Source organism: Anomaloglossus baeobatrachus, chromosome 6 (genome assembly GCF_048569485.1).
Source record: "Anomaloglossus baeobatrachus isolate aAnoBae1 chromosome 6, aAnoBae1.hap1, whole genome shotgun sequence".
In the NCBI taxonomy this organism is placed as follows: domain Eukaryota; kingdom Metazoa; phylum Chordata; class Amphibia; order Anura; family Aromobatidae; genus Anomaloglossus; species Anomaloglossus baeobatrachus.
Genome location: NC_134358.1, coordinates 10,997,307 through 11,131,710, shown reverse-complemented (window position 1 = coordinate 11,131,710; position 134,404 = coordinate 10,997,307). Strand labels below are relative to the sequence as shown.

General features: G+C 47.7%; 1 protein-coding gene across 1 annotated transcript; it reads right to left on the bottom strand.

Moving 5' to 3' along the window:
• Positions 1 to 21,976: 21,976 nt before the first annotated feature.
• On the bottom strand, positions 21,977 to 125,490 carry LOC142243803 (cytochrome P450 2C8-like). Its single transcript, XM_075316007.1, has 10 exons — positions 125,418 to 125,490; positions 112,060 to 112,243; positions 104,949 to 105,111; positions 89,280 to 89,429; positions 80,410 to 80,570; positions 68,815 to 68,988; positions 57,531 to 57,672; positions 51,562 to 51,749; positions 22,874 to 23,015; positions 21,977 to 22,668 (listed from the first exon to the last, which is right to left on the bottom strand). Coding segments are annotated over exons 1-10 (1,506 nt in total). The 5' UTR covers positions 125,420 to 125,490; the 3' UTR covers positions 21,977 to 22,468.
• Between the last annotated feature and the right edge of the window lie 8,914 nt (positions 125,491 to 134,404).

Sequence of the window (134,404 nt, the reverse complement as noted above, 5' to 3'; positions counted from 1 at the left end):
GCCCCAGTTTCACATCCCAGCTGGTGAGAACCAACATGTTATGAATACAGTCAGTGTGTTATGAATACTTCTCTGTTCATTGTACATTTTAGCTTATCCATCTTAGTTAACACATTCCTGAGTGCACATCTTAAAATCACATTATGGCGTCTATGCGATTGTCCTACAGACATACAGATAATTATGCAACAACATGTATGCTTTAATTATATACACACACAGATTATCTTATTATATCTGGACTAACGGCCTACAGCCCAGGCCTTACCCCCACAGTAGTAGAGGTAATCTCAATAATTGCAGATATATACACCATATATGAGGAAGTATAATGCCGATGGACTAATCGGTGAAGCAATGTGTGACAAGGTCTCCAGGAGGGAGGAAGAAAAGGAAGCGATATCTAATCGTGTATGGAGGATAAATTACCACGAAGGTGACGCTACTCACTAAGGGCATTGCATACCAGCAGGACGCCATATACAGGGGCCGTTTCTCAACATGTTGCCTTCTACACTTACTCTGCTTATAGCTTCTCTGGCATATGTCCGTATATTTGCCATCATACTAGGTTTTACACACACTTGTGCACTTTATTGTTTCTTTACACAGCACCGCAGTTGCATCATAGCGACCTTTATTATTTAGCATCCGTACACTTGTCACTTTATACTCTATGCATGCACGCAGCACTCTACTCCATGTATGCTCCTTATGCTTTGTAAGGTCAAGATTAGTGATGGGCGAACCCATAGATATCCAGAATCTGTGGGTCCAACTGGATTTAAAAAAAAAAAAACATAAACAGATTTGGGCCCGAAATTAATTTTGGATATGTGGCCGGACGCTGATCCCCATATAAATCTATGGGGACCCTAATCATGCACGTGGCAGAGTGGGCTAGGGGGGATTAAAGCAAGCGTGTCATACTTACCAGTCTCTGCGCGACTGTAACACTACTTCCAGCGCTGCTCATTAACCTCATGCATATGCACGGTTTTCCCCGCCCACCAGCAGTTCCGGGGTCTGTGATTGGTTGCAGTCAGACTGCTCCCCCACACTGTTTGACAGTATCTGTGATTGGTTGGAATCACACACGCTGTCTGCGTACCCCTAGTGTAAAAATAAATAAATTAAAAAAATGTGTATTGTCCCCCATATTGTGATACCCAGCACAGATAAAGCCTACGGCTACAGCCTGCAGCCCCCAGCCGTGCCCTAATCTTGGCTGTGTGTCAAAATAAGAGGAACTGATCTGTATGGTCTCTACAGAAATCCTATATACTCACCTGCACTCTCTGTAGCTCCTTTTCCCTTGTCTTCTTGTCTAGTATTGTAATGTTTGTCTTGTTATAGTCCTTATCTTTCTTACAGTAATAGATAATAAGATGTGTATCCTGATGCATGGTCTTCTGCTAATTGCTCACATGCTAGTGGAGCACATCCATGTTATTTTTCTTCTGTATGCTTTGGAAAATGTAATAAAAATTTAGTTATTAAAAATAAAAGGAACTGCATGCAGCTTTTTTAAAAAAATAATTTAAATAAATAATTTTAAAAAGCGGCGTGCGGTCCCCCCAATTTTGATACCCAGCCAAGATAAAGGCCCCCACCTCAGCCTAAAAAGAGCAGCCTGTGTTTATTTCTTTTCACTTACAGATTAGTAATGAGAAGCTGAAGATAGAAGCCGCAAATAGGGTCTTACCAGATTTAAAATAGGGTGTGCGCAATATTACACTCACCTATCGGGGTTGTGAAAGTCACAACCCCTCTGAAGACTTGTAAAATAATGGTGGCTGCCGCAGCCCCATGTGGGTTAATATTCGTTGCTGGAGAGGAGAAGCAGGGTTAAAGCCGCGCTGCCGCCGAATGAAGAAATTGTTGATTATTAATAAACTTCTATTATTTCATAGATTAGTAATGGAGGGGGGGTCTTATAGATGCCTCCCATTAGTAATACAAGGCTTAGTGGCAGCTGTGAGGTGTTATTAACCCTTTATTACCCAAATTACCGAACCAGGGCAATCAGGATGAGCTGGGTAAAGCCCAGAATTGTCACATCTAACGGATGCTATTTTTAGGCTGTGGAGGCTCAATAACCATGGGCCTCCCCTGCTTGAGAATTCCAGGCCCCAGCTGTCGGCTTTATCATGGCTGGGTATCAGAATTGGGGGGGGACTGCACAACGGTTTTTTAAATTATTTATTTTTCAATTTTTACATCATGATAGGGACACACACGGCGTGTGTGATTCCCAGCAGTCAGACACGCTGTCACGTATGGTCAGGGTGCTGTCTGATTGTAACCAAACTAAGACGCCAGGACTGCCGGTGGGCAGGGAAAGCAGTGCATATGTATGAAGGATTATGAGCGGCCCCGGAAGTAGCGTTACAGCCATGCGGCGACTGGTAAGTATAACGTGCTTGCTTCATTCTTATTTTTTTGTTGTTCCTTTTTTTTTTTTTTTTTAATTACCTGGGTAGCCGGATTCGGATAGTTACCTGGAGTTCCCTGCCCAGGATCGGTGCACGGGTACTGGGCTACCTGCTTGGATCCGGACTTTTACAGTCTGAGTTCACCCATCACTAGTCAAGGCCATACTGCTGCGCCCAGTACTATACTTATTGCACACATCACGCAAACAATATGGTATATCCACAATGCACAAGTGTACTCTACATGTTAGGGAATTCCATGTTTTTCGTATACATACTTATATACCATTTGTTTCCTTTGCGCCTGCCTATCATTATCTGTCCTTGCACACTCTCACTGTTCAATTAATTTCATATTTATTGTTCATGCGATTTTGCTCTTTATTGAGTTGTAATATTTATCACACCGTTGCACTTGTATTTGATAAAAATAAAAGTTTTAATTTATCCTCTACACGACTAGATATCGGTTCTTTTTCTTCCTCTTTCCTGGAATACCCGGGCGAAGGTGTATACCGAAACGTGCATGTATGTAGGGAGTGTGCTGGGCGCTTCCATCTATATGAGGTATATATTGCTGTAATATCTGCATATACAGTTAGGTCCAGAAATATTTGGACAGTGACACAAGTTTTGTTATTTTAGCTGTTTACAAAAACATGTTCAGAAATACAATTATATATAATATGGGCTGAAAGTGCACACTCCCAGCTGCAATATGAGAGTTTTCACATCCAAATCGGAGAAAGGGTTTAGGAATCATAGCTCTGTAATGCATAGCCTCCTCTTTTTCAAGGGACCAAAAGTAATTGGACAAGGGACTCTAAGGACTGCAATTAACTCTGAAGGCGTCTCCCTTGTTAACCTGTAATCAATTAAGTAGTTAAAAGGTCTGGGGTTGATTACAGGTGTGTGGTTTTGCATTTGGAAGCTGTTGCTGTGACCAGACAACATGCGGTCTAAGGAACTCTCAACTGAGGTGAAGCAGAACATCCTGAGGCTGAAAAAAAAGAAAAAATCCATCAGAGAGATAGCAGACATGCTTGGAGTAGCAAAATCAACAGTCGGGTACATTCTGAGAAAACAGGAATTGACTGGTGAGCTTGGGAACTCAAAAAGGCCTGGGCGTCCACGGATGACAACAGTGGTGGATGATCGCCGCATACTTTCTTTGGTGAAGAAGAACCCGTTCACAACATCAACTGAAGTCCAGAACTCTCTCAGTGAAGTAGGTGTATCTGTCTCTAAGTCAACAGTAAAGAGAAGACTCCATGAAAGTAAATACAAAGGGTTCACATCTAGATGCAAACCATTCATCAATTCCAAAAATAGACAGGCCAGAGTTACATTTGCTGAAAAACACCTCATGAAGCCAGCTCAGTTCTGGAAAAGTATTCTATGGACAGATGAGACCAAGATCAACCTGTACCAGAATGATGGGAAGAAAAAAGTTTGGAGAAGAAAGGGAACGGCACATGATCCAAGGCACACCACATCCTCTGTAAAACATGGTGGAGGCAACGTGATGGCATGGGCATGCATGGCTTTCAATGGCACTGGGTCACTTGTGTTTATTGATGACATAACAGCAGACAAGAGTAGCTGGATGAATTCTGAAGTGTACCGGGATATACTTTCAGCCCAGATTCAGCCAAATGCCGCAAAGTTGATCGGACGGCGCTTCATAGTACAGATGGACAATGACCCCAAGCATACAGGCAAAGCTACCCAGGAGTTCATGAGTGGAAAAAAGTGGAACATTCTGCAATGGCCAAGTCAATCACCAGATCTTAACCCAATTGAGCATGCATTTCACTTGCTCAAATCCAGACTTAAGACGCAAAGACCCACAAACAAGCAAGACCTGAAGGCTGCGGCTGTAAAGGCCTGGCAAAGCATTAAGAAGGAGGAAACCCAGCGTTTGGTGAGGTCCATGGGTTCCAGACGTAAGGCAGTGATTGCCTCCAAAGGATTCGCAACAAAATATTGAAAATAAAAATATTTTGTTTGGGTTTGGTTTATTTGTCCAATTACTTTTGACCTCCTAAAATGTGGAGTGTTTGTAAAGAAATGTGTACAATTCCTACAATTTCTATCAGATATTTTTGTTCAAACCTTCAAATTAAACGTTACAATCTGCACTTGAATTCTGTAGTAGAGGTTTCATTTCAAATCCAATGTGGTGGCATGCAGAGCCCAACTCGCGAAAATTGTGTCACTGTCCAAATATTTCTGGACCTAACTGTATATTATGTTTGTAAGACTCTTGTGATGTTACGCTCCATTGGTGATGGTGTGGTCCACTTTTGGATTTATACTGTATATATGCACCGTGTGCAGAATTATTAGGCAAGTTGTATTTTAGAGGATTTTTTTTATTACTGATCAACAACTATGTTCTCAATCAACCCAAAAGACTCATAAATATCAAAGCTTAATATTTTTGGCAGTTGGAGTGGGGTTTTTAGATTTGGCTATCAAAGGAGGATATCTGTTTGTGCAGGTGACTATTACTGTGCAGAATTATTAGGCAACTTAATAAAAACCAAATCTATTCCCATCTCACTTGTTTATTTTCACCAGGTAAACCAATATACAGTTAGGTCCAGAAATGTTTGGACAGTGACACAATTTTGGCGAGTTGGGCTCTGCATGCCACCACATTGGATTTGAAATGAAACCTCTACAACAGAATTCAAGTGCAGATTGTAACGTTTAATTTGAAGGTTTGAACAAAAATATCTGATAGAAATTGTAGGAATTGTCACATTTCTTTACAAACACTCCACATTTTAGGAGGTCAAAAGTAATTGGACAAATAAACCAAACCCAAACAAAATATTTTTATTTTCAATATTTTGTTGCGAATCCTTTGGAGGCAATCACTGCCTTAAGTCTGGAACCCATGGACATCACCAAAGGCTGGGTTTCCTCCTTCTTAATGCTTTGCCAGGCCTTTACAGCCGCAGCCTTCAGGTCTTGCTTGTTTGTGGGTCTTTCCGTCTTAAGTCTGGATTTGAGCAAGTGAAATGCATGCTCAATTGGGTTAAGATCTGGTGATTGACTTGGCCATTGCAGAATGTTCCACTTTTTTGCACTCATGAACTCCTGGGTAGCTTTGGCTGTATGCTTGGGGTCATTGTCCATCTGTACTATGAAGCGCCGTCCGATCAACTTTGCGGCATTTGGCTGAATCTGGGATGAAAGTATATCCCGGTACACTTCAGAATTCATCCGGCTACTCTTGTCTGCTGTTATATCATCAATAAACACAAGTGACCCAGTGCCATTGAAAGCCATGCATGCCCATGCCATCACGTTGCCTCCACCATGTTTTACAGAGGATGTGGTGTGCCTTGGATCATGTGCCGTTCCCTTTCTTCTCCAAACGTTTTTCTTCCCATCATTCTGGTACAGGTTGATCTTTGTCTCATCTGTCCATAGAATACTTTTCCAGAACTGAGCTGGCTTCATGAGGTGTTTTTCAGCAAATGTAACTCTGGCCTGTCTATTTTTGGAATTGATGAATGGTTTGCATCTAGATGTGAACCCTTTGTATTTACTTTCATGGAGTCTTCTCTTTACTGTTGACTTAGAGACAGATACACCTACTTCACTAAGAGTGTTCTGGACTTCAGTTGATGTTGTGAACGGGTTCTTCTTCACCAAAGAAAGTATGCGGCGATCATCCACCACTGTTGTCATCCGTGGACGCCCAGGCCTTTTTGAGTTCCCAAGCTCACCAGTCAATTCCTTTTTTCTCAGAATGTACCCGACTGTTGATTTTGCTACTCCAAGCATGTCTGCTATCTCTCTGATGGATTTTTTCTTTTTTTTCAGCCTCAGGATGTTCTGCTTCACCTCAATTGAGAGTTCCTTAGACCGCATGTTGTCTGGTCACAGCCACAGCTTCCAAATGCAAAACCAAACACCTGTAATCAACCCCAGACCTTTTAACTACTTCATTGATTACAGGTTAACAAGGGAGACGCCTTCAGAGTTAATAGAAGCCCTTAGAGTCCCTTGTCCAATTACTTTTGGTCCCTTGAAAAATAGGAGGTTATGCATTACAGAGCTATGGTTCCTAAACCCTTTCTCCGATTTGGATGTGAAAACTCTCATATTGCAGCTGGGAGTGTGCACTTTTAGCCCATATTATATATATAATTGTATTTCTGAACATGTTTTTGTAAACAGCTAAAATAACAAAACTTGTGTCACTGTCCAAATATTTCTGGCCCTGACTGTAACTCCACAAAATTTAGAAATAAACATTTCTGACATGCAAAAACAAAACCCCCAAAAATTAGAGACCAATATAGCCATCTTTCTTTATGATGACACTCAGCAGCCGACCATCCATAGATTCTGTCATTGCTTGATCTGTTTACGATCCACATTGCGTGCTGCAGCCACCACAGCCTCCAGACACTGTTCCCAGAGGTGGACTGTTTTCCCTCCCTGTAGATCTCACATTTTATGAGGGACCACAGGTTCTCTATGGGGTTCAGATCAGGTGAACAAGGGGGCCATGTCCATTATTTTTTCATCTTTTAGACCTTTACTGGCCAGCCACGCTGTGGAGTAGTTGGATGCATGTGATGGAGCATTGTCCTGCATGAAAATCATGTTTTTCTTGAACGATACCGACTTCTTCCTGTACCACTGCTTGAAGAAGTTGTCTTCCAGAAACTGGCAGTAGGTCTGGGAGTTCAGCTTCACTCTATCCTCAACCCGAAAAGGTCCCACAAGTTGATCTTTGATGATCCCAGCCCATACCAGTGCCCACCTCCACCTTGCTGGCGTCTGAGTCGGAGTGTAGCTCTCTTTACTGATCCAGCCTCTGGCCCATCCATCTGGCCCATCAAGAGTCACTCTCATTTCATCAGTCCATAAAACCTTTGAAAAATCAGTCTTCAGATATTTCTTGGCCCAGTCTTGATGTTTTATCTGATGTTTCTTGGTCAGAGGTGGTGGTTTTTCAGCCTTCCTTACCTTGGCCATGTCCCTGAGTATGGCACACCTTGTGCTTTTTGATACTCCAGTAATGTTGCAGCTCTGAAATATGGCCAAACTGGTGGCAAATGGCATCTTGGCAGCTTCACGCTTGATTTTCCTCAATTCATGGGCAGTTTTTTTGCGCCTTTTTGCCCAACACACTTCTTGCGACCCTGTTGGCTGTTTGCCATGAAACGCTTGATTGTTCGGTGATCACGCTTCAAAAGTTTGGCAATTTCAAGACTGCTGCATCTCTCTGCAAGACATCGCACAATATGGACTTTTCAGAGCCCGTCAAATCTGTCTTCTGACCCATTTTGCCAAAGGAAAGGAAGTTGCCTAATAATTAAGCCCCCCTTATATAGGGTGTTGTCATTACACCGCACCCCTCCTCATTACAGAGATGCACATCACCGGATTTACTTAATTGGTAGTTAGCTCTCAGCCTATACAGCTTGGAGTAGGACGACGTGTATAAAAAGTATCGTGATTAAAATACTCATTTGCCTAATAATTCTGCACACAGTGTACACTGATGTGTTATAGCGGTTCCACGCGATCACCACTGGTGAGTTTAAGCAATGTGAGTTCTTCTAGTCAGGGGTGGGATTCAGCCGGTTCTGTCCAGTTCGGGCGAACCAGTTATTAAAATAGCAGCCGGTTCCTAGAATCGTCAAGAAAGAGCTCCGGCGATCCGGTCCCCTGTGTTCACTTGTGTTAGTTTCTTTAAGACACTAGCACAAATGAATCCCCGTACCTCCACGCCGCACTTCTGGGTACAGTGGAGCCTGTCTGCTCCCTGACCTGGCGTGCAGCGACGTGCTAACGCTGCAGAGGGGTCACGGCAGCGTGGGGAGGTAGCTCCTCCTACTGCCGTCTGTCAGCGTGCAGAGTGCCGTGGAGGACGGAAGACACAGGAGAGGCCGCCGGTGCTTGGAGCAGGTAAGCGCTAATAGAGCCGAAGATGCAGGGAGAGGGGCCACAAAAGATGGGAGCTATATGGGGAGAAGAGCCGCATAAAAATGGCAGCTATATGGGGAGAGGAGGCCGCAAAAGATGGCAGCTATATGGGGAGAGGGGCCACAAAAGATGGAGCACATGGGATAAGATCTGCTGGGAAAAGAAGCCATGATGGGATCTGCAGGGGAAAGAGGCCATAATGGGATGGGATCTGTAGGGGGAAAGGAGCCACATGGGATGGGATCTGTAGGGGGAAACGGGCCATTATGGGATGGGATCTGCAGGGGAAAGAGACCACATGGGATGGGATCTGCAGGGGAAAGAGACCACATGGGATGGGATCTGTATGGGGACGGTCGTCCGTTCCAATTTTAGCAGGGCTCCTTTAGTAATAATTTTTAAAAATTGTAGAAAAGCCGTTTAATACAATAGGACAGACAGTGACTGGAACAACTGGTGCTGGACAGGAGAGTGACGGTGGAGGAGGGGAAGAAGGGGAAAGAGATTTTTACTTTAAATTACTTGTATTTTTTGGTTGAGGAAAGTGCGTGTAAATGGGTGTGGCTAACAAAATGGGTGTGGTTACAGAATGGGTGGGGTTTTAAACTAGGCGGGGTTTATAGAGTTGTTAAAAATTTGAATCCCACCCCTGCTTCTAGTGTTCGTCACAGCATGCTGCAGCATTTCCCTCTGTAGAATTTCGGCACCACCGGCTGCTGACCGTGTGTTGTTAGTCTTTTTATAAAGAAATTTTAAATAAAAAAACTCTTTTAACCCTTGCTGTGATACAGAATTTTTTCTTGTTATTTTGTACAGTATCTGCTTTCTGTATATAGCAAAATTTTGCTCCATGACTTATTGTCCACATGTACAGTACAGACCAAAAGTTTGGACACACCTCATTCAAAGAGTTTTCTTTATTTTCAGGACTCTGAAAATTGTAGATTCACATTGAAGGCATCAAAACTATGAATTAAAACACATGGAATGAAATACTTAACAAAAAAGTGTGAAACAACTGAAAATATGTCTTATATTCTAGGTTCTTCAGAGTAGCCACCTTTTTCTTTGATTACTGCTTTGCACACTCTTGGCATTCTCTTGATGAGCTTCAGGAGGTAGTCACCGGAAGTGGTCTTCCAACAGTTTTGAAGGAGTTCCCAGTGCTTAGCACTTGTTGGCCCTTTTGCCTTCACTCTGCGGTCCAGCTCACCCCAAACCATCTGGATTGGGTTCAGGTCTGGTGACTGTGGAGGCCAGGTCATCTGGCGTAGCATCCCATCACTCTCCTTCTTAGTGAAATAGCCCTTACACAGCCTGGAGGAGTGTTTGGGGTCATTGTCCTGTTGAAAAATAAATGATGGTCCAACTAAACACAAACCAGATGGAATAGCACGCCACTGCAAGATGCTGTGGTAGGCATGCTGGTTCTGTATGCCTTCAATTTTGAATAAATCCCCAACAGTGTCACCAGCAAAGCCCCCCCCCCCCCACACCATCACACCTCCTCCTCCATGCTTCACGGTGGGAACCAGCCATGTAGAGTCCATCCGTTCACCTTTTCTACAAAGACGCGGTGGTTGGATCCAAAGATCTCAAATTTGGACTCATCAGAGTAAAGCACAGATTTCCACTGGTCTAATGTCCATTCCTTGTGTTCTTTAGCCCAAACAAGTCTCTTCTGCTTGTTGCCTGTCCTTAGCAGTGGTTTCCTAGCAGCTATTTTACCATGAAGGCCTGCTGCACAAAGTCTCCTCTTAATAGTTGTTCTAGAGATGAGAGGGTGTGTCCAAACTTTTGGTCTGTACTGTATATACTTTAGTAAGTTGAGATGTGGTTTCTGTTTGTATAAATTGCATTATCTGTTCTTGCACACTATCACTGTTCAATTAATTACATGTATATTGTTCATGCGATTTTGCTCTTTATCGAGTTGTAATATTTATCACACCGTTGTACTTGTATTTAATAAAAAATAATAGTTTTAATTTATCCTCTACACGACTAGATATCGGTTCTTTTTCTTCCTTCCTCCTGGAGAACCTTTATTATATGGCTGGAATCCCATAAGGTCACCCAAAAACCGTGAGAAGACTGGAGGAAAGCGGCCAAGACGCAGGAAAGCTGGGATTAATAATCATGGTTATTCCACAAAATATTGATTTCTGAATCTTCCTGAGGTAAAACATTATTATATTGTTGTGTGTAAATTAATATGACCGTGTTTTCTTTACATTATGTGAGGTGACAGCGCTGCGCATTCTGTGCATTCTGTGCATTGTTCTGTGATTTTCACCATTTCTCATTTTCAGAAAATAAATACAGAATTTATTGCTTGGAAATTTGGAGACGTTCTCAATAGTTTATAGAATAAAAGAACAATTTACATTTTACTCAGAAATATAAAGAGAAAAAACTGAAATTTGGAAGTGGTCTATTAATTTTTGCCAGAGGTGTATATGCTTGCTAGGTCCTTTCACCTATGCCAGTTATAGTTTATCCTAGCTGCTCTGGTGAGGTGTTGTGATCCAGACTATCTGGTGGTTGTTATACTTGTTGCTGTGTGCGGTTGTGAAGTTAACCCTTGTTGTCTTTTTGTTGTTACCTTCCTGACCTTGCTTTTCTCTTGAGTCTCTCATTTTCTATTCCTGTGTGTGTGCAGTGTGTCAGAGTTTTGGTTTTCCTTTGACTGTCTTTATCTGTTTTATAAAACAATCACTGATCTCGGAGAGAAAAGCCAGAGAAAAGACTGTCGGCAGCCAGCGAAGGAGCTCAACACAGTGAAATCCTAGGTGCATTGCCCCCTGGGAAGTATGCAAATCAAAGGGGTCCGTGGAGCCTCTGTTAGGAGTCTTGACACAGAAAATAGCCAGATATCCATCCGGGAAGGACCTAGCCAAGGAGTGGCTCTTTTTAGGAGACCACCATAACCACCATATTAAGTGGCCCTTTTAGTCAATATCCAGCTCTTGACGAGTTTAAAGATATGACAAGGGAAATACAAAGGCCAGGTATCCATCCACAGACAGCTGTTTCAGAGTATTGCCCCTCATCAATGTGGAGTAGGAATCTGGCTAGGTGGGAGCAATGCCTAGTAGACCAGCAAGACAAAACAATCACTGATCTCAGGGAGACCAGCCAGAGAAAACACTGCCGGCAGCCAGCGAGGGCACTCAACACAGTAAAATCCTAGGTGCATTGCCCCCTGGGAAGTATACAAATCAAAAGGGTCTGTAGAGCCTCTGTTGGGAGTCTAGACATGGAAAAATAGCCGGATATCCCTCCGGGAAGGACCTAGCCAGGCAGTGGCTCTTTTTAGGAGACCACCATAACCACCATATTAAGTGGCCCTTTTAGTCAATATCCAGCTCTTGACGATTTTTAAGATATGACAAGGGAAATACCAAGGCCAGGTATCCATCCACAAACAGCTGTTTCGGGATCAGTGATTGTTTTGTCTTGTTGGTCTACTATGCATTGCTCCCACCTGGCCAAAATCCTATTCCACACTGATGACGGGCAATACCCCGAAACAGCTGTCTGTGGATGGATACCTGGCCTTGGTATTTCCCTTGTCATATTTTAAAAATCGTCAAGAGCTGGATATTGACTAAAAGGACCACTTAATATGGTGGTCTCCTAAAAAGAGCCACTCCTTGGCTAGGTCCTTCCTGGAGGGATATCCGGCTATTTTTCTGTGTCGAGACTCCTAACAGAGGCTCCACAGACCCTTTTGATTTGCATTTTATCTGTTTTATATCACAATCCTACCATTCCTCATGGCAGGGGGATATCAGTAGTACTGGCCAGGAGCATAGCCAAGCACGGGAGTAACTTTGAGGTTAGGGATAGGCTATGTGTGAGGGACAGCATAGAAGCCCCTGTCCCCTGCTATCCTGCAGTCACCTTGTGACATTATAGCTGGCCCAACTTTTCACAATCCAGCATGGACCTGGTTGCTGCATTACAGAGACAATTGCAGACCTTGTCTCTTCAGTTGCCAGAATTAAAGGTCTGAACTAAAACTGCCTCTCCTGGAAAGATTTTCGTTGCAGAGCAGCCGGCTTGTTACTTTTATGGAGGCATGGATGTGTACCGCCCCGTGGTCGGCTGCAGCCGAGGCGCTTGGATCCGGGCTCGTGTGTCGGTGGCTCGAGCGCCTCCGGACCGGGGGGTCATTTCGCTCTGCAAGGGGTCTGGCGCTTTGAAAGGTTTTTTTTTTTGTTATTAAAGTTCGTGACGCCACCCACGGGTTGTGGTGAATGGATGGGACACCACCGCTGGTGTTGACTAGGCTCTCGGGGACGGTGTTGCGCAGCTTGGTGTTGACCCCTCTGTGGGTAGGGGGAGATGGTCCCGGGGGCCCGAGGGAGGTGCTGAGGCGGGGGAATGGATGCGTGCTGGCGTATTGGTGCAGTGCGCGGCCCGAGGGCACTGCTGTACTCACTATTACAGATACACTGGAGTCTCTGGTAAACCAAACAAGATGGTGGACGGTGCCCGCAGCCGGCTGCGCTTCTCCCCTTGTTCAGGTTGGTGGTCTCCGCCTTTCTCCTGCACCTCACTTTTAGTAGGACTTTGACTACTATGCCTGAGCAACGGTAGTCCGCTCCCCAGCTTTTTGTGTGCCGGTAGAGCCCATTTGCCTGCAGATGCTGGCCTGTAAGATCTCGATGCCTGAACGGTGGCTTTCTATCCCTCTGTTTGGGCTGTTGTCTTCAGTCGGGTCTTGGGTGGGGAAAGGACCTAAAGTCCAGACCCCAATCAGTGAATTCGACTTGGTCCAGTGGCTTCTGGGCCTCGTACGGGGTCTGAGTACTCCAACTGGTGCTCCGTTTCCAAGCGGTTCCCCGGTTCGGTACCGGCGGGCCACTACCCTGTCCCGGTCCCTTACGTTCCACCGCCTGTAATCCCAGCTATTGAAGGCGGCCACCACCATCTGCCTCCTAGCCAGAGGTGACTGGGCTCCAACCCAGACACCTGGTGTCAATCTCCGGCAGACCTGGACACAGGTCTGCACTAGAACTTCCTCTCTCCTTCACTCTCCAAACTGATCTACTTGTTTTTCCTGCCTCAGGGTCTGTGAACTCCTCGGTGGGCGTGGCCAACTGCCTGGCTCCGCCCCCTGGTGTGAACATCAGATCCTGAGGGAGGTGACTAGGTTTTTGTAGGTTGGCCGCTGTCACCTTATTAGGGGATGGGTGTTGTGCAGGGGGTCTACCTGTGACTACCTGGCTAGTCCAGGGCGTCACATATGTTATACTTCTGTTTTCATCCCCACTTCTCTAGTAGTGAGGGACAGCGGGTGGGAATTTTTTGTCACTGGACGAGTTTTTCTCAGCACTCAGTCTCAGTTATGATGATCCAGACAGAACACCTTTAGCCGAGTCCAAGCTCCGTCCACTGCACTAGGGGAGTCTACCTACAGAAGATTATAGTGCGGGATTCCGGCCCTGCCACTCATTCTTGACTTAATCAGATTGCCGGAGCTAAATGGTTCTCAAAACTGGACCTTAGGGGCCTATAAAGTGATCTGGGTCAGACAGGGGGATGAGTGGAAGATGGCCTTTAATACGTCAAAGTGGCACTTTGAAAACCTGGTGATGTCATTCGGTGTGACCAACGCGCCTGCAGAATTCCAGCAAGTTGTTAATGATCTGTTTTCTCGTGTTTTGGGGAAGGCTGTAATCATTTATGTTGATGACATTCTCATATATTCACTAGATTCTGGGTCTCATATGAACGATGTCAGAAAGGTATTGCAAATTCTCAGAGAGATTAAGTTGTACGCTGAACTGAAAAAGTGTGTGTTCGCCGTACAGGAACTTCCGTTTTTGGGTTACGTAATTTCTGCTTTTGGTTTTCAGATGGATCCCACTAAATTACAAGCTATATTGAAATGGGAATTTCTTGGAAACCTAAGGCTATATGAACACACTGTTTTCTGCCACGTTTTTGCAGCGTTTTTTTATGCAGTTTTGTTGTCAACACATTCTGACTTTTAACTTCTCAGCAAAGTCTAGGAGAAGTCAAATTTGCTGTGCACACGTTGTAGTTTTTTGTCTGCAGTTTCTTTGTCAAAACTTTGACAAAAAAGAAGCGGCATGTTCATTCTTCTTGCGTTTTTGTCACGTTTTGTCACCCAATGAAATCAATGAGGGGATGAAAAACGCAAGGAAAAATGCATGTTACCAAATTTGTGCGTTTTGCATGTATTTTACTTGCGTTTTTGTCACAAAAAACACAGGTCACCCACATTGTTCCAGGATAAATTCATTCTCTCTTTGTATCTCTCCAAGCTCTTCATACTCACCTAACACCGGCGTGTCGCGGCTATCACACTGCCCCAGCAGCCTCTCATTCTTCATTCAGGGCCGCTCATTAGGCTCATACATATTCACTGCGACCACTCATTAGGCTCATACATATTCACTGCTTCCCCCGCCCACTGACATCTGTGATTAGTTAGAGTCAGACGTGCCCCCACAGTGAGTGACAGCTGTCTGACTGCAACTGTGGCGCCCCTGACCTGGTTAGGCACCACTGAGTACTGCACCCATGCTGGGGCAGTACAACACAGGTAAACCAGAAGGCTGACCGAGGAGTGACTACACAGGCGCATAGTAATCAGGTCTGCCACATGGACCTTTGAGTGGACCCCTGGGGAATCCAGGAGGGGGTGTGGCTTCCATCTCCACACAAGGGGTGTGGTAGAGAGCCTGGTTGCTAGGTTGCGTAGGCAGGCACAGTTGGGAGGGAGTAGTGAGCCAGTTAGTGAGTGCAGCTCAGGGAGAGCAGACGCATGCAGCAGACCCTGGAGTCTGGCACAATCTGACAGCGCACATGCAGTGGCTACCGACGGGAGAGAACGGTCACCTGGTAGTGCCACCCGAAAACCACCCGAGGCTGGAGGCAAGCGGTGGCTGAGTAAGGGGACTGCGAGGGAGGTACCAGGCTCGTAAGGGTAACCGGTCCCAGTGCAGAGATTCATTCAATTTTCTCCTGCCAAACCTGCCGGAGGGGGCACTTCAGCCCCCACCACAACACCACAGAGTCCGCAGCCACGTAGCAAAAAGGGGGCCCATAGCTCACAAGAGGCAAGCAGCCGGAGTGACCTGGTCTAGTCTACAAGCAAATGGTCCGAAAAGAGGGGAGAACAGGCAGCAGCAACCTCCCTGGGTGACCCCCGTAGGGACTTCAAGTCGGGGTCACCCCAAAAACACCAGGGCTAGAGAAGGCGAGTCGGTAGTCACCCTCAAAAGTCAGCCTGACGGAGTGCCTGGTTTCCTCTGGTTAATCCCAGCTATGCCCGGGTACTCACCCTGCCATCATTGTGAGTAAAAACCCTGAAAGACTGTCTGGACTGTGCCTGAGTCATTCTGCGACCTGTGGTTCCACACACCTACACAGGGCCCTGGGGCTTGCCTCACTCTCAGGAGGCCACTACATCTATCTGCATCCAAAATCAGCCCCAGGCGTCCCCTAACCTGCAGCGGCGGTCCTCTGACCGCAATACCGAGAGTGGCGTCACGAAATTCCTAAAAGAAGATAACCTACCTGTGACCAGACCATCTCACGTGGAGTCCCTGAAGGTAATGCACTGCTATACCTGGGCTGGGGGCTCCACACAACCAATCACAGACACCGGTGGGCGGGTCTATATCGTACAGTAAAATAAATAATAGAGCCTCTGGCTCTAAGGTATTACCCCTTTGGAATACCTCTCCGAAGGGGCAATGGATGACTGTCCCAACGAAGCAAACTGTTCGTCGCCGTTGGTTTACTAAAAATAGTTGTATGAATGGAACCCTCTTCATCCAATGATATTAATAGGTCTAGGAATAGAATTTCCCACTGATTGATCTCATAGGTGAATCTAAGATTAAAATTGTTCACACCCAACTCATCAACCATTCTTCCAAACTCTTCTTTGGTACCTGTCCAAATAACCAAAACATCATCTATGATCGATGCCACGTACTTATCTTATCCTGCCACCACTTTCCTTCACCCGAAAATACGACGGTTTCCTCCCACCAGCCCAGGAAGAGATTTGCATAACTGGGCGCACAAGAGCAACCCATAGCAGTCCCCCTGAGCTGGTGGAAGTACTTACCACCATATAGGAAGTAATTGTGGTGCAGTATGAATGACAGCGGACCAAGGACAAACTCATTGTGTCAATCAAAATGTGTGGCCCTTCCAGAAAGATAATATTGCACGGCTTGAAGCTCTATTTCATGGATGATGATTCTATAAAGGCCCTCCATCGATCGACGCCAAGAAAGCTCCCTGGTCTACGGTCATTCCCTCCAATCTTATTAGGAGATCTGATGTATCTCTTAAGTACGTGGACATCGACACAACAAACGGTCTTAAGATCTTATCGACATAAATACTAATATTTTGGCTAATTGAGCCAGTACCAGCTACAATTGGTCTCCCCTTTAGTGGCACCACCCCCTTATGCAATTTAGGAAGAGTGTAGAAGGTAGGTCCCGTTGGATAACTGGGGATCAATAACAGGCTCTATCGGTTATTGAATTAATCTAATGGTTGCCAAGTTTCTTTGGTTAAGGGGCTGGTTAATAGTTAATTTAATAATGTGGGGTATATCCTTATGGAAATAGTTTTTAGATAACAATTGTTAAATATGTCCTTAGATTGTAGGTTGTCGTATAAAAAATGGAGGTTCTTCTCAATGTGTTCTAATCATACTCCCCTATTTTTTCCTGGGTATTTTATCACCATGCTAATCGTTAGCTCAAATATGTAATGTATGCAATGTAAATGGTAAATAAATGGTAAATAATGGGTGCCTAATATTGATCTCTATCCTCTTTAAGAACATACATAAGCTTTCCCACTTCTTAGTTTCATATGCGTATTGTGTTTAATATAGATGCAGTACCTGTCATGGCGGTCAAAGCAATTTGCTTTGCTTTCATGCGTACCTACGCCATTTGCGCATTCTAACGCATGGGCAGTAATTCCGGTGACTTTACGTCTTTTTCTTAGTAGCGCTATATAGTTACGTATGTTGCGTAACTTAGCGCATGCACAGTATTACCGGATGCTGGGCTGCGGGAGGCCGGAAATTGAGTGGCATGTGTATGCTTCAATACCGATCATAAGCTGAGACTTGTTGTGCCACTTATTTTTCACATCTTCTACTTGGTGGAAACATGGCGCACGGCCGGTCCACTATTTGGGAGGGATATTGAGCCCACGGAATATTAAGTTATCAGGCTCCACTATCTTCTGGAGTAGATCTGAGGTGTTTAGGGTGAGTACCGTATTTTTCGCTTGATAAGACGCACTTTTCCTCCCAATTTGAGAGGAAAATGGGTGGTTCGCCTTATAAAGCGAATATAGCGGTACCTGGGGGTCCTGTCTGTGCGGTGATCGGGTGGCCGGGTGCCTGTGGCTGCGTGCAAGCGGCCAGGTATCTGTGTCTGTGTGCAGTGGCAGCCCGGTACCCGTGTGTGGGCAGCGGCCGGGTGCTTTGTGCGGGCAGCGGCCGGCGGTCGGGTGCTGTGTGCGGGCGGCGGTCGGGTGCCTGTGCGGGCGGCAGATGGCTGCCGCCCGCACGCAAGCACAGGTACCCGGCCGCTTGCAGGCAGGATGGGCGGGCAGCCTGCTGGCTGCCACTCTGTGCGTGCGGGGCGAGCGGCTGTGCAGCAACTTACCCAGTTTGTCCGCGGTCCCAGTTTCAAATGATGGCGCCGGGAGCGGGCGCGTGCGCGTGCACAGATGGAGCTCTTGGATGAGAGCTCCATCTGCGCACGCACTCTCCCGGGAGTCAGCGCGTGCGCAGATGGAGCCCTTGGATGAGAGCTCCATCTGCGCATGCGCCTCTCCAGGCGCCATTATTTGAACCGGGACTGCGGACACTGGGACACTCACTGCACCGGCCTGCTGCATGACTCACCCGCCGACGTTGCTGCTGCCGCCACCACCACGGGCCCCGCGGCTCCTGCCACCATGGGCCCCCCGGCTACTACCAACCCGGATGCCACCGCACCTGCCACCACGGACCCCGCTGCCACTGACTCTCTGTGCCTGCCAGCACAACCTCTGCCTCCTGTGACCCCACTTCACCACCACTGCTGTCCCCCTCCGGTAAGAGAACACCAGACTATAAGACGGACCCCATTTTTCTTTTTTTTACCTTTTTTATGTCTAAGTTTGGGGTGCGTCTTATAATCCAGTGCATCTTTTATAAAGCAAAAAATATGGTAAATCCAGGATTTATATTTGTTTATGGGAGATGTCCCTGTGGAATAGGTTATTATCATGATCTATGGGGAGATAGGTTTACTGTTGGGGATCCCTTTGTATCAGTATATGGTTTGGTTAGGATAAGGCGTCTATTTAATGTATAAGTATCTGGGCTATGTTTAAATATAAGGGAGGAGGATTCCTTTAAATTGCCCCTATGTTTTAACGATATCGGCATGTGATTTATTCACTTGGGCTTTTGTATGTTTATAATCCTATATCTATGGCCGTTGAAGTGTGGGATTTCATTAGAAATGGGATTTCCTGTATTGGCAAATATGAATAATGTATACCGAGAGGTTCCATATTTCTTTTTTAGATTCTTAATGAATTATTGAAATGAATTTGGCATGCTCAGGAATCCTTTTAATAAATCCTCCTGATGAACCCCTTGGTTTGTATAGACAAGGGGGAAACTCGTCGAGGTGAAGGTCAATTTGATATTCAAAGCTATCAATCAAGCACAGTATGTCTGGTCTGAATTAAGTAAATGGAAGTTGGATATACTAATATCTTAATCCTGCTAATCCATGAAGATCGGTGAAGTGTCTCCTTTAATCATAGGAGTTTTCAGTGGATATGTAATGCATATATGATCCATCTATCAAGAGTCTGGACATTACTAACCCATATTAACGAATATCTATCTTACTGGACTTTTTTACTGTTGTTTTGCTTGTTAAAAAATCTAAAATAACAGGTCAGGTGATGGGCAGATGCTATAGTGTTAAATTAAACAACGATCTCATGAAAAGCCTGCATATATAGATAAAAATATAATTAAAGTCCCAAATAATAAAATATATCTAAATGGGGAAAATTTAAAATTAACAACATTCACAAATATTTTATTAAGGGGGGACTGTGGAGGTCGCCTGAGCTTGTTTGTTCAAACGAAATAAGAATATCTGTGTATATAAATAATCAAAATGTAGATGTAGTTGCATAATTATCTGTTTGTCTATGTAGCCATCGCATAGACCCATAATATATTTCTAAGCTGTATAGTCATGAAGGAGTTAACCAAAGATAATGAAGCCAGAATGTGAAGCTGCAAAGTCTTATCAGTAGCTTTCACACAGAAAGAATGTACAAGAAACAAACAATGTGCTGGGAGAAAATAGGGAGTGAAATACTTCTTACTCCCTTGTTCTAGCTTCAAGGTTAGAGATGCAAACTGTATAATTGGGTGTCTTGCAATACACGAGTTCAGTTGGTGATGCTGGCTCAAGGATAACATGTCTCATGTAGTCATTGTCTGATACATTAATATCGGCTCTGATATATACAGCTAATACGGCTCCGTCTCTGATATCCCAAACGAAGACTCCATTAGCAGTCTTCACCCAAGTTCCTCCCTTGACAATATCTCTGACCTGTTGGGAATGGCCTAAAAGGAATTCCATTATATATATATTTAACGGAAGGGCTATTTCCAGTATTTTGAGATTAGTCTCCACTATGATGTCAATGCCAGTGTGATTAATGATCTGTGGATACTGATAAGTATCAATACAGCTTGGTAAAGGTGGCCCTTTAGTTACCTATTTTTTATCTAAGGTATCACCAATTGGGTTGTTATTGGAGCCATTTATGGAGGCAGATAAAGGCTCCTCTGCCTTTATGGATGGCTTTGAATATATATCTGTATAATAAGGTCATGTATATCAGGTGTAATTGTTTAACTAATTACCTTTGACCTATACCATTCTTCCTGTCTTCTGTCCATCTAATTTCTTCTATTGTTGAATTGTATGCAATGTGATGGGTCAAATAAAAAATTGGATGTGAGTTGGGGGTTGGTGGAAGGAGGGATATCATCTGTTATTGGATTTGAATGTATGTTTGCATGTTTATATCACTGTTGATATCTATGTGACTGCCTAATTGTGATGCCATTTGGTGTTGTATGTCTATGGGTGAATTTTAGCAAAAATTAATAAAGGTTATTTTTAATAATATTTTGTGGTCTTTTTGGATACAAAATTGTACATGGATCCCTAAACAATATATAAGGAAAAGTTAAGTAGTATCTCAGTGGGCAGGACCTTGTGGGTGGTATCTCAGTAGGCAGGTCTTCAAGGGTGGTATATCAGTTGGGAGACATTTGTGTAGTGATGTTTCAGACCTAACCCCTGCAAGGTGGTATGTCTTTAGGCAGGTCTTTTTGAGGTGGTATTTCACTAAGTATGTCTTTGTGTAATGGTATGTAAATGGGCAGGACCTTATCGGTCGTATCTCAGTAGGCAGGTATCTAGGTAGGCAGCTCTTTGTGTGGTGGTTTCTCAGTAGGCAGGTCTTTGTATGGTGGTCTCTGTGGGCAGCTCTTTGTGTGGTGGTTTCTCAGTGGGCAGCTCTTTGTGTGGTGGTCTCTGTGGGCAGCTCTTTGTGTGGTGGTTTCTCAGTGGGCAGCTCTTTGTGTGGTGGTTTCTCAGTAGGCAGGTCTTTGTATGGTGGTCTCTGTGGGCAGCTCTTTGTGTGGTGGTTTCTCAGTAGGCAGGTCTTTGTATGGTGGTCTCTCAGTGGGCAGCTCTTTGTGTGGTGGTTTCTCAGTAGGCAGCTCTGTGTGTGGTGGTTTCTCAGTGGGCAGCTCTTTGTGTGGTGGTTTCTTAGTAGGCAGCTCTGTGTGTGGTGGTTTCTCAGTGGGCAGCTCTTTGTGTGGTGGTTTCTCAGTAGGCAGGTCTTTGTATAGTGGTCTCTCAGTGGGCAGCTCTTTGTGTGGTGGTCTCTCAGTGGGCAGCTCTTTGTGTGGTGGTTTCTCAGTAGGCAGCTCTTTGTGTGGTGGTTTCTCAGTAGGCCGCTCTTTGTGTGGTGGTTTCTCAGTAGGCAGGTCTTTGTATGGTGGTCTCTCAGTGGGCAGGTCTTTGTGTGGTGGTTTCTCAGTGGGCAGCTCTTTGTGTGGTGGTCTCTCAGTAGGCAGGTCTTTGTATTGTGGTCTCTCAGTAGGCAGGTCTTTGTATGGTGGTCTCTCAGTAGGCAGGTCTTTGTATGGTGGTCTCTCAGTGGGCAGGTTCTTGTTCGTAGTATCTCAGTGCGCAGGAGCTTTGTGATTATATTTCAGTGGGAAAGATGGGAATTCAAAGGACAAAGATAGCAGATGGTATATTAATGGATAAACCTAAATTGAAGCAATATTTGAGAGACCTTCAGTGGACATGACCTTCATAGTTGCAGATAAGCGGCTGGGGTGGGTATGGGTGAAATTGAGCATTAGCCATATGACAGTTTATTTTTATTGAAATACACCTTACAACATGTTCAGAAACCCCCCCTAAAGATGGGATTTTTTTTTTTTTAGCACAATAGAAATCATCATCGCGTCTTCAGTACGGATATCACAATTCTCTAAACCACTTCTGGTGTCAGTTCTTTGCAAACAAGGACCATGAAAGTGGCAATCCGTGAATGGAAACTTGCTCATCTCCAGACATTTCATTTTCTTCCTGGAGTAGTCCTCCTTTCACAGCTGACATTTTGTTGCATTGTATAAGTGTAGGTAGGAGCTAGTAGTCTGGAGTCCAGCACTGCGCTGCTTCGATGTTTTTAGCTCACAGAGGATTGTCTACTCTGATACATTGCCACAAGTCTTCAGCTGTGTGATTAGGACTGGATCCGGACAGGGTATCCGATGTGTGTAAGAATGGTTCCCATTCGCTGTGAGCAAGCAGAGATCTTGAAAATGATGAGTAATTGAAAGTTTTTCATCTTTCTATTATTATACAATAGTGAAGCTTTATCGGCACAGGCCATTTCCATGTGTAATCTGGAGGAGCCGCTCGCCCTCACGTCTTCTTTTAGGTGGTGGAGGACACGGCCCGAGGTTCAGCACAGACCTGGGAGAATAATATAGCTTTGTGCTTGTTCTGCTTCAGCATTCTACAATCCTGACGTCCTGTTCCTGGGGGGAGGGTGAAGGTGAACTTCTGAAGCAGAGCGGAGAAGAGGAGGAAGATTTCCATGCGGGCCAGGCCCTCCCCGGCACAGATCCGCTTCCCTGACAGAGAGATTACACGCAGCTGATTATTCTGTGGTGTAACATATTACTACATCCATGAACATTACCCGCCCCTCATCCTCATATCAATTAACGCTAGAAGTCCCAGAGAGGGGTCATTTAACATTTCTACCATTGGAATCCTATGGAGCTCGAAATTCCTGGGACTTCTAATGTTAACTCAAATTTATAGGAAACACCTCACCTGCAGAAAAAGCCATGAAAGCCGGTTTTAGCTGAAACTGTCCCTTCTCATCCAGGAAATGCCCAGGATTGAAATCTTCTGGGGTCTCCCACTGGGTAGGGTCAGACAGCACTGATGATAAGAACGGGATTACTGTTGTCCCCTGCAAAGATATAAGCATTATATAATGGAAGTATAATGGGGGCCTTCTAGCTACTGTATGTAATGGAGGGCATCTATCTGTGAATGTGTATAATGGGAGGTGTTTATTAGAGATGAGCGAGTACTGTAATATTGGTATTCTCTATACTCATAACGAGTACTTTGTAATATTCGTGAATTCGTTATGAATAGCGAGTACAATACAAGTCACTGGGAAATGCGAGTAATTTTCTGCTGGACCCAACAAAGAGGTCTGGAGGCCTGAGGAAAAGGCTGCAATGGAGGGGAAAGTGATGACACTGAATGGGGACAGCCTGGAGAATACGCCCTCTTGCATTTCTGACATACACCGTGTGCAGAATTATTAGGCACGTTGTAATTTAGAGGATTTTTTTATTATTGATCAACAACTATGATCTCAATCAGCACCAAAAGACTCATAAATATCAAAGCTTAATATTTTTGGAAGTTGGAGTGTTTTTTTTTTTAGATTTGGCTATCTTAGGAGGATCTGTTTGTGCAGGTAACTATTACTGTGCAGAATTATTAGGCAACTTAATAAAAACCAAATCTATTCCCATCTCACTTGTTTATTTTCACCAGGTAAACCAATACAACTGCACAAAATTTAGAAACAAATGTAACGCCCTGGCCTATCAGGTCGTCACAGGGTATTGTGCAATCTGCCCTTCTGCACAGTATCCACCCTCTTTGGTTACGGATGCCAGTCCTTTTAGTGTTGTTAACAGCTTGGCCAATCAAAATCCTAGGAACACTTCCCACTTGAACCTACCAGACACACCATTGGGAGGCCTGAAGGGAATAGGGCCGCCCACATGGGGGTTGGTGAGGGAAAAGTGAGGACAGTGAGAGTTGAGAGTGAAGGAGAGAGGAGGAAGTGGCTCTCGTGAGGAGAGGCCATGGAGGAGAGCTCCTGTGTACTAGGTGGCAGACGTTGGTCTGGGCCAGGTAGGAGCTGGAATCCGGTCGCAAGGGCCAGTGTCAAGGGGCACGGACTGCTGGGGAGGGCAGCCGGCGGCCTTGAGCCATCATCGGGCAGGGGCCAGGGCACGGCGGGGTACGTGGACCCCAGGCCGGAAAGTAGCTTCACGCGTTCCGGTAATTTATCCGACGGGGGTGAAGACTTCAAGTGTCAACCCCAACCCACTCCAAAATCGGGGTACTAGCGCACCGATGGGATAGGACTTTCCCACTACAGTACAAAGAAATCCTACGCGTGAACCCTGAGAGCAAGCTCACTCTTAGACTCGAGACTAAGGTGCCAGGGATAGGGTCACAGAACAACAACAACTCCGAAGGCATGGATCCAGGCGTGCTCCCCGCAGGCTGCAGAGGTGCTCAGAACTTTGGTTTACAAGCTGTCAGTGTGGTTATTCTGGGACTGAGTGAGTACATTGGAAACCCCTGTTCCTATTCCCCAATGGCACCCAAACACCATCCATCATCAATGGGCCTCGGGACACAAACCCCCTACCCACGGAGGGGTTAAACATCAGGCTGCCGCACCATTGTCACCGGGCTCCCCAACAGCAGCGGTGGTCCCTCACATTACCACGCACCGTGGGTGGCGTCACGAACTTTCCAAAAAACCCCTGTACATATTCCCCCCCCCTTTTTTTTTAATCGAGTGGCCGCGCGACCCCCAGGTCCCGAGACCCCTTGAGCCACCGCGCATTTGGATTCGAGCAGCGGCAGCAGCCCGGCTGCTCGCTCGGAGGTGGTACATAAACATTTCTGACATGCAAAAAGAAAACCCCAAAAAATGAGTGCCCAATATAGCCACCTTTCTTTGTGATGACACAACAGCCTACCATCCATAGATTCTGTCAGTTGCTTGAATGTTTACGATCAACATTGCATGCAGATGCCACCACAGCCTCCCAGAAACTGTTCCAAGAGGTGTACTCTTTTCCCTCCCTGTAGATCTCACATTTTATAAAGGACCACAGGTATCGTGTTCAGATCAAGTGAACAAGGGGGCCATGTCGTTATTTTTTCATCTTTTAGACCTTTACTGGCCAGCCACGCTGTGGAGTAGTTGGATGCATGTGATGGAGCATTGTCCTGCATGAAAATCATGTTTTTCTTGAACGATACCGACTTCTTCCTGTACCACTGCTTGATGAAGTTGTCTTCCAGAAACTGGTAGTAGGTCTGGGAGTTGAGCTTCACTCCATCCTCAATCCGAAAAGGTCCCACAAGTTCATGTTTGATGATACCAGCCCATACCAGTACCCCACCTCCACCTTGCTGGCGTCTGAGTCGGAGTGGAGCTCTCTGCCCTTTACCGATCCAGCCTCTGGCCCATCCATCTGGCCCATCAAGTCACTCTTATTTCATCAGTCCATATAACCTTTGAAAAATCAGTCTTCAGATATTTCTTGGCCCAGTTTTGACATTTTATCTTATGTTTCTTGTTCAGAGGTGGTGGTTTTTCAGCCTTCCTTACCTTGGCCATGTCCCTGAATAGGGCACACCTTGTGCTTTATGATACTCCAGTAACGTTGCAGCTCTAAAATATGGCCAAACTGGTGGCAAATGGCATCTTGGCAGCTTCACGCTTGATTTTCCTCAATTCATGGGCAGTTATTTTGCGCCTTTTTTTGCCCAATACGCTTCTTGCGACCCTGTTGGCTATTTGCCATGAAACTCTTGATTGTTCGGGGATCACGCTTCAAACGTTTGGCAATTTCAAGACTGCTGCATCCCTCTGCAAGACAGCTCACAATTTTGAACTTTTCAGAGCCCGTCAAATCTCTCTTCTGACCCATTTTACCAAAGGAAAGGAAGTTGCCTAATAATTAAGCACCCCTTATATAGGGTGTTGATGTCATTACACCGCACCCCTCCTCATTACAGAGATGCACATCACCTGATTTACTTAATTGGTAGTTGGTTCTCAGCCTATACAGCTTGGAGTAGGACAACATGTATAAAAAGTATCATGTGATCAAAATACTCATTTGCCTAATAATTCTGCACACAGTGTATGGTTTCTGGGTTGCCCTGAAGCCACACGGAAGCACTTAAGACCCTGCAGTCTGTCGCACTGCCCTGGCCAGCCCTGCAGTAACTCACACAGCAGTGTGCAATGTTGTGAATACATTTGCTTTAAGTTCTAGTTTGGGGTTCCCTCTTGTGGCCAGTGCTGGTAGTGGAGTTGGCTTGCTGAATGGGAACCAGACAACTGAGGATGACTGACAATCTGGTTTTTCTGACTGGGCCTATATAACTGAGTAGTGCTCTCTTGTTCCTTGCCGGTGCTCAATGTTGTCTCCTGTTTGCTAAGGATATTCTGAAGCCAGCCCTACCTTCTGTGTCTACCAGAACTCCTTACAGATAAGTTTGGTCTTTGTACCTCTGCTGGTTTCCACTTTCTTGTTGTTTTTTCTGTTTAGGTACTAAGGCTTATTTTCTGATTTTGCTTGTGTGGAGTTCCGGATGGAGTTGGATCATTCCCTGCTGGGAATGTCTGTGTACCTTGCTCCATATTCTGCTATGTATTTTGTTTTGTCATGCTTGGTACTAATTTCAGTCCCTCATCTATATTAGTGTTTTGCTTGGATCCCAGTAATACCAGAGTACTGATATAGTGGGGGCAGAGTCTGTGTGGACTCAGTATTTTTCCATATCAGGCATGTTGGTATTTTCTAGGGTTTTTATGGCTGCAGACAGTGCTCTTTTCTATCCTTTCCTATATAGATAGTTTGGGCCTCTTTGCTGAATCTGTTTTCTACCTGTGTATTGAGTTTTCCTACATCGCCGTAATCTTTACATGTGGGGGGCTATCTATATCTTTGGGGACTGCTCCGAGGCAGATTAGCTTTTCTTGTATTTCCCTCTGTAGGAATAGTTCGTTCTCTGGCAGTGTCTAGGCGACTAGGTCATCGTAGGCATGTCCCACGGCTACTTCTAGTTGTGTGTCATTATTAAGACTGCAGTCCGTTAGATTCCAACCACTCTGGTAAAGTCTGGGTTTCCTAGTTTACGGTCCTTTTTCTGATCCTCCTTGGTCACTGATTCATAACAGTGCGAGCAGTTGCGGGGATGACGAGTGCCGACATCAGGAAATTAGCTCAGATCCTTACCTGCTGTGATGATCTCTAATGAACTTGTGACGTCAGCGCCGCTCGTCACTGATTTCCATGACGCCGCGTTTTCACATCGTCTCGTGGGCAGCCCGAGAATGTGACTAGCAATGACGTCACAAGCTCACGGGATACTTCGGGTGAAAACGCGGCGGCCATGGAACTCGAGCGCTGACATTACGAGTTCAAGCGGAGTTCATCACCGCAGGTAATTAACTCAGTTAACCTCATGACGTCAGCGCTCGTCATGCCCTGCAGTGTCCTGGCCTGACCTAATGATGTTAGCTCAGGACAGTGCACTGCTCTCCCAGCCAATGAGGAGCATTCTGTTAATATGTGTAACTGGGTTAAAAACTGGCTCAGTGATAGGAAACAAAGGGTGGTTATTAATGGTACATACTCGGACTGGGTCTCAGTTCATAGTGGGGTACCACAGGGGTCAGTATTGGGCCCGCTTCTTTTCAACATATTTATAAATGACCTTGTTGGGGGCATGCGGAGTAGAATTTCAATATTTGCAGATGATACTAAACTCTGCAGGGTAATCAATACAGAGGAGGATAATTTTATATTACAGGGAGATTTATGTAAATTGGAGGATTGGGCTGAGAAGTGGCAATTGAAGTTTAATGTAGATAAATGTAAGGTCATGCACTTGGGTAGAGGAAATAACATTTATGATTATGTACTTAATTGTAGAACACTGGGTAAAACAGACACAGAAAAAGACTTGGGTGTATGGGTGGATGGTAAACTTCACTTTAGTGGACAGTGTCAGGCAGCTGCTGCCAGGGCTAATAAAATAATGGGATGTATTAAAAGAGGTATAAGTGTTCATGAAAAAAGTATAGTTCTACCTCTGTACAAGTCACTAGTGCGACCGCACTTATATACTGTGTACAATTCTGGTCACCGATATATAAGAAGGACATAGCTGAACTGGAGAGGGTGCAGAGAAGAGCGACTAAGATTATTAGAGGAATGGGTGGGCTGCAATACCAAGACAGGTTATTAAACTTGGGGTTATTTAGTTTGGAAAAACGAAGGCTTAGGGGGGATCTAATCACAATGTATAAATATATGAGGGGACAGTAGAGAGACCTTTCCAAAGATCTTTTTACACCTAGGCCTGCGACTGGAACACGGGGGCATCCGCTACGTCTTGAGGAAAGAAGGTTTAATCATAATCACAGAAGCGGATTCTTTACTGTACGAGCAGTGAGACTATGGAACTCTCTGCCGCATGATGTTGTAATGAGTGATTCACTACTAACATTTAAGCAGAGCCTGGACGCCTTTCTTGAAAAATTTAATATTACCAGTTATGTATATTAGATTTTATGTCAGGGTATTGATCCAGGGAACTAGTCTGATTGCCGGATGTGGACGAAGGAAGGAAATTTTTCCCCATTGGAACTTGTTTGCCACATTGGGGTTTTTTTTGCCTTCCTCTGGATCAACATGTTAGGCTACGGGTTGAACTAGATGGACTTAGAGTCTCCCTTCAACCTTAAAAACTATGATACTATGATACTATGACTAGGACACTATGAATCGTCGTGGGACCCCCTAATTTGATTATGCCAGACCCGGACTTGTTTTTTCTTTTCAATAAATTGGTGAAAGAAAGATTGTGTTGGGGAGTGTTTTTTCAAATAAAAATTCTTTTGTTAGCTATTTTTTTCATTATTGATTTGGTTAGTGATGTCAGGTATCTGATAGACGCTGTGACATCACAACCCCAGGGCTTTATTCCAGGTGACATTACACAGCTGGTATCAACCCTATATATTACTCCGGTTGCCACTGCACCAGGGCAATGGAATGAGCTGGTCTGAAGCTCCAGGATCGGCGCATCTAATGGATGCGCCACTTCTAGGACGGCTGCGGTTTGTTATTTTTAGGCTGGGGAGGGTACAATAACTGTGGACCTCCCTAGTCTGAGAATACTAGACTAGAGCTGTCTACTTAACCTTTGCTGGTGATCCAATTTGGGAGGGACCCCACGTTTTTTTTGGGGGAAAATAATGAATTTGTGGCTAAAAACAAGGCCTTTCGTGACAAAGGAAAGGCACTAAAGGGTGCAAGATTTCAAAATGACGGGGAGTTGGGACATCATAGATGTCTTTCTTATCTATCTATCTAGCCATCCATCCATCCAGCCAGCTATCTATCCATCTAGCTTTTGACTGTATGTAACCCTCCTTCCGGTTTTTTGCGGTCTGCAAAAAAAAACGGAAGGCACACGGATGTAAAACGGGCCATATACGGAACAGAACAGATGCGGTTGTCACACATATGTGCATTGTTTACAAAAATTAGCCCTATGGCTTGAGTCATGGTTGATGCAGGGAGTCACCATCACAGGGGCCTCCGTTGACAAATAGTAGTTAGACTGGAGTAGGAGTAGGACTGTCCTGGTTTGTCCACTGCACAATGTGCTTAGTATTTAAAAAAATTAGCCCTATGGCCTAAGTCATGGCTGACGCAGGAAAGAAACGGCTTTTTATGGGAGGGTGTGGACGTTACCAGCAGTAGCCAAAATGAACATTTTGGGGGAATTTAGTTTGGCTTGCTCTCATCTAGAGGGATTGCAAACTGTGGATAAATCCAGTCCTTGTTGAATGTAATCAGAGTAGGTCTGTCTGCATTTTCTGTGGAGAGGCGTGAGCGCTTATCAGTGATGATTGCCCCAGCAGAACTGAAAACACGCTCTGACATCACACTGGCAGCCGGGCAGGCCAGCACCTCCAAGGCGTATAAGGAGAGGTTAGGCCAAGTGTTCAGCTTAGACACTCAATAATTAAAGGGAACGGAAGCATCAGAAAGGACACAGGTATGGTCACTTAAGTACCCCTTGACCATGTTGTGCAACTTCTCCCTCCTTGGCATTGTTACAGGCACAGATAGCCCTTGCTGATGTCCTGGTTTATTGAAAATGGCCCGGTTTGCACACATTTCCCCCCACCTCTGCCGCCAGCGTTGTCTGAGGGTGATGTTTTCAGCAACTGATCTACAATGACCCTCTCGAAGGATTCCATTGTACAACCCTTTGGTGACTGCAAAAGGAGAGAAGGAAATTTGTCCTTGTACCTTGGGTCCAGAAAGGTGACCAACCAGTATAGGTTGTTGGATAAATTGTGTATCATGCGAGGGTCTTGCCACAGACACGTACATCTGAACTGTGCCATGTAGGCCTAGCTGCAAACAGGCAAAGGTTCTGTATCCCCACCAGGAGGATCAATACCCATCCTCTCCTCACGCTGACTCGATGCCTCCTCCTCCTCCACCTCCTCCTCTTCAGCACATCCATGCTGAACAGACATGAAGCTGTAGTTGAGAGTCCCTTGTGTAGCATTGGGAGTCCCCTCGGTAGCACAGAAAAACAAGTCTTCTTCCTCATCATCATGTTTGTTTTTAGGTGGACCTTCTGTTACGTCACCACCGGAGTCCGCTCCGGTGACTTCTGCTCGGATCGCCAGGCGATGCTGTGTTCCTGCTGTGGATAGTGCTGGTGATTGGAGAGTAGTCGATGCCAGCGGCGCCGGTGGGCGCAGGCTCCGATCATCCACTGGGCTGGGTTTCCTTGGGATCTGCAGTACCGCTGGCTCACTATAGGTGGCATGTGTCTTCCACACCCTTCTTTATTCCCCTCCTGTGTGCTGACCACTGCCAGAGATAGTTCTGATATTCTGCTACCTGTTCCGCCCTGTTCTGTTTTGTGATTCTGACTTCTGCTTGTTTCCTGACTACTTCTCTTGCCTGCTGTTTATGTACCTCGCTGCCCGATCCGGATTTGACCTCTGTTTCGTTTTCTGATTACATCTTTCCCTGACGATTCTGTCCCTGTTCTGCAATTCATGGTTTGACCCTGCCTGACGACTACTCTCTCAGACTGCAGCCTTCCACAGGTAGTGATCTCCAGGGCCCTGTGTAATTTCAAATCCCTGTATAAGGGGTTAAAGGGTTTCAGGGTTCTGGGGGTCCTGCTTGGTGAAGTGGTTTCCCTCTAGCCTGTCCATTACAGCCAGTCTGAGTCTGTGGATCCAGGCAGGCGTTACACCTTCCTGGTTACGGTGTTGGTCAGAGCATGATTGAGATTGTTTAACACGTGCTTGTGTAACGCGGGGACGGCAGAATGGGAAAATAGTGGCTGCTGGGAACACTGACACTGTATCATGGGGCAGCCACAGCCAAAAGATCACGAAAACACTGTGTTCCCACAAGCCTAAACAGCAACATCTCCTTGGCTAGCAATTTGGCAATGTGCGAGTGTAGGTTTTGTGTCTGTGGGTGTGTGGCTGGGTATTTACACTTCCTTTTGAAACTCTCAGGTATGGACAACTGGATGCTTTTCTGGGACAAGGAAGTGGATGTGGTTGATGTTTGCTGTGTCTGTGTAATCGCAGCTTGTGGGCAGGATGTATGAACGCCTGCTTCCTGGACAGTAGATTATGAAGGACGTAGCACAGGTGACATCGCAGTGGTTTGACCCGCAGACACAAATTTGGTACCCGGGTGTTCTGCCCACCCACTAGGGTGCTTGGCTGCCATGTGTTTCCGCATACTGCTGGTGGTCAGGTTGCCTTTGCCCTGGTCTCTGCTCATCTTGATATGGCAGATGCTACAGATTACAATATTAATATTTTTCTCTGAAGGACTTTCAGAAAAAAACTTCCAGACAGCGGCTGAACACCCCCTTGCCCTGACTTGGGCCACATTGGAGGTGCTCTTTGGAACAGCTGACCGAGGTCTCACTCTGGACAAACCACTACTCGTTGGTGCCTGTGTTGGTGCTACATATCCATCTTCCTCTGTGTTGCTGTGTCGGCTGTGCATGTCAACGGTCTAGGTCGGATCAATAGACTCATCATCGACCACCTCGTCTTCCATCTCATCCTACTTCCCACTTGAGATTGTAGGCTTACCTGATGGCAACTGTGTCTCATCATCATCAGTTTCCACCTCTGGAGACCGTAAATCAGGTTCATCAAATTGGCTTTCTTCTAGCCGTAGGTCCTCAAATACTTGCGCATCAACACATGCCACCATCTCTCCAGGAAGGAAGGAAACAAACTCTAGCAAGAGACAATTTGAATAATTCCCAGAGGGGCATTGCAGCTATAAGTTCCCTCACTGGCAGCCAGACTGGTTTGTCAGGTCTTCGCAAGGAGAATAGTCATCCTTGTGGTCCCCACTATAGCTTCTCATAAGCCAGATTGGATACCATACTTTGCACTGACGAGGCGCAATCACCCCGAAACACTGTCTGCAAATTGGGGTTTTGATCTGGTATAAGTCCTAAGTCATATGAAAGGGCTTGTTAAAAGGCCACTTTTTACATATAGGATTGCTACTTCCAATAGGTGGCGCTAGAGCTTGTCTCCTTCCTCCCTGGAGAGACAATTTGACTGTGTCTCCTGTCACCCGATACATCAATCCTCTGTCCCATATAATGCGGACCAAGACCCTTCTTCGGACACTGCACTCTACAACCCCTCTAGCGATGGGTCTCCCCGTAATTCCTCCCTGATGTCATTTACCTCTTTCAAGTCATGTTCTGTCAAGGTAACAGGCATTGTATTTTGTGCATTCTTCACCATTGGCGGGGAGGTAGCCGTCATATTGAGATCTCTCTTTTACATGTTTGCTGATGCAGTTGGAACCGATCTTTGTCCCTGGGTTATGACATTGGCCTAGTAGCACCAACCTTGCTCCTAGGTTGTTTCCCAGCAACACATCTACCGGTAGGGGCTGCACTGCTCCTACGTCCACCATTCCATGACTTTGACCCCAGTCTAAATGTAGTGACACCTCCAAAGGTTCAAAGTTTATCCTCCTGTTATGTTGTCTAACTTATGGCTGGCAGCAACAAAACATTGGTCCGGTAATAGATGGACTTTGATCAAAGTGACTGAAGCGCCAGAGTCACAGAGCCCCACAGCCCCCATGCCCTCTACCCAGTCCGGCTAATTCATGATTGCTGAGGTGTCCCACCTAGTCTCGGACACTTGTCCTTGTACCACATATGCCTTTTCCTCTTCCGGTTGGTGTAGTGGAATCTTCTCTCCCCCACCAGTCCAGCCCTAATTTAGCACAGTGGTCACCAGTAGAAAATCCTACTATCTGTGGCCGGATTAGGATCTGATTATTTACCGCAAAAGTTGGTGATCCTGCCATGGATATGTAAATGATCGGATGGCAAAAACCATTCTCTTCCTGCCCATCAAAGCCTAATTCAAGTATTGGCATGGCTGTGATTGGCCACTGTAAAAAAAATTAGAAGTAAAAGGGGTACAGCAGTAGATACTTACTGAGTCTCCCGCGGCTGCAGCGCTGCTTCCGGGTCTGACAATGATCTCTAATGCATATTCACTGCATTCCCCATTAACTGGGATCTCTGATTGACTGCTGTAACCAGGGCTGTGGAGTCAGTAAGCCAAACCTGCGACTCCGACTCCTCAATTTTCCTTGCACCGACTCAGACTCCGACTCCACGACTCCCACATATATTGCTTATATTTAGGTGAAAAATTTATTGTAGCACAATGTGAACATCAGACATTTAATCATTTTTATGATACAATAATCAAGATATTTGGATAGAACATAAAATATATTTATTGAATACAACTTTAGAACACAAAAAAACTAATAAATTGTAAATATGTAATACACTATGTAATATACAGTAGATTGCATATATATCTTGTATATATATTACATATTGACATTGTATTACATATTTACAATTTATTAGTTTTTTGTGTTCTAAAGTCGTATTCAATATATATTTATGTTCTATCTAAATATCTTGATTATTGTATCATAAAAATGATTAAATGTCTAATGTTCACATTGTACAATACATTTTTCACTTAAATATAAGCATTATACTAAATATCATTTAGTATGTTTTTGTTGAAAACTGTTTGCCACTTACATAGTTTATTACATAGTGATATATATATATACACACACACACACACACACACACACACACACACACATTATATATATATACACACACACACACACATTTTACATTTTATATATATATATATATATATATATAACACTATATAATACACTATGTAAGTGGCAAACAACAGTTTTCAACAAAAACATACTAAATAACATTTGTGCAGTCCATGTATTTGTTGTAAAAAATAGAATTGCTTCCATCAGATCCTCCTTCGTAGATGACCTCAAATCTGACGAAATAATTTTAAGGGGTACTTTGCACGCTGCGACATCGCTAGCCGATTGTAGCGATGCCGAGCACGATAGTCCCCGCCCCCGTCGCAGATGCGATATCTTATGATAGCTGCCGTAGCGAACATTATCGCTACGGAAGCTTCACATGCACTTACCTGCCCTGCAACGTCGCTCTGGACGGCGACCCGCCTCCTTCCTAAGGGGGCAGGTGGTGCGGCATCACTGCAACATCACACGGCAGGCGGCCAATAGAAGCGGAGGAGCGGAGATGAGCGGGACGTAAACATCCCACCCACCTGCTTCCTTCCTCATTGCAGGCGGGACGCAGGTAGGAGATGTTCCTGGCTTCACAAACCGCGATGTGTGCTGCCGCAGGAACGAGGAACAACATCGTATCTCCTATTGGTGCGACATTATGGAAATGACCGACACTACACAGATCAACGATTTTCGACGCTTTTGCGATCGTTTATCGGCGCATCTAGGCTTTACACGTTGTGACCTCGTTACCGGCGCCGGATGTGCGTCACTTTCCATTTGACCCCGACGAGATTGCAGTAGCGATGTCGCAACGTGCAAAGTACCCCTAAGGCTAGAGAACAACCTCTCTACAGTAACTTGGTTGGAGGCAAGGCCGTAAACACATGGGCAACATCTCTAACAATTTCCAGCTATAAAGGAATTGCCTCATGCACAGTCAGTTTTGATGAACGGTTGAATTTTTCTATTATTTGAGAGCAAGTGAAAAATTTTGCTGAAATCTGGGCAATCTGCTGCTATAGGAGATGGAGTGAAATCTGGCCAATCTGCTGCTATAGGAGACGGAGTGACATCTGGTCAATCTGCTGCTATAGGAGACGCAGTGACATCTGGTCAATCTGCTGCTATAGGAGACGGAGTGAAATCTTTTTCCTTGCGGCAACACTTTGCCTGCTCCATGTCATCCAAATACTTGTCAAAGTTAAACTCCTCATCTGGTGAGGATGGAGATATGGCAGCAGTAGCACTGTCAGGCCCCAAGTCATCTTCCACCTGGCAGTCCTGTAGCTGCTCATCCTAACTGCTACCTCAGTCAAAGCTGCTTTTCTTTTAGTAAGCTGTTGATCATCAAGCAGTATACGATGACTTGGGTGCACACACAGCTGCCAGAAGAATTTTAATTTTCCAATAGCCATGTCTCTCTCCGTTTCATTGAAGCAGAAATGCCATCTGCGATTAAACCTCCTCTTTGGGACAGGCAAAATAGCAAGCTCTTCCACTCCCTTATGAAAATGCCAGGAGTTAAATCCTCAGCTTATAATTTTTTAGTCACGGTAAATGGGTGATTAAGCAATTCCTTCAATTCAGCCACCTGTGTCCATTGACCTTCATTTAGGGTCACCTGAGGGTTCACCATATCTATAAGAAACGATTTTAGTTCAAGCAATCGCTTAATCATTAAATAAGTGCTGCCCCACCGAGTGGCTTGATAAACAATTGCACGTCTCTTCAAGATGGAATGAATTTTAGGGGTTCTGGCGGCAATAACCAATTTCCTCACTTTTCTAATCAGATTTCCAGCATGTCCCTCTTGCAGACTATCTCTTATTGCCAGCTGCAGCGTGTGCACAACACAGGGCATGTGATGAATTTGAAAGTGTTTTGAAGCCGCTTCAACAAGATCATCTAATCCTAAAGTAGCATTTTGCTGTTCTTCTGTTGTAATATCAGTTTGTTCCTCAGTTACATGAACAGCGCTGTGGCTCCATCTCACACATACTAAATCCTAAATTTAGTTCTAGCTGTTGTGCATTACTCTCATTCATCAGTTTAATTGTACTTATCATGTTTGAAGCATCGTCCGTTACAATAGCAAGAACCTGTTCTTTTTTTTTAGTTCGTAGTCTTGCAGAACTTTTTCCACTAAGGCCTGGAGAAACTGGCTGCTGTGATGAGCTTTACTATCTGTTACTGCCAGTGTCTTACTAACAATTTCTTTTTTGTCACAAACATATCGAACATTGATGGCAAAATAATGTAGTGAAATTCAGTGACTCTAGCACCCAGCAAAGGCAATGGGTTTCAAGAGAGGACATTCAGACACAGCGTGTTGTGAGGATCCTCACACAGAATGAGCAGTCAGTTTGTGGCGTTTTTCTAATCTGCTTTTGCGATTGAAAACATTATTTATGAGCTCAAAAACCTTTCAGGTGATGCATTTTTTTTTTTAAAAAGCTGATCTGCTTTTCCAGCTGAAAAACGTATCCTCAAAAAACGCAGCAAAAACGCTGTGTGTGAATGTAGCCTTAGATCAGGAATAGAACAGACATTTATAGGACATTTCATAACTTTCCCAAATTCCTATGAAAAAATATTCAGCACATTCTGCATTGCACGCTGGACCCAATTTTTTATTTATTTTAGTAGTCTGAGTTGGTCCATTTTATACCGACTCCACCAAAATGAGCTCGGACTCCATGACTCCGACTCCAACGCCACAGCCCTGGCTGTAACACCGCGCCCCCATCCACTGAGACAGCGTCTGTGGTTGGTTGGAATCACACAAGCTGTCTATATCCTTAAGGGGGCTTTACACGCTGCGACATCGCTACTGATATATCATCGAGGTCACGTCGTTAGTGTCACACATCCGGTGCCGGTAGCGACATCACAGCGTGTGACACCAAGGAGCGACGATCAACGATCGAAAAATCGTTCAAAAACGGTGATCGTTGACACGTCGCTCCTTTCTTTAATATCGTTGCTGCCACAGGTACGATGTTGTTCGTCGTTCCTGCGGCAGCACACATCGCTGTGTGTGACACCGCAGGAACGAGGAACATCTCCTTACCTGCCGTCCACCGGCAATGAGGAATGAAGGAGGTGGGCGGGATGTTACATCCCGCTCATCTCCGCCCCTCCGCTTCTATTGACCGGCCGCTTAGTGACGCCGCAGTGATGCCGAACGCACCTCACCTTGAGGGAGGGATTGTTCGGCGGTCACAGCGACGTCGCTGACAAGGTATGTTCGTGTGACGCTGCCGTACGGCAGCGAGCACCAAATGTCGCACGAACGACAGGGGCGGGTTCTATCGCGCTCGACATCGCTATAGCGATGTCGCAGCGTGTAAAGCACCCTTTAGACTCGTGATAAACAAAACAATTTGGCGTGCGGACCCCTTCTGTATTTCTACCAGCAGAGATAAAGCGACGGTTACAGACTGCAGCCCCAGCTGTGTGCTTATCTTGGATGTGTATCAAAATAGGAGGAACTGCATGTGGCTTTTTTTAAAAAAATATTTAAATAAATAATTTAAAAAACTGACGTGCTGTACCCCCCAATTTAGATACCCAGCCATGATAAACTCTGACACCTGGAGACTGGTTTTCTCAGACTGGGGAGGCGTATGGTTATTAGGCCATCCCCAGCCTAAAAATAGCAGCCTGCAGCCGCCCGGGATAGTCACATCATTTAGATGCATCAAGCTTGGCACTTTACAAGGCTCTTCTTGTTATTAACCTGTCATTACCCCGATTGCCACCGCACCAGGGCAATCAGGGTAATGACAGGTTAATAACAGCGCACAACTGTCATCAAGCCTAAATTAGTGATGGGTAGGGGTCTATAAGTAAAAAAACAAAACGTATGTGCTTCCTCTTACTTTGATACACAGTCAAGATAAGTTGAAGGCTGGAGACTGCAGTTTGCAGTCATGGGCTCTATCTGTGCTCGGTATCATAATTTGGGGGGACCTTACGTCAATTGTTTTATTTATTTTTATACCATGATACTGACCCGCAGACAGCATCTGTGATTGGTCGCAGTCAAACGCTGTCACACAGGCTGGGGGCGCGTCTGACTGCAACCAATGACAGATGCCAGGACGGCCGGTGGGTGGAGAAAGCAGTGCATATAGATGAGCAATGATGAGCGGTCCAGTAAGTGAAAGAGAGGCTGCTGGAGCAGTGTACAGCCACGCGGGAGGAGTTACAGCCGCGATGGAGCCCCGATAAGTATGAGGTGCCTGCTTCATTCTCATTTTCTTTATTTTTAATTTTTTTTTTTTAATTTCTTGAGTGCTGGGACCGGATCAAACACCCAGAATCCCAGGCCCGGCACCCGGGTATCTTTGAAACCACGCGGATCGGGACTTTTTACTACTCTCCAATTATTATTATTCTTTTTTTTCCAGTTACAATCAATATTCATCAGCGGTGAGGTTGTGTCGCCCTGGGCAAGCCAGGGGACACAGGTCACAACACCACCACACCCCACACTCCAGGTAGGCACATCACAGCTAACCACAAATCCTTGTTGCCTTCCTCCAGAGGTTGATGATGCACACCAGGGGGTGGGCCAGGCGGTTGGCTCCGCCCACCAAGGAGCTCACAACTCTGGAGGCAGGAAGAAACCAGGCAGATGAGTCTAGGAGGAGGAAGTGGAAGGAGTGGAGGAGTAGTCTAGAAAGGGCAAAAGTAAACAACTAAGTGAAAGTGAAGGAAGGAAAGTAGTAAAGGAGGAAAAGCAAGCAAAGTAACAGAAGAGAGAGACAGCCTGAAGGGCCCAGCTTTGTGAGGGCCAGAACAGCAAGGTCAGCAACGGCGGTGACTGTCCGGAGGGGGACCGTTTGGAAGTTCCTGGAAGGACCCCGTTGGCTGTGTGCCCGGTGGTCTGGAGCAGTGTTCCGAAGGACGGTCAGCACCAGGGCAGGGGCCTCTCGGACCCCGGCAAGGCTAGGAGTCGCCAAATTTGCCAAATCCGTCAGTGACGGGGACGCAGATCCCCCAACAACCAAGTCCCGATTGACGGCAACAGCCCGACCATTACCGGGGAGACACCGCCACCGCCAGGGCACAAGTTTCCCCAGGGCCAGCGCCTGCGGGCAAAGTGTAGAGCTCCTCCGGCCCAGATTGCAGTCGGGGAGCGGGTAACCGGAGGGAATCCACCGCTACCATCAGACAACACAGGTGCAAGGAAGAGAGACGTCACCGTCACCTACCGGGAGTGCAGGTGCAGCCGTCTGTGGGACCGTCCTACCAGCCGTTGGTTTACCGTACAAACTGTGTCCGTGTGTCAGGCTGAGTGAGTACCATAGTGCCGCAAGGCACAGTGCTGCCCCCGCGTCCCTGCGCCCTCCAGGCCCTACACTTCACATTTCATCACCGGGCCCCGGGATCACCAACCCCTACCCACGGAGGGGCAACACAACACCTGGCTGCTCCGCATCACCATCCCCGGGACCCCCACACTGAGCAGCGGTGGTGCAATCACCACAACCGTGGGTGGCGTCACGAACTATAACAATCCCCACACCCAACAAACTCCCCCTTTCACTCACGGGCGAGGAGTGTCGCTCGAGACACCCCGGGATCCGGCCCACCGCTCGAGCCACCACTGAGCAGCTGCCGGACCCGAGCAGAAGGGGTGAGCGCGGTGTGCTGACACCCTCCTCCCCGCCCGTGACAACTTGGCGTCACGAACAGGATCTTACCGCTCTGCCGTCAGGTAGAGGTGCGCCTTGTTACCGCCGGAGGCATCCGGCAGAAAAATTTCAGAAGCCGCCATCTTTGGCGCGAAAAGTTCCCGCTCGAGCGTCTTCTCGAGCAGTAGAGGCGCGAAGGCCAAAACCCCACCCCGAGAGAGGAGGGGCCGGAAAGAGCTAAGGGGGACGGAAACAAGATGTCTGCGCCCGACGGAGCCGCTGGAGGAGCGGTGGTCGCAGCCGCAGCGGCACCCGCGGATGGGAATGGGCCTGCCCAGGTCCCGGTCGTACCGGCGGGAGGTGCCGCGGCCCCCGCGCTTGCTCCGGTCATGCCGTTTTCCTTGCCCTATGCGCCCGGAGCTGCCTGGCTACCGCAGTATGACGGGAAACCGGATGCCCTACAGGCCTTCCGGAAAAAGCTTAACCCGTTGCTAGAGTTGTACCCCCTGACCGATAAGCAACGAGCAGCGATAGTGCTAGGCCAGCTAACCGGCGCGGCGGAGCAGGAAGCGGAGACCTGGACCGAGGGGGACCGGCTCTCTGTAGCCACCATCTTCGAGAAGCTACAGACTGCCTTCGAGACCCGGACTGAAGCTGAGCTGAGGATGCAGTTTTACCAGTGCCGGCAACGAGCTGGAGATAGCATTCGGGACTATGCTCTACGCCTGCAGACCGCCCTCCGCACGCTGAAGCGAGTGAACTCTATTAATGAGGCGGATAGCAACAAGATGTTAGTGGAGCAATTTGCGCAGGGGATGAGGTCCCCTGAGGATCGTAAACAACTCCGGCTGTGGGCCCTGGAACACCCTGATGTGGACTTTGCTGTGTTAAAGGAGCGGGCTATCAAGGCACTACAGCCCCCAGCTGCTGAAGTCCTGGAACCCGTCCCGTGGCCCGTCGAGACAGCTCCCGTTGCGGCGGCCTCTGCCAAACCAACCTCCTTAATACCTGCAGCCCCGAGCAGCACCGTGGAAGAACTGGCAGCCCAGGTCCGTCGCCTGGACGGAGACCTTGCCAAGATCCTTGCCGCGCTACAACCTCTGACCAGATCGCAGCCTCCAGCGCAGATACAGCTTGCTGACAGTCCCGAAGATGTTCCCTGGATGCAGCGGAGAAGCGCTAACAACCCGCGGAGCAGACCCCCAATCTGCTACAAGTGCCGTAAGCCGGGCCATATTTACCGACAGTGCCCGTTAAACAAGCAACCCCTGGGGCCCCGGGCCAATCCTCAGGAGTAGAACACCGTGGCCCCCCGGACTGGCGAGACCGATATGTCGGGGCCCGCCCTATCATCCCCGTGGCTGTGGACGGCATACCGGTGATGGCTCTCTTGGACACTGGATCACAGGTAACCACCATACCGTACACGTTGTATCGGCAGTATTGGGCCACAGACGAGCTGGCGCCTCCAGACAATAGTATAAATTTGATTGCCGCTAATGGACTTCCATTGACCCAGGTGGGGTATAAACAAGTGGCTATGACAGTGGGGCAAGCTGAACTGCAACAGCAGGGTATGATTGTGATCATGAATGAACCCAGTGATCATAACCCGAAAATAGTGCTGGGAACCAATGTGATGGAACACTGCATGGCTGATGTGTTGAACCTATTGCAACAGCTAGCCGCCACAGCGGCGGGGAGCCGGCAGAGGGCTGTGCAGCGTGAGATCCGCGCCCTGATGTACCGCCAGCATGTAAGCTCAACAGGAGGGGAGATTGGTGGAGTGAGAGTGATGGATGTTGCTCCGTTGACTGTGCCCCCTAGGAGTGAGATGATGATCTGGTGTAGGGCAGCAGTAGGGCAGCAGTAGGGCCTCAGGGGCGTGACTACCCTGCGATGATGGAGCCCATGCCCTCCGAACACTGGCCCACTGTAGTGGCCGCCCGAGGGGTGGTAGATGTGAAGAAAGGGAGAGTGCCCGTGAGAGTGTTGAATTGTGGGGAGGAAGAAGTCAGGCTCCCCCGGTATGCCACCATTGCCAAGCTGCTCACCCTGGACCCTCACACTATCCATGAAGCCAGTCCATCCACACTCCCACCTACCCCCAGCACTTCCCCATCCCAGGGGGACACAAAGGAGTGGCACCAACAGCTACATGTAGGCACTGATGATACCCCTACACATCACAGGGCCGGGGTACACAGGGTGGTGCAGGAGTACGAACAGGTTTTCAGTAAGCACCCCCTAGACTTTGGGCGGATCAAGGGGGTTCAACACCACATTCCCACAGGTGAACATCCCCCTATCAAAGAGAGGTATAGGCCTATTCCCCCTGCACATTACCAGTGTGCCAAAGATATGTTGAAGAATATGAAGGAGGCAGGGGTTATTCGGGACAGCTGTAGTCCCTGGGCCGCTCCGTTGGTACTGGTCAAGAAGAAGGATGGTACCATGCGGATGTGTGTGGACTACCGGAAGATCAACCAGATAACCCATAAAGATGCCTATCCCTTACCTCGAATTGAAGAGTCTTTGGCTGCACTGAGAACCGCAAACTACTTCTCGACCCTTGACCTCACCAGCGGATACTGGCAAGTGGCCGTGGCCCCAGAGGACCGGGAGAAGACCGCCTTCACCACCCCGATGGGACTCTGAGAATTCAATAGCATGCCGTTTGGGCTGTGCAATGCCCCTGGGACCTTCCAACGGTTGATGGAGTGCTGTCTGGGACATTTAAACTTCGAGACCGTCCTGCTGTACTTGGACGATGTGATTGTTTATTCCCAGACGTATGAAGCCCATCTGGAGCACCTGGCCGAGGTGTTCGCGTCCCTTGCCCAGTACGGGATGAAGTTGAAGCCCTCAAAATGCCACCTGCTGAAACCCAGAGTGCAGTATCTAGGGCATGTGGTGAGTGCGGATGGTGTCGCCCCCGACCCTGAGAAGATTACTGCCATCCAGAGCTGGCCGAGACCAACTACAGTGAGGGAAGTAAGGCAGTTCCTGGGTCTGGTGGGGTACTATCGGGGCTTTATAAAGGGATACACGAAGATGGCTGCCCCCATGCAAGATCTCCTCGTGGGACAGACCAAAGGTGGTAGACCCATTGGACCCCCACTGTCATGGGAGGACAAGCATGAGGAGTCCTTTTGCCAGTTGAAGGCGGCCTTGACCGGAGAAGAGGTCCTGGCGTACCCTGACTATGGGAGCCCGTTCATCCTCCACACGGACGCCAGTAATGTGGGGCTAGGAGCGGTCTTATCCCAGGTCCAGGATGGAAAGGAGAAGGTGATTGCCTACGCTAGCCGAAAACTCCGGCCGACCGAAAGGAACCCTGAGAACTATAGCTCCTTCAAGCTTGAGCTATTGGCGTTGGTGTGGGCTATCACGGAGCGGTTCCGCCACTACTTGGCGGCATCCAAATTCACAGCGTTTACGGACAACAACCCGCTGACTCACCTGAACACGGCCAAGTTGGGCGCGCTGGAGCAGCGGTGGGTAGCCCGGCTAGCCAACTATGATTTCACCATAAAGTACCGAGCTGGTCGTGTAAACATAAATGCTGATGCACTCTCCCGGATGCCCCATCTGTCAGAAGAGGGGTGCGAGGATGACGACCTCGAGGAGATCGAGTTGCCTGCGTTTCACCAGCTGCCTACTGAGAGGGTACAAGTCTGTCAGCAAAGGGTGGATCTGGACCCGCGGCCCAGTCAAGAGTGGCAGGACGCCCAGGACCGAGCGCCGGCTGTCCGCCTTGTCAAGACTCTGGTGGAACAAGGTGCTATGGGAATAGACCCTGCCGCTCCAGCCGAAGCTCAACGCTTGTGGAAAGAACGAAAACGGCTTTACCTAAACCAAGGGAGGCTGTACCGTGAGCTGATCAACCCGAAGACCCATGAGAAGATATGCCAGTTGATCGTTCCTCAAGCTGAGGTCGCTACTGTCCTGCGGGCATACCATGATGGTGCTGGCCACTTCGGGTGGAAGAAGCTGGAAATGCTGTTGAGGGAGCGGTTCTATTGGAGTGGGATGCGTGAATCGGTGGAAGCCTGGTGTCGAGAATGTGGTCCTTGTACACTGAGGAGAAAGGACGAGACTAGCCAGAGGGCACCGTTACATCCCATAGTCACCCATCAGCCGCTGGAGCTGGTCGCCCTGGACCATGTCAAGCTCACCCCTAGCCGAAGTGGGTACACCTACGCATTGACCATGGTAGACCACTACTCAAGATTTATGGTGGTAGTCCCCGTTAAGGACCTAACTGGTCGAACCGCTGCTCGAGCGTTCCAGGCTTATTTCTGCCGACCCCATGGGTACCCCGAGAAGGTGCTGACTGACCAAGGCCCGGCTTTTGAAGCAGAGGTGTTTCACGAATTCTGCCAGTTGTACGGCTGCAAGAAGATCCGGACCACTCCGTACCACGCCCAAACCAACGGCATGTGCGAGAAAATGAATCACTTGGTCCTGGGGCTCCTCAAGACGCTACCGCTGGAAGAACGGAACATGTGGCCGGAAAAGCTACCTGACTTGGTCGACATGTATAATAATATCCCGTCCAGCTCGACGAAGTACACCCCATGGTATCTGATGAGGGCTCGGCCTGGCCGCCTGCCGGTGGATCTGGAGATGGGGTTGGAAGCCCCAGAAGCACTCCCTTCAACGGCAGAGTGGGAAAGCCGGAGGAGGGCACAGTACCGGCAAATCCAGGAGTATGTGGAGAAGAACCTCAGTCGGAGCCGAGAGCAGCAGGAGCACCGGTTCAACCAGAAGGCGCCCGCAGGTCCTTTCCAGCCAGGGGATGTGGTGCTGAAACGGAAGAGGAAAACCCACAAGCTGGATGATCAGTGGGAGCAAGTCCCTTATGTCATACAACCCACGGAATGGGGAGATGGGAAGACTTACCAGATCAGTCGTGACCAAGGGGACACCCTAGCCACAGTTTCCCGGGACCATCTAAAGAAATGCCCCCCAGCGCTAAAGGCAGAGGCTGAAGTACCGGTTCCTCCACCAGTGGAGAAGGCAGCAGAGGTAATCCACACTGTAATGGGTGACTTCCCCGCAGACTGGCCTACACAGAACGGCGCGGTGATACTTCCAGTGATACTGTTCCCACAACCCGTGGATGAAGAAGTAGTGGAAGCGGTTAACCGTGAGCCAGAACCAGTGCCAGTGCCCAGGGATGAACCTGTACCCAGCCCCCCTGCACCTCCGCCTGCTCCACACTATAGCAGGGAGGAGGAACCGATTGTTCCCTCTACCCCACTGTCTAGCACCACTGACACCGGGCCCCGAAGGTCCACCCGTTCCAACCTAGGTAGACCCCCACTTAGGTACAGGGAGACCGTTCTATGAGTAAGAGGGGCCCGCAAATGTAAAAGAGTGTTGTGTGTTTGTTTGAAAAAGTTGAAAGTTCTGCAAATGATAAGTGAAAATGATCCGAAGTTCACCTGATTCACCGTGTGATTAGCAACCGGCAGGAGCCGGCACCGTTGTCCCCGTGGGGACCGTTTAAAATGCATGGGAACTATCCATGGACAAGCCCGTGAACTTGCAGGGCACCACAAACGTTAAGTGGCTTGTAAATATGTTGGGTACCGTTACCGTTTCCGCAATACCGCCTCCGGAGAGGCAGTTTGGAGGGAGGGCCCTGAGCAGAGCAGGCCAGGGCCCAGCCACCAAAGGAACCGGTGGCCACCCTCTGGAGGGGAAGGACAGATCCCGCTCGGGTGACTTGTGCTGGACTGTGGGTCAAGGGGTGCTGCCTGGGTTTTAGGGGCAGCATCAGGGCCAGGTTGCTTGGGTGGGAGAGAGCGGAAACCGTGACCGTATACCGTTGCAACGTTTAAGTAAATGTGCCTCCCGTCTTGGGAAGAGTTATTAAAAATGTTATCTATGTTTGCTTAACCCTGTTATCCCCTTTTTACAGAAAAAAATAAAACCGGTGTAGGACGGCAGCCCGCGGACGGTCTGCATTTTGCTAAGGGGGAATGTGTCGCCCTGGGCAAGCCAGGGGACACAGGTCACAACACCACCACACCCCACACTCCAGGTAGGCACATCACAGCTAACCACAAATCCTTGTTGCCTTCCTCCAGAGGTTGATGATGCACACCAGGGGGTGGGCCAGGCGGTTGGCTCCGCCCACCAAGGAGCTCACAACTCTGGAGGCAGGAAGAAACCAGGCAGATGAGTCTAGGAGGAGGAAGTGGAAGGAGTGGAGGAGTAGTCTAGAAAGGGCAAAAGTAAACAACTAAGTGAAAGTGAAGGAAGGAAAGTAGTAAAGGAGGAAAAGCAAGCAAAGTAACAGAAGAGAGAGACAGCCTGAAGGGCCCAGCTTTGTGAGGGCCAGAACAGCAAGGTCAGCAACGGCGGTGACTGTCCGGAGGGGGACCGTTTGGAAGTTCCTGGAAGGACCCCGTTGGCTGTGTGCCCGGTGGTCTGGAGCAGTGTTCCGAAGGACGTTCAGCACCAGGGCAGGGGCCTCTCGGACCCCGGCAAGGCTAGGAGTCGCCAAATTTGCCAAATCCGTCAGTGACGGGGACGCAGATCCCCCAACAACCAAGTCCCGATTGACGGCAACAGCCCGACCATTACCGGGGAGACACCGCCACCGCCAGGGCACAAGTTTCCCCAGGGCCAGCGCCTGCGGGCAAAGTGTAGAGCTCCTCCGGCCCAGATTGCAGTCGGGGAGCGGGTAACCGGAGGGAATCCACCGCTACCATCAGACAACACAGGTGCAAGGAAGAGAGACGTCACCGTCACCTACCGGGAGTGCAGGTGCAGCCGTCTGTGGGACCGTCCTACCAGCCGTTGGTTTACCGTACAAACTGTGTCCGTGTGTCAGGCTGAGTGAGTACCATAGTGCCGCAAGGCACAGTGCTGCCCCCGCGTCCCTGCGCCCTCCAGGCCCTACACTTCACATTTCATCACCGGGCCCCGGGATCACCAACCCCTACCCACGGAGGGGCAACACAACACCTGGCTGCTCCGCATCACCATCCCCGGGACCCCCACACTGAGCAGCGGTGGTGCAATCACCACAACCGTGGGTGGCGTCACGAACTATAACAATCCCCACACCCAACAAACTCCCCCTTTCACTCACGGGCGAGGAGTGTCGCTCGAGACACCCCGGGATCCGGCCCACCGCTCGAGCCACCACTGAGCAGCTGCCGGACCCGAGCAGAAGGGGTGAGCGCGGTGTGCTGACACCCTCCTCCCCGCCCGCGACGAGGTCACATGGCCAGAGGCAGAGACGCCACCATGAAAGCTGTCAGTACTACAGACTCCTTTAATATTTATGCTATTTCCAGTGAATTGGAAATGTAAGAGGCATAGAGTGGAGGGGGAGAAGGGAGAAAACATTTCGGACTACAATCTCCTTGTGCTGCAGAAGGCGTCCTCCCTTCCAGTGATTTTTATCTTAACCCCTTAACGACCGCTGATACGCCTTTTAACGGCGACAAATTAGGGTACTTCTTCCGATCCGCCGCTTTTTAACGGCGGTCGGAAAAAAGGGTCTAGCGCCCCCCAGAGTCAGAAAATCTCCGGGGTCTCAGCTGCCGGGGGTAGCTGAGACCCTGGAGATCATGATTCTGGCCGGTTTTTCCGGTCCCCGCTCACCTGATGACCGGTATACACCGTATACCGATGATCAGGTTACAGTAAATGACTGACCGCGCCGGTAAAAAATCATTTATCTCCCATCTGGCATGATCAAACATGCCAGGTGGGAGATAAATCTTTTTCCCGGTTCCCTCCAGTCCCCCCGGTATCCCCAAAGTGCCCCCCCCGACCCCCAACCCCCTCCCGAAAATCCAAGATGGCCGCGCGCACCGGCGAGCACAGCAGCGCGCCGGCCGCATTTCCCCCTTTCCTATGGTTTCTGTCGCATGTGCCATAACACATGCGACAGAAACCTGCTCCCTAGGCCCTGCTGGGTCCCCCCCTATCCCCCCCGGTGTTCCCCGGTGTCATACATACCTGTCGCAGCTCTGATCCCCCGCGGCCCCCTCCTCCGGCTCCTTCTCAGCAGACGCCGGTCACATGTGCCGAGCAGCTGACAGCTTCCTGTGTTGTGAGACGCTGGCTGCTGCTGCTCGGCACTGTGTGTGCAGCTGTGACCCGGGGAGGGTGGGTGCAGATTCATTGCACCCACTCTCCTCAAATGGAGGGTCCTCACACCTAGAAAATAGGGGATACGTTCCCTGAACGTGTCCCCCATATTCTAGAAGGTCCAGAGTCGACGTGGGACGTCCAAATGGATTACAGCGGATTTTTTTTTCTTTTCTTTTCAATAAATTGGTCAATCAGGGAATGTTTTGGGGAGTGTTTTTTCAAATAAATTTTTTTTTGTTGACAATTTTTTTTTTTATTACTGTCAATTAATTATGTCGGGTATCTGATAGACGCCGTGACATAACTAATTGCTGGGCTTGATGCCAGGTGACATTACACACCTGGTATCAACCCCATTTATTACCCCGTTAGCCAACGCACCAGGGCGCGGGATGAGCTGGGGCGAAGCGCCAGAATTGGCGCATCTAATGGATGCACCACTTCTGGGGCGGCTGCGGCCTGCTATTTTTAGGCTGGGAAGAGTCCAATAACCATGGCTCTTCCCATCCTGAGAATACCAGACCCCAGCTGTCAGCTTCACCTTGGCTGGTGATCTAATTTGGGGGGACCTCACGTTTGTTTTGTTTTTTTTAATTATTTATTTATAAATAATTAAAAAAAAAAACCAGCTTGGGGAGCCCTCCAAATTGATCACCAGCCAAGGTGAAGCTGTCAGCTGTGGTTTGCAGGCTACAGCTGTCTGCTTTACCCTAGCTGGCTATCAAATATAGGGGGGACCCCACGTCATTTATTTTAATTATTTTTTTTTTCTTTTTGGGCTAAATACAAGGCTAGGCACCCTTTAGTGCCACATGAAAGGCACTAAAGGGCGCCAGCTTAGAATATGCAGGGGGTGTGACGTTACATATGTTTGACATCTATCCATTCATCCATTGTAGCATTTTAGGCTATGTGCCCACAATCAGGGTTTGCAGCGTTTTAGACGCAGAGTGTTTTAACTGCGTCCATAACGCTGCGTTGTGCAGTAGAAGCACAGTGGAAGGATTTTTAGAAATCCCGTGCCCACTGTGCTTCTTTTCTCCGCAGCATAAACCGACCTGTGGCGCAGCTTCCCGAGCCTCAGCATGTCAATTTATGCTGCGGAGATGAGTGTGCTCTGCAGGTAGCATAGAGCTCCACAGCAGCCTGAACCCAAATCGTGGGCATGGGCAGCTGCGTTCTCCCGTGGACAACACTCACATCTCTGTAGGAAGGCTGACACTGTGTACTAGATGCTGTGTCGCTGGATCATGGCCACATAGCCTAAAAGAGAGAAATTTGTTGCTACAGCAACATTTTTGTGAAGTACCTGTGGATTCAAAATGCTTAGTATACTCCTGAATAAAATCCTTGAGGGGTCCAGTTTCCAAAATGGAGTCACTTGTGGGGGGTTTCTAATGTATAGGTACCCAAGAGGCCCTGCTAATGTGACATGGTGCGCGCAATTTATTTCAACTTTTCCAAAATTCAAATGGTGCTCCTTCCATTCCAAGCCCTCCCATATATCCAAACAGAGGTTTTTGGCCACATATGGGGTATCCCTGCGCTCACAAGAAATTGGATAACAACCTGTGGGGTCCACGTTTTGTTGTTGCCTCTTGAAAAAGTGAGAAATGTGATGCTAAAGAAACATTTTTGTGAAAAAAATGAAAATTTTCAATATGGCAACCTAAGCTTATCAAATTCTGTGAAGTATTCGTGGATTCAAAATGCTCAATATACACCTAGATAAAAGCCTTGAGGTTTCTTGATTCCAGAATGGGGTCACTTGTGGGGGGCCTCCACTGTTTAGGCACTTTAGGGGCTTTCCAAATGCGACATAGCGTCCACTAATTATTCCAGCCAAATGTTCAGTCAAATTGCACTCCTTCCCTTCCAAGACCTGCCGTGTGCCCAAACAGTTGATTTCCACCACATATAAGATATCACCAAACTCAGGAGAAATTGCAGAATACATTTCATGGTGATTTTTTTCCTGTTACCCTTGTGAAAAAAAAAGCTACCTGGTTGAAGTAACAATTTTGTGGTAAAATTTTATTTTTTTATTTTCATGGCTCAACGTTATAAACTTCTGGGAAGCACCTGGGGGTTCAGGGTACTCACCAAACATCTAGATAAATTCCTTGAGGGGCCTAGTTTCCAAAATGGGGTCACTTGTGCGGGGTTTCTGCTGTTTAGGTACCTTAGGGGTCCTCCAAATGTGACATGGTGCCCGCAATCTTTTTCAGCCAAATTTCCTTTCCAAAATTCAAATATTGCTCCTTTCGTTCCAAGCCCTCCCATTTGTCCAAACAAAGGTTTCAGACCACATGTGAGGTATCACCGCGCTCATAAAAAAGTGGGTAACAAACATTTGGGTCAAATTTTTGGAATTACCTCTTGAAAAAGTGAGAGAATTGATGCTAAAGCAACATTTTTGAGAAAAAAATTACAATTTTCAATATGACAAAGTAACGTTATCAAAATCTGTGAAGTGCCTGTGGGTCCAAAATGCTCAGTATACCCCTCGATAGAAGCCTTAAGGGGTCTAGTTTCCAAAATGGGGTCACTTGAGGGGGGTTCCTGCTGTTTAGGTACCTTAGGGGATCTGTAAAAGCAACATGGTGCCTGCAATCTGTTTCAGCCAACTTTGCTTTCCAAAATTCAAATATTGCTCCTTTCATTCCAAGCCCTCCCATTTACCCAAACAAAGGTTTCTGACCACATGTGGGGTATCGGCGCGCTCATAAGAAAGTGGGTAACAAAGTGTGAGGTCCAATTTTTGGTGTTACCTCTTGAAAAAGTAAGAAAATTAGTGCTAAAGTAACATTTTTAGGTAAAATGTTAATTTTTATTTTTTTTCATTCCATATTACTTTAGTTCCTGTGAAGCACCTGAAGGGTTAATAAACTTCTTGAATGTGGTTTTGAATACCTTGAGGGGTGCAGGTTTTAGAATGGTGTCACTTTTGGGTATTTTCTGTCACCCAGGCCTCTCAAAGTCACATCAAATGGGACGTGGTCCCTAAAAAAATGGTTTTGTAAATTTTGTTGAAAAATTGGGAAATTGCTGATGAACTTTGAACCCTTCTAACTTCCTAACCCCAAAAAATTTTGTTGAAAAAATTGCGCTGATCTAAAGTAGACAAGTGGGAAATGTTATTTATTAACTATTTTGTGTGACATAACTCTCCGGTTTATGGGCATAAAAATTAAAAGTTTGAAACTTGCAAAATTTTTAATTTTTTTGTCAAATTTCCGATTTTTTCACAAATAAAATAAAAAAATATCCTAAATTTACCTCTAACATGAAGCCCAATATGTCACGAAAAAACAATCTCAGAATCACCGGGATCCATTGAAGCGTTCCAGAGTTATAACCTTATAAAGTGACACTGGTCAAAATTGCAAAAAATGGCCTGGGCATTAAGTACAAATCTGGCTTCGTCCTTAAGGGGTTAAACTTGATAAGTATAATTTAAAGTGACCTACACCTATGGTTACATTACAGGATTATATGAGGAACAGCCAGAGGCCGATGTCTCAGATCTCGTCTCAGCCACCATTGTGTCACCCAAAACTATAACTTAGTGACCCACATCTGCATCCCCTTCATGTGAGTCCGTCGACTTCTGCTACAAAAACTGGGATGAGAAATGCCTTAAAGAGAAGCCTGAAAAACATTAACGACATGGGTCGTAGTCCAACGGGTTCTGTACCTTAGGGATGGTGAATCCTCGAAATTGGGTCTCTTCGGTCACCGCATGAGGGTGAGACCCTGGTGACAGGTCCATGACCCTCTGTATCTCATGGACGACAGCATTGCTGTATGGCATCTGTGCCCTGTCCATCATCTCAGGAGCATGCGCTGACCCAGTAACCTCATCGATCTCCTGCTGGACTTTAGCTGGAAAAAGATGGAAAGATCTTACAGAAACAATGCAAAGTGTAGAAATACTTCAGCAAGAAGACACTGTAGAGACTGAAGGTTCTCAAGGGGCTACTTCATAAAAAAGGAGCAATTTACAATGTTTACAAAGCTATAGCACCATAATATCACATGGGGGTTCAGTACCCAAAAATCTAAGGACAGGTTCCTTTTTTAATGAGTAAAGAGAGACAAGAAAGAGTGGTTATCTTGTGAGGGTTGTGTCCACGCTTGAATTTTAGAGAGATTAATAATATCACGGTTTGTAGTTCGTGTTCTTTCCTTATACCTAAATTTGATCTAAGGGGGTGTATACCCTCATGTATCTGGCAAGGTGAAGAGTGGAAAACCGTGTTCAGTACACCAGAGTGTCATTTTGTAAATTCGGTGATGCCGTTTGGGTTGAGTAATCCTCCGGTGGCTTTTCAGAACTTCATTAATGAAATGTTTTGTCCTATGATAGGTAGATTTGTGGTGATTTATTTGGAGGACATATTTCTTTACTCACGTTCTTGCAATAAGTATTATGAGAGGTCCTTAAAATTCTTCTTGACAATTATTTGCTAATCCGGTGAGATCTCAATTCAAGGTTCAATAGGTACATTCTTGGGGGCGTTTGGTTTCTTCATTGTGGTTTCAGATAGACTCCGTTAAGGTACAGGCCATCTTGGATTGGGTACAACATACTAGCCTTAAAGCTTTGCAGAGATTATGAGGTTTTGCTAATTACTATCAAATCCTCATATAGAATTTCTCAATTATTGTAAAGCCTCATACTGATATGACCAAGAAGGGGATTGACTTTCCTCCTGTCTAAAGAGACTGTTGAAGCCTTTGCTACTTTTAAGACAAACGTCTCTAAGGTTCTGGTCCTCAGTCAACCCGAGGTTGATTTGCCTTTTGTGGTTGAGTCTGACACCTCTTCTGTGGGGATGGTTGCGATTCTCTCACAAAAGATAATTACCTTCATTCTTCTGTTTTTTTTTTCTGAAAAGTTCTCAAAAGCCAAGTCTAACTATGATATTAGGGACCAAGAGCTTCTGGCAGTTAAGAGATCATTTGAAGAGTGGAGACATTGGTTAGAGGGGGCTAAACATAAGGTGACAGTCCTTGCCAGCCATAAAAATCTTCTGTATGTAGACGCCGCCAAATGTCTAAACACAGGGCAGACTCGGTGTATCCTTTTTTTTTTGCCCATTTTGACTTTTCTGTCACTTTTCTCCCTGGATCTAAGAATGCAATGGCCCATGCTTTGTCATGTAGCTTTGTTATAGGGTTGATGGATGAAAATCTGGTTAAGATTCTTAGTAAGGGTTGGTGGTGGGCGCTCGGGGAAGTGGTATCAGAAGCGCATTCAGGAAGCTCAGGATAGTGCACCAGAGGGATTGCCTGTGAACATTTTTTTTGTACCATCCTCTATATGCACAGATGTTCTTAAGAACATCTGAAGTGCAGGATTCCTTGTTGGCCGGTTACCCGGGTTCTTCTGCCACTTGGAGAGCTATTTCAAGAGCCTTTTGGTGGCAGAACGATTGTAGGGATGTTGATGAATATGTTCGTAAATGCAGAGTTTGTGTCAGTGTTATATCCTCTCGTGAGTCCGCGGCGGGTTTTCTCTTGCTGAAGGAGGTCCCAGCTCAGCCCTGCTGGATGCACATGTCCATGGACTTCATCACTGATCTACCTAATTCTGGTGGCTATACTGTAGAGTGGGTGGTAGAGGACAGTTTCAGCCAGATGGTTCATTTTGCTTCCTCTTCAAAGGTTGCCTATCCCTAAAGGCCCTGTCACACACAGAGATAAATCTTTGGCAGATCTGTGGTTGCAGTGAAATCATGGACATATTGTTCCATTTGTACACAGCCACAAACCTGGCACTGATTGTCCATAATTTCACTGCAACCACAGATCTACCACAGATCTGCCACAGATTTATCTCTGTGTGTGACAGGGCCTTTAGAAAAGTCTTATGGAAACTTGTAACCGAACCAAGAGAACTGCGAATTGCCGACATAGGAGGGCTCCTGTGTTTGGGGTGAGATAATTTGTTTGTTTATCCTCTAAAAATATATGCCTTTAAAGGACCATCTAAGAATTTTGGTCCCAAATTTGTTGGTCCTTATAAAGTAATCAAAATCCTTAACCCTGTTACCATCAAACTCCAGCCCCCAGTGATATGGAGGAGCACTATTTTCTTTCTATTCCTCTCTCCTTAAAATGTTTGAGGGGATGTCTGGTCCCCAACACATAATCAAGGGTTTTGGAGAATGTTTGGTAGTATGAGGAGCGAGTACTGGGTGCCAGATGCGTCACACCCGGGTGCGGTATCTTGTTAAATGAAAGGGTTATGGTTATGGAAGGGATATTTCCTGGGTTAATGTGGAATATGTGCATGCCGATTGTCTGGTAAAGGAGTTTTGTCTGCGACGTCCGAGGATAGATAGTTTGGAGGGCCCAGTGGCCTCTTGTGGAGGGGGATACTGTCATGCCTCGGATTTGATCCGGCAGCCTCCTGTGCTGTGGTCTGTTTTCCTCTCCGCTGAGCCACGTTCAGGTTCAGTTGCTGTCCGGCTTCTGAACACTTTGTCTCTGTGTGGACATTTTGTGTGTTTATTGCCTGTCTGCCAACAAGTGTTTCCTGTGCTGTAATTCAGTTTGCTCTAACACGGGGCAGATGTAAATATAGTGCCTTGCGAAAGTATTCAGCTCCCTTGAATTTTTCAACCTTTTCCCACATTTCAGGCTTCAAACATAAAGATAAAAATGTTAATGTTCTGGTGAAGAATCCACAACAAGTGGACACAATTGTGAAGATAAGATACCAGAAGAGACAGGAGTAGTTTTCAAAAAAGATAAAAACAGCTTTATTTATCATACTATTAAAATCGATATAAAAAAAATGTGCAAATTTCTAACATGCAATAAAAGCTGCAAACATGAAATGACATGTAAGGAGAGGTGGAAAAAGCCTGTGCCAGTGCTGGCAATACACCAAGTGAAATGCTCCCAAAATAACCTCCTGGCAATAGGGTCAGCCCAAAGGCGGACAAAAATCCCAGCAGGAGGACTTACTGTTCGCCACTGGGCTGATCTGATTGCTAGGAGGATATTTTGGGAGCTGGTAACCACAGACCTCCTGGTCTCTCTCCCTCCCTCCTGCTGGGATTTTTTGTCCGCCTTTGGGCTGACCCTATTGCCAGGAGGTTATTTTGGGAGCATTTCACTTGGTGTATTGCCAGCACTGGCACAGGCTTTTTCCACCTCTCCTTACATGTCATTTCATGTTTGCAGCTTTTATTGCATGTTAGAAATTTGCACATTTTTTTGATATCGATTTTAATAGTATGATAAATAAAGCTGTTTTTATCTTTTTTGAAAACTACTCCTGTCTCTTCTGGTCTCTTAATTCAATGGAGTAAACAGTGAGCCTTTGCTCTCATGGTATTGCAGGGCCACTGTCACTTTGCATTATGTGTCATAAGTTTTTTGTTTTAACAATTGTGAAGATGAAGGAAATTTATTGCTTATTTTAAAATTTAAAAAAAAATAAATAACTGAAAAGTGTGACGTGCAATATTATTCATCCCCTTTACTTTCAGTGCAGCAAACTCACTCCAGAAGTTGATTGAGGATCTGTGAATGATCCAATGTTGTCCTAAATGACTGATGATGATAAATATAAGCCCCTGTGTGTAATCAAGCCTCCGTATAATGCCCCTGCTCTGTGATAGGCTCAGGGTTCTGTGTAAAGCGCAGAGAGCATCATGAAAACCAAGGAACACAACAGGCAGGTCCGTGATACTGTTGTGGAGAAGTTTAAAGCCGGATTTGGTTACAAAAAGATTTCCAAAACTTTAAGGCTATGTGCGCACTGGGAAATGAAATTTCCTTGCGTAAATTCCGCAGGCTCTCAAAGATGTTATTACCTGCGGAAAAAATCCGCACCAAATTCCGCACCAAAATCCGCATGCGGATTGTCGCGTTTTGTTGCGGATTTGGTGCGGAATTGGTGCGGATTTGGTGCGGTTTTTCCGCAAGCTGTTCCCTGCGTGATTTTTACATTAGATTAGGGAAAACCCGCAGCTACCTGCGGAAAAGAAGTGACATGCACTTGTTTTTGCTGCGGGATTTCCGCAGCAAAACATGCAGCTGTCAAATTCTGCCTAGTGCGCACAGGATTTTTTTTCTCCATAGGATTTGCTGTTGATTCACTGCAGAGATGTTATGAACATTTTCTGCAGCGAAACAAGCAGCAAATCCGCGGCAAAATCCGGTAAGTGCGCACATAGCCTAAACATCCCAAGGAGCACTGTGCAAGCGATCATATTGAAATGGAAGGAGTATCATACCACTGCAAATCTACCAAGACCCGGCCGTCCATCCAAACTGTCATCTCACACAAGGAGAAGACTGATCAGAGATGCAGCCAAGAGGCCCATGATCCCTCTGGATGATCTGCAGAGATCTACAGCTGAGGTGGGAGAGTCTGTCCATAGGACAACAATCAGCCGTACACTGCACAAATCTGGCCTTTATGGACGAGTGGCAAGAAGAAAGCCATTTCTCAAAGATATCCATATAAAGTGTTGTTTAAAGTTTGCCACAAGCCACCTGGAGACACCAAACATGTGGAAGAAGGTGCTCTGCTCAGGTGAAACCAAAATCAAACTTTTTGGGCACAATGCAAACGATAAAAGCAACACAGCTCATCACCCTGAACACACCATCCCCACTGTCGAACATGGTGGTGGCAGCATCATGGTTTGGGCCTGCTTTTCTTCAGCAGGGGCAGGAAAGATGGTTAAAATTGATGGGAAGATGGATGGAGCCAAACACAGGACCATTGTTGAAGAAAACCTGTTGGAGTCTGCAAAAGACCTGAGACTGGGACGGAGATTTGTCTTCCAACAAGACAATGATCCCAAACATAAAGCAAAATCTACAATGGAATGGTTCACAAATAAAAGTATCCAGGTGATAGAATGGCCAAGTCACAGTCCAGACCTGAACCCAATCGAGAATCTGCGGAAAGAGCTGAAAACTGCTGTTCACAAACGCCTCCATCCAACCTCACTCAGCTCCAGCTGTTTACAAAGGAGGAATGGGCGAGAATTTCAGCCTCTCCATGTGCAAAACTGATAAGACACATACCCCAAGAGACCGCAGCTGTAATCGCAGCAAAAGGGGGCGCTACAAAGTATTAACTTAAAGGGGACGAATAATATTGCACGCCACAATTTACAGTTATTTATTTTTTATAAAAAAGTTTAAATAAGCAATAAATTTCCTTCATCTTCACAATTGTGTCACTTGTTGTAGATTCTTCACCAGAACATTCACATTTTATCTTTATGTTTGAAGCCTGAAATGTGGGAAAAGGGTGAAAAATTTGAGGGGCTGAATACTTTCACAAGGCATTGTCTATGTTTCACTTTTTGTATTGAATTACTGAAATAAAGTAACTTTTTGCCAATATTCTAATTTACGGAGATGCACTTGTATATACTGTGCGATGACGGACGGCTACATTGTAAATGATCAGTATGTACTACAGAAGTGGTGTAAACCTGGAGATCTGTTTTAGTACTTGTAGTGCCACTTGCTTTGTTAAAGTATTCACAGGGCCAGGTTTACAGACAGCTGGAAAGATAGATGGATCTGGCTTTCTACATACCTCCATCTACGGGGGGGGTGTGTCATATGTGTTTACATTATATATGCACAGTGCGTTCCTACATTATTATATAGTGATGTCCTTACCTTGGACTTCTGGATAATTACTGATTACAGTCAGGGAGAAGCTCAAGGTGCTTGTGATGGAGTCAGTGCCAGCTGGCAGGAGGGCTAGGAGGGTCATTAAGAGGCTGTTCTCGTTGAAATTACTCTCTGACCTGTTTTCCTCCTGTTAAGATATAAGATGTCAGCATTAAATCAGTCACTGGTTAGGTACAATGTCGTCATCCAGATAAACTTGAGGCACCATAGATGATCCTTGTAAAACCTCAACCTTTCTCAAGTCTAAAAATTGCAAGGACAACGTGATCTAACAAATGCTTTTCAGACTAACTCCTTATTCTTTGTGTAAGAAGTGTTGTAGCGTCTTACCTCAGCCCCACGTACTGCAAAGAACAAGGGATAGCGTAAACAATGTGTTAAATTTGTAGTATCAAATTTTATTATTTAAATCAATAAGAATTAAGATTGTGATAAAGCAACAGATGGAATGCATGCTGGAAAGTGTCCCAAAGGAAGCAGCCCCAACCTACCAACGTACGTTTCACCAAGTTGAAAGCTGTGTAGCCTAAAGGTTTCTTTAGGGAAGGAAGGCGACATCCACCCTCTCCCAGTGTGCATTTTTATAATTCCCGCCCAGCCAAGACTTCCGCGTGCGTCATCACTCATAAGTACGCATGTGCAGACCGCCGCAAACCCCGACGTAGACGCCGTCAGACAGCACAGCACACGCGTGGGAGAGGTGATGCATCACCCAGGTTCCGCACATGCGCCACCGTTACCAGAGATGTCGGCTACATCGGCGACCTCCCTAGTCTGAGAATACCAGACCACAGCTGTCCGCTTTACCTTGGCTGATGATCCAATTTGGGAGGGACCCCACGTTTTTTGTTTTAAATTATTTATTTAATTTAAAATAACAGCATGGGGTACCCTCTGTCTTGGATTACCAGCCAAGGTAGAGCTGCCAGCTGCAGTCTGTGTGCTGTGTACAAAAAATAGGGGGACCCCACGTGATTTTTTTGGGGAAAATAATGAATTTGTGGCTAAAAACAAGGCTAAACACCCTCTTGTGCCACATGAAAGGCACTAAAGGGTGCAAGATTACAAAATGCAGGGGAGTGGGATATCATATATGTCTTTCTTATCTATCGATCAATCCATCCAGGATATCTTTCTAACTTTTGACTGTATGTAACCCTCATTCCATTTTTTTTTTTTTTGCCGTCCGCAAAACCCCCCCCAAAAAAACGGAAGGCATATGGATGTAAAATTGCCCGTATACAAAATGGAATGGGTGCGATTGTCACATAGATGTGCATTGTTTAAAAAAAACTATCCCTATTGCCTTAGGCGGGCTTTGCACGTTGAGACATCGCAAGCCGATGCTGCGATGTCGCACGCGATAGTCCCCGCCCCCGTCGCAGGTACGATATCTTGTGATAGCTGGCGTAGTGAACATTATCGCTACGCCAGCTTCACATGCACTTACCTGCCCTGCGACCGTCGCTCTGGCCGGTAACCCGCCTCCTTTCTAAGGGGGCGGGTCGTGCGGCATCATAGCGACGTCACACGGCAGGCGGCCAATAGCGGCGGAGGGGCGGAGATGAGCAGGATGTAAACATCCCGCCCACCTCCTTCCTTCCTCATTGCAGCCAGGAGGCAGGTAGGAGATGTTCCTCGCTCCTGCGGCTTCATACACAGCAATGTGTGCTGCCCCAGGAACGAGGAACTACATCGTACCTGTCGCTGCACCGGCATTATAGAAATGTCGGAGAATACACCGATGATACGATAACGACGCTTTTGCGCTCGTTAATCGTATTATCTAGGATTTACACACTACGACATCGCAAGTGACGCCGGATGTGCGTCACTTTCTATTTGACCCCACTGACATCGCACCTGCGATGTCGTAGTGTGCAAAGCCGTCATTAGTCATGGTTGATGCAGGGAGTCCCCATCATTAGTTCCTCCAATGACAAATAGTAGTTAGGCTGGAGTAGGAGGAGGAGAACTGTCCTGGTTTGTCCACTACTACAATGTGCATAGTGCTTACAAACATTAGCCCTATGGCCTGAGTCATGGTCGATGCAGGAAAGAAACGGCATTATATGGGAAGGGGTGGACGTTACCAGCAGTAGCCACAATGAACATTTTGGGGAATGTTCTCATCTGGAGGGATTATAAACTGTGGAGAGATCCAGTCCTTGTAGAATGTAATCAGAGTAGGTGTCTGCATTTTCTGTGGAGAGGCGAGAGCGCCTATCAGTGATGATTGCCCCCGCAGAACCGAAAACACGCTCTGACATCACACAAGTAGTCGGGCAGCCAGCACCTCCAAGGCGTATAAGGAAAGGCCAGCACCTCCAAGGTGTATAAGGAGAGGCCAGCACCTCCAAGGCGTATAAGGAGAGGCCAGCACCTCCAAGGTGTATAAGGAGAGGCCAGCACCTCCAAGGTGTATAAGGAAAGGTCAGCACCTCCAAGGTGTATAAGGAGAGGCCAGCACCTCCAAGGTGTATAAGGAGAGGCCAGCACCTCCAAGGTGTATAAGGAGAGGCCAGCACCTCCAAGGCGTATAAGGAGAGGCCAGCACCTCCAAGGCGTATAAGGAGAGGCCAGCACCTCCAAGGCGTATAAGGAGAGGCCAGCACCTCCAAGGTGTATAAGGAGAGGCCAGCACCTCCAAGGCGTATAAGGAGAGGCCAGCACCTCCAAGGCGTATAAGGAGAGGCCAGCACCTCCAAGGCGTATAAGGAAAGGTCAGCACCTCCAAGGTGTATAAGGAGAGGCCAGCACCTCCAAGGCGTATAAGGAGAGGCCAGCACCTCCAAGGCGTATAAGTAAAGGTCACGCCAAGTGTTCAGCTTGGACACCCAATAATTAAAGGGAACTGAAGCCTCAAAGGGCGCAGGTATGGTCACTTAAGTACCCCTTGACCATGTTGTGCAACTTCTCCCTCCTTGGCATTGTTACAGGCACAGATAGCCCTTGCTGATGTCCTGGTTTATTGAAAGAGGCCCAGTTTGCGCACATTTTCCCCCCACCTCTGTTGGACCTGGTATTGGTGTCTCTCCCCATTAATCCTTGGTGTTGAAATGAGCCAATTACTCTGCCGCCAGCTTTATCTGAGGATCATGTTTTCAGTAACTGATCTACAACAACCCTCTTGAAGGATTCCATTTTGCAACCCTTTGGTGACTCCAAAAGGAGAGAAGGAAATTTCTCCTTGTATTGTGGGTCCAGAAAGGTGACCAACCAGTATAGGTTGTTGGATAAATTGTGTATCATGTGAGGGTCTTGCCACATACACTTACAAATGAACTGTGCCATGTGGGCCAAGCTGCAAACAGGCAAAGGTTCTGTGTCTGCACCAGGAGGAACAACACCCATCCTCTCCTCATGCTGACTCACCTCCTCCTCCTCCACCTCCTCCTCCCCAGCCCATCCATGCTGGACAGACATGAAGCTGGGGTTTAAAGTCCCCTGGGTAGCACAGAAAAACAAGTCTTCTTCCTCCTCATCATCACCCAATGTTGCTTCAGAATATTGGCTGGGCTGGGTAGTATCATCACCCAGCAGCAGGATGGTTAAGCTGATAATAGCCTGATCACCAATCACGAGCTTTGTGTAGTACTCAAAGTTCTCAGGAACCTCACAAATGTCAGCGATCCACACTCACTCAACAGTTGTTACGTGTGGTGGCTGACTCTCAGTCTGACGGGCATGTTGGAGCTGGTATTCAGCTACTGCCCTCTGTTGCTCAGTAATCCTCGCCAGCATATAGTATGTAGAGTTCCACTGCGTGGGCAGGTTTCACATGAGTCGGTGGCTTAGCAAATTCAAGCGCTTTTGCAGTTCTGTAACTATAGCAAAAGCAGTTGACGAATGGCGGAAATGGGTGCTAATACGGCGTACCTTCTCAAGTAGGAACAGAAAGTCAGGGTATGTTTTCAGAAATTTCTGAACAACCAGGTGCAGCACGAGAGCCATGCATGACACATGTACCAGCTGTCTGACCTTTAAAGCCGCCATCAGGTTACACCCATTGTTGCAAACGACCAGGCCGGGTTGGAGGTGCAGCGGGGAGAGCCACTGATTAGTCTCCTCTTTAATATCTTGCCACAGCTCTGCTGCAGTGTGTGGTTTGTGACCTAAGCAGATCAGCTTCAGCAGAGTGTGTTGCCGCTTTGCCGATGCGCTGCTGCACAGCTCCCAGCTTGGTAGTGATGTGGAGGGTAGGAGCAGGAGGAGGAGGGGAGACAGGAAGTGGCATATGATGAGGCGGAAACGCTGGTAGAAGTTGGGCCCGCTATTCTTGGTGTGGGTAGGATGTGTGATGTTACAGTTTGTCACTTTGTCCCAGCCTCCACCAGGTTCACACAGTGTGCCGTGACAGATATGTATTGTCCTTGTCCACAATAATTTGTCCTCGTGTCTGTGGTTAGGTGGACCTTCCTGGGTACGGTGTTGGTCAGACCCCAGTTGAGATTAACACATGCTTGTGTAACGTGGGGACGACACAACGGGCAAAATATTGCAGCTGGAAACATTGTATCGTGGGGCAGCCACAGCCAAGAGATGATGGAAACACTGTTCCCACAATCCTAAACGGCAACATCTCCATGGCTAGCAATTTGGCAATGTGCGCGTTTAGGTTTTGTGCCTGTGGGTGCGTGGCTGGGTATTTACGCTTCCTTTCGAAGCTCTCAGGCATGAACAACTGGACGCTTCCCTGAGACAAGGAAGTGGATGTGGTTGATGTTTGCTGTGTCTGAGCATTTGCAGCTTGTGGGCAGGATGCATGAGCGCCTGCTTCCAGCAGATTGTGAAGGACAGCACGGGTGAGTGGAGTTCACATGATTAGGCAGCGTACTATATGAAGACCAAGTCCCCCTACCCCAACACACGCCCCCTGAAGAAGAAAAGGCGAAACACGTGTTGGGGTCGCAGGACGTGGATATCAGGTCTTCTAATAGGTAATGCATACAAGTGGTCTCCTTGGGGGATCAGGGGTTACTATTCCTATTGATTAGCTATGTGGTGTATTATGGGGTAACCTTATTGGAATGGTGCTCCGGTTTCATGCCCACATAATAGGATACGCACTAATATTAACTGAGAATCCCTTAGTGACTTAGAGAATTGATATATGGTACTTTGCACCTATTTATTGGTTACCACATAATATGCTATTACGACTATGTTTTATGCAATAGTTTCTGCATTTGGAAAAAAGGAGGTTTGAATTTTCATTGTAGCCTTATATATGCTTAATCAACTATAGGGCACTATGAATCCTTGAATCCATATGTCAATGTGGGATTATTAATTAAACCTTTTGACCTGTTTAACCCAGTCCTTGGGTACTATATAGTGGAGTTTTTTCATATATGTATTTTTTAATAGCGAAGACATTAAAATAAAATAAAAAATAAAAAGTATTTTTATTATTTCTGACTTCTTTGAGCTTTCTTTAATATCTGTATACCCATAACAGATTTTTGTGTGATTGAATTGAAATAGAAGCTTTACCACTGTGGTGGTGGAAGTGTGTTACAGTAGGCAAAACTTGTGAAAGATTGTGAAGGACGTAGCACAGCCGACATGGTAATGGTTTGACCCGCAGACACAAATTTGGCACCCTGGTGTTCTGCCCTCCTATTTTTGTGCTTGGTTGCCATGTGGTTCCGCATACTTCTGGTGGTCAGGTTGCCTTTGCCCTGGCCTCTGCTCAACTTGGTATGGCAGATGCTACAGATTACAATGTTTTTCTCTGAAGGTCTTTCAGAAAACTTTTTCCAGACAGCAGCTGAACGTCCCCTTGCCCTGACTTGGGCCACAGTGGGGGTGCTGCTGGGAACAGTTGACCCAGTTCTATCTCTGGGGAAACCAGTACCCCTTGGTGCCTGTGTTGGTGCTACATATCAATCTTCCTCTATTTTACTGTGCTGGCTTTAAATGTCAACGGTCCAGGTCAGACCATTGGACTCATCATCGACCACTTCGTCTTCCATGTCATCCTCCTTCCCACTTGAAATTGCATTCTGACCTAATGGCAACTGTGTCTCATCATCATCAGTCTCTGCCTCTGGAGACAGTAAATCAGGTTCCTTAGAGTGGCTTTGTTCTGGCCGTAGGTCCTCAAATACTTGCGCATCAACTCATGCCACCCTCTTTACGTCCCTCTTCAATGCTGTACAGCGAGAGGCCAGTGCCTACCAAAGGATACATACAAAACAGATCCTCAGAGGGGCCAAGCTTGGGGCCATATGTCTCCTGTGACTGATGATGGGGGAGGAAGGAAGACCAGGTTGAGGATTGGATGGGCCAGCTTTCTGTGGATCCACAGTAGACTGTGTGGTCGTGGAAGATTTGTTGCTGCTTGACAAATATGAAGAGGCCTTGTCTGCCATCCAAGACAGAATCTGCTCTCACTCTTCTGGCTTCCACATATATTTATGTTCCATACTGTGAAATTTGGCAAAGAACATAGTGGATGCATCAAGCTTCTTCTGACCTGACACAGACTGAGTGCCTTGTTGCCCACCACTGTGAACACCACGCCCACATCCTTGTCTCATAACAACTGCTTTTTTTGTCATTTTGGGTTTTTCTGACATATTTGCAGATGTTGATAGCCCAAGCCAAGCAAACTTTGACCCCAAAAATATTATTGATAAAGTGCAATTGAGTATTTTGTACCAGGCAGCCCAAAATGGAAAAGATCTGCTTTGTATTTGAAAAGGCCAATAGCAATGTATTAATGTGGCTGATGTGGACACCACAAGCCAGGCTGTGATCCCCTAAATATTGTGGAAACAGGAGCGGTGCGTTTAGTGTATCAGGCAGCACTGAATGCTAAAGTACTGGTTTGTAGCTATTTGGAAATTCCACTAGCAATGTATTAATGTGGCTGATCTGGACGCCACAAGGCAAGCTGTGAAACCCTGACTATTGTGGAAACAGGTCCCCATTCCCTACCTCATCCACAATCTCTCCCTCCCTGCTATGACTTTGTTCAGTGGTTTAAGCTCTTAAAACACCTATTGTATTCTGGATTCTGGACGGTACTATGGAGGTAGTGACACACGCTGCTTCAAACACTGTCCCCACTCGAAAATCTGTCACTCCCTACACTACACTGACCTACACTGCAGGCAGCCCTGAAAAGGGCTTTTTGTATTAAGAGGCCTACATTCTCCCTAGCAGCTGCTCACTCTATCCCTATACTCCAACGCTGGCTCTGCATGCAATGTGTGCAAAATGGCAGCGTAAGGTCTTTTATAGACTAAGTGACGCTGCGCGGCCAGCCAGTCACAGTGATGCCACAACCAAGATGGATGCAGCATTACTGTGATTGATTAAGGAGCCCAACATGTTTAGTGGCTGCAAATCAGGTGCCAAAACGGCTGGGCGAGACATCCGAATATAGCGAGGCGAATACACCATTACTCGCTATATAATGAATACCCCGATTACCGTACTATTCTGCCAATAGTGAATAGTGAAGAATCCACTCGCTCATCACTACAGATAGCATGAAAGGGGAAGTGCTGATTCAAGGTGTTGCAATCACTCTGGTTTCAACCTCTAATATGGTTGATGACTTTGGTTTCCCGCCACTGCCTAACTAATGGCTTGTGTCCCAGTTGTAGTGGAAGTGTTTTCTCTACACTCTGTGTTAGGCCTGTTTCACACGTCAGTGATTCTGGTACGTATGTGCTAGTTTTTATATGTACCAGGATCACGGACATACGCAGACATATTATAATCAATGGGTCTGTGCACACATCAATGATTTTTCACTGACTGTGTCTCCGTGCGGCGTACACGCATGTCCGTGATTGCCGCACGGAGACTTGTCCGTTTTTTTCTGGAAACAAGTACCAGAAAAAAACCTATATTTAAAATAAAAAGTATTTTCAACTCACCCGGCTCCAGCGATGCTGTGTGCTGCCTCTGCTCTCTGCAGCTTCCTGGCCGGCTCATTACTGGCATGCATATTCATGTATGCAGCCAGAGCCGACCTGGAAGTAGTTGCAGAGGTGAGAGACAGCGGCAGCCGGATGATACAACGCGGGACTCTTCAGCACCACGGACAGCGGAAGCGGGACCATGTGAGTTTATGTCCATGTGAAATCACGGAGTATGTATCACATACACGGATTGCACATTGACAACTCACGTGTGCCATGAATCACGGCACACTCAGGGACATATGCTTGCTTAGCACGTCAGTAAAAAATGTCTGTGTTTGTCACTGTTGTATGAAACAGGCCTTATAGGGGAAAATATTATTATTGATTGTAGCGACTGCCTCACCTCCATATGAGGTGTCCACAGTGCAAACAGGCTGTGGAACCTGCTATCACTGTGCACGGTTGGCGCATTATGAATGTAACTGAAATACCATGGCAAAAATGTGATACTGGATACGTGTCACACTCTGCTATATTTCAAGAAGTAAAAGTGTTCAGGCTAAACATTCATGCCCATATAGCCTCACCCGACCCTGTGGGTTTGTGATTGAGTGAGTTTGAGCACACCTTAGACCAGGGGTCTCAAACACGTGGCCCGCGGGCCGCATGCGGCCCGTCAGGCTGCTTCGTGCGGCCCCCCGGCCCGTGCCCCTGGTCACTATCGCGGCCGGTGCAGGGGCCGCAGCCACTGTCTGCACTTTGTTAGATGAGTGTTTTGCCGGCTCTGCGTTCTCAGAGGGAAGGACTGTGCGCGCGCAGCGCCGGCAAAACACTCATCTGACATAAATCGCTGCCAGTGGCTGCGACCCCTGCACCGGCCGCGATAGTCACCGGGGCACGGCCTGCAGACAGCGAGAAGCAGAGGTGAGGAGCCGAGGGAACACTGGACAGGTGAGAAGAATGGTGTTTTTTTATTTTTTGTGTATGTGAAGGACGGCACATTAACCCCTTAGCGACCTATGACGTCCTGGGTACATCATGGCTCCCTGGTATTTAAGGATCCATGACATACCCAGTACGTCATGGCGAAATCGTGGCCCCGGTGGCTGCGATCGCTGTTTGCATTGCAAATAGCAAATATCTTAGATTCGGGGAGGAGGGAACCTCAGGAGGGGTGGTGTCTCCTCCCCGGACCTACGGAGGCTGTGATTGGCTGTGTGGCGTTCGTCAGCCAATCACAGCCACTGTAATGTTTCAGCCATTGAAAATGGCTGTAATATTGAAATCCAGCCCTGATCAGTGCAGCTGTAGCACCGATCATTGGCTGGAGCTGGGTGACCTCTGCTTCACCCGCCCCCAGCTCTGATTGGAGAGATCGGTCACAAGGCCGGTCTCTCCAATCACTGTGGATCTGGGGCTGGAGACCGCTCCCTCAGCTTCACTCAGGAATCTGTGGGTGGAAGCCGAGAACGATCGGTAAATTATCACCTTTCACCCTCCGCCGCCGCCACTGCCCCCACCATTACTACAGGATGGGGACATCACTATAGAATAGGGACAAGGTGGGCACATGACTATAGGATGGGGACAAGGTGGGCACATGTCTATAGCATGGGGACAAGGTGGGCACATGACTATAGGATGGGGACAAGGTGGGCACATGTCTATAGGATGGGGACAAGGTGGGCACATTACTATAGAATAGGAACAAGGTGGGCACATGTCTATAGGATGGGGACAAGGTGGGCACATGTCTATAGAATAGGGACAAGGTGGGCACATGACTATAGGATGGGGACAAGGTGGGCACATTACTGTAGAATAGGGACAAGGTGGGCACATGTCTATAGAATAGGGACAAGGTGGGCACATGACTATAGGATGAAGACAAGGTGGGCACATGTCTATAGAATAGGGACAAGGTGGGCACATTACTATAGAATAGGAACAAGGTAGGCACATGTCTATAGGATGGGGACAAGGTGGGCACATGACTATAGAATAGGGACAAGGTGGGCACATGTCTATAGGATGGGGACAAGGTGGGCACATGTCTATAGGATGGGGACAAGGTGGGCACATGTCTATAGGATGGGGACAAGGTGGGCACATGACTATAGAATGGGGACAAGGTGGGCGCATTACTATAGAATAGGAACAAGGTGGGCACATGTCTATAGGATGGGGACAAGGTGGGCACATGACTATAGGATGGGGACAAGGTGGGCACATTACTATGAATAGGAACAAGGTGGGCACATGACTATAGGATGGAGACAAGGTGGGCACATGTCTATAGGATGGGGACAAGGTGGGCACATTACTATAGAATAGGGACAAGGTGGGCACATGTCTATAGAATAGGGACAAGGTGGGCACATGACTATAGGATGGAGACAAGGTGGGCACATGTCTATAGGATGGGGACAAGGTGGGCACATTTCTATAGAATAGGGACAAGGTGGGCACATGTCTATAGGATGGGGACAAGGTGGGCACATTACTATAGAATAGGGACAAGGTGGGCACATGTCTATAGGATGGGGACAAGGTGGGCACATTACTATAGATTAGGGACAAGGTGGGCACATGAGTATAGGATGGGGACAAGGCTTAGGACATTACTAAAAGATGGGGACAAGGTGGGCACATGTCTATAGAATAGGGACAAGGTGGGCACATGAGTATAGGATGGGGACATTACTAAAAGATGGGGACATTACAAGGATGGGCATAATACTTTTGGATAGGGACATTACTATAGAATAGGGACAAGGCTGGGGTCATTACTATATGATGGGGACAAGGTGGGCACATTACTATAGGATGGGGAACATTACTAAAAGATGTTGGCCAAAATTTCTATATAGTGCTAATTCTAAGACTATTAGTTACAAGAAAGGGATAAAATGTAAAAAAAACAAAAAAAAAACAAAATAAAACATGACTTTTTTTTTACCATCAAAATTTTTTTTTTTATATATATATTTAACCAAAGAATGTGCACATTTGTTATAATAAACAAGTGAAAAATGTTGAAAATCAGTGATCCAAAGGTGTGTAAAAAAAATGTATATGGTACCAATAAAAATGTCACTTTGTCCCGCAAAGAATGCGGCCCCCCAAATTATTTTTCTCCTCTGTGCGGCCCAAACACCCAGCCGAGTTTGAGACCCCTGCCTTAGAGTGTACCCCCAAATCCCCAACTCTCCCCAGCTCCATGGAGCAAACTCACAAGCACACACTGACCCCAACTCCTTCCCTCATCTTTCCTGCCCTGTGATGACCGTGTATCAGTAAGCATGCTCCTTCTTCAGTGATGGATATTACTCTTATATTGAGTGATGTGACCCCCTAACTTAAATGTGGGATCTCGGCATCAGTACCTCTTTAATCTTCAGTAGGAAGTAGTCAATGAAGTCTCGGGGGGCGGCTGGGTTCAGACTTCGCTTGTGCTCTTCAATGTATTTTTTAGCAAATGATAACAGCTGTGATCTTCGCTTGAGGATTTTCTCCCGGAAAAACTGGATCTTGAGGAGAACTGGAAAAATATTTCCAATCTGCAGGAGGAAAAATAGGTAAAAATGTGTGAGCTGCATCATATGGAGACTGTTCTGCACATGCAACATTCACCATGAGGATGAGGAGGTCGGATCAGGAGCCCGGAGACTGCAGCGGACAGTGGAGTTTACTGTAACACCGACAGATACAATGACGATAATGAGGGGAGAGTAATGGTGAAAAGAAGACGAGTCCTGACAACATGACAGTATCCATCATAGGGATCACTCATCTGTATATTGCCGAGTAGAGATGGGCAAACCCAAACTGCAAAGTCGGGGGTTTGTCCCGGGCGCTCAAATCCAAACACAGACTTCTCACGGGAGTTTGTGGTCGAGTTCGATGCAGGTTAAAGTTTGTTGAAATGTTGCAGCGCAGCCAATCAACAAGCTTTTTGGCTGTGCTCAATTCCACAGCCATCACAGCCATGCCATCATTTTAGGCGTCTTTTTAGGGCACGAGTATGGACAATCACAGCCCTGTGTACACCTAAAAAGATGGACACTAGCAAAATACAACCCCGGGCAAAAGTTCTGGCCTCCCCCGGCTCTGAGGATGTTCATTCAGTTCTTTACTTTTGTTTATAAAAAGCCGATCACAGACGGCACAAAACTAAAGTCATTTCAAATGGCAGCTTTCTGGCTTTAAGAAACACTAAAAAAAAATCATGAAAACATAATGTGCAGCCAGTAGCGGTAACTTTTCAAGACCAAACAGAGAAAAATTATGGAATCATGAAAAAACAAACAAAAGAACCCTCCAATACATCACTAGTATTTTGTGGCGCCACCTCTGGCTTGTACAAGAGCTTGCAGACTCTGAGGCATGGACTTAATGAGTGACAAACAGTTCTCTTCATCAATCTGGCTCCAGCTTCCTCTGATGGCTGTTGCAGATCAGCTTTGCATGTTGGAGTCTTGTCATGGACCATTTTCTTCAACTTCCACCAAAGCTTTTCAATTGGATTGGGATCCGGACTATTTGCAGGCCATGTCATTGACCTTATGTGTCTTCTTTCAAGGAATATTTTTACAGTTTTTACTCTATGGCAGGATGCATTATCATCTTGATAAATTATATCATCCCCAAACATCCTTTCAATTGATGGGATAAGAAAAGTGTCCAAAATGTCAATGTAAACTTGGGCATTTATTGAAGATGTAATGACAGCCATCTCCCCAGTGCCTTTACTTGACATGCAGCCCCTTATCATCAATGACTGTGGAAATTTACATGTTCTCTTCAGACTGTCATCTTTTTATTGTTTAGCTTTTCTGTATGTAAATCCCATTTTCTTTAGGCGGTTTCTTACAGTTCGGTCACAAACTTTGACTCCAGTTTCCTCCCATTCGTTCCTCATTTGTTTTGTTGTGCATTTCCTGTTTTGGAGACCTATTGATTTCAGTTTCCTGTCTTGACACTTTGATGTCTTCCTTGGTCTACCAGTATGTTTGCCTTTAACAACCTTCCCCTGTTGTTTGTATTTGGTCCAGATTTTAGTCACAGATGACTGTGAACAACCAACATCTTTTGCAACATTGCGTGATGATTTACCCTCTTTTAAGCGTTTGATAATCCTCTCCTTTGTTTCAATTAACATCTCTCGTGTTGGAGCCATGATTCATGTCAGTCCACTTGGAGCAACAGCTCTCCAAAGTGTGATCACTCTTTTTTTATGCAGACTAATGAGAAGATCTTATTTGATGCAGGTGTTAGTTTTGGGAAGAAAATTTACAGGGTGAGTCCATAATTTCTTCCTCATAATTGAGTGATTCCATAATTTTTCCCCCGTTTGGTCTTGAATAGTAACCGTTACTGGCTACACATTATGTTTTCATGATTTTTTTTTTTTTTTAGTGTTTCTTAAAGCCAGAAAGATGATATTGGAAATGACTTTAGTTTTGTGCCGTCTGTGATCTGCTGTCTTACACAAAAGTAAACAACTGAATGAACATCCTCAGAGCCAGGTGAGAACATAATTTTTGCCTGGGGTTGTAGATGCCTAGTGGAGTCCAAAGTGTCTCCACCCGTTTCATTTGAGTGAATGGTTCTGCCAGGGGTTTCACCTGAATCACATTTTTTGGGCATTTTCATGGAGACCCCGATATACAGTGGCGGACATATAGTCAGTACTGCTGAAATGTGGCCCAGAGAGGAAAAAGGGCCTTTGCAGCCAGGGTCTGACTGGCCTGGTGAGACATAGGGAAATCCACCGATTTTCCCCTAGTCCTCAGTGGGCTCCCGTGCTGGATATAGAGGGGCCGCCACCGGCAACTGCCGTCGTTAGAACGGGCCTATGCGCCATCAAATGTCACTGCTATGTGCAGGGTGGTGACATCAGCATGCAGCGCATAGCAGAAACGTTTACTAGCCGCCGGCCTATCAAAGGTTGCGCGCATCAGAGAGTGGCCTCTGATAGGCAGGTGACAATTGAATGTCACTATGTTACTGGAGCTGCCGTCAGTGTGCAGTGCAGAGCAGTGATGCATAATGGCCGTCGTTGCTTACTGCATCACGTTGTGCCTCGGAGGTGGTAATCACAGACTGGAGGCAGAGACTGAGAGTGCACATTATGGAATAGTGTGACATAGTATGGAGAGGTAAGAATGTGAGGGGACAGTATCGATAAGTGGGAGCATAGTGGGGGATTGTATGGAGAAGTGGAGCATAGGGGGCAGTATGGATAAGTGTGAGCATAGTGGGGGATTGTATGGAGAAGTGGGAGCATAGGGGGATTGTATGGAGAAGTGGAGCATAGGGGGCAGTATGGATAAGTGTGAGCATAGCGGGGGATTGTATGGAGAAGTGGAGCATGGGGGGATTGTATGGAGAAGTGGATGAATAGGGGGATTATATGGAGAAGTGGAACATAGGGGGGATTGTATGGAGAAGTGGAGCATAGGGGGGATTGTATGGAGAAGTGGAGCATAGGGGGGATTGTATGGAAAAGTGGGAGCATAGGGGCAGTATGGATAAGTAAGGGAGCTATATGTTGAAGTGGGATCATGGTCCTTATCTGTGGACCTGTTGGTGGTGGTCTTGGGTCATGGCTGCGCAACATAACCTGGTCATAGACTGGCACCAGGGTGAGATTGTGCGCTGGAGCCTGAGTGTCAGGAGACGTGTATGTCCTTATCTGTTAACCTGACTAGAGCTGAACCTCTCTCCATACCTCTTGCATTCAGGGATTTTTCTGACATGTTCTCTGAGTCGGGATCTTAAAAACTAACTCCACACAGAGATTATGACTGTCCCATAGATTTGATACCAGACTCCCGTCTCCCCAAGGGTAGGATTTATAATCCATGAAATATTTATAAGACCATGAAAGATTATATAGCAGACAGTCTGCAGAGAGGGTTCATCAGACCGTCCAGGTCATCAGTCGGCGCTGGATTCTTTTTCGTTGATAAAAAAAGATGATGGCCTCAGACCTTGTATCGACTACCGTGAACTTAATGCTATTACTGTAAAGAATCAGTTCCCTCTGCCACTCATCCCCGATCTGTTTAACCAGCTCATAGGAGCCCGGTGGTTCACCAAGCTGGATCTCAGGGGTGCATATAACCTCATCCGCATCAGAGAAGGAGATGAGTGGAAAACAGCATTTAACACTCCAGAGGGACACTATGAGTACCTAGTAATGCCTTTTGGGTTAAGTAATGCGCCGGCGGTCTTTCAGAACTTTGTCAGTGACATTTTCAGAGATATCTGTGGTCAGTATGTGGTGGTCTATCTGGATGACATCCTGATTTATTCTCCTGATGCTACCTCACATGTCCTACATGTTTGAACTGTACTCCAGAGACTAAGGGAGAATTCCCTATTCTCTAAATATGAGAAATGTGTTTTTTCTTGTTGATGAGATTAATTTCCTGGGGTATGTTCTGCCCAGTACCAAGAACACAAGAGCTGATGCACTTTTCCATAGCTTCTGTCCCTCTCAATCTGAAAACTCTGACCTAATCCCTATTTTAGCTATAGGCATTATTGTATCATCAGTATCCTTAGATTTGGTAGAAGAGATCTGTGCTACCAAAGATCAAGCCCCGAAACTACTCCTAAGTGTAAACTATCGCCCCCGAATGTCCCATATGTGTACTTCATGAGTCCTACAATCCTTGCAAGTCACCCTGGTATAGGCAATACCCTCCGACTGGTAACCAGGAATTTTTGATGGCCAACCATAGCTAAGGATTGTAAAGCATATGTTCTGTCTTGTGAAACATGTGCTCGAGCCAAGACAGCCCGTACCCGTCCTGCTGGATTTCTCCAGTCCCTACCTATTGCAGGAAGCCCTTGGACACATCTCTCTATGGACTTCATCACTGACCTCCCACCCTCGGAAGGGAAGACTTGTATTTGGGTAATAGTGGATAGATTCAGCAAACAATGTAATTTTGTTCCTCTGTCCAGATTACCTAATTCTGAAACTCTAAGCAGGTTGTTCATTAGGCATATTGAGCGTGCGAGGTACTGCAGCAAAGTGCAGCATAGTTTAAACACAATCTCATAGTGGTGATAACTGTAATTCTTTAATTTCATTAGGGAATTGTGTGTCTGTTTGTCTGTGATACTGTGAAAAAGCAAAAAAAAAGTTTGTCTTGTGATTTAATTAGTAGTATTAGCCACACCTGTTTCTAGAAGCTTCTGGCAGCTTCTGCTAGTCCTTGTGGAACTATATAAACCAGCCAGAACAAGCGAGGTTCTGAGCGTGCGAGGAACTGCAGAAAAGTGCTGGGATTGCAGATAAGTGCTGCATAGTTTAAACACAATCTCATAGTTTGACACAAGAACATAGTTTGAATTTATCCTTATACGTTTCCCATTGTTTTGTTTTTTTCTCTTTGTTTTTCTACTTTATATTTAATAGGTGCTCCATGGACAATGCTACCAGGTGTGTATCTTGTCAGATGTATGCATGCCTTGAGCAGCTGTTCGAGGGTGAATATGTCTGCACTCGATGCAAGCATGTTGCGTATTTGGAAGCCAAGGTAACTGATCTAAATAAGCAGCTTGCAACACTCAGGGGCATTGCAAACCTGGAGAGGAGTTTAGAGCTCACTGAGCTTTCTCTGGCTGGGGCCAGTGATATGGAGGAGGGTGGAGGTGGGGAAGGTCAGGACCCAGAGGTAGGTAGCTGGGTAACAGTTAGAAGAAGAGGTAGGGGGAAAAGTGTCAGGGAGCCTAGTCCTGACCTGGCAAAACCTAGTAAATATGCCTGTTTGGCTGATATTAGAAATGAAGGGCCAGGACTAGGGTCACTACAGCAGGACATTGCTCCTAGCAACCAGGAAAATGACTGCTGTAGGACGGAGGGAAATAGGAGTGCAGCAAAGCCCAGACAGATGTTGGTGGTAGGGGACTCTATAATTAGGGGACAGACAGGGTCATCTGTCGCCGAGACTGTGAATACCGAACAGTGTGTTGTCTGCCGGGTGCTCGGGTTCGGCATATTGCGGATCGGATAGACAGATTGCTGGGTTGGGCTGGGGAAAACCCAGCGGTCATGGTGCACATTGGTACTAATGACAAAGTTAGAGGGAGGAGGAAGGTCCTTAAAAATGATTACAGGGAACTAGGAGAGGAGCTGAAGTCCAGGACCTCCAAGGTTATGTTTTCAGAAATACTACCGGTGCCACGAGCATCACTAAAAAGACAGCGGGAGCTTAGGGAGATAAACACGTGGCTTAGAAATTGGTGCAGGAAGGAAGGGTTTGAGTTCATGGAGAACTGGGCCGACTTTTCAGTCGGCTACAGGCTCTACGGTAGGGACGGGTTTCACCTCAATGGGGAGGGTACAGCTGTGCTGGGGGAGAAAATGGTCAGATGGATGGAGGAGCTTTTAAACTAGGATCTGGGGGGAGGGAGGGTAGTGAAGCAAAAAAGGGGATAGATAGAGCAGATAGAGACAGTGAGATGGTAGGAGTCAATGAAGGATTAGGGGGGGATGGGACATGCAAGGAACGTAGGGAGGCTAGGAGTAATAAAGGTGTTAATAGGATTAAATGTCTACTGGCAAATGCAAGAAGTCTTGCAAACAAAATGAATGAATTGGAGACTCTTATGTCAACCATGGATTATGATGTGGTGGGCATTACGTAAACATGGCTGGATGAAAGCCATGACTGGGTGACAAACATACAGGGTTATAGTACATTTAGGAAGGACAGGAAAGACAAAAAGGTGGTGGGGTGTGTATTTATCAAATCTAACCTAAAACCTGTGTTGTATGATGACATTGGGGGGGACAGCAACAATGTAGAGTCAGTATGGGTAAATGTACATGTGGAGGGGAATAATGGAAAATGCTAATTGGAGTTTGCTATAAGCCTCCTAACATACCTGAACAAATAGAGGGTGAAATGCTGGAACAAATTGAAAAGGCAGCTAATAATAATAATAGGGTTCTTATTATGGGGGATTTCAACTATCCAGACATTCAGTGGGACATAGAATCTTCTGGTTCTGCTAAAAGCTGTAAATTCTTATCTACCATTCAAGACCATTTTCTCTCTCAGATGGTAGATGAACCGACGAGGGGAGATAATTTGCAGGATCTGGTCCTGTCAAATAGACCGGATACAATTTCAGATCTACAGGTCCGGGAGCACTTGGGCACCAGCGATCATAATATGGGAAGCTTCAACGTAATATTCAATAGAACATTTCACAGGGGAAATGCTAAAACCTGGAATTTTAGGAAAGCTGATTTCAACAAATTAAGGGAAGAGCTTAATGTGTGGATTGGGACAAAGTCATGGTAACTGGGGATACCGAACATAAATGGGGTAAGTTTAAGGATATACTGCTAGAGTCCCGTAAAAAACTTATACCCTCTAGTAATAAAATGTCCAGGAATAAAAAGAAACCACTATGGATAAATAAGACTGTACAAAGTATGATAAAACAAAGGGCATTTAAAATCTTGAAGGCTGAGAATACAGAAATAGCATTGCAGGAGTATAAAGATATCAATAGGAAATGCAAAAATGAAATAAAACAAGCAAAACTTGCTACTGAAACAAAAATCACCAGTGACATTAAAATAAATCCCAAAATCTTTTATAAATACATTAATGCCAAAAGGAAAACAAAGGATAGTATTGGCCCCTTAAAATATAATAACAAGTTAGTTATAGAGGACAAACAAAAGACTGAGATATTAAATAGGCATTTCTCATCTGTGTTCACCAAGGAACTGACTGTACTAGGGATCATTCAACAAGAGAAAAATCAAAGGTCACCACCCGATATAATTAATTTAACACAAGATGAAATACGCCTACGTCTGAGTAAATTAAACATTGACAAATACCCCGGGCCAGATGGCATTCATCCACGAATATTGAGGGAATTGAGCTCCGTAATCGACAGACCGCTGTATCTCATCTTTTTAGACTCGCTTGTAACAGGGTTGGTGCCTCAGGATTGGAGGATTGCTGATGTGGTACCGATATTTAAGAAAGGTAAGAGGGTAGATCCAGGCAACTACCGTCCAGTAAGCCTGACATCAGTGGTATGCAAGTTTTTGAGGGCATTTTAAGGGATGACATGCAAAAATATATTGCAGAAAATAATATGATAACTGACAAACAGCATGGATTCATGAAAGATAAGTCGTGTCTAACCAACCTGTTGGGGTTCTATGAGGAGATAAGTGCAAACCTGGATATTGGTAATGCAGCTGATGTGATTTATTTGGACTTTGTAAAGGCATTTGATCCTGTACCACATAATAGCCTTATACTAAAGCTCCAGAAGCAAGGACTAGGGGAAACTATATGCAACTGGGTAAGGAATTGGCTAAAAGATAGGAACAAAGAGTTGTCATAAATGGTACATTCTCTAAATGGGCCATAGTCAGCAGTGGGGACCGCAGGGATCTGTACTGGGAGCAGTGGGGACCGCAGGGATCTGTACTGGGAGCAGTGGGGACCGCAGGGATCTGTACTGGGAGCAGTGGGGACCGCAGGGATCTGTACTGGGAGCAGTGGGGGCCGCAGGGATCTGTACTGGGAGAAGTGGGGACCGCAGGGATCTGTACTGGGAGCAGTGGGGACCGCAGGGATCTGTACTGGGAGCAGTGGGGGCCGCAGGGATCTGTACTGGGAGAAGTGGGGACCGCAGGGATCTGTACTGGGAGAAGTGGGGACCGCAGGGATCAGTACTGGGAGCAGTGGGGACAGCAATGATCTGTACTGGGAGCAGTGGGGGCCGCAGGGATTTGTACTGGGAGTAGTGGGGGCCGCAGGGATCTGTACTGGGAGCAGTGGGGACCGCAGGGATCTGTACTGGGAGCAGTGGGTGCCGCAGGGATCTGTACTGGGAGCAGTGGGGACCGCAGGGATCTGTACTGGGAGCAGTGGGGGTCGCAGGGATCTGTGCTAGGACTAATTCTTTTAATCTCTTTATTAATGACCTTGTGGATGGGATTGATAGTAAAGTGTCAGTCTTTGCTGATGACAACAAACTATGTAGGGTATTAAAAACTGACCTGGATAGTACAATATTACAAAACTCTCTGGATAAGATGTCAGAATGGGCAGATACTTGGCAAATGAGATTTAATGTTGATAAATGTAAAGTAATGCACCGAGGACGGAGTAATCCTATAGCTGCGTATACATTAAATGGAAATAAGCTCGGGACTACAGAACAGGAGAAGGACTTGGGTATTCTCATTACAAATAAGCTGAGCAGCAGCACTCAATGTCAGGCAGCAGCTGCTAAAGCAAACAAGATTTTAGGGGGCATAAAAAGAGATTAGATCCCGTGATCCCAACGTATTGTTACCCCTCTATAAATCACTTGTAAGGCCACATCTGGAATACGGGATCCAGTTTTGGGCTCCACATTTTAAAAAGGACATTCAGAAGTAAAGGCGGCGTCACACGGTACGATATATCGGGCGATGTGTCATCGGGATCACGTCGTTAGTGACGCACATCCGGCATCGTCAGACATATCGTAGCGTGTGACACCTCCGAACGACTGTTAACGAGCAAAAATACTCACCTCATCGTTGCTCGTTGACACGTCGTTCATTTTCATAATCTCGTTCCTCCTTCTGTGCGCTGGTTGTTTGTCGTTCCCGAGGCAGCACACATCGCTCCGTGTGACACCCCGGGAACGATGAACACAGCTTACCTGCATCCCGCCAGCAATGCAGAAGGAAGGAGGTGTGCGGAATGTTACGTCCCGCTCATCTCCGCCCCTCCGCTTCTATTGGACGGCCGCTGTGTGACGTCGCTGTGACGCTGAACGTCCCTCCCCCTTCAGGAAGAGGATGTTTGCCGCCCACAGGTCGTTATGGAGGTAAGTGCGTGTGACAAGGGGGTTACCGACTTTGTGCGACACGGGCAACAAATTGCCTGTGACGCACAAACGACGGGGGCGGGTGCGATCGCTTATGCGATCGCACGATATATCGCCCCGTGTAACGGGGCCTTTAGAGTCAGTTCAAAGGCGGGCAACTAGACTACTACAAGGAATGGAGGCCGCCCATATGATGAGGAATGGAGAGGCCGCCTGTATGATGAGTAATGGAGGCCGCCCGTATGATGAGGAATGGAGAGGCCGCCTGTATGATGAGTAATGGAGGCCGCCCGTATGATGACAGGAGGAAAAAGTTAGATATGTTTAGCTTAGAAAAAAGATGTCTCAGAGGAGATCTCATTATATGTATAAATACATGTGTGGTCAATATAAAGGACGGCACAGGACTTATTCCTTCCAAAGACAATACTAAGGACCAGGGGGCACTCACTGCGGGGGAAGACAATACTAAGGACCAGGGGGCACTCACTGCGAGTGGAAGAAAAGCGATTCCGGCAGCTAAATAGGAAAGGGTTCTTTACAGTTAGAGCAGTCAGACTGTGGAATGCGACCACAAGAGGTAGTAATGGCCGATACTAGAACAGCTTTATATCAGGGCGGGTGATTCCTCAGGAATCAACATTGTTGGTTTTAAGTGACTTATGGACAAAATGTAGAACTAGTGGAGGAAGGAGAACGAGATGGACCGAGGTCTTTTTTCAACCTAAGTAACTATGTAATATTGTGCGTTTACACAGGGTCCCGGAAAATATAGTCTCTGTCTGGGGAACACCGTTTGTCTCAAAATTCTGGAGAGCTTTTCGTAGTTATGACTAGAGATGAGCGGCCCGTTGAAGTTCGGGTTCTGCGGGTTCAGCCAGACTTTAGATAAAGTTCTGTTCTGGACCCAAACTTGACCTGAATTCAACTAGAAGTCGCTGATTGTCAGTTCCATTCTCCAGCCACCCACAGGCAGATGTAAACAGAGCACTAACAAGGAAGGGAGGATGGGTTTTTTGTGTACACTACATCCAATAATGTTGTTTTTACCACAAGTACAAAGCATTCAAACACTGCAAGCGGTTTACTCCGCGCGCACCTTAGCACACCGAATATACCCAAGCACACCGAATGTACCCGAGCACGAGCATACGAGAGCAAACAGAAAGTACCAGAGCACACCGAGCATACCCGAGCACACCGAGCATACCCGAGCACACCAAACATACCCGAGCACACCGAGCATACCCGAGCACACCGAGCAAACCCGAGCACACCGAGCAAACCCGAGCACACCAAACGTACCCGAGCACACCAAACGTACCCGAGCACACCAAACGTACCCGAGCACACCAAACGTACCCGAGCACACCAAACGTACCCGAGCACACCAAACGTACCCGAGCACACCGAACGTACCCGAGCACACCGAACGTACCCGAGCACACCGAACGTACCGAGCACACCGAACGTACCGAGCACACCGAACGTACCGAGCACACCGAACGTACCGAGCACACCGAACGTACCGAGCACACCGAACGTACCGAGCACACCGAACGTACCGAGCACACCGAACGTACCGAGCACACCGAACGTACCGAGCACACCGAACGTACCGAGCACACCGAACGTACCGAGCACACCGAACCTACCCGAGCACACCGAACCTACCCGTGCACACCGAACCTACCCGTGCACACCGAACCTACCCGTGCACACCGAACCTACCCGTGCACACCGAACCTACCCGTGCACACCGAACAGACCCGAGCACACCGAACATACCCGTGCACACCGAACAGACCCGTGCACACCGAACATACCCGAGCACACTGAACATACCTGAGCACACCGAACATACCCGAGCACACCGAACATACCCGAGCACACCGAACATACCCGAGCCCAGCGATGCTTGATCTAGTGGTTTACATGCGTAACGCACCCAAACTCCAAACTCAAACACTGATTTGTGTCCAGTCTCTGTTCGATACGAACTTTAATATTCAGGTCCGCTCATCTCTTTTTATGATGAAGATCAAACAGCCATGATCGCCTGCATGAGAATGTTAGTTGTGCGGCCTCAGCTCCTCCTTTACCTCCTGTAGGGGCGAGTGTAAGTCAGAGATGATTTCCCTTGTGAATGTGAGCAGTTCCTTTAATTCTGGGCTTTTATAGTGGAAATCTTTGCCAAGTATGGTGCAGCTGATGATGTTCCCCACAGCGCAGCCCAGGAGGGTAAAGGGATTGAAGGGTTTTCCTAAAAAAAGAAAATAATGATTAGTGATGGGCGAGCGCTAAAATGCTCAGCTGCTCTTCTAGAGTAATAAGTATAATGCAAGTCAATGGGAAACTTTTTTTTTTTTCTGGCAGCACGGGGAAGACATCTGGACACATCTCTGACTCCCAGGTCGCTGCTGGGAACAATGTGGTCAGAGGATTACACCACTTTTATGGAGAGATGATAAAACATACAAAACTGAAGATATCATGGATTTTACAGGAAAAATGTTAGGAAAAATGTTTTCCTGTATAATGACTTGTATATTGTCAAGCTGCCACCAGGGGGAGCCGGAGCTCTGCAGCAGAAGACACTACACAGAGCAACCAGAACCAGGAAGTAAATACACAGTGTTCTCATACACTGCCTCACAGCACAGCTGAGAAGCAGAGCTGCAGGGCGTGCGAGGAATGGTCAGGCAGGCTGGGTCAAACACAGTACGGGCAGAAGCAGGACCAGAGGAATGAGCAGAAGCTGAGTCAAAGTCAGGCCAAGGTCAGTACCAGAGGAAGCAACTGAGTGGGGAGGTAGGAGAGGGGACATAGGACAGGAGGGACGACCAGGGGACAGAACACAGACAAGGGCACGGGGGCACAGGAACAGACAGATCAGGATATCACTCACAGGACCAGCAATCACAGGCAAAGCAGTGCTAAGCTTATAGCCGGCGCTGGTTCACTGAAAATGTCAGCTTTTAAAGCATCCAGGCTCCGGAAGTGAGGCACAGGAGAAGGCTCCACCCCCTAGCCATGTGGACGGGGAGGCGAACCATGACATATACAGTATAAAGAAAATGTAACTATGAAGAAAAAACACCTGCTCCACCCCTTTGGCCCTATTCACGCATAGTGGTTTTGCGGCATTTTTGCACTGTCATTGCTTTCAATGGGGAAAAAAATGTTGCTAAAACCCTGCAAGCATTGGCATGTTCCCTCTTTAAAAAAATAAAGCATTTTTCTATTTCAGTAAGGAAAAAAAAATTGTGTGCGTGAGAGTTCGTTATTTTTTTCTCTTTTGTCAGGAGTGGGATTCCTAGACTGGTGAAGCTCATGCACTAAGTGCAATCCCTGTCAAAAATTAAAATGAGGGGTTGCAATACACTCTGGAAGACATGTAGAGGATGGTATAGAAAACATTTACATTTAGGAGTGGGACTTCTGTGGCCAAAAAGGAGTCTCGGAGGTCATCACTCAGGGTACAACTGACACAACAAAGACCTTCAGACATATGACTCAGATTTTGCTCCAGATAAGGTGGGCGGCAGTTCCTCCTGTGTCGGCTCAGGAAATCAGGCAGCCCCGAGGCTACAAATAGATTGAAGCAGGGGTGTCCAAACTTTTTTTTTTTATCTGCTTCGAGACCTTTGCGAATGAAAATTCATGAACCATGTTGGGGGGAACTCTTCTAATCCATTCTGGAGGGAAGAAAACTACAAGTCCTTTTTATCCATTAAGCTGCATTTGAGACTTTCTCTCATTGTATGAAGGCAGCTTTAAAAAAAATAAAAATTAAAATGCAGTTGAGGCAAATCTGAGGCTTGCAGGCCGCAGGCACTGCTCCCTCCATGCTTAAGCTGCGTCTGTGGGCTTTTAATGCCACCAGTGGCATAAAAACTTATAGGCACATCCGCCTGTCAACTGAAAGTGCTGACAGGTTGAACGTTCTGAAAATGAGCAAGGCCTGGATTGGTACCAACCTCTCAACCCCAGCAGATGACAGCAGAAGAACATAAATCCAATTTTTTTTTCTGGTGTATTGTTCTGCACCCCTTCTTACCCCAAAAAGGGTATACAGTTAATGGGTTTTTATTGTCCTCCAGCACCATATCATTATCACGTGGCAGTAGCTCATAATTGATAGAGGGCCAGCAGAAAGGTCTCATTAAATTTTTAGAGGACCAGCAGCCGGCCCTCACTCATCTTTAGGTCAGCAGCCGGCCTGTACTCATCCTTTTTAGAGGGCCAGAAGCCGACCTTCACTCAATTTGTAGAGGGCATGCAGCCGGCCTTCACTCAATTTGTAGAGGACCAGCAGCCGGCCCTCGCTCATAATTTTTAGAGGGCCAGAAGCCAGTCTGTACTCATCATTTTTAGAGGGCCAGCAGCCGGCCCTTGCTGATATTTAGAAGGTCAGCAGCCGGCCTTCACTCAATTTGTAGAGGGCATGCAGCCGGCCTTCACTCAATTTGTAGAAGACCAGCAGCCAGCCCATAATTTTTAGAGCGACAGCGGCCTGCCCTCACTCAAATTTTGAGAACTTGGCTGTTTGGGTTGAGTAATGCTGACATTTTAAAACATTTCATCAATAAACATTTTTCTGCCACCTGCAGGGAGATTTGTGGTTGTTTATTTCGACGATATTTTAATTTACTCTCCTGACTTTGAGTCTCACCAACAGCATGTTTGGCAAGTCTTAAGGGAGGGTTGCATGAGGACATTGTGAATTTTGTGTTGGCTTGCAGTACTTGTGCACGTGCAAAAGTCACACATACTCGTCCTTCTGGATCTCTCCTGGCCCTGTGCATTCCCTCTAGACAAGGGGTCTCAAACTCAGCTGGGTGTATGGGCCACATATAGAAAAAAAAATTGAGAGGGTCCGCACTCTTTGCAGGACAAAGTGACATTTTTAAGGAATTCATGTTTTTTTTGTATAGACCTTTTGCATCTCTTTTTTGAACATTTTTTGCTTGTTTATTATAACAAACCTGCACTTTTTTTGTATAGTTAACCCCTTCACGACCTTTGACGGATCTATCCGTCATGGATCGTATGAGGTTAAGCTCCTCCCCCTGCCGTGGGCAGGTTGCGGCGATTGGCGCACATATCAGCTGTTTTCAGCAGCTGACATGTGTGCCTGCCTGTTACGAGTGGAATCGCATTCCACCCGTAACATTAACCCCTTACATCTCGCTGCCAAAGTCTGGCAGCGAGATGTATATACGCGCGGTCAGGATTTTCACGTACCGCCGCCCCCATCGGAAGTCACGTGAGTGATCACGTGACTTCCGGTGGTTGCATTGGTAGCACAGGGTCATGTGATGACACCTGTAGCTATGACGAGTCACCTTCGTTTTCACTCGGCCCGGAGCCGAATGAATCAGGAAGTGACTGTATCTGCTATTTACAGCTGTGTAGCTGTGATCAGCAGATATGGCAGAGGGTCGCATTGATGATCGCTATAGCCCCCTAGGGGGACTAGTAAAATTAAAAAAAAAAGTAAAAGAAAAGTTTTAAAAAAATAAAAAAAACCTAAAAGTTCAAAATCACCCCCCTTTCACCCCATTGAAAATTAAAGGGTTAAAAAATAAATAAATAAATATACACATATTTGGTATCGCCGCGTTCAGAAACGCCCGATTTATCAAAATATAAAATCAATTAATCTGATTGGTAAACGACATAGCGGCAAAAAAATTCCAAACGCCAAAATTACGTTTTTTGGTCGCCGCAAGTTTTACACAAAATGCAATGACAGGCGATCAAAACGTAGCATCTGCGCAAAAATGGTACCATTAGAAATGTCAGCTCGAGACCACCAGGTCGAAACGTTGCTGTTACACAACTGATGGAATAAAGAAATTGTATGTTTTTACCCGGAGGAGCGCTGTCATCCTTATTATTGGCAAAAAATAAGCAGTCACTGAGCCATAGATCCCAAAAAATGAGAACGCTATGGGTTTCGGAAAATGGCGCAAAACGTACACCACGTTTATTGGACAAACTTGTGATTTTTTTTTTAACACCTTAGATACAAGTAAACCTATACATGTTTGGTGTCTACAAACTCGCACCAACCTCAGGCATCACACAAACACATCAGTTTTACCATATAGTGAACACGGTGAATAAAACATCCCAAAAACTATTGTGCCATCACACTTTTTTTGCAGTTTTTTCACACGTGGATTTTTTTTTTGCTGTTTTCCAGTACACTATATGGTAAAACTTATGGTTTCATTTAAAAGTACAACTCGCCTCGCAAAAAATAAGCCCTCATATGGCAAGATTGATGGAAAAGTAAAAAAGTTACGGCTCTCGGAAGAAGGGGAGCAAAAAACAAAAACGCAAAAACGGAAAGTGCCCAGGGGCTGAAGGGGTCTAGATACAAAAAAGCATTTTTAATGGAAAAAAAATTGTGCTTTATTTTGAATTTTATCGCCTTCTTGTAATATTGTTTTAAAATTAGCAGCATCATATAGTAATCTTAGCCAACATCTTGTAGTAATGTCCCCATCTCTGATCCCTGTAGTGAGGTGCTCATCCTTGTAGCATTGTGCCCAGTAGTATTGTGCCCATCCTTTTAGTATTGTGCCCTGGGCACTGGGAGGATCTAATTAAACAGGCTGAAAAAGTATTTGCGTGGGTTAACTGCATAGCCGGCCTATAGTGGGATGGGATAAAAGGAACAGATATAGGTAGATATAGTTCTTCTTTAGAGGCAATGTGTGTAGAGTGTGAGAGAGAAAACAAAGCAGACGGAGGCAGAAGTAGAAGAAATATTGCCATTACAGTGTTGCCAATGTATGTAAAGCGGAATTAATAGCGCTATATAAGTGAATAAATCTTATGTTATATATTAATATATTATAAGTACATGAGACCAGGATAAGAATAACGGGTTAACTCTCCAGAAGTGACATAAGGGGCCCCAAACCAGCAAGCGTGTGATCAGTGCATAGACAGTGTTGGCCAGTGTAGAATGGGGAACTTGAGAGTGAAGGAGACGCCCCGCTGAGAGACACTGGCATGAGAGCATCAGCTCAACGAGCAATCATGAGAAGTAGCAACTCAGTGCTAGAGGTGCGCAGTCATAGCGTTACACCTGCACCCCTATGACTAATTACCAGTAGTGTGCAGTAGCATCAATTATCCCCTGATTCAGTGGCGGCTTCTGTGATTGAGAATATGAAAGGCTTAATACCCATGCTTAAGAGTCGGTCTATGTTAGCGTGAAGAACGGAAGGATAAGGCTTTGTGAAATCCTGTGTTTGAAGTTATCTGCAAGTAAAGTGAAAGAGGTTTTGAATCTCTGTTGTGGACTTTCTCTGACTGACCTTGACCACATTGGTACCAAGTGAAGAGAGGCAGGAGGCATCCGGCCTAGAGGTACCAGTCCAAAGGGGTTACAAAGTTACATAGGTTAAAAAAAGACCTAGGTCTATCTAGCTCAACCTTCCTCCACCAGTTCTACATTTTGTCATTAAATCATTTGTAGCCGACAATGTTATGTACTGAGGAAATCATCTAGCCCTTTTTTTGTTGTTTTTGTTGCCACACACATACACCATCATTGTCTGTAGCCTGCCGGGGCAAGGAGTGCGAGGCCCTTAACTTTAGCAACCGCCCTGGGCATGTTGAGAGCACCAAATGTTTTGAGGGCAATGAGCTGGCCAGCATTTATAATTTTTGGAGGGCCAAGGAGGCCCTCACTCACTCAACTGACAAAATTGTGAGGAATTGTCACGCTCCCTGGGTCCCGTCGGCGCGTGTCACTTACTGCTCTGGTCCCCGGTTCTCCTGCCTGCGCTGGCCCCTCTCACACCCCCTCCTGTGTGTCTCCTGTGCCACCCGTTCGCCGGTCCCAGCGTCCTCCTGCGCCTCCGGATCTTCTGCCTGGCTCCTCTGTACTTCCTGCATCTTCCCTGCCGCTTCCTGCTCTGGCCTCCGGCTCTCGGGCCTCGCGCATGCGCGCATTAGGGCGCGCGCTCGCTCACCTTCTCTTAAAGGGCCAGCGTCCCTGGAACAGGATATGGCTGATACAGGTACAGGGTATATAAGACTCCCCCTTCCATGTGGGCGGCGCCCTTTCAACTTGTTCCATAGCTAGGTGCTCAGGTCCCTTTGTGCTTTGTCTCCCTTTTTACCCTGTCTCGTCCGCAGAGTCCGTCTGCTGGTCCTGACTATCGGCTCTCCAGGAGGTGTCCCAGTGAGCGTCTGCTGAGGATTCCGCCATTTTCCGTCAGCCTGTACCCGTCACCGATCCCCGACTCTACCTGGTACATCAGCCTGCACGTCTTGCTGGACCCGGACCCCGTCTGCTGCTCCTTCCCGGCACCTGAACCCGGTTCCAGTCATCCGTCCTGCCTACGGTGCCCTTGGACTCAGAGACATTCCCTGCAGATCCCTGGAAGGACTCGTACCCCTAGTGTTCCGGCTACCGTGCATCAAGGCCCTCTGGCGGGGTGACCGGACAGTCCCTGTATAGGGGTTAGCTCTGGGTTGCCTCTCTGGGGGAGTCCAGTGCACGGCCCAGTGAATCCACATCCAAGACGTTACAGGAATCAACCAGGATGGTAAGCGGCTATGACGCCATAGTCAGCATAGCCATCTTGCTACTGCTCACTATGAGCACAAATGCTTTCTGCTCACAATTAAAAAGGAATCTTTGCATGTGGACCTTGTGGAGAAGGAAAGAGTACACAGATTTTGTGCTTGAATATCCTGACTGCTTGCCCTGGAAATGTTGCCTTTAGGCCTCGGGACTCTGAGGCTTTCCGCAATCTGATGGTAGTGGCCGTCCTGTGGCACTTGGTCCCCATCTACTAATATATTGTGTCTTCCCCACCTTAGACCTGCACGTGTCCCATAACCAACGCAGTTAGGTTGCAGCAGCATGATACTTATAGAAGGGCTCTAATGCAATATATCCTGACTATATGCCTCTGATCCAAAACGTTTACTCCTCTAGTAGCTATCCCCGCAATGAATGCAGTTATTATTGGTATTAATAGGGAAGAGAATAGATGTAGGCTTGAAAATGAGTTTTTTTTAGGTTGAAGCAGCAAGGTCTGTAAGGCTAGAATCCCGGCCTCCATGCCTGTAATACACGATCCCTTCTCCATAAGCTTGCCCTACACAAAATGCAGAGGAAAGTGGTGTTATTATAGAATTAGCCCAAAAAAGCACCGTTGGTGTACTGTTGTATCAGCAGGTACTGCCACACTGTCCCCCTTCCAGCAGAACCTCTCCCTACACTATTTCACAGTGCTCCAAGCATGGCATTACCGGGTCTCATATAGACTCGATCACGCGATGTGCCCGGCCAATCACAGTAATGCCAGTAGCCAACATGGCTATGGGATTACCATGATAGACATGCAATCTCTGTATGTATAGTGTCTGAAAAACAGCCAGAAAACATGTGGGGCAGGGACTAGAGCATGGTGCCCGAGGAGCAGGATACTATGTTGAGTACCAAACATATCAAGCAGCCCGATGCTTGGACTAGCCAGGTCGTCACAGGTACTGCAACACACCCCCCCACCCTGAGACAGGCACATCAGTCAGACACAAAATCCTTGTTGCCTCCCTCCAGGGGCTGATGTCCACACCAGGTGGCCCCACTCACTGAGGAGTTCACAGTCCTGGAGGCAGGAAACAGTAGTTAGTTAAGCTCGGGCAGAGCTCGAGGGCAGTACACAGATAGTGTGTAAAGGAGTGGAAGTGAGAGGAGCTACTGCCGGTGTCTGGGTGTGTGGCCTGGACACATACAGCAAGGTTGGCAGACGGTGGTGGCCGTCTGCAGGAGAGGCAGATCAACGCAGAACCGTAGGACCGGGGACGGGCGGTGGCCCGCCGGTACCGAATCGGGAAGCAAAGTGAAGCCAGCACACTCAGGCAGGGCCTACGGACCCCAACCAGGCTTGGAGACGCCATTAGAGGTCAAATCCGTCAGTGACCGGAACCCCAGGGGTTTCCTAACAGCCAAGACTCGATTGAAGGCAACCGTCCGACCAGAGAAAGGAAATACAGCTACCGCCACAGCTAGAGTTCCGAGGGCCAGAGCCTGCGGGCAAAAGGGGCTCCTCCGGCACCTATACGCTGGGGAGCGGGTTACCGGTGGGAAGCCATCGGAGCCGAACACATAAACAGGTGCAGGGAAAGACAGCCGCCATCAACCGTCCAGGAGAAGCCACAGCAGCCGGCTGCGGGACCCGTCCATCCAGCCGTTTGGTTTACCAGAGACTTTGCGTGTATCTGTTGCTGAGTGAGTACACCAGTCCCATCCGGCACCGCGCCGCGCTGTCCCCGCGACCCTGCACCTCGCCAGCCCTGCTTCCCCGTCACCTCACTGGGCCCGGGACCACCAGCCCCTACCCACGGAGGGGGAAAACATCTCAGCTGCTCCCTAACATTGCTCCCGGGATTCCCGTCACCAGCAGCGGTGATGCCCACCTTCACCACAAACCGTGGGTGGCGTCACGGACAAAATCCCCAACCCAAACTATCCCTTTCACTCACGGGCGAGGAGCGCCGCTCGAGTCCCCGGATCCGGCCCACCGCTCGAGCCACCGAGCAGCCATCGCAGAAGCGCCGGACCCGAGCGTTAGTGAGCGCAGCGCAGTGGCGTCCTCCCCGCCCGCGACACTTGATCAAGTACGGAGTAGTGCCGAGCACGCTCATCCATCACTAGTAATAGTTACCTCATCCGTTTACAGTGGTGCAATAAAATAATAATTCAATATTAACCCCTTCTTTACTGCAGAATTTACCCATAGACCTCTCTCGACAGCCACACATATGGGGAATCTACAAATAACTTGGCAGGTGCTATGAAGACATCTTGATCACACAGTATACCGGGGCACATTACTGCCTCCATTGTGGAGTCCATCGCTCCCTGTACATGCGCTCTAATTTGTATAATCAGAGATGTCTCATCCTGTAACGATACGCAATGAGCGCTCACCTGATGTCTCTCTCATGGCTTCGATGAGGTTCTTAGATTCTTCGAACACGCATCTTTCCATGAACGTCTTCCCCATCCCACAATTTTTCATGGAGGCGATAGTGAACCTGCGGAGCTGCCGAAATCTCTCTCCACTTATACTGGGGAAACCTGTGGAGCAGAAGATGTAAAATATAATATCCATTATTTAAGCAGTGGTGCTGAAGAGGTCAATCAAGTGAAGAGATCAATCAAGCGAAGAGCTGGAAGAAATTAAGAGAGATCTGCAGAGGGTCCCAAAAATTAGCATTAAAATCTGTACAATGTACAATACAAGGTAATATTGTGGTACTGTGTTAGCCAGAAAAATCATTAGCCATTGAAAAAGTAAAAAAAAAAACCTGATAGGAGAGAAACGTTAAAAGAAAGTTTCTCAATAGAGAATCCTCCTGGATTTTTTTAATTAGGGACCAGAATACCGCAAGGATTAAATATTCATCGGGACAGGGTAGTGCAATATATCTAATTCTATCTTACATGGAATGTTATTTTTATGCATATTTATGTATGCTTTTAATGTTTATATGTATTGGCAATTATACATTTGGTTATATACACAGGTGTTCCTGACAGGTGTGTAGGTGGGGAGGTCTAGCTTTGATTGCAGACCTGGAGCACTATGGGAATGACACAGACTATATAGAAGTGTTGTGTTGGTGTAGAGTGTATCTGTAATTGTAGCGCCCCTGAGACCCTCAGGGCACTACAGGGAACTGCATCCTCTTGGGGAAGCAGGACCTACCCCCTGGGATCTGGAGTACCAGTGCCGATTTCACCAAAACACATCTAAATCCTAGTTCTCCCCTCCACACTGGAGAGGGTTAACCACGTAAGGGGATGGTCGCCATGGGAACGAGTCCCTGGGTATAGCCAGCCTGGTGGGAAGGGTCAGTCAGTTAGAGAGAGTCTAGACCAGGCGTCTCAAACTCGGCTGGGTGTATGGGCCGCACAGAGGAAAAAAATAATTTGGGGGGCCGCATTCTTTGCAGGACAAAGTGACATTTTTATTGGTACCATATACAATAATTTATTTTCTTTTTACACACCTTTGGATCACTGATTTTGAACATTTTCACTTGTTTATTATAGCAAATGTGCACATTCTTTTTTAAATAAATATATATATATATATATATATATATATATATATATATATATATATACAGTGGGACCTTGGATTACGAGTATAATTGGTTCCGGGAGTGCGCTCTTAAATCAAGTTACTCTTATATCAAAGCAAATTTTCTCATAGGAAATAATTGAAACACAGACAATTCGTTCCACAACCCAAAAATATTTATTGTATTTATACAAACTTATTACAGTAATACAAAATAATGTGTTTTATTCATATAAAATTATTACAGTACACTAATACAAAATACTGTACAGTAAAAAGCAAAAATTAAACTGCACATTAACTTATAATAGAATTGTTGGTGTGCGGGAGGTACACTAGAGAGAGAAAAAATTATGTATAAATATGACAACTTTTATTCTAGTACAATACACAAAAAACACACCCCAAATCTATTCTTCCCAAAATAAGGGCAGAAGTAACGAAATGTGGGGTAGGAATACTGCCCAGGCAGATTACAGTACAAGCAATGTGCTTTACTGGTTAGTAGAAAGAAAGTACAGTAATGTATCCACAAATGCAAATTGATAGACATGCTATATAGTATATACTGTACTTTACAATGGTATATTCTATACAGTAAATATATACAGAAAGATACCCCCAGAGCGGGTCAGAGCGCAGTGAAAGGATGGAACCGGAAGTGTGCACGGTGAGTATTTGCTCTTGTTGCAAAGCATTGCTCTTAAACCAAGTTACAAATTTGTAAAAAGCTTTGCTTGTCTTGCAAAACGCTCTTAAACCAAGTTACTCTTAATCCAAGGTTCCACTGTATATATATATATATATATATATATATATATATATATATAATTTTTTTATATATATTTTATTCCTTTCTTGTAACTAATAGTGTTACAATTAGCACTATATAGACATTTTGACCAACATCTTTTAGTAATGTTCCCCATCTTGTTGTAATGTGCCCATCCTTGTCCCCTTGTAGTGTCGTGCCCCATCCTAGTCCCCATCCCACAGTAATGTGCTCATCCTTGTCTCCATCCTAAAGTAATGTTCCCCATCCTTGTCCCCATCTTGTAGTAATGTGCATCATCCTTGTCCCCATGTTATAGTAATGTACCCATCCTTATCCCCATCCTATAGTAATGTCCCCAGCCTTGTCCCCATCTTATCATAATGTGCCCATCCTGTACTAATGTGTTCATCCTTGTCCGCATCCTATAGTAATGTCCCCAATCTATAGTAAAGTTCCCAATCCTTGCCCCCTTGTAGCAATGTCCCCATCCTATAGTAATGTGCCCATCCTATAGTAATGTGCCCATCCTATAGTAATGTGCCAACCTTGTGCCCATCCTATAGTAATGTGCCAACCTTGTCCCCATCCTATAGTAATGTCCCCAATCTATAGTAATGTGTCCATCCTTGTCCCCCATCTTATAGTAATGTTCCCCATCCTTGTCCCCTTGTAGCAATGTCCCCATCCTATAGTACTGTCCCATCCTATAGTAATGTGCCCACCCTATAGTAATGTCCCCAGCATTATCCCTATTCTATAGTAATGTTTCCCATCCTTGTCCCCTTGTAGTAATGTCCCTATCCTATAGTAATGTCCCCAGCCTTAACCCCATCCCATAGTAATGTGCGCACTTTGTCCCTATCCTGTAGTAATGGGTAGGGGGGGGCAGCGGCTAGGACTTAGGCTACTTTCACACTTGCGTTGGACGGCTTCCGTTGCTATCCGCAGCCTTGAGGAATTACGGTAACCATTGCAGGAAACCGTTATATTCCTCATAGACATCTATTAGCTACGGATAGCAACAAATGGTCTTGCGTTGCATCCGCTGCACGACGCAGCGTCATTATTTTGACGCTGCGTCAGGTGGAAGGAACGCTGCATGTAGCATTTTTTGTGTTAAAATAGCGCACCTTGACTGACTCCGTTGGAATCCGCCACGGTGTCTAATTATTGTCTATGGTGGCGGTTTCTGGCGCTAAGCGGCGGAATCCGCTAACGGATTTCATCACGTTCTACTGCGCATGCTCAGCATGTCCAGCAGAACGATCAAAATCGTTTAAAATCACTCCTGGTCTCTGTCCCCCCTCTCCCCCCCTCTCTTATACTCACCGATCACGGGCACGGCGCTGCACAGCTGTCACACTGCTCCGGCGGCTTTTCCTCTTTTGAAAAAGCCAGCCGTCCATTATTCAATCTCGAATTGACTGCTTCCCCCGCCCACCGGCGCCTATAATTGCTTGCAGTCAGACCCGCACCCACGCTGAGTGACAGCTGTCTCCCTGCACCCAATCACAGCCGCAGTCTATATCGTGCAGTACAATAAATAAATAATTAAAAAAAACAGCGTGCGCCCCCCCCCCCCAATTTTGATACCAGCCAAGGTAAAGCCACACGGCTGAAAGCTGGTATTCACAGGATGGGGAGCGCCACGTTATGGGGAGCCTCCCAGCCTAAAAATATCAGCCAGCAGCCGCCCGGAATTGCCGCATCCATTAGATGCGACAGTCCCGGGACTCAACCCGGCTCATCCCAATTTGCCCTGGTGCGGTGGCAATTGAGGTAATAAGGAGTTAATAGCAGCAGCCCATAGCTGCCACTAAGTCCTAGGTTAATCATGGCAGGTGTCTCACCGAGATACCTACAATGATTAACCTGAAAGTCCGGGGAGGAGACACCACCCCTCCTGAGGTCAGGCAGAGGTCCCGTCCTCCCCGAATCTAAGGTACTGTATTTGCAAAGCGATCGCAGCCACTGGGGCTGCGATTTCGCCATGACGTGCTGGGTACGTCATGGGTCCTTAAGTACCAGGGAGCCATGATGTACCCAGTACGTGATAGGTCGCTAAGGGGTTAATGTGCCGTGCTTCACACACACAATAAAAAAAACACCTTTCTTCTCACCTGTCCCGCGTTCCCTCGGGTCCTCATCTCTGCTTCGTACGGCCCCCAGGCCCATGCCCCTGTTCACTATCGCGGCAGCTGCAAGGGGCCGCAGCCACTGTCAGTGATTTATGTCAGATGATTGTATTGACAGCGCGAAAGCGCAGCGCCTGCAAAACATTCATCTGACATAAAGCGCAGACAGTGGCTGCAGCCCCTGCCGTGATAGTGAACAGGGGCACGGGCCTGGGGGCCGCACAAAGCAGCCTGAGGGGACGCATGCGGCCCGCGTGTTTGAGACCCTTGGTCTAGACCAGGGGTCTCAAACTCGGCTGGGTGTATGGGCCGCACCGAGGAAAAAAATAATTTGGGGGGCCGCATTCTTTGCAGGACAAAGTGACATTTTTATTGGTACCATATATATATTTTTTTACACACCTTTGGATCACTGATTTTCAACATTTTTCACTTGTTTATTATAACAAATGTGCACATTCTTTGGTTAAATCTAAAAAAAAAAAATTTGATGTTAAAAAAAAGTCATGCCTTATTTTGTTTGTTTTTTTACATTTTATCCCTTTCTTGTAACTAATAGTGTTACAATTATCACTATATAGAAATTTTGACCAACATCCTTTAGTAATGTTCCCTATCCTATAGTAATGACCCCAGCCTTGTCCCTATCCTATAGTAATGACCCCAGCCTTGTCCCTATTCTATAGTAATGTCCCCATCCACTAGTATTATGCCCATCCTTGTAATGTCCCCATCTTTTAGTAATGTCCCCATCCTATAGTCATGTGCCTACCTTGTCCCCATGCTATAGTCATGTGCCTACCTTGTCCCCATCCTATAGTCATGTGCCTACCTTGTCCCCATGCTATAGTCATGTGCCTACCTTGTCCCCATCCTATAGTCATGTGCCTACCTTGTCCCCATGCTATAGTCATGTGCCTACCTTGTCCCCATCCTATAGTCATGTGCCCACCTTGTCCCCATCCTATAGTCATGTGCCTACCTTGTCCCCATCCTATAGTCATGTGCCCACCTTGTCCCCATGCTATAGTCATGTGCCTACCTTGTCCCCATCCTATAGTCATGTGCCTACCTTGTCCCCATGCTATAGTCATGTGCCTACCTTGTCCCCATCCTATAGTCATGTGCCCACCTTGTCCCCATCCTATAGTCATGTGCCTACCTTGTCCCCATCCTATAGTCATGTGCCCACCTTGTCCCCATGCTATAGTCATGTGCCCACCTTGTCCCCATCCTATAGTCATGTGCCTACCTTGTCCCCATGCTATAGTCATGTGCCTACCTTGTCCCCATCCTATAGTCATGTGCCTACCTTGTCCCCATCCTATAGTCATGTGCCCACCTTGTCCCCATCCTATAGTCATGTGCCCACCTTGTCCCCATCCTATAGACATGTGCCTACCTTGTCCCCATCCTATAGTCATGTGCCTACCTTGTCCCCATGCTATAGTCATGTGCCTACCTTGTCCCCATCCTATAGACATGTGCCTACCTTGTCCCCAGGCTATAGTCATGTGCCCACCTTGTCCCCATGCTATAGACATGTGCCCACCTTGTCCCCATCCTATAGACATGTGCCCACCTTGTCCCCATGCTATAGTCAAGTGCCCACCTTGTCCCCATCCTATAGACATGTGCCCACCTTGTCCCCATCCTATAGTAATGACCCCAGCCTTGTCCCTGTTCTATAGTAATGTCCCCATCCACTAGTATTATGCCCATCCTTGTAATGTCCCCATCTTTTAGTAATGTCCCCATCCTATAGTCATGTGCCTACCTTGTCCCCATGTTATAGTCATGTGCCTACCTTGTCCCCATGCTATAGTCATGTGCCCACCTTGTCCCCATGCTATAGTCATGTGCCTACCTTGTCCCCATGCTATAGTCATGTGCCCACCTTGTCCCCATGCTATAGTCATGTGCCTACCTTGTCCCCATGCTATAGTCATGTGCCCACCTTGTCCCCATGCTATAGTCATGTGCCCACCTTGTCCCCATGCTATAGTCATGTGCCTACCTTGTCCCCATCCTATAGACATGTGCCCACCTTGTCCCCATGCTATAGTCATGTGCCCACCTTGTCCCCATCCTACAGACATGTGCCCACCTTGTCCCCATCCTATAGACATGTGCCCACCTTGTCCCCATGCTATAGTCATGTGCCTACCTTGTCCCCATCCTATAGTCATGTGCCTACCTTGTCCCCATGCTATAGTCATGTGCCTACCTTGTCCCCATCCTATAGTCATGTGCCTACCTTGTCCCCATGCTATAGTCATGTCCCCACCTTGTCCCCATGCTATAGACATGTGCCCACCTTGTCCCCATTCTATAGACATGTGCCCACCTTGTCCCCATGCTATAGTCATGTGCCTACCTTGTCCCCATCCTATAGTCATGTGCCCACCTTGTCCCCATGCTATAGTCATGTGCCCACCTTGTCCCCATCCTATAGTCATGTGCCCACCTTGTCCCCATGCTATAGACATGTGCCCACCTTGTCCCCATCCTATAGACATGTGCCCACCTTGTCCCCATGCTATAGTCATGTGCCCACCTTGTTCCCATCCTATAGTCATGTGCCCACCTTGTCCCCACGCTATAGACATGTGCCCACCTTGTCCCCATGCTATAGTCATGTGCCCACCTTGTCCCCATCCTATAGACATGTGCCCACCTTGTCCCCATGCTATAGTCATGTGCCCACCTTGTCCCCATCCTATAGTCATGTGCCCACCTTGTCCCCATGCTATAGTCATGTTCCCACCTTGTCCCCATCCTATAGTCATGTGCCCACCTTGTCCCCATCCTATAGACATGTGCCCACCTTGTCCCCATGCTATAGTCATGTGCCCACCTTGTCCCCATCCTATAGTCATGTGCCCACCTTGTCCCCATCCTATAGTCATGTGCCTACCTTGTCCCCATGCTATAGTCATGTGCCTACCTTGTCCCCATCCTATAGTCATGTGCCCACCTTGTCCCCATGCTATAGTCATGTGCCCACCTTGTCCCCATCCTATAGTCATGTGCCCACCTTGTCCCCATCCTATAGTCATGTGCCCACCTTGTCCCCATGCTATAGTCATGTGCCCACCTTGTCCCCATCCTATAGTCATGTGCCTACCTTGTCCCCATGCTATAGTCATGTGCCTACCTTGTCCCCATCCTATAGTCATGTGCCTACCTTGTCCCCATGCTATAGTCATGTGCCTACCTTGTCCCCATCCTATAGTCATGTGCCTACCTTGTCCCCATGCTATAGTCATGTGCCTACCTTGTCCCCATCCTATAGTCATGTGCCCACCTTGTCCCCATGCTATAGTCATGTGCCTACCTTGTCCCCATCCTATAGTCAAGTGCCCACCTTGTCCCCATCCTATAGTCATGTGCCTACCTTGTCCCCATGCTATAGTCATGTGCCTACCTTGTCCCCATTCTATAGTCATGTGCCTACCTTGTCCCCATGCTATAGTAATGTACCCACCTTGTCCCTATTCTATAGTCATGTGCCCACCTTGTCCCCATCCTGTAGACATGTGCCCACCTTGTCCCCATGCTAGACATGCTGTAAACTGGGATCGGGGTTCGGACACTTACCTCCCCGCAGGGTCTGCACTGCCCGCCGTACAGAGAAGGAGACTGTACCCCAAAAGAGACAGTCAGGGTCCCCAAATGGTCCACGCTACGGGGACTCAATCTACAGAGAGTGCCGGGGACAGAGCAACCTGGGTCACTACATTGGCACTGGTCCTCCGGGGACCTGAACCAGCAACCCCTGGGTCCACAGTGAGTAGAGACTGTTAAGGACAACCTGGTGTGGTCTCCATTATTGCCCCTCTACATCTCCCAGGCACAGCCCTACCTGGGAAGGGCCTACCATCACAGCTGCCATTACCATCATCCCTGGGAGTACCCACATTGAGCAGCGGCGGTTCTCCATCCCTAACCGCAACCCGCAGGTGGCGTCACATGACAAAAACTCTTATCTCCCCTGTAAATACCCCCATTAACAAAAGGGGCTCAGAGCACGGGACCGGGCAACGGTCACCAGAGTGACATTCCCATTTGTTACCGCCCGGGACCCAATACCCCCTTCTTTGGGCGCTACATAATGACTGTAGGTCCAAAGAGAATCCAGTGGGTCAGAAACCGAGACAGAGGCAGAAATTAACAAGGGTTCCTTTACTGGGTTGAGAATTAGAGTATCATCCAGAATAAATTATGATTGATTTAAAACCCCCTCAAAAGCTCCACAAAAGTGGAATTAACACACTCAGCTTTTAGCCGGAATCAAGAGTTCCCGGGTTAAGTATATTACCACAGAAATCGGGAATACATTTACCAACTCACCGGGTTGACAAAGACAAAGACAAACAGGGGTCAATTTTTCTGCACCAAGGTATACTGCAACTCTAGTGCTTCAAACAATATCAATCCCAGAATCGCTAAACATAGAAATTTAGCAGATATCGTTATATACCACCAGGGGTAACTCTTGCTACACCAAGATGCATAGCTACCCTGATATTTACAATTACCCAATGTTGGTTACTAAGTCAATTGGGGGCATATCCATGTAAAACCCAACATGGTAAAATATCGGTTACCGTTAGTAGCTTGTGACACCCGACACGTGTTTCGCTTTCTTCGTCAGGGGGGGCGTGTCTGATCGACCAGAGAGGAGGTTTAAATACCGCCCACCTCTTATGGGTTCATATATGTATTAACAATCTTGTATTTACTTTTCTGATCGATATTTTACCATTATGGGTTTTACATGGATATGCCCCCAATTGACTTAAGCGGGCTTTGCACGTTGTGACATCGCAAGCCGATGCTGCAATGTCGCACGCGATATTGTACCTGCGACGGGGGCGGGGACTATCTTGTGATAGCTGGCGTAGCGAAAATTATCGCTACTCCAGCTTCACATGCACTCACCTGCCCTGCGACTGTCGCTCTGGCCGGTGACCCGCCTCCTTCCTAAGGGGGCGGGTCATGCGGCGTCATAGCGACATCACACGGCAGGCGGCCAATAGCGGCGGAGGGACGGAGATGAGCAGGATGTAAACATCCCGCCCACCTCCTTCCTTCCGTAGAGCCGCCGGCGGCAGGTAAGGAGATGTTCCTCGCTCCTGCGGCTTCATACACAGCGATGTGCGCTGCCACAGGAACGAGGAACTACATCGTACCTGTCGCTGCACCGGCATTATGGAAATGTCGGTGAATGCACCGATAATACGATAACGACGCTTTTGCGCTCGTTCATCGTATCATCTAGCATTTACACACTACGATGTCGAAAGTGACACCGGATATCCGTCACTTTCGATTTGACCCCACTGACATCGCACGTGCGATGTCGCAACGTGCAAAGCCGCCCTTAGTATTAGTAACCAGCATTGGGTAATTGTAAATATCAGGGTAGCTATGCATCTTGGTGTAGCGATAGTGACTCCTGGTGGTATATAACGATATCTGCTAATTTGATTGTTCCTTGCATAATTGGGCTCTTTGATCGCTTTTTTTCTCTTCTCCTTTCCAACTCACCAGGTTGAACAAAAAACCCAAAGAATTAACTATAAAGGCAAGAGGTGTAAATCCAATGGGGGCATCTGAGGGAACCTCTGAGATGGCGCACTGAGTATAACTTATCACCACTAATAGCAAAGCCTTGAATTTTACCAACGTCTGTTTTACACTGAACAAAGGGATACCTAGGTATCTTAAAGCTATGGTACCGTTAACCTCCACGGACGTTTCACACAGGCCTGAGGTCCAAGTCTGCTGTATATAAGAAGGAAGAAATAGGAAACACAAAAATCTTCTACTTGCTCTAAGGGTGTCTTCACCCCGGTCCTGCCACGCAGGGACCCTGGACTTAGTCGATATGATCCAATTACTCCACACAGAACACGGTCTCAAGCCCACAGCTCTGTAGTAATCCTCAGACAGAACACAGGCTTCCTCAGTCCAGAGAACAGCCCTCCCCTCAGGAAATTGGAGCTCCTTTCTCTCACACAACGTGGTCCAATTCCTTCAGCACCGCTCATGGTTCTTGTGCAGTCACCGATCAGGAGTTGTGTAAACTCTGCTGCGTCACACAGCTGTCTCCCTCAGCCAGCCAGGGCTCAGCACTCTCCCTCTGAGGTAACTCTTGCATCTGTCGCGGGCGGAGGAGGACGCCACTGTGCTGCGCTCGCTAACGCTCGGGTCCGGCGCTGCTGCGGCTGCTGCTGCTCGGTGGCTCGAGCGGTGGGCCGGACCTGGGGACTCGAGCGGCGCTCCTCGCCCGTGAGTGAAAAGGGTTGCTTGGTTTGGGGGATTTAGTCTGTGACACCACCCACGGTTTGTGGTGAAGATAGGCACCACCGCTGCTGGTGATGGGGATCCCGGGAGCGATGGCAGGGAGCAGCTGGGATGTTGTTTCCCCCCTCCATGGGTAGGGGTCGGTGGTCCCGGGGCCCGGTGGTGAGACGGGGAGGCAGGGTTGGTGAGGTGCAGGGTTGCAGGGACAGCGCGGCGCGGTGCCGGATGGCAGGGGTGTACTCACTCAGCAAGAGATGCACAAAGTCCTCGGTAAACCAAACGTCTGGATGGACGGGTCCCGCAGCCGGCTGCAGTGTCTCTCCCCGGACAGGTGATGGCGGCTGTCTTTCCCTGCACCTTTGTGTACTTGTTTGACTGCGATGGATTCCCAACGGTAGTCCGCTCCCCGGTGTATGGATACCGGAGGAGCCAGCTTGCCCGCAGGCCCTTGCCCTTGGGTCTCTAGCCTTAGGCGGTAGCTGTATACCCTCACGGTGTGGGCGGTTGCCTTCAATCGGGCTTTGGCTGTTAGGAAACCAGTGGGGTTCCCGTCACACTCGGATTTGACTATTGTCTGCGGCTCCAAGCCTGGTCGGGGTCCGATGGCCCTGCCTGTGTGTGCTGGCTTCACTTCGCTCCCCGGTCGGTACCGGTGGGCCAACGCCCGACCTCGGTCCTACGGTTCCGCGTCGATTCACCTCTCCTGCAGACGGCCACCACCGTCTGCCAACCTTGCTGTCAGTGCCTGGGCCACAAACCCAGACACCCAAGTGTTTACTCCTCACTCTTCAACCTCCTAAACTGTTCTCCCACTTTTCCCCGCCTCCAGGCCTGTGAACTCCTTGGTGGGTGGGGCCAACCGCTTGGCTCCGCCCCCACCTGGTGTGGACATCAGACCCTGGAGGGAGGCAACAAGGATTTTAAGTTTGGCTAATGTTACTGTCTAGTGGGGGTGGGGGTGTTTGTGTGTTACCTGTGATGACCTGGCTAGTCCAGTGCGCCACACATCTACAGGGTCTTTGACCCAAAACCCTGCTGATCAGAGCAGGCAGACAGAACTCACAGGGTCCTACTGCACTGTTGACACAATCACATTTCAGACTCTCACATATCCCTGATTAAGACATTCATTTTCTATTTGTCGAAACGCGGTTGGATCGCATGTCTTGTACTTTATGTTCTGTGGAGACCAATGTTGCATGATGGATTTTAAAGCTTGAAATAAAGGAACTATTTTATTTAATCCCTTTCTTTAATCCGCTGGATTCGCTTTTTCTTCGTGTTTTTCACCTGTATCAGTAGAAAGCAAGAGAGAGCTATCTGCCTGACGCTTCCTCTCCATCATTCCCCCACTGTGTCTGTGTCGCGGGCAGGGGCCAGACCTCTGCAAGGGGGCTGCTCAGAGATGCTCGGATCCAGGGCTCCTCCGTGGATCGAGTGGGAACAGGACTCGGGCTCGAGCAGCAGCCCGCCGCCCACGAGTGAAAAGGGGGTTTTATTTACAAGGGAGGTTGTCTGTGACGCCACCCACGGTGTGTGGTGAGGTACGGCACCACCGCTGCAGCTATGGGAGGCCCGGGGAGGTGTAATGGCAGCTGGTTGTTAACCCCTCCGTGGGTAGGGATGGATGTCCCGGGGCCCAGTGTCTTTATGCTGAGGATTAGTAGTGCAGGGACCGGCCAGGCCGGTGATGTTACTCACGATGAGAAGAAGTACACAAGTCCTGTGGTAAACCAAAATGATCGTGGCCGGCCTCCGCTGACGGGTGTATCTATTCCCTCACCCGGGTGTGGTAGTTAAGTCTTTCTCCTCTGCACTGTTTGTGGAAAATGGGACTGCCTGGTGTGTAACGCAGGTTCCCGCTCCCGGTTCTTTGATTGGGAGCCGTGCCCGTCTGGCACTGACCCGTGGGATCTACAGGCCCTGGCGGTGGCCCTATCCCTCTCTGTTGGTGGTTGTCTACTTTTCGGGACTTAGGCTGGGACAGGACCTATAATCCTGTCCTTAATCAGTGAATTAGCTAGGCCGCTGTTTTCGGTCCCGGCTTCAGGGTCCGAGTACCCCCTTTCTGTGCGTACGGTTTCCAGTCGGTTCTCCGGTGGCTGCAGCGGCGAGCCACTACCCTGTCCCGGTCCACTCTGGATCCCCGCAGCCGTCTTCCTGTATCCTGCAGACTATGGCTACCGTCTGCCACCTAGCCAAGATGTCAGGGCTCCGACCCTGGCACCTGTCAGATTTTGAGCCTCAGACCACGACACAGGTCTGAGCTCCACACGTGAACTCTAAACTTAAGCTAACTGCTTGTGTTCCCACCCTGGACTGTTTAGACCCCTAGGTGGGTGTCGCGGGCGGCGGGGCGCTGCTCGACTTAACGCTGACGCTCAGGTCCGGCGCGGCTGCTGCTACTGCTGGTCGGTGGCTCGAGCGGTGGGCCAGATCCGGGGACTCGAGCGGCGCTCCTCGCCCGTGAGTGAAAAGGGGAGGATTGTTTGGGGATTGAGTCTGTGACGCCACCCACGGTTTGTGGTGAAGGTGGGCACCACCACTGCTAGTGACGGGGATCCCAGGAGCGTTGTTAGGGAGCAGCTGGGATGTTTTCCCCCTCCGTGGGTAGGGGCTGGTGGTCCCGGGGCCCGTTGAGGTGACGGGGAGGCAGGGCTGGCGAGGTGCAGGGTCGCTGGGACGGCACGGCGCAGTGCCGAACGGCACTGGGGCACTCACTCAGCAATAGAAAGTCACAAGAGTCTCTGGTAAACCAAACGGCTGGATGAACGGTTCCCGCGGCCGGCCGCAGTGTCTCACTCCCCGGACAGGTGATGGTGGCTGTCTTTCCCTGCACCTTAGTAGTTTGCTTTTGACTCCAATGGCTTCCCAACGGTGGTCCGCTCCCCGGCGTATAGGTGCCGTAGGAGCCCGATTTGCCCGCAGGCGCTGGCCCTTGGGTTTCTAGCCTTTGGCGGTGGCTGTATACCCACACGGTGCGGACGGTTGCCTTCAAACGGGAACTGGTAGTTGGGGAACCCCTGGGGTTCCCGTCACAGTCGGATTTGACAATTAACAGCGGCTCCAAGCCTGGTCGGGGTCCGATGGACCTGCCTGTGTGTGCTTAGTTTCACTCCGTTCCCCGTTCCGGTACCGGCGGGCCGACGCCCGACCCCGGTCCTTTCGGCTCTGCGGAGCTCCACTAACTCCTGCAGACGGCCAACACCGTCTGCCAACTTTGCTGTACGTGTCCGGGCTCCGACCCAGACACCTGTTTTGCTCCTCACACTTCCACTCTCTAAACTCTTCTCTTACTCTCTGTTTTTCCCGCCTCCAGGACTGTGAACTCCTCGGTGGGTGGGGCCAACCGCCTGGCTCCACCCCACCTGGTGTGGACATCAGCCCCTGGAGGGAAGCAACAAGGGTTTTGTGTTTGACGTGTGTTTCTGTCCGGGGGGGTGGGGGTGCGAATGTTATTCATGTGGCTACCTGGTTTGTCCAGGGCGCCACATGGGCGTTTCCTAACTGCCTAATCCCACCCACTGGTGTGCCTGTCTTGCCCTGAGGGGGGTGACTAGGGTTTCAGGTTGGCTGATGTAAGCCTTTGGGGACTGGTGTGATGTGGGGGCCTAAATGTGCGTGTACCTGGTTCTCCGGGGCGCTACATCTGCACTCTGACATCTGAGCACAACAAGGGTCAATGATGTCACTGCTGTGCACCCGCTGTGCCAACATGTTCAGTGAGGCAGGACTCACGCTGAGGAGACCGGGGAGGAGGAGACGAGGAAAGGGGACTACTTTAGTTTATTTACTAAACTATGGGGGGGTGGATTATAATATTTGGAGGTCTATGGCGGCGCTCTATAATACATAGTGGACTATGGAGGTGCATTATACCATTTGGAGGACTATGGCGGGGCACTATAATACATAGTGCACTATGGAGGGGCAGTATACTATTTGGAGGAGTATGTGGTGTGTATTATAATATATGGAGGACTACAGGGGCGCATTATACTATATGGAGGACTATGTGGGCGCATTATAATGTTTGGATCACTATGTGGGTGCATTATTCTACATGTAGGGCTTCAGGGGTGCATTATACTATATGGAGGACTATGTGGGTGATTATACTATATGGAGAAGTATGGGGGTTACATTATACTATATAAGAAGCAATGTGAGGCCCATTATACTAAATGCAGGAGTATGAAGGATACATTATTCTATATATAGGGCTATGTGGGGCCCATTATTCTGTATGGAGGACTATGTGGGGCCTATTATTCTGTATGGAGGGCTATGTGGTGCCCATTGTTCTATATGGAGGGCTATAGGATGCATTATACTATATGGATTACTATGGGGCGATTATCCTATATAGAATATTATGTGGGTGTATTATACTATATGGAAGACTATGTGGGGTCCATTATATTATATGGACGACTATGGGGTGCATTATACTATATGGAGGAGTATGGGGAGTGCATTATACTATGTGGCGCCCATTATACCAAAGGGAGGACTGTGAGGAGGCACTGCATAATAGGGTTATTTGAGAGCTCTTTGTTGGGGGTCATGATACAGTGTGAAGATACGTAGGGCCATTGTACTGTGTGGAGGTCACCGTTGGGGTCATACTGAGTTGGGGTCACCATACTTTCTGTAGTTGAGGGGTGAGTACAGTAGGGTGATCATACTGTGTGTGGAAGGTACTGTGGAGGACCTCACTGTGGGGTATAATACAGTGTTTGTGGGACACTTTTGTTGGCATCATACTTTATGGGGGCCATGAAAGTGGAATCTAGGGGCTGCAATAGGAGGAAAATTACTTTGTAAGGCCTGTAAAGTTGTGCGATATGTTCTTATGTCACCCAGACAAATATTATGTATATCTTTGTTTGTTTTGGTGGGCCCAATTAGATCTTCTGCTATGGGGCCCCATGACTTGTATGTGCCCCTGGCCCGTTCTGCTCCTGCCTGTGTTGTAATCTACTGCCTGCAGTTTTGGAGCAGCTGCACTTCAATGTGACTGTCCCCAGGTGACGGTGAAGACTCCCTCTCCTCCCACCATGGATGGTCCCTGGGGGCTAACGGCATCTTCTCTCACACAGAGGGGAATTGCTTAGAGCGTTTTCCCAGTCAGATAGAGCAGATGGTTGTGTTTGGTTCCTTGAAGTAGGGTCACGAGGATGTTACTGTAACTTTCTATATGGAGCAGGTGATGAAGACCCCAGAGACCCCCATGCTTTACCCTGGTAGTGTCAGCACAAAGCAGAACTTAAGGTGACACTTCTTACTGTATCCTTCAGTGTAGAGATCAATGACGGGTAAGAAGGGACGGCCACTGAACTCCTCGCCTTGATTTAATAAGGCGTCCGTCACTGCTTCATAGCCATAGACGACCACAATTGGATCCGTCAACTTCCAGATGGTGAACACTGGACCATATTTTCTGTAAAGCTTTAAACAAAACATAAATAGGTTAATAATGGGGTAAAATGGAACAAGTGACCTAATCTCCCCACACCAGGGTCCAGAGGGGCTATTTCCTGACCATACAGAGCCCTTAGAGGGCGAGAGCCAGGCATCTGTGTGCAGCTGCCTCTAGGTGGAATATTTTTATTATAACACTGTGATGGTGGAATATGGAGGGTTGTGTAGGTTCATATTTTAGGCGTGGTTCACTGTCCATTCTCTGTATTGCTTGTGTGTACATTGTATTGTCTGTAGGTAATCACCCCCCGTAGTGTTCCTGTCCCTAGGTCTGGAGAGGGGGACCTGGGATCCACCTAAACTTTCTGCTTACCTGAAGAGTTGGCCAGTCAGGCTGGGAAGGAGAAGAGAGAAGGATTGCTCCTCGGGGAGGAAACGGCAGCACTCCAGAGAGCCGTTGAGAAACCCCCATTTGCCTGGAAAAGGACTGCTGGAGGATTGAGACTCATCCCCGGGACATTTATGCCATTCCTGATCTATTTTACCCTCCATGTGGTGCATTATTTGATGCTCATTCTGTATTGCATGGAATAAATATGCTTTGGATTGTTCATCCACCTCTTGCTCTGTTGATTGTGTGATATGTGAGAAAGACCCCATCACAACTGTTGGCAGTGGTGGGATCAACAAAGCAAAGCCCAATGGAGATCCACCCACAGAGTGAGTACAGAAACTGGACCGTATCCAGTCTACATGACAGAGCCACAGATCTGGGCCTGAACCACCATGGACTGAGTAAAGAGGCCTTAATTGATCTACTGGTGGATGCGAGCCAATCCAACTCCTCCCAGATGTCTGACAGACAAGCACTGGAGACGGGGATCCCTGCCCCAAAAATCCAGTGGTTGGTGTGGTTCGAAGAAGAGATGACAGCTCTGGGCCCTGGTGTATCTCAGGAGTATAAGGAGGAGGCTGCTTGCCGAGCACAGAGGAGACAACAAGCAATGGAGTCCGGCAGAGGGAGTAATGTGAGTTGGAGTGTAAACCCAGCGATCCGGGAGGTTGTACAGATCACTCGAGCGGACTTCAAGCCATTTGATGAGGCTTCTGGGGATGTGGAAGGGTTCTTCAAGGACTTTGAACAGCAGTGTGCGGTGATGGAGGTTCTCCAGCTTTTGAAAATGCCAGCCGCACATTATTCCATCTCGTATTTCCTGCTTATCCGCCCACCGGAGCCTATCATTGGTTGCAGTCAGACACGCCCCCATGCTGAATGACAGCTGTCTTACTGCAACCAATCACAGTCGCCGGTAGGCGGGTCTATATCGTGTAGTAAAATAAATACTGTAAAACAATGACGTGTGGTCCCCCAATTGATACCCAGCCGAGGTAAGCACATAGCAGCGGGCCAGTATTCTCAGGCTGGGGAGGGCGAGGGCCATGGATACGGCCCCCCTCTCACAGCCGAAAATATCAGCCCGCTGCCCTGAGAATGTCGCATCCATTAGATGCGACAGTCCCAGCGTGTTACCGGCCCTTCCCGATTGCTGTGATGCGGTGGCAATCAAGATAATAAGGAGTTAATAGGAACACATAGCTGTCACTAAGTCCAAGATTAGTAATGGCAGCATCTATGACACTCCATCACTAATCTGTAAGTAAAGTAAATAAACACACACCGAAAAATCCTTTATTTGAAATAAAACAGCAAAAAGCCCCTCTTTCACCACTTTAGTAACCCCCAAACACCCAGGTCCGGCGTAATCCACACTGATTCAGCGACGTCTGTGAGTGAGTGCTCAATGCAGCCTAATTCCGTGAACGATGCTGCAGGGGTAACTACAAGGTCATTTCTCACGGTCGGTGATGTCAACACATTACCGATCGCGAGAATTTCAGTGCTGCCGTAAAGCACAATTCAGAGTGACGTCAGTGACCCTGCGGGAACTCAGATCCAAGCTCCCGCAGGGTCACTGCTCCATCACACATACTGTTGGAGGGGGGGGACACAAACATCACAAATAAAAGCTGTAATATCATCTATCTATCCATCTATCCCTCTATCTATCCCCCCATCTATCTATCTATCCATCCATCCATTCATTATCTATCTGTCCTTCTATCTATCTACCCATTATCTATCTACCCATCTATCCCTCTATCTATCCATTATCTATCTATCCATCTATCTATCTATACATCCATTATCTATCTATCTATCCAATATCTATCTATCCATCTATCTATCCATTATCTATCTATCCATCCATCCAGACATCTATCCATCCATTATCTATCCATTATCTATCCCTCTAGCTATCCATTATCTATCTATCCATTATCTATCTATCCATCCATTATCTATCTATCCATCTATCCATCCATTATCTATCTAGCCATCCATCCATCCATCCATTATCTATCCATCCATCCATCCATCCATTATCTATCCATCCATTATCTATCTGACCTTCTATCTATCTACCCATTATCTATCTACCCATCTATCCCTCTATCTATCCATTATCTATCTCCATCTATCTATCTATCTATCTATCTATCCCTCTTTCTATCCATCTATCTGATAGATAGATAGATAGAGGGATAGATGGATAGATAGATAATGGATAGATAGATAGATAGACAGGCAGACCGATGTCAAACACATATATAATGTCCCACCTCCCTGCATATTCTAGGCTGGCACTCTTTAGTGACTTTCATGTGGCACTAAAAGGGTGCCTAGCCTTGTATTTAGCCAAAAAAAAAAAAAATAATTAAAAAAGAAAGTGACGTGGGGTCCCCCCCATTTTTGACAGCCAGCTAGGGTAAAGCAGATGGCTGCAGCCTATAGACCAAAGCTGGCAGCTTTATCTTGGTTGGGGAACCAATTTGGAGGGCTCCCAGGCTCTTTTTTATAAATAAATCATAAAAAAAAAAATGGGGTTCCCCCCAAATTGGTTCATTAGCCAAGGTAAAGCGGACAGCTGTGGTCTGGTATTCTCAGGGTGGGAAGGTCCATAGTTATTGGCCCTTCCCAGCCTAAAAATAGCAGACCGCAGCCTCCCTAGAAGTGGCGCATCCATTAGATGCGCCAATCCTGGCGCTTCGCCCCAGCTCATCCCGTGCCCTGGTGCGGTGGCAAATGGGGTAATAAATGGAGTTGATACCAGATGTGTAATGTCACCTGACATCAAGCCCAGCAGTTGGTGATGTCATGGTGTCTATCAGATACCCGACATCACCAACTGTCAGTAATAAAAGTAGAAGAAAAAAAATAGACGACAAAAAAAAAAATATTTGAAAAAACGCTCCCCAAAACATTCCCTCTTTCACCAATTTATTGTAAAGGAAAAAAAAATCCCCTGTAATCCATTTTGGAAGTCCCACGATGACTCTGTACCTTCTAGAATATGGGAGGCACGCTCAGGGAACGTGTCCCCCATTTTCTAGGAGTGCAGACCCTCCATGTGAGGAGTGTGGGTGCAAAGAATCTGCACCTACCCTCCCCGGGTAACAGCAGCAGTGTCCGTGCAGCCAGAGCAGCTCAACAGTCTGTTCTCACTGAACACAGGAAGCTGAGCTTACAGCCGCGCTCTGCGCATGCGCATACTGTGTATTGTGAAGGAGGAGGGATGCGGGGGATCAATGCTGCAAAAAGGTAAAAACACCGGAAAACACCGGAGGTGGGTATGGGGGGGGGACTTAGCTGGACCTGGGGAGTAGTTTTCAGTCGCATGTGTCATGGCACATGCGACAGAAATCAGAAGAAGAGGGTGAATGCGGGCGTCGCGTTAGTGTGCGTCCTGTCATCTTGGATGAATTGGGAGGGGGCAGAAATGCAGTGAGGCACCTTCTACAGGCTGTGCCCATACTGTTTCTGCCTTTTCCCATCCATTTCATCCTTTTCCTCAGTCACCACAGGTCACCGACGGGTCCAACATGAAATTATTCTGGTTTCCCATAGACTTGCATTGGGGGTCGATTATTCGCGAATACTCGAATAGCGTCGAGGTATTCATCGGATATCCGTCGAAGCGAATAATAGGGTATTCGATCATCCCTATTTAGGATGTATGCCCATAACATGTCCCAGGCATGTCGGAGATGGCTGGAAGCGGAAGACGCCTTCACTGTGGAAGATGTTATGCAGGTATTTCTTATAGAGCAATTTCTTTACAAGTGTCCCTCAGAAATACGGGAATGGGTCAGAGAGCGCACGCCGGGCACCTTAGATCGAGCTGCAGCCCTGGCTGATGAGGCCCTTACTAGCCGACCGCAATGGAGGAGGCTTATGGGAAATAAGCTGCAGCCTGCTCCTCCGCCCAGGCCCTTTCCAGTTATATCTGCCCATCCACCCAGCTGCAGGCCGATGACATCCAAGTCTCACAATTCTGGGCCCCAACAGTTCCAAAAATGTGGGAATTACAGAGAGGAGATGTTATGGGTGCGGGCAAACTGGGCACCTGCAATCCAGTTGAACCACAAGGACTCAGAGGGACCCCCACCTTGTCCGGTGTATTTTGTGTATTCCATCCCGCCTGAGGAAGAGGTACAACCACCTCCACTGGAGTGTATCGCTGACCCCTGCACCATAGATGCCCCTGTTGGAGTATATGGACTCTGGCCTTTGTCACCAGGTTCTCCTCCTGCCTTCTCCAGAATGCACATTGGAAGGAGTATGACGCAGAGGAGATGTTATCAATGTGGGCAGCCTGGGCATTTGCAAAACACTTGCCCTGCTGGTCGATTGAGGAATGATCTTGCACTAGATTGACCTGTTCATTCTCTACAGCCAAATACAAGGGGGGGGTGAAGAGTTCTCACCCCTTCAAGCTAACTTTCCTAATGACTCGGACACATGTTCCGCCACTAGGGGCTGCTGGGGTGCGAGCCACAGCCCCAAGTTCCTCTCACCATCAAAGTAAGCACCTACAGGAGGTTGTGCTGGATGGACAGCGAATCATTGGATTTTGGGGGCATTTCTCACAATAGCTGATCCCCGGGTGGTTTGGCCAGAGGCTATACATCATGGACCAGGGATTATTATTGAATTGGCTGGAGGACCAAAGGCTACTGTAGATCTGGACTTTGGTTTTGGGGTTAAGCAATGTGTGGTTGGGGTGATGAGTGGCCTGCCTGCAGATATTCTCCTAGGAAATGATGTAGGAGATCTACAATGCCGATTTGTGGGTGCAGGAAACAGTTTGATCGAAGGAAAACACAAAGGGAAGATTGTGCTTCCAACCCTACCGCTGTACAAGGGACTATCCACAGCTGAGCAACATGGACTTAAGTGAGGTGGTCAGAGGTCTGTGTAGACCTCATGGCATACTCACTTATTAAGAAGGAGGGAGAGGTTGTGATAGTGGAATATGGGGGATTGTGTATCATGTTGTAAAGGTTCGTATTTTAGGCGTAGTTCACTGTCCATTCTCTGTATTGTTTGTGTGTACATTGTATTGTCTGTAGGTAATCACCCCCTGTAGTGTTCCTGTCTCTAGGTCTGGGGGAGGGGGCCTGGGATCCACCTAAACTCTTTGCTTACCTGAAGAATTGGTCAGTCAGGCTGGGAAGGAAAAGAGAGAAGGATTGATCCTCTGGAGGGAAAAAGGCAGCACCCCAGAGAGCCGTTGAGAAACCCCCATTTGCCTGGAAAAGGACTGCTGGAGGATTGTCACTGATCCCCGGGACATTTATGCCATTCCTGATCCATGATCCATGTTACCCTCCGTGTGGTGGATTATTTGATGGTCATTCTGTATTGCATGGAATAAATATGCTTTGGATTGTTCATCCATCTCTCGCTCTGTTGATTGTGTGATATGTGAGAAGGACCCCATCACAAACACATTCTATGACTATTATTTTGGCACTATATGGTGACAGTATTTGTGCACCGGAAGATACTATTATATACAGTGGGTACGGAAAGTATTCAGACCCCTTTAAATTTTTTACTCTTTGTTTCATTGCAGCCATTTGGTATATCTTTTTCTCATTAATGTACACTCTGCACCCCATCCCCCATCTTGACAGAAAAAAACAGAAATGTAGAAATTTTTGCAAATTTTTAAACAAGGAAAACTGAAATATCCCATGGTCATAAGTATTCAGCCCCTTTGCTCAGACACTCATATGTAAGTCACATGCTGTCCATTTCCTTGTGATCCTCCTTGAGATGGTTCTGCCCCTTCATTGGAGTCCAGCTGTGTGTAATTGCACTGATAGGAAGTGATTTGGAAAGGCGCACACCTGTCTATATAAGACCTCTCAGCTCACACTGCATGTCACACCAAATGAGAATCATGAGGTCAAAGGAACTGCCCAAGGAGCTCAGAGACAGAATTATGGCAAGGCACAGATCTGGCCAAGGTTACAAAAGAATTTCTGCAGTACTCAAGGTCCTTAAGAGCACAGTGGCCTCCATAATCCTTAAATGGATGAAGTTTGGGACCACCAGAACCCTTCCTAGACCTGGATATCCAGCCAAGCTGAGCAATCGTGGGAGAAGAGCCTTGGTGAGAGAGGTAAAGAAGAACCCCAAGATCACTGTGGCTGATCTCCAGAGATGCAGTAGGGAGATATGAGAAAGTTGCACAGAGTGGCCGACGGAAGCCTTTCCTCAGTGCAAGACATATGAAAGCCTCATAGAGTTTGCAAAAAAACACATGAAGGACTCCCAGACTATGAGAAATAAGATTCTCTGGTCTGATGAGATGAAGATGGAACTTATTGGTGATAATTCTAAGCGGTATGTGTGGAGAAAACCAGGCACTGCTCATCACCTGCCCAATCCCCACAGTGAGACATGCTGGTGGCAGTATCATGCCAGGGGGGTATTTTTCAGCTACAGGGACAGGACATCTGGTGGCAATTGAAGGAAAGATGACCCTGCACTGTATGGTAGCCTGTATAATATCACATCAGCAGCTGTAGCAACCTGCTAGTCCGGAGATCTCCAATATCACATACCTCAGGGAAGTATTTGAAGGCAGCACCTAGTCCTACATATTTGGGGGTACCCAGAAGCGGCAGAGGAGCAGGACCGGGGGGTAAGAGCTGAGATTTTTTCTGCTTTCTCCAAAAGGAGAGAAGGAAAATGAAGGTGAAGAGGATGGAGACAGCAACGGACAGCAGCGAGGAGACGATCATTATCCTGGAGGGTCAAGAAGGAAAAAATATATATATCACATGTCATTACAACATTGTATCCACTATACACAGCATCGCTCCTCCACCTCACAACTGCTACATAGTGATATATCCTGCAGATTATTACACTACTGACCTCTTCAGATCTGCAGAGCATCGCTCCTCCATCTCCTGACATAGATAGTGATAAATCTGGCAGATTATTATACCACGGACCTCTACAGATCTGCAGAACATCGCTCCTCCATCTCCTGACATAGATAGTGATAAATCTGGCAGATTATTATACCACAGACCTCTACAGATCTGCAGAACATCGCTCCTCCATCTCCTGACATAGATAGTGATAAATTTGGCAGATTATTATACCACGGACCTCTACAGATCTGCAGAACATCGCTCCACCATCTCTTGGCAGATACATAGTGATTAGAAATGAGTGAACCCATGGAAGTTCAGGTCCGACCGGACCTTAGTTCAAAGTTTGGTTTGGAAATCAGACGACCCCAAGTTCACCCCGGATTCTGAATCCCGCCTGTGAAATGATCATGGTATGGACTAGTGGGCTTCTAAACGAAGCAAAAATGGGATAGGAAATAAATAAATTTAAAAAAAAAAGTGTTTTTATTTTTTTAAAAATCTATCTTTGATAACCAGCACAGATAAAGGAGACAGCTGGGGGCTAATATTATCAGGGTGTGAATACCCATGGTTATTGGTCCCTTCCCAGCCTGAAAATAGCAGCCCACAGCCGACCTAGAAGTGGTGCATCCATTAGATACTTCAATTTGCCCTGCTCTTATCGATTTCCCTGGTGTGTTGGTAATCAGGGTAATAATTTTTGGGGTTGATATCAGCTGGGAATTGTCAGCTGGCATCAAGTCTATCAGACACCCCCATTACTAACCCGTTAAGTAGAAAGTTAAAAAACAAAGACAGAAAAAAAAAGTTTATTTGAATAAAGACCCCCCACACACCCTCGTTCACCAATTTATCACTTCAAAATAAATCCTGTAAGTTCCGACGTAATCCGAAGAGTAATGTCCTAAGACATCTATAGAATCCAATAGGGCTTGTTCTGAGAACGTTCTGAAGTTGGGATGGGATCAATATCTAACATGTTACCTGACCCATCAAGGGGGGTGGCGTTAGTGGTCCTCTTATCTTACTCTCTGACCTATTTATTTGCTTGGGTTGTAGGTGGGGAGCAGCTCCATGGGCTTTATCTGCCTTGGGCACCAAAATAACGTGTCCTGACCCAACCAACAATAATCTGAATCTTAACTCCCCTGATGAATCTGATCTGAGGCGTGTCGGGAGGCCATCTATGAAGGCACCTATGGAATCGATGAAACTTACTGGGAGCAGGAGTTGGGGAGAGGGTGGATTATGGACGTCCGATGATCCCCCCAATATTCCAGAGGCCAGACTGAGTCTTCCGATTTTCGTCCTCTGATGTCCTAGGTGGATTTGGACACATTGGGTGAGATTGTTCCTTTATTCTCATGAATTATGAATCCCATGTAATATGAGATGTATTCGTCTTCACAATGTCTTATCCCCTCTATCTACATCAGTCCATGAATGACAATGTAGAACTGGTGACTCTAAGGCTGTGTGCACACATTGCGTTTTGCAGACTTTTTTGCTGATTTTGGCTGAAGGATATGTCATCATGATGCCAGTAAAGTGAATGAGAATCCTGAAGTTTGTCGTGAACACGGTCAGGTTTTTCTCCTTGCACCTTTGTATAATCTGCAGTATGTCAATTCTTTCTGCGTTTTTAACCAATTGAATTCAGTGAAAAAAATGCATCAAAAATATATTGAAAATGCATTGAAAAACATGGCAAAATGCAAGTCTTTCCTGCCAAGAGATATAACAATAGTGCAGAAATTTCTGCAACATGGGCACATAGTTTAAGGCCTCTTTCACACGTCTGTACAAAACACGAACATTTGCATAGTCCGTGGTGGAGGTGCGCATGTGTGTGTGTGCCGCCCCCGTGGGAGTAGCCAGGCTGCTCGGATCCGGGTTCGCTGTGGCTCGAGGGTCTCCGGACCCAGGGTCGTGCTGCCACGCAAATGAAAGTGGGTATTTACAGGGCAGTCGATGTATAGTTCGTGATGCCACCCATGGTGTACGGTAATTTGGAAGTACCGCCGCTGCCGTTGGGAGTACCCGGTGTGATGAAGTGGGGCAGCAAGGTGTCGTAGCCCTCCACGGGTAGGGGGGATGCTCCGGGACTCGGTGAGGGGGTTGCCGTGGGATGCAGGGGTCACTCTCGTACTCACTCAGGTCCATAAGCAGACGCTCACAACCGGGTAAACCAATTCTCTAAGCACCGCTGCCACTGAGGGGAGCTCGTCCGGGTCCCATCCCCTATGGTGTTGCTTGGTGATCCATGACCTGCCTCCTGGCACTAAGTTTAATTTCAACTTGGTGGCCTAGTAGTATGGAACTTGCCAGGCCCCGCTCCCCACTTTGGCTAAGTGTGGGAGCTTGGTCTCAGGGCTCACGCTTGGGATTTTCTGGACAGTTTTGGGTTGGAAAGTCCTATCCCCCTCGTTATGCTAGTGCCCCGATTCTGGAGCGGGTGGGAACAGATTATAAAGGCTCCGTTCTCCTCAGGTGAATTGTCGGGTTGCCTGAAGCTACTCCCCGACCTAGGGTCCATGTACCCCATCGTGCCTTCGGCCCCGGACCGGTGGCAGTGCTAGGCTGCCGGCTGTCCTCCTCTACAGGTCCAGGCACCTTGCCACAATCCCCTGCAACCAGGGGTCCGACTCCTCTAGGCCCAGACCACCGTCTCTAACCTAGATAACTTCTACAGGAGCCACCGCTCCCGACTTCCTCTTTTACTCTCCTCTACGCAACTCTCTCCTCTTCACTGACTACACTACTCACCTCCCCTCCCCTCCCTGACCCCCCAGGTAGGCGACTCTATTCCACTCAACCCGTCCACTGGTGTGCCTGGTGGGTGTAGTGCAGGGTGTATCTAGGATTTGATTTGCTGTTGGAGGCTACACTGTAAGATAGGGACCCATAACAAAAAGGGAGGTCGATACTGCACGGGAGGGCAGTTTGTGCAGTACCCTGTGACGACCTGATAGTCCAGGGGCGTCACATGTGCATGTGTCCATGTGTTCTACGTGTGCTGTCCTGAGCTATCCGTGTGACATCCTGATAGCACATGGACCGCATGAGCTTGTATACTTACCTGTCTACAGCGTTGTTGTTACTTCTGGGTCCGCGGTCAGTGCAGTGAATATTCATGAGCATAATGAGCGGTCCCAGAAGCAACGGCAGAGACAGCAGCACCAGAGACGGATAAGTAGAAAAATTCTTTATTTTTATGTGACCTGTTTTCTCTCTGGTACATGTCCCATGGATGTCACACAGATCAGGGTTTTTTTTTTTGGCGTGTGCACACTGGATACTTCCTGACGCCGGAGATCCATGAAGGGCATTACACACCGATATCGTTAATCTTTGATTTTATGCTTTATATACAGTATGTAAGTTTGTATTGTTTCTGCACACCTTCTTCCCCTGATGAAGCTCGTTTAGGGCGACACACGTAGGGCTGGGTGCTACACGCACCGTCATGTATAGGTTGTGGTCTGTCCAAAACAGCTAATACTATATGGTAGTTTTTTTGATGGGTCCTCTCCTCCCGGGTATATCCTCAGCTAGAGTCATTATACTCACTTGGGATTACTTGTTTGACTATTTTACCATTTACTGGATTATTTAAAAACTTAGTAGAGACGCCATTTGATTGTTATGCCACATATATCACTTGCTGATGTTACTCTTGATTATATACTGGTTTTGGACAATACGGCCTATTTAGTACACATGGGTATAGGTATTTGTGATACCAATGTGATATGACTGAAAGAATGAGTGTGATTAAATAGGGATCATAATCAAAAGATATAGTGATCCCAGATATTATTTGATCCATCCAAAATTCAGTATCAGAGAGAGATGTCCTCTGGTTGACCCATTTTTTTTACCATGATGAAGAATACGTGTCAGACAAGTTTTGAAAAACCACGATTATGAGGAAGGAATGTTTACAGTTCAACAGGCAGGAAACTCGTGGTTAGCTAGAAATATGTGCAGGAAACGGACGATGTAAAATTCACGGCTTATTGCAATATATGCAGGAAATTTGTGGTCGGCCAGTGGTCAACTAACAAAATGTGCAGGAAGCTACTGGAACCCACAGCCGCGTGTGGTCAGATTACATGACCAAGACTCAGCAATCACATGCTGGTCACAATTGCAATACTGCATTTGCACACAACGTACACATTTTGTATAAAATACAGGACTCGCTTAGTGAGATTGGGGACATTTCCAGGACGCCAAAGTGGACGCACCGCTCCTGTGATGCAGAGGCCGGGTTGTTTTCCTTCTCACTAATCGAGTCCCTCCGATGAGAAAGGAAGTGTTACAAAATACGGTAATGTTGATGCATATTTCTGTTATTGTATAAGATTCTATGACTATGAAAGTAGTGCTAATGCCTATGTACCATTGATTATTCATGTGCTATTAAAAATAAATAGTATCTTGCAATAAAGAATCTTATTATTCGTGCCTGATTAGGATATCAGTGAGTGCTTCGCAAGTACGAGCTTTCAGCCCCCTTTTTAGCAGAATTTAGAAAGACAGTATTAGAGATAATAGGTTATCTGGATCAATCATTTTTTTAATTTTGTTGTGATATTGTACAAATACTACACCTTTGTGTTTTGTGAATTGTTGGATTTAATTATTATGATGTATTTATTGCTTATAATACACATGAGGGTGGTTTTCTGGTTTTTAATGGTTTTAATGGTGATAAATCAATACATTTTGTATTTTTATATATACTTTGTGAGTTGAGTGCTCTGTTGGCTCATATCTGTTCTCCTTTACAGATCACATCAGTGTGCTGTCCATGTGACACCAGTGTTGCAAGCAAAAAAATGGACATGTCGCCATGTGGAGCAAATGGACACGCATGCGCTCCAATTGGACACACAGTTAGTGGGAAAACATGGATGTGTGACCAAGCGCATTGATTTTAATGGATCTACGTGTGTCCGTGTCTCCGGTATGTGTGAAAACGGACGTCACACGCACCATAAACATGGACATGTGAAAGAGACCTAACACAGCATTTGCTATTCTGAAATGGCTAAATAATGGGGATATATATTGTTAGTTATTCTCATAGTGTGGTATTGTGCTCCTGATTAGAGACATAATAGGAACGTCACATAGTTGTTTGAGTGAGTAATTTATTACTAGTGAGTAGCAATGGGAAGCGTGCTCGGCGCTGCTTGTTACTCAATCGACCATTACCATGCCCAAGACACTCGATACTCAAAGAATGCTGCTGCTTGGGTGCCATGCACGATTCCCAGCCGCGCATGTTTCTTGGCTTTTTATAAATAATTTATCTTTTGTGTCAGGTGTCTGACAGGTGTGGGCGTAGGGTTGTGAAACATTTGTTTGAAAGGGGAAGGGTACATTAACTATGAGTTGTAAATCAAGATGAGGTGTCATGGAAGAGGGAACAGGCGGAGTGTTGGAGGTGTACATGGGGGAAGTTCTGTTAGTCAAAGGTCTATTGAGCAAATGCCGGCTCATCCTATCCCAAGAGAAATGAGAACTACTTCCGTTACTGGACAGCCTACTCCACTAGATTTCTTTGTCAGCCACACATCGCTTCAACTTCGAAATGAGGCTAAAATACAGCAGGTGCTGGAGTGGATGGCAAGCGCTGCATCAAGTGGCCTCTCCTCCTCCTCCACATCACACACAGTTCATTCCTCAGAGATGCCACCCCAATTACACTTGTTTGCACCCGCGTCACAAATCTCCAACCGGTAAACTGACTATGGGGAGCCACACATGGGTGAATCTGCAGAGCTGCTCACACATCCTATCCCTTGTGCATCAGAGGTCCACTCCAAAGATTTCCAGACTAAGGAGGAGGAATGCATCTGCACCGATGCCTAAAATCTTTGTGAGTTTGATCCTGTCTCGGACAAAGTAGGGTTCCAGCAGGATCCTGACTATTGTCAACTGATGGTAACCCCCAGTGGTGGAGGTGATGATGATGAGACTCAAATACCTGAGGCGCATGCGTACTGTGCTGTGATGTCAGGTCAGGAAGAGGACAACATAGAGCATGACAACAAAGTTGTAGATCCCACATGGTGTGAACCCAGAGGCACGCAGCTTAGTAGCTCAGCAGAGGAGGAGGAGGAAGCTGAGCAGGTTACGTGATGATTAAGCCAAGTGTAAGGTGAGGGTCGCTATGACCTGAAACGCGTAAGGCTGTTCTGATTTTAAACATGCATGTTGTTATCATGTTTTGTGAATAAAGGATGTCTTAATTTTCACTGAAGACTGGACTACTGTTGCTAGATTACCACTTACTCTTATTTAGATTGACTACCCACAAGACACAACTTTTACACCTATCTCGTAGTCTCGACATTTAAAAACCTTTCTACCTTACCAGAGACAGGAAGATGAGAGACAGGCGTAGGCCTCTTCCTCCCCAACCACTGAAACTGCAGTGAAAATATAACTTTGAAAAACGACTTTGAGTTTTCAGATTTAAAAACATTTCAGGCAGATAGCAGGACAGTGACAGCAATCCTTTTTCCCCCCATTACACCATAGTGTCTTTGCACAGCAGGGAGGTATGGTCCATGCAACCCACTGGATGTGGCTTGGCATTTAGATGTTAAAAATCAAGAGATGCATGATAGACAGGCATAGGCCTCTTGCTCACAGAAGCCTGGGAGTACACCATCACCTATGCACAGTCTGGGACTGGGGTGGCAAAGTCACTGGACATCCACGATTTGTTCACCAAGTTTGTCAGTCTGTGCTTTCAGTGTATCATCACAATCTAAAACTTGAAAATGTGCTGCTATGTCCACTAATGAAGAATGTTGTGTATAGATCACAGATTTTGGGCAGTCCAAAATTCTTGGCAAAACCTTATTAATGAAACTTTGTGTGGAACACCAAAATACTTGGCTCCTGAGGTGTTGATCACAGGAGGACGAAAAAACAGCACATGCGGTTGTTTGGTGGCCGGTGGTTGGGTAGGCCCAGTAGTCCACATTTTAGTGCACTGAGATTCCCATAGTAATGCATGTTGGTTGCTCATGTGCCTGTTCATGCATGTAGTAGTTGAATTTTATTTGAATTTTTGCATCTACTGAGTCGTTTATAACATTGGAAGATAACGAAAGTAAGGTCATCCTTTGCGGTCTCAAAAAAGGCCCAGGCTCGGCAATTCTTTCTGCAAACTGCAGACCCGGCACCTTTGCTGGTCACAGCTAGAGTTGTGGCTGAGGATGCAGTTCTTCTCATGATTGCATCACTATGTATTTGTGCAGGAATTGCTACTGTAACATCCTCGCTTCGTCCTCCTCCTCCTCTTCTGCTGAGCTACTCAGCTGCATGCCTCTGGGTTCATAACAAGTGGGATCTACAACTTCATCATCAGGCTCTCTGTTGTCCCACTCCTCCTCTTTGTGACCTGACATTACAGGACAGTACTCGTGCACCTCAATTATCTGAGTTTCATCATCATCACCTCCACCCCCGGGGGTTAACGTCAGTTGACGAGGGTCGGGATCCTGCTGGGACCCTACTTCGTCCGGGCCAGGATCTACCTCACAAAGAGTTTGGGCATCGATGCAGATGCTTTCCTCCTCTTCAGTCTGGGAATCTTTGGAGCAGACCTGTGATGCCCATGGGATAGAATGTGTGAACAGCTCCTGAGACTCGCCTATGTGTGGTTCCCAACAGTCAGTTTTCTGGTTGGCGATTTGTGCTGCAGGCGCAAACAAGTGTAATTGGGGTGGCACCTCTGAGAAATGAACTGTGTGTAATGTTGAGATGCATGAAGAGGAGGAGAGGCCACTTGATGCAGCGCTTGCCATCCACTCCAGCACCTGCTGTTTATCAGTCTCATTTCAAAGTAGAAGTGTTGTGCGGCTGCCAAAGAAATCTAGGGAAGTAGGCTGTCCAGTAACGGAAGTTGTTCTCATTTCTCTTGAGATAGGATGAGCCAGGGTTTTCTCATTAGACCTTTGAATAACAGATTTTCCCCCACATACACCTCCAACACCCAGTCTATTCCTCCTTCCACGACAACCTTGTGATTTACCATTCATGATGGATGTACCCTTCACCTTTCAAACAGATGTTTCACAACCCTACGCCCACACCTGCCAGATACCTGACACAAAAGATTAATTATTTCTTTTCTGCCTGAGTTGCCAATATTGTGAAGAAACTAAAAAGTACCACTATGATGTAATTTGGAGCAGACACGAAAAAGTGCCAAGAAGACCTTTTTACCTTGTTCAATAGCAAATTTTCGGCAAGCACCAATAAAAATACCTATAAATATGTTTAATTGTGGAATTTTGAGCAGGCAATTAAAATTGCCAATAACAACTTTTTAGCTAGTTGCCTAGATAATTTACAGCAGGCCAGGCACAACTAAATAGCAACTAGGCACAACTAAATAGCAATACCCAAAAATGTGCGTAATTTTCAGCAGGCCATTCTAATTGGCAAGAACCACTTTTTACATACTTCCCTAGCAACTTTTAAGGCGGCTAACTACCAATACCTATAAATGTGTTTGCGGAATTTTCAGCAGGCAATTAAAATTGCTAAGAACCACTTTTTAGATACTTCTCTAGCATCTTTTTAGGCCACACACGGCTAACTACCAATACCTATAAATGTGCCTAATAATATCTGATGTTGTGCATTCCCCGTTCTTTGCATCAACTGTTCATTGTTGTGATCCTACACACATTTTATAAAATTGACTCTACATTATTTTTCTCTTTTGAGGTTACTGTTACTTATTATCTGTGTTGGATCAGCAGAATTTGTTCTTACACTGAATTTTCTATTTGGCAGTATATTTTGCTGTGGTGTGTCTAGACTGCATTACCTATGCACTATTATATGCTATGTTATAACTACACTTAACAGGGTGGCATCTGTTGGTGGTGTGCTTTTTGTACTTTCTTTGCCCCTTCGTGGCTGTTGTTAACTTAGCCACCTTCACTTCCTTTGCTGTATCACCTTGCTATTACTATTTGAATAAATATTTTTACATTTTCATCATACTTTTGGTCCTTAATTTTTCTGGTGTTGCCCTTTGACGTTATCATCATAGTGGTACTCTTTATTGGGGTATTCCTCTTTTTTCTGGTTAAATAGCAGGCAATTCAAATTGGCAAGAACTACTTTTTACATACTTCCCTAGCAACTTTTTAGGCCACACACGGCTAACTGGCAATACCTATAAATGTGTTTGCATAATTTTAAGCAGGCAATTAAAATTGCCAAAAAACACTTTTTAGATACTCCATTAGCAACATTTTAGGCCACACACGGCTAACTAGCAATACCTATAAATATGTTTGCATACTTTTGAGCAGGCAGTAATAAGTCACAATCCCTATTTACATACTTCACTGGCAACTCATTACCAGGTACTATAAGTACCAATCCCTATTTCTATCATGAAATGTTCTGATTTGTGGCACACACATACCTTTCCCTACACTTTAAGTCACTTTTCTAAATTACTGCTCTATCTATCTTAACTACCCCTAACTAAGCTCACTGTTTAGCAGCCCTGGCCCCGGCGGCGGCACCTTTGCTAATGTTTGATATTCACAAAAGGGCAAGGTTCCAGAGAGACACTCACTAGATTGTTTGGGATCTTGCTCTAAAAGGGGCTTTTCACGCAATGACATCGCTAACGAGATATTGTTGGGGTCACGGAATTCGTGACGCACATCCGGCCTCGTTAGCTACGTCGTTGCGTGTGACACGTACGAGCAACCGCTAGCGATGCAAAATACTCACCAAATCGTTGATTGTTGACATGTCGTCCATTTCCCAAATATCGTTGCTGATTTTGGACGCAGGTTGTTCGTCGTGCACACAGTGCATTTTTATTGCTTTTTTAATGATTTTTTTAGTCCAGGTTTGTCATAAAACTGCCAGACAAGCCATATACCAGCAGAGTCAATAAGAATCCTGCAGTGTCGTGCACATGTTGAGTTTTTTTCCTTGCAGATTTGGTGCAGAATATCATCTGCAATGTGTCAATTCTTTCAACATTTTTGCCACTGTGCTTTTCCAGCCGAGAGATGCAGAAATTGTGTAGAAATGTCTGCAACTAAATACTCAACGTGTGCACATATCCTTAGTGTGAATATAGCCAAAGGGGTGGAGCAGACAATTTTTCTCTCTAGTTACAGTTAGATCCAGAAATATTTGGACAGTGACACAATTTTCGCGAGTTGGGCTCTGCATGCCACCACATTGGATTTGAAATGAAACCTCTACAACAGAATTCAAGTGCAGATTGTAACGTTTAATTTGAAGGTTTGAACAAAAATATGTGATAGAAATTGTAGGAATTGTCACATTTCTTTACAAACACTCCACATTTTAGGAAGTCAAAAGTAATTGGACAAATAAACCAAACCCAAAAAAAAATGTTCGTTTCAATATTTTGTTGCGAATCCTTTGGAGGCAATCACTGCCTTAAGTCTGGAACCCATGGACATCACCAAACGCTGGGTTTCCTCCTTCTTAATGCTTTGCCAGGCCTTTACAGCCGCAGCCTTCAGGTCTTGCTTGTTTGTGGGTCTTTCCGTCTTAAGTCTGGATTTGAGCAAGTGAAATGCATGCTCAATTGGGTTAAGATCTGGTGATTGACTTGGCCATTGCAGAATGTTCCACTTTTTTGCACTCATGAAATCCTGGGTAGCTTTGGCTGTATGCTTGGGGTAAATTGTCCATCTGTACTATGAAGCGCTGTCCGATCAACTTTGCGGCATTTGGCTGAATCTAGGCTGAAAGTATATCCCGGTACACTTCAGAATTCATCCGGCTACTCTTGTCTGCTGTTATGTCATCAATAAACACAAGTGACCCAGTGCCATTGAAAGCCATGCATGCCCATGCCATCACGTTGCCTCCACCATGTTTTACAGAGGATGTGGTGTGCCTTGGATCATGTGCCGTTCCCTTTCTTCTCCAAAATTTTTTCTTCCCATCATTCTGGTACAGGTTGATCTTGGTCTCATCTGTCCATAGAATACTTTTCCAGAACTGAGCTGGCTTCATGAGGTGTTTTTCAGCAAATTTAACTCTGGCCTGTCTATTTTTGGAATTGATGAATGGTTTGCATCTAGATGTGAACCCTTTGTATTTACTTTCATGGAGTCTTCTCTTTACTGTTGACTTAGAGACAGATACACCTACTTCACTGAGAGTGTTCTGGACTTCAGTTGATGTTGTGAACGGGTTCTTCTTCACCAAAGAAAGTATGCGGCGATCATCCACCACTGTTGTCATCCGTGGACGCCCAGGCCTTTTTGAGTTCCCAAGCTCACCAGTCAATTCCTTTTTTCTCAGAATGTACCCGACTGTTGATTTTGCTACTCCAAGCATGTCTGCTATCTCTCTGATGGATTTTTTCTTTTTTTTCAGCCTCAGGATGTTCTGCTTCACCTCAATTGAGAGTTCCTTAGACCGCATGTTGTCTGGTCACAGCAACAGCTTCCAAATGCAAAACCACACACCTGTAATCAACCCCAGACCTTTTAACTACTTCATTGATTACAGGTTAACGAGGGAGACGCCTTCAGAGTTAATTGCAGCCCTTAGAGTCCCTTGTCCAATTACTTTTGGTCCCTTGAAAAAGAGGAGGCTATGCATTACAGAGCTATGATTCCTAAACCCTTTCTCCGATTTGGATGTGAAAACTCTCATATTGCAGCTGGGAGTGTGCACTTTCAGCCCATATTATATATAGAATTGTATTTCTGAACATGTTTTTGTAAACAGCTAAAATAACAAAACTTGTGTCACTGTCCAAATATTTCTGGACCTAACTGTATATTTGCCTTAAGGGGGCTTTACACGCTACGAGATCGCTACAGCGATCTCATTGGGGTCACGGAATTTGTGACGCACATCCGGTCGCTTTAGCGATGCCGTTGCGTGTGACACCTATAAGCGATTTTGCATCATCGCAAAAACGTGCAAAATCGCTCATCGGCGACACGGGGTCCATTCTCGAATATCGTTGCTGCAGCAGTAACGAAGTTGTACCTCGTTCCTGCGGCAGCACACATCGCTCCGTGTGACACTGCAGAAATGAGGAACCTCTCCTTACCTGCCTCCTGGCCGCAATGTGGAAGGAAGGAGGTGGGCGGGATGATCGTCCCGCTCATCTCCGCCCCTCCGCTTCTATTGGGCGGCGGTTCAGTGATGCTGCTGTGACGTTGCTGTGACGCTGAATGAACCGCCCCCTTAGAAAGGAGGGGGTTCGCCGGTCACAGCGACATCGCAGGGCAGGTAAGTAGTGTGACGGGTCTGGGCGATGTTGTGCGACATGGGCAGAGATTTGCCCGTGTCGCACAAACGATGGGGGCGGTTACGCACGATGGCGATATCGGTACCGATATCGCAGTGTGTAAAGCGGCCTTTAGAAACAAGTCATTATACAGGAAAGAATGTTTCCTATCATATTGCTCATTAAAATCCATTTTATTTGGCTTCTGTATGTTTTATTATCTCTCCGTAAAGGTGGTGTAATCCTCTGACCACATTGTTCCCAGCAGAGACCTGGGAGTCAGATGCGTTCATCCTTTCTATGCTGTTCTCATTACATTTCATGTTTCCATCCAGTTCAGTGATTTACAGCCCCTCAGATCTCCTGGAGGTTCTGCTGGAAAAATACTGGAGTTTCCCATTGACTTCCATTATGAGCACCCGAGCAATAGAAAATGATCTGCTGGAGTAAGGCGCACCCAAGCATTTTAGCGCTCGCCATCACTACTAATGGGTCATATTTGTTATTTTACTTTTGGGTTTCTGGCCATTTTTGATTCTTTGAAAAATGGGATTTAAAATAAAAATGCAAGACCAGAAATTGGCCAAACCCCCTGAATAAACCCCCTATAGCCAGTGACAGATGGTACTCACATGAGCCGGTCCTGCAGCCTCTGTGTATGGAGCAGTCTCTGCACTGTGCACTCACATGAGCCGGTCCTGCAGCCTCTGTGTATGGAGCAGTCTCTGCACAGTGCACTCACATGAGCCGGTCCTGCAGCCTCTGTGTATGGAGCAGTTTTTGCACTGTGCACTCACATGAGCCGGTCCTGCAGCCTCTGTGTATGGAGCAGTTTTTGCACAGTGCACTCACATGAGCCGGTCCTGCAGCCTCTGTGTATGGAGCAGTCTCTGCACTGTGCACTCACATGAGCCGGTCCTGCAGCCTCTGTGTATGGAGCAGTCTCTGCACTGTGCACTCACATGAGCCGGTCCTGCAGCCTCTGTGTATGGAGCAGTGTCTGCACAGTGCACTCACATGAGCCGGTCCTGCAGCCTCTGTGTATGGAGCAGTGTCTGCACAGTGCACTCACATGAGCCGGTCCTGCAGCCTCTGTGTATGGAGCAGTGTCTGCACTGTGCACTCACATGAGCCGGTCCTGCAGCCTCTGTGTATGGAGCAGTCTCTGCACTGTGCACTCACATGAGCCGGTCCTGCAGCCTCTGTGTATGGAGCAGTCTCTGCACTGTGCACTCACATGAGCCGGTCCTGCAGCCTCTGTGTATGGAGCAGTTTTTGCACTGTGCACTCACATGAGCCGGTCCTGCAGCCTCTGTGTATGGAGCAGTCTCTGCACTGTGCACTCACATGAGCCGGTCCTGCAGCCTCTGTGTATGGAGCAGTGTCTGCACAGTGCACTCACATGAGCCGGTCCTGCAGCCTCTGTGTATGGAGCAGTGTCTGCACAGTGCACTCACATGAGCCGGTCCTGCAGCCTCTGTGTATGGAGCAGTGTCTGCACTGTGCACTCACATGAGCCGGTCCTGCAGCCTCTGTGTATGGAGCAGTCTCTGCACTGTGCACTCACATGAGCCGGTCCTGCAGCCTCTGTGTATGGAGCAGTCTCTGCACTGTGCACTCACATGAGCCGGTCCTGCAGCCTCTGTGTATGGAGCAGTTTTTGCACTGTGCACTCACATGAGCCGGTCCTGCAGCCTCTGTGTATGGAGCAGTCTCTGCACTGTGCACTCACATGAGCCGGTCCTGCAGCCTCTGTGTATGGAGCAGTTTTTGCACAGTGCACTCACATGAGCCGGTCCTGCAGCCTCTGTGTATGGAGCAGTCTCTGCACTGTGCACTCACATGAGCCGGTCCTGCAGCCTCTGTGTATGGAGCAGTGTCTGCACTGTGCACTCACATGAGCCGGTCCTGCAGCCTCTGTGTATGGAGCAGTCTCTGCACTGTGCACTCACATGAGCCGGTCCTGCAGCCTCTGTGTATGGAGCAGTGTCTGCACAGTGTACTCACATGAGCCGGTCCTGCAGCCTCTGTGTATGGAGCAGTGTCTGCACTGTGCACTCACATGAGCCGGTCCTGCAGCCTCTGTGTATGGAGCAGTTTTTGCACTGTGCACTCACATGAGCCGGTCCTGCAGCCTCTGTGTATGGAGCAGTCTCTGCACTGTGCACTCACATGAGCCGGTCCTGCAGCCTCTGTGTATGGAGCAGTGTCTGCACAGTGCACTCACATGAGCCGGTCCTGCAGCCTCTGTGTATGGAGCAGTCTCTGCACTGTGCACTCACATGAGCCGGTCCTGCAGCCTCTGTGTATGGAGCAGTGTCTGCACAGTGCACTCACATGAGCCGGTCCTGCAGCCTCTGTGTATGGAGCAGTGTCTGCACTGTGCACTCACATGAGCCGGTCCTGCAGCCTCTGTGTATGGAGCAGTCTCTGCACTGTGCACTCACATGAGCCGGTCCTGCAGCCTCTGTGTATGGAGCAGTGTCTGCACAGTGCACTCACATGAGCCGGTCCTGCAGCCTCTGTGTATGGAGCAGTCTCTGCACTGTGCACTCACATGAGCCGGTCCTGCAGCCTCTGTGTATGGAGCAGTGTCTGCACTGTGCACTCACATGAGCCGGTCCTGCAGCCTCTGTGTATGGAGCAGTGTCTGCACTGTGCACTCACATGAGCCGGTCCTGCAGCCTCTGTGTATGGAGCAGTCTCTGCACTGTGCACTCACATGAGCCGGTCCTGCAGCCTCTGTGTATGGAGCAGTCTCTGCACTGTGCACTCACATGAGCCGGTCCTGCAGCCTCTGTGTATGGAGCAGTGTCTGCACTGTGCACTCACATGAGCCGGTCCTGCAGCCTCTGTGTATGGAGCAGTCTCTGCACTGTGCACTCACATGAGCCGGTCCTGCAGCCTCTGTGTATGGAGCAGTGTCTGCACAGTGCACTCACATGAGCCGGTCCTGCAGCCTCTGTGTATGGAGCAGTGTCTGCACTGTGCACTCACATGAGCCGGTCCTGCAGCCTCTGTGTATGGAGCAGTCTCTGCACTGTGCACTCACATGAGCCGGTCCTGCAGCCTCTGTGTATGGAGCAGTCTCTGCACTGTGCACTCACATGAGCCGGTCCTGCAGCCTCTGTGTATGGAGCAGTGTCTGCACTGTGCACTCACATGAGCCGGTCCTGCAGCCTCTGTGTATGGAGCAGTTTTTGCACTGTGCACTCACATGAGCCGGTCCTGCAGCCTCTGTGTATGGAGCAGTTTTTGCACTGTGCACTCACATGAGCCGGTCCTGCAGCCTCTGTGTATGGAGCAGTCTCTGCACTGTGCACTCACATGAGCCGGTCCTGCAGCCTCTGTGTATGGAGCAGTGTCTGCACTGTGCACTCACATGAGACGGTCCTGCAGCCTCTGTGTATGGAGCAGTCTCTGCACTGTGCACTCACATGAGCCGGTCCTGCAGCCTCTGTGTATGGAGCAGTGTCTGCACTGTGCACTCACATGAGCCGGTCCTGCAGCCTCTGTGTATGGAGCAGTCTCTGCACTGTGCACTCACATGAGCCGGTCCTGCAGCCTCTGTGTATGGAGCAGTCTCTGCACTGTGCACTCACATGAGCCGGTCCTGCAGCCTCTGTGTATGGAGCAGTGTCTGCACTGTGCACTCACATGAGCCGGTCCTGCAGCCTCTGTGTATGGAGCAGTGTCTGCACAGTGCACTCACATGAGCCGGTCCTGCAGCCTCTGTGTATGGAGCAGTGTCTGCACAGTGCACTCACATGAGCCGGTCCTGCAGCCTCTGTGTATGGAGCAGTGTCTGCACAGTGCACTCACATGAGCCGGTCCTGCAGCCTCTGTGTATGGAGCAGTGTCTGCACTGTGCACTCACATGAGCCGGTCCTGCAGCCTCTGTGTATGGAGCAGTGTCTGCACAGTGCACTCACATGAGCCGGTCCTGCAGCCTCTGTGTATGGAGCAGTCTCTGCACTGTGCACTCACATGAGCCGGTCCTGCAGCCTCTGTGTATGGAGCAGTGTCTGCACTGTGCACTCACATGAGCCGGTCCTGCAGCCTCTGTGTATGGAGCAGTCTCTGCACAGTGCACTCACATGAGCCGGTCCTGCAGCCTCTGTGTATGGAGCAGTGTCTGCACTGTGCACTCACATGAGCCGGTCCTGCAGCCTCTGTGTATGGAGCAGTGTCTGCACAGTGCACTCACATGAGCCGGTCCTGCAGCCTCTGTGTATGGAGCAGTGTCTGCACAGTGCACTCACATGAGCCGGTCCTGCAGCCTCTGTGTATGGAGCAGTGTCTGCACTGTGCACTCACATGAGCCGGTCCTGCAGCCTCTGTGTATGGAGCAGTGTTTGCACTGTGCACTCACATGAGCCGGTCCTGCAGCCTCTGTGTATGGAGCAGTGTCTGCACAGTGCACTCACATGAGCCGGTCCTGCAGCCTCTGTGTATGGAGCAGTGTCTGCACAGTGCACTCACATGAGCCGGTCCTGCAGCCTCTGTGTATGGAGCAGTGTCTGCACAGTGCACTCACATGAGCCGGTCCTGCAGCCTCTGTGTATGGAGCAGTCTCTGCACTGTGCACTCACATGAGCCGGTCCTGCAGCCTCTGTGTATGGAGCAGTTTTTGCACTGTGCACTCACATGAGCCGGTCCTGCAGCCTCTGTGTATGGAGCAGTGTCTGCACTGTGCACTCACATGAGCCGGTCCTGCAGCCTCTGTGTATGGAGCAGTTTTTGCACTGTGCACTCACATGAGCCGGTCCTGCAGCCTCTGTGTATGGAGCAGTCTCTGCACTGTGCACTCACATGAGCCGGTCCTGCAGCCTCTGTGTATGGAGCAGTGTCTGCACTGTGCACTCACATGAGCCGGTCCTGCAGCCTCTGTGTATGGAGCAGTCTCTGCACTGTGCACTCACATGAGCCGGTCCTGCAGCCTCTGTGTATGGAGCAGTGTCTGCACTGTGCACTCACATGAGCCGGTCCTGCAGCCTCTGTGTATGGAGCAGTCTCTGCACTGTGCACTCACATGAGCCGGTCCTGCAGCCTCTGTGTATGGAGCAGTTTTTGCACTGTGCACTGCACTCACATGAGCCGGTCCTGCAGCCTCTGTGTATGGAGCAGTGTCAGCGCTGTGTATTTATACCTTATTATGCTCCATTCCTCTCCTCCGGCACTGCCCCATCTCTACTGTCACATGGCGGTTACCAGTAAATTCACGCCCTAAAGTGAGATATCACTCATGACTGAGGATACATGTAGAGGAGACGTTTCTGAGCTGTTCTAAACTTCCCACAGGACATGGGTTATTACATGCATCAGTATAGACCAGGGGTCCTCAACCTTCCTGACCTTGAGAGCCACTGTTTGGGGACCCCTGATGTAGATGACTCGCCCACCCTAGGGCTCTGGGTGACCCGGTGTCGGGCCGGACTAGTCCGGGGGTAGTCAGCGGTGGCGGCGCCCGACTCCGTGACCCTGGTGGGGTCAATTAATGTGGCGACTATGGGGGTGATAATCGATAATAAAGTTTGTGGAAATATATTCGTGACGCCACCTGTGGAGCCATCGCTGCTGGATAGGGCCTCCGGGGCTGATGTAATGGCAGCTATGGTGAGTCTGCTCCCCACAGGTGAAGCGGTACCCCAGGGCAACCATTAGTGCTTGTTAGAGTCTATGGTGGTTTTGTGAATGATGCGGTGCATGGCGGAACAAAGGGAGTGACACCAGGAGTTGCAGTTTAAGGTCTTTACTCACTGTTGCCTGGTCTGCAGCAGACTGGTTGTCGTTGGAGTGCTGGAATTCACTATCCGGTGCCTCCGCCGATCCCAGGTAATTCTTAGGGTTAATACTGGTGCACCACTTTTAGGTCTCTTTCCTTGGCTGGCTTCACAGCCTTGACTTTGATAGATGAACTTGTCTTGGCCTCTATTATAGAATCTGGTCAAGGGGGCTTGCCTGACTGGAATCCTGCCCTCTTCCCAGGGGATCTACGGCAGGTTGTGGCCCTGGGCGCTTGTGTGGCGCTCTGCTGGACAAGCCAGGGACCACAGGTAACAACACACACACACACCCACCCCCAGCAGTTCACAGCAGACATCCCCATTGAGACTTGATTTCTCCCTCGGGTTCAGACAGACACACTAGGTGGGCGGAGTCAAGCAGATAGGCACGCCCACCGAAGAGTCTGGCTGGCCTGAGGCAGGAAATTAGAGCAGACAAGTCCAGGCAGAGGAAGAGAGAGGAGGTCTGCAGAGAGGCAGACGCAGACTGGGGCCTAGGTTGGAGCCTAGGGCCCTCGTGCAGCAGTCAGGCAGACGGTAGTAGCCATCTGCGAGAGCCGGGAAGACAGTCTGGTGGAACCGTAGGTAGCCGGGGCTGGGCGGTGGCCCACCGGTACCGAACCGGGGAGCCAGCTGGAAACCGGAGCGCAGGAGGAGTGTACGGAAGGTGCAGGAAAGGATTTACATTACCAACCTGGGGTCAGGGGAAAACACCGCAGCCGTCTGTGGGACCCGTCCATCCAGCCGTTTGTTTCATCAGAGACTCTGTGTTCATCATTGGCTGAGTGAGTACCACCGTGCCGTGCGGCACAGCGCTGCCCCCGCGACCCTACACCTCACCAGGCCCCGTAGCCCGCCTGCCATCCATCCCTACCCCATCACCGGGCCCCGGGACAACCAACCCCCTACCCACGAAGGGGAGAACTAACATCCAGGCTGCTCCCTGTCATCTCTCACGGGATCCCCCGTCCAGAGCAGCGGTGGTGTCACCAATCTCACCACAACCGTGGGTAGCGTCACGAACAATACCAATTCCCCACAATCAACTCCCCCCTTTCACTCACGGGCGAGGAGCGCCGCTCGAGTCCCCGGGATCCGGCCCACCGCTCGAGCCACCACCGAGCAGTAGCAACAGCAGCAGCAGCCGGACCCGAGCAGTGGGAGAGCGCAGCGTCCCCTCCTCCGCCCGCGACAACTTGGCGTCACGCACAGGATCTTACCGCTCTGCCGTCTGGTAGAGGTGCGCCTTGTTACCGTCAGAGGTGTTTGGCCGAAAATTTGGAGAAGCCGCCATCTTGGGCGCGAAAAATTCCCGCTCGAGCATCTCCTCGAGCAGTGGAGGCGCGAAAGCAAAAACCCCGCCCCTGTAGAGGAGGTGCCAGAGAGACACTAAGGGGGGGCGGATGGCGTCCGGCCGCATGTGAACCGCGGCTGTGGAAGCAGGGACGCCAGGACTCTGCAAGTATTTAGTTCCTGGAACACCGCTGCGCGAGATGTCCCTTCCGTCCGGCACCGCTGATGACGACGGCCCCGGCAGTCCACCCGGCCGCGACGGAGATGACGACGGCTCCGGCAGTCCGCCCGGCCGCAACGGCAGCAAAGCACCCATCCCGTTAAGGAATCTGGGCCCGTTCCTGGACTGGGGTCAAGGGGTGCTGTCCACTTCTTAGGGGCAGCATCAGCGCGAGGTTATTTGGGTGGGTGACTGAAGGACCCGTTCCGTTGCCGTTATTAAAAATGTTTTATTGCTGTTGTAACGGTTGAAGTGTTATGCCTCCCGTATGGGAAGATTTGAAATGTATACTGTTTGGTGTTTGTATTTATATCTTTTCAGTTTAAAAGAGAAAAATAAAACCGGTGATGGACGGGCAGCCCGCGGACAGTCTGCATTTTACTAAGGGGGGAATGTGGCGCCCTGGACAAGCCAGGGGCCACAGGTAACAACACACACACACCCCCACCCCCAGCAGTTCACAGCAGACATCCCCATTGAGACCTGATTTCTCCCTCGGGTTCAGACAGACAACTAGGTGGGCGGAGTCAAGCAGATAGGCACGCCCACCGAAGAGTCTGGCTGGCCTGAGGCAGGAAACTAGAGCAGACAAGTCAAGGCAGAGGAAAAGAGAGGAGGTCTGCAGAGAGGCAGACGCAGACTGGGGCCTAGGTTGGAGCCTAGGGCCCTCGTGCAGCAGTCAGGCAGACGGTAGTGGCCGTCTGCGAGAGCCGGGAAGACAGTCTGGTGGAACCGTAGGTAGCCGGGGCTGGGCGGTGGCCCACCGGTACCGAATCGGGGAGCCAGCTGGAAACCGGAGCGCAGGAGGATTGTACGAAAGGTGCAGTAAAGGACTTACATTACCAACCTGGGGTCAGGGGAAAACACCGCAGCCGCCTGTGAGAACCATCCATCCAGCCGTTTGTTTCATCAGAGACTCTGTGTTCATCATTGGCTGAGTGAGTACCACCGTGCCGTGCGGCACAGCGCTGCCCCCGCGACCCTACACCTCACCAGGCCCCATAGCCCGCCTGCCATCCATCCCTACCCCATCACCGAGCCCCGGGACAACCAACCCCCTACCCACGGAGGGGAGAACTAACATCCAGGCTGCTCCCTGTCATCGGTCCCGGGATCCCCGTCCAGAGCAGCGGTGGTGTCACCAATCTCACCACAACCGTGGGTGGCGTCACGGACAATACCAATTCCCCACAATCAACTCCCCCTTTCACTCACGGGCGAGGAGCGCCGCTCGAGTCCCCGGGATCCGGCCCACCGCTCGAGCCACCACCGAGCAGTAGCAACAGCAGCAGCAGCCGGACCCGAGCAGTGGGAGAGCGCAGCGTCCCCTCCTCCGCCCGCGACACTTGCAACCATCCGAGGCCTTCGGTGTTACTTTATGAGGAAATGTCTTTCTTCCCTCCGTCTGGGGACCTTCCCCGAATGCAGCCAAACCCCTCCACCCGATCTTCCTGTGGAGCAGGCCACAAGCAAATGTGCCCTTCCGTGGCCCTGGGATCCTCTCTTCTCTGTCTATGGTGTCACCTGGGCCTAGCTGGGCCCCAGGATCTCCACCAGGAACTTTCTCTCTCTTCACTGTCTCAACCCACTACCACTCTCCTCCTCTGCCTCACGCAGACTCCTCTGCACTGGAACTTCCTGTTTCTCCTCTCGCTTTCTAGTTGGCTCCTCCCACTTTTCCTGTTGCTAAGCCCCCCCTATGGGAGCAGAAATGGGTCTTACGGTCCTCCTGACTACAGCACAGGGGTAGCTGCCACTATCTCTGGTCCCTGTATGTGCCTAGCAATGGGTGTTCGTGTAGATTTGCCTGTGAACTGGTATGTACCCTTGTCCTTACCTAGGATGGGACATCACACCTCTGGCTGAGGTGCAATGTCTCTATGGCGACGGAAGCCTCAGGGGCGCCACATAGACATTTCCCTGGACAAATGTGTCGCGCCCAGGGTTATGGGGTACTCGGTCCCGGGCAGTGTCTCTCTTGGGAATGTCACGGTGGTGGCTATTGCCGCGTTCTGTGCTCTGGGCCCTTTTTTAATGGGGTGTATTTACAGGGGATTAGATTAGTGTTCATACGTGACACCACTTGCGGTGTTGCGGCTATATAGATGGAGCCTCCGCTGCAGAATGTCTCTACTGGGGCTGGTGGTAATTGCAGCCTGGATGGTAGGCCCTCCGCAAGCAGGGCCAGGCCCCAGAGGATGGGTGATGTGATGGGTGTCAAAAGATGGTAGTCCACACAGAGGTATAGTGCAACTGGCTTTTACTCACTGCTGGGTAGTGGTAACAGGTTGCCTGAGGCCGACTGGTTTCAAATTCAGGTCCCCTTTGTCCCAGAGCCAGTTCAGTACTCTGGTACCTTTTTCCCCTGCACCTGTCTCCGGTAAATGGGTCCCCATGGTGTAGAGCAACTAGGGGTCCCCGTCCAGTGGT

What these genes read in the sequence shown, in the direction of transcription:
- LOC142243803 (XM_075316007.1), bottom strand. An exon ending in TACACTCGCCCCTACAGGAG is followed by an intron (nt 68,989 to 80,409) that starts GTAAAGGAGGAG and finishes TTCCTCCTGCAG; the next exon opens with ATTGGAAATATTTTTCCAGT. An exon ending in TTTCATGGCTTTTTCTGCAG is followed by an intron (nt 22,669 to 22,873) that starts GTGAGGTGTTTC and finishes TCTCTCTGTCAG; the next exon opens with GGAAGCGGATCTGTGCCGGG.